The following is a 102926-nucleotide window of genomic DNA, read 5'->3' as shown; positions in this document are numbered from 1 at the left end:
GAGCTCCCTGACTCCTCCACCAGGCTTCTGTTTGTTGACTTTTCATCAGCATTCAACACTCTGCAGCCTCACATCCTGGCTACTAAACTTTCCTCCCAATTTCATTTAGATGACCAGTTAACGCTGTGGATACTGGACCTTTTAACCAACAGCACTCAGAAAGTTTGGGTCAACAACTGTCTCTCCGGTCTCCGTTCCACCTCCACCGGCTCCCCCCAGGGCTGTGTGCTCTCCCCCCTGCTCTACATCCTCTACACCGACGACTGCAGATCCACACATCCCAACTGTCACCTGGTGAAATACGCTGATGATACAGTCCTCCTATCACTGCTGTCAGGCTCCTCACAACACCACGGACCTGCTCTTCAAGAGTTTGTAGAGTGGTGTGACAGCTCCAAACTTGAACTGAATGTGAGCAAAACCAAAGACATGGTGGTGACCTTCTGCAGGAGGCCGAGGGATCCGGCTGCTTCAGTAGCCACCATTATCCATGGGAACCCAGTGGAGGTAGTGGAGGAATACAAGTATCTGGGAACCACCGTTGACAACCTCCTGAAATTCTCTGCTAACACAGAGGAGATTCTCAGGAAGTGCCACCAACGGCTATATCTCCTTAGGAAGCTCAACTCCTTTGGAGTCAGCTCCTCAGTCATGATGACTTTTTACTGTGCCTTCCTGGAAAGCATCATGACCTTCTCCATCACTTGCTGGTTCTAGCCTCCAGAACAGGAACAGACTGCAGCACACTGCAGCAGTGTGCTCCAAAATCGTTGGCTTGCCTGTGAGAACTCTTGCTCAGGTTTTCTATCAACAAGCCCTGAGACAGGCCGCCAAAATCCTCCACAACCCCTCTCACATTCTTCACCCCGCATTTCAATGGCTCCCCTCTGGGCGACGCCTAGGCTGCATTTCCTGTAAGACTGAGAGGAGAAGAGCCACCTTTGTCCCCAAAGCCATTCTTCTCTTTAACTCCAGCAGATAAGATAAGACCATCCCCCGATAAACCCTCTCCTTGGGCTCTCCATATATTTAACTTTTATACAGACGACACTTTAGTCACTTTATTCACTTACTCAGTGTATTTTTTGCATATTTTACTGTTTTATCCATCTTCTTGCTGCTTTACTTCCTTATTGCCTATTTATTCAATGCTGTTATTTTTTTAATTGCCCCTCGGGGATAATTAAAGTTTTTCTGATTCTGATTCTGATTAATGTGAGGCTGAGGCTGATGCCTTCCTTGGTGCAAGCAGGAAGGCAAGCTGCTAGTGCTAACACTCATGATTCTTCTGCTACCTGTCAATCAAAAGGACACGCCCCTAATTATTCATAATTTCAAGCTTTAATGACATCAAAACAAATGAGTTACAAAAAAAATCACCCTTTCAGAGTTGTCTTGACGGTAAACTTGACACATTAAACCTAAAATGTTTTTCTGAACGAGGCTACAGGGGCAGCAGTAGCTCAACAGGTTTAGTGGGTGGTCCGGTAATCGGAAGGTTGCAGGTTCGATCCCGGCTCCAGACAGAGAATTCTGCTGTTGTGTCCTTGGGCAAGACACTTAACCCACCTTGCCAGCTGGTGGTGGTCGGAGGGACCGGTGGCGCCTGTGCCTCGCCTCTGTCAGTGTGCCCCAGGGCAGCTGTGGCTACATCGTAGCACATCACCATCAGTGGAATGGATGAATAATACACTGTAGTGTAAAGCGCTTTGGAGTCCTTACTCTGAGGGGCGCTATACAAGTGTGGGTCATTATCATAAACATGAAGTTGGCATTTTTAACATGGGAGTCAATGAGAACGAGTCCCTAGTGGATGAGAGGGGGACTGCAATACTTGTCTCTTCTGTGTTGGCTTCACTTTTGGCAGCCGGAGTTTGCCTCTTAGAATATTTTTGTTTTAGCTAATGACGAAGGTGACAGAGGTAGCTGCAGGATTTAGACTTATAGCATGAAATCTCAGGTAAAAAAATGCACCTTAACCCTTTGATGCATAACGGTCACTACAGTGGACAGGTACTCAAAATAGTTATTTATTTGTTTTTGCTATTAAACACAGCTGTTGAAGACTTTATTGCATTTGAGCCCCTCCATTTGGACTTCAGTAAGCCAAGCCAACATATTTCATGTTCAGATTGCACGCTGTCCACTGAGGTGGACATGTAATAAATTATTTGTAAATTATAAAATTTTACAAAAAATATTTGTTGAAATTTGTTTCATTCACACCTAAAGATGAATCAAAAAAATTGTTTAAAAAATCGTGGTTGAAGATTTCATAATTCATGCATCAAAGGGTTAAAGGAATCCAAATGTTGCTCTCTGTCAACAAGACTTAAGTTACTGTTTACAGGCAATAACAAGAAACTGGTCAAGCAACTCTTTCTTTGTATTCAAACTGCTTTTGTTGTTGCCAAAGCTTTAAATGAATACTTTAGCTTTAAAATCACTTCATGGGTTGTTTATTATCAATCGACTGTTGTTTATTTTGGCAAATTTCAAGAGTCCTAATGGTTTTATTTGATGCATTAGTGGATGGATCTTGAGTTGTGGGGGTTTCTGTGTGTTGGACTGGTTTGCTCACACTCAGCTTTTGTGTCTTGACCTTCACTCAGTGGCAGAGCTGTTTTTTTCCCACCACGCCTCCTGCAAAGAAAAACAAAGATGAATTGTGTGCACTCTGACTTGGCCACACAAAGAAAGAGAATAATAAAGACTTTTGTCCCAGCTTCAGCCTTTCTTGGTAAAAAAGGGAATACAATTTGAATAAAATCCATCAAAATCATTTACAGACGTGGACGAAATTGTTGGTACGCTTTGATCAATAAAAGAAAATCCCAGTGGTCACAGAAATAACTTGAATCTGACAAAAGTAATAATAAATAAAAATCCTATGAAAGTCAGCGATTGCTATTCAACCATGCTTCAATGGAATTATTAAAAAATAACTCATGGAAATAAACCTGGATAAAAATAATACCCATAACTTAATATTTTTGTTGCACAACCTTTTAATGATTGGAATCATTAAAAGGGAATCAACTGATTCCTGAAACTTTCAATGAGACTTCTGCATCTCTCAGCAGGTATTTTGGCCCGTTCCTTGTGAGCAAACTGCAAAGGGGGCCTTTTCCAGATGGCATGATTCCACTTCTTCCAACGATGCTCTGACTGAGGACTGAGGTCAGGACATATAGAAGGCCACTTTAGTATAGTCCAATGTTCTCCTCTTAGCCATTCATGGGTGTTGTCAGCTGTGTGTTTTGGGTCATTGTCCTGTTGCAAGACCCGTGACCTGCGACTGAGACCAAGCTTTCTGACACTGACCAGCAAATTTCTCTTTAGAATCCCTTCATATTCTTGAAATGTCATTTTACCATGCACAGATTCAAGACATCCTGTGCCAGACGCAGCAAAGCAGTCACATATAATACCCGAGCCTCCTCTATGCTCTTTTCTTGATGTTTCATTTTTTTTGTCTGTGAACATAGAGCTGATGTGCTTTTGCAAAAAGTTCAATTTTTGTCTCATCTGTCTGTAGGACATTCTCTGACAAGCTTAATGGCTTGTCAACATGTAGCTTGGCATATTCCAGTCTGGCTTTTTTATGATTTGTTTTCAACAATGGTGTCCTCCCATTGTAGTCTCATTCGTCATCTCCCATGTAGTCCACTTTGGCTCGATGACGAATGGTGCGATCTGACACTAATGTTCCTTGAGCTTGAAGTTCACCTTGGATCTGTTTACAAGTTTTTCGGGGCTCTTTTGTTACCATTCGGATTATCCATCTCTTTGATTTGTCATCAATTTTCCTCTTGTGGCAACATCCAGGGAGGTTGGCTACAGTCTCATGGATCTTACATTTCTGAATAATATGTGCAGCTTCAGTCAGAGTAACATCTTTGGAGATGGTCTGGTAGACTTTACCTTTAACATACTTGTCTATAATTTTCTTTCTAATCTCCTGAGAAAACTGTTTTCTTTTCTTCCTCTGGTCCATGGTGAGTGTGGCACACACTAGGGATGTAAGAAAATATCGACATGGCAATATATCAGGATCTTTTTTTCTGCAATAATGTATCAATATTCAAAAGCTGTGTGTGTATTTTGTGGTAGAATTTACATGCAAACATTTGTGTATTTTCTTTTCTTTTGGTACAATTCAAACGCCGACCGCTAGTTGGAAGCAGTGTACAATGAAATGTAAATCCTTCTATTTTGGTTCAGATACCTCATGTTAAACATGTCAAGTATCAGTTTGGACAGTTGATTCAATTTTCCTATAATAAATTCAGTCCAAAAAAAATCGCTAATATTGTCTGACTGAATGGATCGCAACATATTGTGATGTATCGTCTCCCCTGTATCCTAATACGTATCGTATCGCCATAATTTCACCAATACACATTCCTAGAACACACCATGTTACCAAAACAACACAGCCCTATATGTAGGCCTATTGACTAATTACAAAGATTATAGACACCTGTGATGCTAATTAGTGGACACACCTTTAATTAGCATGTCCCTTTGGTCACATTATTCTCAGTCTTTTCAATGGGTATCGTAATTTTTGTCCAGGACTATTTCCATGAGTTTATTTTCTAAATAATTCAGTTGAAACATGGTTGAAAAGCAATGTCTGAATTTCATTAAATAAATTTCATAGAATTTTGATTTATTATTACTTTTGTCGGATTCAAGTTATTTCTGTGACCATTGCTTTTTCTTCTTTTCTTCTTGCTAAAAGGATATGGAACAATTTTTTCCACCTGTGTTTGTGCAGACTTAATTCATTAACTACATCTATCACTATGAGTTATTTATATTAAATGACCTAAACTTTCAATATGTGTGGTGTAGTGTTCTTTCATGTTCATGTTCTCTTTCGAAAAATATATTTGATTTAATCTGGATGCATAAATAATAAATCATTTGCTAATTTTTAAATGATTGCACAATGTTAGCCATATTAGTTACATGTTGCACAACACCACTGATCCTGTGCCACAAACCTCAAGCTTATTATTACAAAGCTGTGCTTTAACAATACCAAATATCAAGTCACAACACGATTTTGAGTAAAAGTTAATTACCAGTACAAGAAAACAAGTTATTCTTGTTTCACGTCATCTAACCACCGTACTGCTTTTTTTTCCTAAAATGAAAGCTTTAATTAGTGAGATGCCTTGTATTTATTAATTGTGCAAAAGTATAATTAGATTGCTACCACACTGATTGGTTTAAAGATCAGAGATGAGGAAATTTTGCTTTAAAATGCATAAGTTGGATAAAATGTTCACACTCAACAACAGGTCTCTGATCATGTGTAAGTGAGGAGATCTGGTCTGCTACCATGGAAACAGAATAAAAAGGACAGGCTGAGCTTTCTGGTTTAAGGGCCCAAACATTAGGAAGCAGAGTTTATGCTGTTAGCTGTGAGATCATGTCATTTCCACTTGCATACAGAAAAAAAGCTGCAGGACCCAATTTTCACCCATCATGATGGAAGACAAGACTCAAAGAGCACAAATCATGCATGATAAAATCAGATATGTACAATAAAAATGTAAGAAAATTAACATGACAGTTAAGGGATGATTTGCAATTTTCTTTATCACACTTCAGCAAAATATGGTGTATTTGGCTGCGGGAACTGTACACGGTCACAAAAGCAGAAATCGGAAGGTTGCAGGTTCGAGCTCCGCTCAGTCTGTTGCTGTCGTTGTGTCCTTGGGCAAGACACTTAACTCACGTTGCCTGCTGGTGGTGGTCGGAGGGACCGGTGGCGCCAGTGCTCGGCAGCCTCGCCTCTGTCAGTGCGCCCCAGGGCAGCTGTGGCTACATTGTAGCTCATCCCCACCAGTGCGTGAATGTGTGTGTGAATCATAGTGAATGGGTGAATGACTGGTTGTGTTGTAAAGCGCCTTGGGGGGTTTCAGGACTCTAGAAGGCGCTATATCAAATACAGGCCATTTACCATTTGCCATTTACCAGAAGCAGATGTTTTGATGAGATTTTCAGAGCTGAATTCCTGCAAACTACTCAAAAGCCTGTGTAGAGCGTGCAGGACAGATGATAGTTAACATTAAAGTGAGATTACAGCTTTTGTGCAGACTAAGATGACTTGAAACGCTGCCCAATGGGAAAGATGAAAACATGCCTCTTTGCACACTAGTTTCTGTGCAGTGGTTAGTCTACACACGCTGCATTATGTAACCAATCTCACCCTTTGTATTGAACGAGACAACTGGTGTCTGTATACAGAAGCTTTAAGCAGATTCCCTCAACTTCACTGAGTATCAGTTTTTAGCCACTTTTAACTAAGTTCGTTTAGCGGAAGTAGTTCTAGCAGCATGAAATAACCTTGAGGCAACCACGCCACTTGAGTTGCATCATTTCTCACTTCAGAGCCATCTGAGGCCAAGACAAAATTTGTCTAAAAACACTTGTTACATTGCGACACCCCAGCTTATTGCTTTAGGTTGAGCTGCTAGCATGCTTCACTTCTGAAGTTTTAGTCTGTATTTCCACATGTAATACAATTAAATCATGCAGACTGATTATATATGAAAAAACAAAGCATAGAACAATTTTGCCATTTTATTTTTGCAAACACGTGCATTCCAGTTTACACAGAGTGAGCATTCAAGAGTAACGAAGGCCAACTGAAGTCATCAAGTTAAGTCCATCAAGTTGTTAATGCATTGCAGAGCTATAGGTGAACCAGATCCTCATGCAGACCAATTTACAAAGACTTGAAGGTAGAAATTTACAGCCATTGCCATAAATAGTGCAGAAACATTTAAATGCTGAAACATTTAAATGCATGTTGGAAGGAGGTTGTCAAAGCCAGTGGAATGTACAATGCAGGGGACAGGACCGGTCTTCAGGACTCTGATTTCTCCTGTTCGATGGCTGCAAGAGTGTGAACACATTAGAGCCACATCAACTTCGTCTGAAACGTGGAGGTTTAAGGGTGGTACATACTTTCTTTGGTTGGCAGTGTGTTTTTCTCATGAGTCTCAGTCTTCTTCAGCTTGGTTTTGTCAAAGGTTGTGACTTCCTTGATGTCGGGTTTGTCAGACATGTTTTAACAGGTGCTGAAAGCAGAAGACAGATTTTGTAATCAGGTTCCAGCAGAAATAGCAAAACAGGAACTCAAATGCGTTAACGAGAAGCCTTACAATGCATTTGGGCCGTTTATCAAGCTTAAATATGGAACACTACTATAATTTAAAGCAATAACAAAAACGCTCTAATTTGGTGATTTAAACAACTAAATTAGATAATCTACTTAAATCTGCACTGCTTTAAACAATCATTCAAAAAGGTCTACACATCTACTATAAACCTGTGCAGGTTGTAATATAAACCAACACTTAGCAAAGAAACAACCAGCACGCGCTTACCTGGAGCTGACGCAGAGAAATCACACCGAACCGAAGTGTCGAACACGAAGAAGCAGAGTAACGTCTCGTGCCGCAGCCAGCCAATAAATACTCTGTCAGATGCTAATGGCGCACTGACGTCACTGCAAGTACGCCTTTTTACGGAAGTTCAGCTGATTTTTTAATATTTTTAACAACATAAAGAAGAAAACGAGTATTGTTGAAAGAAAACCAAATGTTCACGGGAAATGCGTGACAAAATCAAAGTAAGCACGTTCATTTACAAAGAAACACTCTAATTAGCTGCAGCTGTCTCTTACTAGTAAACTTGATTCAATAATCTCTTCCAGATGCTACTGGACGTGATGTTCACCACAGCAGCACATCTAGATGTTTGGGTTTTTAGGAATAAATGATAACATAATCTGCCGAAATATTTTAGAGATTCGTTTTAGTTTGTGTGCATCAAATTGGTGTAACGTGGTGTGGTGCGACCCCACGTGGGTAAAAGTGGCACTACAATACTAAACAGAAAAAAAAACTGGATTAAACCAGAACTGTCATGCAGATGTTTGCACTTATACTATGGAATCTAATTTTATGGTTGCAGAGAAAATGTCTTCTTTAAAATCAGCTGATTTATTTATTTACATGATGTGATTGTACACATTTGAAAAGCTACAACATTATTTAATGAGAGTAGAAAATGATACAAACATGTCTATTAGTTTCATAGACTAACAAAGACTTAAACATTGGTTTCAAACATCTATAAGTCCCAGATTGTGTTCGTTGATCAGCATCCTTCACTTGCTGGTGAAAAACTTTGTATAAGTCTTGTTGTACATAATCTGATTATCTACTCTCACAACACTCCTCAGATTTTGCCAGAACCAGGGCTCTGCTGCTGCTGTTCTTGGCCACTCCACAACGCTTTTCTCACACAGTCTCCTCCTCAGGCGCAGGAAGTGAGAGTTCTGCAGGACAGGCTCCAGCATCAGCAGCACAATCACGTCTAGATTTTCATCCAGCAGTCTCTGGTGGGCTAGGTACATTGCCAGCTTGAAGACACCGGTCTTAACATAACCCTCTGTCAGGACAAACAGAGTCTTACGGCTGTTTTGGATGCTCTGTGTGAGGTTATCTACTAGCGGGACTCCTGGAGGCCAATCCCTCTCCTCCAAGCATAGAGGAAGATGCTTCTCACCTTCCTCTTCCAGTTTTTCCCGCAGGTTCCTCATCACCCACTCAGAGACATGTGGATCTTTGATGTCGTAGGTGACAAAGAGATCATAAACATTATCTGACGAGTGCAAGGTTTTGTATCCCTTCAGCTTAGCATTCAGGACGTGCGAGATATAGGAAACATCCCAGTAGAACAAGTGAGCAACTGTAGCCACAAACATGAAAGCAATAACAAGGAAACTAGTCAGGATGTACATCTTAAACGCCTGATTGTCATTTACACACTGTTCAATGTCAAAGAGTACCAGCGGTTTGTCCTTATCCTTTTCCGGTGTGCCACATGTCACTGCAGTTGTCAGTCTAGGGATTATCTTCCTGTTGTTTCCAATCCATATGATGAAATCTAATGAATCACACGTACACTGGAAGGGGTTTCTCAGCAAGTACAAGGTCTTAAGTTTATTCTCTGGTCCCCATTGGAAGGTAGACTGATTGATAATTGGTAATTTGTTGTAGCTGAGGCCAAGTGTCTCTAGACTCTTTATTCCTTTAAAAACCCCATCTTTCATGTAGAAAATGTGATTTTGCCTCAGATCAAGGAAAGTCAGAGAGTGACTGATGGTTGAGTTAATACCCGCAACAAAAGTTAAAAAGTTTTAACTCAGGTCTAAAGTTTTAAGTTGAGGGAAAAACATCAGTTTGTCCCACAGAAACTCAACCAGCTTGTTGTGACAGACGTGTAGCACGGTGAGGTTACGAGGCAAGTTTTCATAAACGTTCTCCGGGATCTTTTGAAGGTAGTTGAAGGATATGTCTAAAAGCGTCAAGTTGGTAAGACCGGTGAAAAGGTTCTTGTATGACCCGTCGTTTTGTTGCAAGGGAGTTGTGTGAGAATCGAAGTTGAAGCTCATATTCAACACTCTTAAAACGGGCAAGTTTAGGAGGAATTTTAAATTATGCGTTATCCCATGTGCTTGGAAATAGTGTGAATTGAAACTGAGGTCTAGAACCTCGAGTTTCTTCAGTTCTTTGAATGCATCGTCATAGGCCAAGTCGATTTTATTGAAGGACAAGTCCAGGTATGTCAAGTTAGGCAACAAGGAAAATTCAGTGCCATTGAGCGCTGCTGAAAACCCATTCCCTGATAGGTTGAGACACGCTATGTCTCCATAGCCCTCGAACTGCTTTGGAGAAATAAAGAACAGATTGTTTGAGCTGAGGATAAGAACCCGTCCAGCATCGTAACACTCCTCCTTTATGAGTTCGTGCGTTAACTCGTAAGTGTAAACCCGTGGATTGGGTTGAATGAACGACGAGACGGAGAGGTCCGGCCTCTGAGGGTCTCCGTCTCCTGATGTTAGGAGTTTTGTCTTCGGAACAGGGTACAGCCTGTTCTCTGCTAGGTAAATCATTTTCAAATGGTGAAATTTACTGAATACAGTTTGATCAGAATAGATGATGAAGTTAGTCCCCAGATTCAGTCCAGACAGGTTTTTAAGGCCGTGTAAAGGACTGAGTGTGTTAACGTCAAGACTCTGGAAGACCAAACCCTCCAAGTGCAAGGTTCGTAACGACACAAGGTTAGAGAAATCTTTTGAAAGTTTTACCTTAACAGGGTAATTTTTAGGATTGTAGTTGAAAGAAATATCAATCATCTCAACATTTGGAAGGTGTCTGAGAAAGGTAGCCTCTCCTGTAACTGCTTTAAATAAATGGTTCTCTGAAAGAAGCAGGCTTTTCAGCTTCTTCAGCCTCTTGAACCAAGATGGATTCAGGCTCACTAGTGAGTTTCCTGCCAGATTAAGCACCTCAAGCTGAGTTAGGTTTTCAAATGCATCAGTGTTAATCTCAAGAGAGCCGTTGGGGCAAGGAAGGCAGGGATGTGGAGAGTTTTCACATCGTGGACAGTTCCCTTGTATTTTAAGGATTTTTAGGTTGTACAGTGCAGAGAAATCGTCCTTCAGGATGCATTGTATTCCGTTTGAAGTGAGGTTCAGTGTGCTCAAGGATTGAGGTAATCCTTTAGGGACGAAGCTTAAGTTGTTGAAAGACAAGTCCAGATCCTGTAGTTTGGTCAAGTCGGCGAACGTGTTTTCCAGAATGTTCATACGTTTTTTGCACGGCTGCCCATAGTAGCAGTTTCTGGAGAACCACAGCTGGGTTAAATTTGTGAGGCCAGCAAAGCTCTTGCTGTTGAGAAATGTGATATTGTTATTGCCTAGCTCGAGGATTTCCACACTGACAGGGAGGGTGTCTGGGATTTCTACCAGTCGCATGCCAATCAGTTTCAGCTCACGCATCTTTGTTAGGTTTTTCAAATTTGCATTGAAATCCATTGTCTTGCCCTTGTTTGCCCAGCTGAGATCGAGCCAAGTCAGATTCAGAAGAGCAGAAAAGTCATTAGGTTCAATTTTTTAATGAAATTCTCAGATAGATCCAGATCCGTTGTGTTGCTCGTTATCCCTTCATGAGGCACGGCTTCCAGGTGACGGCCTCTACAGTCAAAAGAGACCTTAGAGGTGTTCAAGGCCGTGACGTCACAGGGGAACTTTGCTGACATCCAGGGAGGCACGCATGCAGCAGGTTGGATCTCTGGATGGTAACACAGGAAGAGAAGGAACAGATGGATCCAGCACTTTAAAGTCTGTAAACAAATAATGAAGCTGGTCATTTTCCTTATTTTTTTTCTTTTTGCCTTTTTCTCCAGACAAAGGTGGTTTATTTATTTATTGTTTTTTGGGGATACATTCATTTACTTCTTTATGATCTAATGTTTGAGATTACATTTAATAATTTTTGAGCAGCTTTTAAATGTTGACTAAAATCCAGAATCACCCTCTGCTACTAATCATTTTTCCACATTTTTCGTTTTATTTTGTGGTTGACATTTTAACTTTTTCAGAAACAAAATATTTTTTAAACTCTAATAAAAAAATTGAAAAGTGAAACTATAAAAGCATATAGTGGAAATAAAAAAAATAATCATATGTAAAACTGTCATGACTCCCAGACTTACACCCTCCTCTGCCTCTGCTGCCTCCTCAATCAAGCCCTCAGCCACTTAATTACCATCACCTGCACCCTGTCATCAGCTCATCACACACACCTGCTCCTCCTGCTATATAACACACAGCCTGCTCTCCAACCAGTGCCAGATGATTGAAAGCTATTTGCCAGTAGAGCTTCCAGCCTTTCACCTTGCCTGGACCTCGTTTTCGTGCCTGAACCCTGAACCCTGCCGCCTGCCATCTCGACCTCTTCCATGGCCTACTCCATTTACCTGCTTTGCCTTGTTCTGGTTTTTGACCCACAGCTTCTCTCTGACTGTCTCCAGCCTCACCCTCCTCGGGTAACGTCACATTTAATAAAGACTTTAAATGGTGCTTTACTGTGTTTGGTGTCATCACGGGTCCTTCTAGTTCAGCTCATGACATAAAACGCGTGACCTTGCACTTATTGTTTATGCGTGTAAGCAGTTTTTTGTCTATTATTATTGAAAAGAAAACGTGCTAAATAAAAGTAGTTTTGCAGTCTGACAGTAATACAAACAACTTGCATTCGCTTATTTTTTTTTAATATTAAAACCCTAAATCTGTTTAGTGGATACTTAAAACTGCTGTTCCATGCTTTACCAGCAGGTGGCAGCAGTTTATTAGTCAAATGATCAGTAGAAACAACAGATTCTTTCCTAGTCAAATTGTATTTAGTCTCAGTGAGAATTCTGATTTTTGAAAATTATTTGTAAAGATATTAATCCGAAAACATGATCTCTTCTAGGTACCTTGCCTAACCACAATAAACAACCAACCTGCCAAAATGAAATATGACTTATTAGCTTGAAATGAAACAACCACTAACTTCTCTATAAAAAGGAAAAAATAAAAATAAAGATTATTTATGTACAACCATGTTTGGCTTTAATATAAATCAATATAAATTCAACATTTTAAAACATTCAGTAAAAATGTAGAAAAACTGCCCTAATGAGGAGATTACTCATTGAGTCTCATACGTGCTATAATTTTTGATCTTAACATAAATCATACAACATAGTCAAACATGCATGTAACATATAAACCCAATCAAAAACAACATCCTGCTAATAATTCCATTCTGACACATGAACTCACCATAAACGATCTGTGTTGAACCCACATCATCTTCAAAGGTATGCCCATAAAAGTATTTCAGATTTCAAATGACTTTTAAACCATGTGTATCAAAAACAATCTTCTAACTGAAGTAAAACTGAATGCAATAAGCTGATTGGTTCACACAGCTAGACAGGATGTGGAAGGAAAGTAGCTTGTGAAATGCAGAAGTACAAATGCATTTGTTTCGCTTCCTTGTTTCAAGAAATATTTGTAGTTTACATTTTTATGAGACTAAGTCATCCATAAAATTGTGGGTTCTGCAGTAAACAAATCTGAGACAAAAGGGGAATTAACTTTTAGCCCAAGGCTATATTCACACACAAAATTCATTTATGGAAGTACAAGAAGGTAATCCGCAGTGACAAATGGGGTAATTCAGTATATTTTCACGTTTATAAAGTCTCTTTGAAGAGATTGCTGTATTGTTTATGGCTCTCAGTGGCTAATACACTCCTGAGGCTGAACCAGAAGTATGGCTGCGCCTGAGGGTTTGTTGGCCACTCCAGCACTGACCGCTTATACAATCTCTTACGTAATCGGAGATACTTTGAGTTGCAAGGCACTTTCTCCAAGAAAATCAGCACTATCACATCGTTCTTTTCATCCATCAGTCTTTGGTGGGCCATGTAGAAGGCAGTTCGGAAGTTTCCTCCTTTGATGTATTTTTTGGTGAGGATGAACACGGTCCTTTTGCTCCGCTGGATGCTCTGGGAAAGGTTGTCGATCAGTGGACACCCAGGGACCCAGTCTCTATCCTCCAAACACAGAGTCAGGCGGCGGTCTCCCCGGACCTCCAAATGACTGCACATCTCCCTCATCACCCACTCAGATACGGCGGGATCATCTTTGTCGTAGACCACAAATGCGTCGTAGACTGCGCTCTTGGAGTACAAGCGGCCATAGCCTTTGAGCTTAGCCCTGCAGAAGTGGTAGATGTACCAGACGTCCCACATGTAGAGGTGGCTGGAGATGGACAGGGTGACGAAGCTGAGGATTAGAGAAGTCATGAGAGTGTAGAGAATTATTGACAGGAAGGGGTGCTGACAGGCCTGTAGGTCCACTGAGACCACCGGATTACCTTTCTGTGCGCCCGGAGCAGCGCACGTAACATCTGTTCCCAGCCAAGGGATGGCCACTGTGGTTCTGTTCAGCCACATGACAAACCAAGTGGCATTGCACGTGCACAGGAATCGGTTTTTGTGCAGAAGCAACATGTCCATTTGGTTCACAACATCCTCAGGAAAGCTGGACTCCTCAATGTGCTTTAAGTGATTGAAGCTAAGATCAAGATATTTGAAGTTGAAAGCATCCTTGAGGAAGTTTGGTGTGAGTTTCAGGATGTAGTTTTTGTGTAGAATAAGTTTCTTCAGTGATGTGGTGCAGTTCGACAGCATTCTTGGAACAGTAGTTAGGTAGTTTCCACTGAGGTCCAAGACTTTTAGAGACTGTAGGAGTTGCAATTTCCCCCAATTGAAAGAGTTTAGGTTGTTGTCAGTGATGTAGAGCTCAGAAAGCTGGTCTGGTAGACCGCTGAAGACGTCTGGCTGAAGAGAATGAAGGTTGTTTTTGGAGATATCGAGCACCTTCAGATTAAGCAATTTCTTGAAATAGTTGACATATCTAGTGTCCCCGTCTCTCCACATCAGATCCAAGCGGTTATCTCTGAAGTCCAACCTCTCTAGAGATTCACTCTCCATCTCTGTGTTGGTGGAAGTGGAGATTTTGTTCTGGTTCATCATCAGGATCTTGAGATTTTTCAAGTTCTTGGTGAAGTTAAGCATGTGTGTCAGGCCTTCTGACTCAAAATAATGATTGTTTTTGCTGATATCTAAGATGACCAGATTTCTCAGCTCTCCAAACGCGGTGGAGTAGAGGAGGTCCAGGCGATTGGAGGAGAAGTCCAGATACTGTAGGTTAGTAAGGTTGGCAAATTCAGAACCATTCAGGCTCTGGCTCATGGCATTGCCTGACAGATTAAGGCATCTCAGCTCTTTCAGGTTTAAAAACCTTGAATGCAGGAAAAATATATTGTTTCTGCTCACATCTAAGGTTTTACCAAACTTGCTGCACTCCTTCTTCACAAAAGATGAAATAATTCCAAGTTCCTTGTCTTTGTACTTGCAGCTGCGTGCATACTCATCATATCTGAAGTAGTGAATCTCTCTCACTTCCTTATTTTGGAACTGATCAGCTGCTGACATGGGCGACCAGAGCAAAGGCTCTCCCCCGGTCAAACCAACTCCATCTTGCCCATCAGAGGGAGAAGATATTTTGTTATCAGACAGACTGATTACCTTAAAACTTTTCAGTTCCATCAGAATACTGAGGTTTGCCATTTTAATAAAGTTTGTGCCAAGATCCACCACCTCTAGATTTGGCAGAGTCTTTAAAGGATCTATGCTCTCTTGCTTAAGTTGCTGAAACACGTAACCTTTGAGTCTGAGAATCTTGAGAGACTTGAGGGAGGAGAAGCTGCAGTTCAGACGCAGAGTTTGAGGATACCTCTGAAGCTCGTAGTTGAACGACAAGTCCAGTTCTTCTAGTTTCCCCAGAAACAGAGGGAAAGCCGTGACGCCCATCTCCCTGGCTAAAAAGTTAGATGACAGATCGAGCACTCTGAGATCCTTGGTGCTGGCAAACCATTCAGTCAGCACGCATGTCAGAGAATTACTGTGCAAACGCAACGTCTTCAGTTTCGTCAACATTTTAAAGGCCGTCTTGCTGATTTTGAGCGGAGCGTTATTTGGACAGGGGCTGCACGGGAATGGGGCGTTGTAACATCGAGGGCAGTTTCCACTGATATCTAGGATCTCAAGGTTGGTTAAGTTTTTGAAATCCTCATCAGTGACTTCCTGGATGTTGTTGTTGTAGAGATACAGCTCTTTTAAACTCACAGGCAGCTGATGTGGAATAAAGGACAAGTTATTGGACTTAATCGAAAGTATCGTTAAACTGTTCAACTGCAAAAAAGCACCGTCTTCTATATCATAGGAAGCATTGCACGGATTACGATAATAACAGTTCTGGCCTAGGTATAGCACCTGGATGTTGTGGATTTCTGACAGGTTTGCTTTAGAAATATAAAAAATGTGATTCACTTCCAGACTAAGGAGGGTGAGGCTGGAAGGCAAGCCTTTAGGGATGCTGTAGAGCTGATTCCCATCCAGGTACAGCGATCGAAGATTCCCCAGGGTGCTAAAGGTGCTTTCCTCGATCGTCACACTCTTGGTGCACACGTGGTCCTTGGGGCCAATTTTGATTGGCACACAGTTGCATCTCATGTCGATCTCTGTCAAGTTGTCCAGACCGTGAAAGGAAGAGGAGTTTAGTTTTGGAATGTGGTTGATGGTGAGAATCAGGTTGGTAGTCTCTCTAGGGATGGCGTTGGGGACCTCCTTCAGGCTTCTTTCAGTGCAGTTCACTTTCACCTCAGTGCCGTTGCTCATCTCCGTGACGTCACACGGAAGAGTCTTTGGGTACGAGATGCCAGTTGTTGATGGGATGGAATGAGACCAAAGAACCAGCAGTGCCACACACACCTGTGCCAAAATAAAAGCATCCACAAAAGCGGAGTACATTACAATCACACTCTACCCCAAAGTGTCACCACTCAAGCAGTATTTAAAACACAACACATTCTCACACCCAAAGCGTCAAAATATGATGCGTGTGACCAAGCCTCAATATATGATGATTCGGGATGCCCCAGCGCACCAGGAGACGACGATCAGGGACCCGCACCGACATTATTCAACTACTTAACCTTCCCTTCACCCCAATCCTAACCTTAAGGTCAGTAACTGTGACCTTAAGGTTAGGATTGGGGTGAGGGGAGGGTTAAGTAGTTTACAAGTCGTTCTAATGTCCGTCTCAGCACCAGCGTCGGATACCGACGCTCTGGGACGGTGCGTCATCAGTGTGTCCCTGATCATCGTCTCCTGACGCGCTGGGGCATCCCGAATCATCGTATATTGAGGCTTGGTCACACGCGTCACATTTTGACGCTTTGGGTGTGAGAATGTATTGTAAAACAATATTCACCTCTTTTACATCGCAGATTTCAGACTATCTGACCAAACCACTCATCTTTTATAGATGAATCAAAAAGTTACACAAATAAATAAAAACAGCTTGTACTCACCAATACGAGGTACACCATTTCTATAAAAGAGGTCCTGCTTCTTTTGTACATCTGATCAGATTACCGTAGCGATGCACAATCTGTTCTGAGATGATGAGGTGAAAGTAGCAGGTGGATGAATTTACCCATTGTGTGTATAATTAGCCAGCATCACTTCCTTATTGTTTCAGACCACATTCACACATTTATCCGTCTTTTGCTTCAACGCATTCTTCCTTGTCTTAAAGGTGAATGTTCATTTAAAGGATCATTAATCTCCAACAGAATTAAGAAGGTTTTTGACAATCTTAATACGGTCGTAGTGTAATAGGGTTCAAAGCAAATTGCTGTGATAAACAAAATAAATAAATAAATAAAAAAATAAAAAAATAAACCAGACCAGCATCATTAACGGCAGAACTGCTGAGAAGAGAAAGTTAAACTCATGAATGATCAAACATGGCTGCTAAAAGTTAAGTGTCTGTTCTGACGCGTAAGCTTGCAAGAATTCATCAAAAGAGTTATTGATATGTATGTGATACTAAGAGTAAACACTACATATAAAATGAGATAACGGCATAACTAAAACAACCAGGAAGTGAAACTCAGACCAACAAGATCAATCGGAGAGAAGGCTTTTCAAAAGTTTTAATTCCTTTAATGATACTGACAAAAATAGCAGGAAATTACTTAGTATTCATGTGTAAATTAATCATTAGAACAAGTGATTCAACTGAAAAGAAAACGTTTAACGCCTTATGATTTTATCTTCTCTTGTGTAACGACAACTTTTTTTAGTGTACACATTTCTCCAACATAAAATATATATTACAATTTAAAAACAAAGTACTCATAAGATTGCAATAATTTACACATAAACCTCTTAATATAACCAATAAATCATTAAAATAGTCCATATTATATAATATTAAATAATTAATTTGAGGGAAGTCATATATATTTTAATTAAGGACTTTATATAATGTTTTTAAAACTTTACGCATATAATTCTATATGTTCTTTAGATAATAAAATATTGTATACACAAGGCAAGTATTTTTTTTCACAGCAATTCACATCGGTTTGTTGAACCCATATTTCTTATGTATGGCTTAAAAATCAACAGTCAGAAGAAAATAACAGTTTTTCGTTGAGCAGTGTTTTCAGTGAGTGAGTTAGTGTGTTTACAATAACAGAGATGGTGGCAGAGTAATGTTTTAATGCATTCCTCACACTTTGGTCACCGGGGGAGCCTCCTGCAGCTGCCTCGGCAGCTTTCAGCAGACACACGTAGTTCACGACGACCTCCTCTACCTTCGTCACCACCGCGCGGCGTTCACTCTCAACGTGCGTGCCCTCCACCAGCGACATGCAGGCTTGCATTAAGCAACACAGTGTGTGGAAGCTGTGTGTCAGAGTGAGCAGAAGCTCCTCCGGGCTGTGCTCCGTGGCCATCTGACTGCAGGTGGTGCTCAGTGCTTTGGCCTGCAGCAAAAGCAGCTGGGAGAGTTTTTCCATGTCAACCTCACAGACCTCGGGACCTTTGGATTTGCGTTTTACACTGCAATTCAACACGCTCATCATTTCTAAGGCATCTTTCCGTGCAAGTGCAAACCCTGTTTGAAGGCTATATGTTTTCCCCTTCATTGAATTTATATGAGCTAGCCTATCCTTGAGTGACATGTCCGTCACACACGCAGGCATGTTGCTTTGCTCGGTTTTACTATCTGCTTTCAAAATTGCGTTTTTCTTGCCACCAACAGAACCAGAGCTGTCAGAGAACAATGCGTGCAAAGATATTTCTCTGTCTTCAACGCCACCTTGAGTGTTTGACGCTTTCCTGAGGAAGCAATCGCTGAAGGGTCCACGGCACCTCCACGTCCCTGCATCTGGCCTCGGAGCTGTTGACTCCAGCTGCAGCAGTGAGGCTGCTGTTTGCAGCCGTCTTCCAGTCGAATCAGAGGCGACTGATCCCTGCGACAAGCTCTTGGGTAAGGTTTTGGCAGAGAACAACCTCTGCTCTTTTGGGGGATCTTGAGAGTGCAAACTCTGACCACCAATCTTCCCAGTGAGCGTGGCTTTGGTCTTTTCTATCAGTACTTCTAGGCTCCTGGAACCTGGCAAGGTGCTCCAACTCCTTCTGAACATTCGAACCTTGTACGACTTCCTGAGGCTGCTTGTTGTTGGGTCACATAAGTGTAGGTCAGACTCAGGGCTGGCCAGTGTTACCTCACTGGGCTCTGTGCTGCTTCGTAAAGATGAAGGTGACATGATTGTGGAGGTGGTACTGGTCTCGTTACAGAGAGCGAGAGATGACTCTTTCCCAGTCTTCTTCAGCTGTGTGCAAGCTACACTAGGGGTAGTAGGAAAACAAAAGATCTGTTAAGTACCAAAACTCTTTCATTTTAAAGAGAATATCAGTATCATAGATTGCTTACAAAGTGAGTTTAAACTGAGGAACATAGAAAGGATGTGCAATAATATCTGCCAGTTTTTCCAAAAATGGAAAACTGGAAATTCAAAGGGGTTCGAATGAAGGCAAAGGACTTCATTGTTTTTTTTGTTTTTTTGAAGATGTTTCACTTCTCCTCCAAGGAGCTTTGTCAATTCTGATTGGACACAATAGGGCCTAACAACACAAACTACTCCGTGGGGCGAGGGAGGAGGGGTATTCATATGTAGTTTCAGCTCATTAAGCAACAACAAATAGCTACAGTTTATAAACTTGCCTCTCTCATATTCCAGTCAAAATTGACAAAGCTCCTCGGATGAGAAGCAAAACGTCTTCAAGAAACCAAAGAAGTCCCTTTGCCTTCATTCAAACCCTTTTGGATTACCATGACCTGGATGACTGAGAACCTTCACCAGCAAAATTTGAAATGATCTAAATAGTTTTTTACTCTTTTAATGACACAGCCGTTACCTACCATGCACATGTTATACATCTAACTCTTCAGCTACTTCTCCTCTCACTCAAAAAGTCAAAATGTGACGAATCCAAGGTTTTGTTTTTGAGATGTTTTTGTTTGTTTGGCACAACTGGCCTAAAATTAAAGTAGTTGTCATATTTTTCACAGATAACGTTTGAAGTTTAGGTATGAATGATGGAAGATGTGTGATGTTAGTTCTCCGAAGTGATTTAGTGTATCTTTGGTATCTGTTTATATTGGGAATTAGCAGTTATGTATACCCGATATTGGTAAAAAAGATTATTTAGTTTTGTGCAAAGATAAAAAAAAATAAAGCAATGCAAATGTGCTGGAAACAAACATTCAATTTCTTAGCAAATCTTTTGGCAAAGTTCATCAGCAGAAACAACATCAGCTATACAGGTTGTTGAGGCAGAGCTCTAAAGTTTAACGGACGTTTACTGAGTGTGAAACTCACAATTAACACTTCATGTCACGTCACGTCACACGTTCATTCTTTCACATGGAGCAAAAACAATCAAAGCTCTTGATGTTACATAAGAACAAAGCCATGCAGCCAGGTCTAATGTCTAACTGTTCTGAACACAGTTCTTAACGCTGAACTGGAAATTAAATGTTCTGCTTTGAGGAGACTGACGGAGTAATGGCGGAGTGGTTTCTGGGGCATTTTGTGGAATCGGGAGTCCAGATGCTCCAATTATATAATCTTATTTTATTTTTGTAATTATGCTTTTGTTATCACAGAAATGCAGCTGTCAATCTCATTTAACTGCTTAAATTTTTCTGTGTTGCATCCGTGTTTTGACACATTTTGCTTTTAAAAAATATTGACTTTAAAACTAAACTGCAACATTTCCTACAGTTGTGTTTCAAATACAAAGTGACTTTGGTGTCATACTGTAATTCTCCTGAACCATCGCATTTCTTGTTTTTTTATGATACATTGACTGATTTTCTTAAACCTACTCATTTTAGAGACTAAGCTCTGCAAAAATACTTCAGAAATATCACGTGTTTGCTTACTGCTGGTGGTATCCATGAATGTGAAGTAATCTGGCTTTATTTTTCCATTTCTCAGACATCTCTGTGTTTGTGCAGTGAAGGTGGAGGCTATTGTTCAGCTTGCAGCAGTGAACTTTTATTATTATCATATATAAGCGCCACTAATTCCAAATATTTAGCACATTTTTTTGGGTGGGAGTCATTTCTCAAGGGAAAGAGACCTTTTCAGTCTGTCTTTTGAAATTCAAATGGAATAGTTTATGGATTAAAAAAAATGAAATTGGTGTTGATTAATTTTATTGAAAGCAATCAATTTAAAGATGTAAATATCACAAGCAGAGCTCTTTCACTCACCAGCCTTATACATAAAGCTGGGAGACGATTTCTGAATGCCACGAAGACAAAATCAGAACATTTACCGTTTAGTTCCTACTGAAGAGAATTTCTTTTCTTTATTTAGCCCCCCCTTCAAACTGGACAAAGACCCCGTAATGGGACTGGCATCAAGGCCTCATTAAAGTCTCTATTAGCTGCTAACACAATAATAAACATCCTGCTTTGGATTTTTTTGTAGATAAAACATTTGTGAGCTCAATCACTAAAATAAGGATGCCTCATGAGTGTGTTAAGACCTCATCAAGTCTGTTCTGGTTGGTGTTAGAGAAAGGTCATCCATAGTCCAGTTTGAAGGAACCCCAAGAAGCCAAATTGGTTATCAGAGTGAACATCAAATTTTCTACTTTAGTTTCTAAAGAGGAGAACTTCCCACGCTCTCTTTGTGCCCTGATCGAATACCAATCAGAGCCGCCCCCCTTTCTGCTCAGTCTTACCAGTGGTTTCTTTGATCTTGGGCATTCTGTGACTGCCGTCCCGTGTGCTTCCAAACCCAGGCTCAGCACTGGTGGCTGCATGGATCTTCCTCAGCAGGGTGGGGTCCATGGGGCTGCCAGCCTTTCCCTGCACTGCAGGTCCATAAGCCTTCTCCTCAGCAGCAACGTAACTCAGCCCCTTGAGTGAAGACTCTGATAGTACATGCATGTTGTCAGTGGCACAAAGGGGGGAGTCCATAGGGGTGACACAGCTGCTGCCACCAGTGCTACACCCAGCATCTATAGAGGAGCATTGTGAGCTTTGGAGAGAATGAGCGCCTTCACTTTGTATTGATGACATGCGCTTGCCAACATGGTATTCATATAGCCGTGTGACTTCTTGCTCCGACTGTGGAAGCTTTATCTGCTTCTGCTTATTATCCTGTGAAGTCACACCCGACTCTGCAGGGAGCGGCCCTTTGGATGGGGAGAGGAGACGGGCGTTTAACTGTTGGCTTCTTTCATCCGAGTCCTGATTCTCTGCCTTCGCTGTCAGCCTGTCTGCGTGGGAAGCGTGTGAGTCATTGGCACATTCTGGTGCAAGGTTCTCTGCCATTTTGTTTCCCGGGGCTCTCTGCTGCCATTTTTGATGCCTGTCTTTACAGTGAGTTCGCCCCAGATCGAGTTGGTTCATGTAATAGGAATCTCTCACAGTGAATGCGTTATACTTCCCAACAAGATGAGGGGCCTCCTCTTTGGCTGAGTCTGGAGATGTCAGGTGTGATTGATCAGAGGGATCACATGCATCTCCTTGGAGACCGCTCTCCGTCTCCCTCTGCTTTCTTCTTTGTTTGCTCATTAATGAGCCCATGTGCATCTTAGTGAAGTATTCACTGACTGATTTTATCTCCATAGTCTCTGGTTCCATCTCACCACCATCTGAGTGAAAAATCTGCGAGGACGCGATTGCACTGGATTTTTCCTCCCCCTGCTCATCACCTGGTGCGCTCCCCTCTGCCTTTTCTTCACTCATGGCACGGTATCCTTGTGGCATGGCAGCATGCAGCCTGGGGCGGTTCTCTGAATGTCTCTGAGCTGCGGCCAGCTCAGAGCTCTCTGTCATCTCTGAGGAGTTTGTCTCATTGCCAGAATCTGAAGAATCTGGACTAAAAGCTCGGGATATTTCTACACCTGTGTACCACAGAAAGACAAACACCTCATTAACAAATCTTTTCACCTACACATGGGAAATATCAAGGAATGTTTCAGCAGCAATTAGTGGTGATAATGCAAATTAGCATGATTATGAGAAACGGTTCAATAACACACAGGGTATTATTCCTCCTGCAATTTAAACAGATATATTGTCTGTGTAAAATATTAAAGACCAAAACGTTACTGAAGCGGCACTAAACTATGTGTTATGCATACTTGCAAATAAATGTGCATGTTTTTTTCCATTAAAATATAGAAATAAAAAGGCTAATATTTGAATAATTTGATTATATCACTTCTTTTCTTTACACCTTAAAGAGCAAGTCACCCCCTACCAGAGGCTAACTCCACTCCCACTTCCTGTTTGAAAAATGCAAGAAATGCTGTTGCGTAGAAAACTGAGAGGGCGGAGCCACTAACAAACACACACACACAGGCTCACGACAGCATTGTGACATCATAATGTACCAGTTTACATCATAGCATACCTCTTAGCCAATAGCGATGGCAGATTTAAATTCAAATACAGTGCAGAGTTTTTACCTGACAACGGCACAACACTGACAGTTTCAGGCAGAATATTTAAATTTGAACTAAGATGCACTGAAGTGCCAAATTATTGACTACTCCTGTCTGCAGCACGGTTAGACACACATTTATATAGTTTATCAGCAAAAAACAGTTTATTTGGGGGTGAATTGCTCTTTAATTAAAGGTGCAGCTATTGAGAATGTCATCATGTGGTCAAATTTGGGTACTGCAGTCCACATATCAAATTAAATGAGTTTGCTTTTCATTGACACCTGCTTTCATTAACTGTGCTGCAGTTACAGATGAGCACCAGAAGATTCGAGATGATGAGCAAAGATGAGTTATACACAATAAGTTGATGAACAGGTAAATATCTTTCATTGTAATGTCGAGCTGTTGGTATATGAAAATATATCTAGTGATATATTTCGAGCCGACTAGATACCGTGGCTTCTTAGGGCTGTGATATACTTGCTGTTTGACGATGCAAACGCATGTTTAAAAAGGCTGCCATTCGTTACTTCATTTGTGCGCATCCCCCGAAATGAACAGGACGTGTCTGAGCGCTGCATTATACTAGTAACCAGTAGGTGGAGTTGACAAAACGAGTGAGGCACACTCACCTTGGTGACTCCGTCTCTAGAAGTCTTTCATATCATCTTTGATACCGCTGATGTCTCTTTTTTTGTCGTGAATTCAAAATTACCCAGATACTGATCTCTTCTATTGACGCCATGTTTGTTTTGGTTGCACCCACAAACCCGGCTCTCTGTCCGGTCTGAGTAGTCTAGTTCACCCCCTAGTGGAACACCCCAGTACTACATGCTGTCCAGTGCTGTGCTGCAGCAAGTATGTGAACAAAGCCCGCGCCAGCCCGAGGTCAAACAGCAAGTATATCAAAGCCCTTTGGGGTACAAGAAATAACTTCTGGGTCGCCCCTGTTTACTGGCTTTGGTTCTTGCCTGCCAGTGTTGGATTACAAATGCTGGCGCTGCAGGGTTAGCTTGGTGCAAACTCTGCAAACTCACGGGCTCAAAGATTGTAAACAAAGACTGTGCCCCTCTTTCGCCTTTTTTAAAGGAGGAAACAACCCAGCCATCTGAGAACAAAATCTGTTACAACGTGACCTTCCTTCCAACATGAGACATTAAACTGTTTTGTGATTATTTGACTGTAGATTTCTTACTTATTGCACCTTTAAATGAAATTAGCCTTTTTACTATAATTGGGTACATTTACATTTTAAAATTCAATTCAATTCAAGTTTATTATATAGCGCCAAATCATGACAAGAATCATCTCAAGGCACTTCACATAGTAAACATTCCAATACAGGTCAATTCATTAAGCCAATCAGAAAAAAGTTTCCTATTTAAGGAACCCAGCAAATTACATCAAGTCACTGACTGTGACTGTGTGACTAACATTTTAAAATTAGTATACACTGTCACTCTAAAACCCCCCAAAAGGAATTCATTAAAAATTAGTCAGCAAGTGAAGCTAAAGCCAGCATTTCCACAGAGCTCGATGCTCTTGTGACCAAACCTGTTAATGTCTTGAGGAACTAGGAGGTTCATCAAATCACCTTTAGAAATAGGTGCAATTCAAACACATCTCAAGCAGAACCAAATTTCAAATAGGAAAAAAATAAACACTGGTGTTGCTGAGGATGTTGGAAAGTCACACTGACTGCTGGAGACAGAATGAATGGAGTATTATTAGAGCAGGAGACGGCATGATGGCACGTTAAAACAGCCTCCGTGTGACACACGTTACATTATAAAGCTGATGCTTCTGGATTAGGGTGCCGTGACACTACTGTAAAGCGTGAAATAGAAAAAACAAAATAATAATAATAAAAAAACATCTAAAATGTTCTAAAAATGTGTCAAAATGCTGTACTGGAACGGTCTAAAGTGTCCTTCCACAGACAGAGTCCTGATCTGAATCAATTATAGAAGAAATTAAGCTCATAATTACAGTGTAGCAACGTCTGAGGATGTGAGATGAGTAAACTCTCATTAAAACTAATAAGTGACTAAATGTTTTAGAGAAACTCAGCTTGTGAAGACAAAAAAAATCCCATAATTTAGGAGGGCATTTCAAGAGTATTTAGGGTTATTTATTCTTATGCTTTATCCTAGTAGTAATCAAAAGCGAGCACATTATTGCATTTGTTCAAATGAAGAATTGCAAAAACACAAAGATTGTGATGAATGACACGGATGTCTGCAATCTGAAATGAAATGACAAAATACTCACAAATGGAAACAGAACAGAATGGGCTTTATTAAAAAAAACAGCAAATAATAAGTGAATGGCAAGAACATGCATGATGTTAATGGATGAACGTTACAATAGTATAAGGAGAACCTGTGCTACTCTCTGATGGTGCTGGACTCTGCTCCTCAGAAGCTGCCAGGGCCTCCAGTGCTTGTAGGGTGGACACCACCGCATCATCCAGAGGCTCCCCGGGGCCCTCAGCTCGCTGGGTGGGCACTGAATCGATCAGAGACACTGGGATATCGTTGCTGGCTCCCTTGACTCGATTCCCAACTCCCTGCTGTTCATCCTCATCCGAGCTGTCCCTAAAACCGGGAGGAGGAGCCGCGATGGCCATGTTCAGAGAGTGCAGCAACACATCGTTGTCCTCCTCATCGTTGTTCTCTGGCGGTGGCGGGAGGGAGGTCAAGTCAATGATGTCGTCGCTGGACCCCGAGAGCGTGAGCAATGTTGGTTTTTCAATGTCACTCATCACCATGTCCTCCTCGCAGCTGATGTCATCCTCGTCCTCCGCTTCATCTGTCGTCTCAGCGTAGCAGATGTCATGCAGCAGCGGCTCCTCGATGCACTCCGTAGGACCGAAGATTTTAGTGGAGTACGGATACCCTTCCTCCATAGCGTCCATCATTTTATAGTCCTCCTCAAGGTGCCTGTACATGGGGCTGTGATTGTCGGCAATCTCGGGGCCTTCATCCATTAGTCTTTGGTAGCCCAGATTTTGGGGGTTCACACTGTCCAAAGGTGGGTCCCCAAATATGAAGGAGACTTTTGCATTCCTGGAGGAATCTTGGGGTTTAGGTCGCAGGATGTTGAGATAAGTCTGGGAGCAAGGAGCTCTGCAGCACTCCGCTCTCTCCACCATGTGAAGTGGATACTGGGGCTGGTGGATTTCTGTTAAGTACACACGTTGGCCTTCACACCTGCTGTGCTCCAGGTATTCACACTCTGGGTCCAAATAATCCTGGCTGCACCTCTGGTTGTTTCTGTCCTGGCATCCTTTATGGGGCACGCTGTATGTACACTCAATGGCCTGGTAGTTCTGCTTCATTTGAGCAGCACCGCCTGCAAAGAAGGAACCATAAGATGAAATGAGTATTTTTAAACAAAGCACATTCAGTTGAGTCATCTCAAGACTGTTTGAGGTTCGCTTGTTTCCGTACTGTCTGTGTTTTTGGCCACGTTGAAGATGGAGCGTCGGGAGTCCACCAGTAATCTGTAGTAGCCAGCAGTGAGACAGGCCAGGTTCATTGCATCAACAGACTCCATTAGGAGAGTGATGGGCTGTGGAAGGAGCACATAGTCAAATGACAATCCGCACAAAATGAATGGCAGAATTAGGTTTGCAATGAGGTTTTAATGACCGCTGAGCAGACTCTGGCGTTAAAGCAAAACCTGCAAAAACAGAAACTCGTGAAAGTTTGTCAACCTTAACGTCCAAAACGTGCAGCTCCACTCTAACTCTGTTATCTTCTTCTGCATACATCTCAATGCGGTTCACGTGGCTGAAGTCGGCCAGGAGGGCCACCAGATTCGTTTTGGTGTTGATCACATGACTGATGCCGTATTTAGGCCCCACCAGCAAAGTCACCTCTGTGTGTTTCTCACCTTGCTGTGAAAGAGAACAGACACTGTGTATTTTTGTCCGTGTGGTCTCAGCTGCACGCTTGAGTTGGCAAAACGGTTTTACTCACCACTAGTACGGATTTAAACACGCGTCCTCCATAAAGCCTCAGATCACTGAGATACTTCAGATAATGCACCTTAGCCTGCAAGGCAGTGAGCTGGAAGGAGGAGACGAGAAAAGGTGCCAACTTAAAATAGATGAACACAGCAGTCTGTTTGGAAAGTCCCCACTAGATGGTATCAACGAGTCAAAGGTAGCAATCAAAGATGGAGGTTAGGGTTAAGAGCTCCTTACCTTTTTACCAGGTGGCACCAGGTTTTGGTTGGTTTTGAGGATGTGGGTAAGTGCTTTTTTGATGTTCTTCTCTTTCATGCTTGACAGCACTGCAGGAGGCAGAAACAATGCCAGACCCCACTCCTTCCTGTGGATACACAGTTTAAAGCTGCATTTTCCAATATTTTTGTTAAAATTAAAACATTTTTTAAATCTATATCACGTTGTTTTCATCTCCTGACCATATGGCTTAATCTAGTACTTTTTGCCGCAACTGCATGTAGAGGTAGCAGTTCCATTTATTTTGAAGGGGTTTGGGCCGGTACCATCCTGTGAGATTGTGGACTGTGATGAATGCACGTTCACGGAGGCCATGTTCTCATTCTGTTAGCTGTTAGATAAGCTAAGCTAGCAGATAGAAATGTACATTTGAAGATGAATCCTGTCAGCAAATCATGCTTGGTTCTCTTCTTCTGACCCAGGCCCCTCCTCCTCATGGTTCTGACTGAGATCAGGCACTCGGAAGAGGCCCTAAAGGCTGATAACTCCAGCCTGGATCTCTGCATTGTGAGGTGACATGTCCTCTTGGTTCTGCCCAGAGCCGTCCAACACATCATGCCTGGAACTGAACTCCAGGACTTTTTTGAGAACCAGGATGGGAACCGGGAAAACCTCACTGGACAATTTGATTTTGGCTCTTTGTTCCTTTGTTCCCGCTCAGTTCCCCTCGTTCTCCAAAGCTCTCCCCTACTAACCTACCTTCTATCATTGGCCTCTCCATCCAATGCTTCCCCCAACAAAGTTTTATCTGTGACGTGAGTTTAAGGCGGTAGTAAACAAGAACAATGCAGCACCTAGTGCAGCTTTAGAAGAGATCAGTCACTATGACAAATTATAGTTGAGCCATCTTTCTTCACTGTAATCGCTAAGAATTTGAACTACAACTAATTAACCAAAACAGTGCAAGACTTAGAAAAGACCCTTTCAGGCTATAACATCATTTTTTTAAAGTTCAGAGTCAGGAGACAAATGATATGCTCCAACGAGTGCACCATACAGTGAAATCCAATCTACTTACTCGATATACTTCAGGGAAACTTTCTGAGTTTGCTTGGTATTGATGGTCAGAATGTACATTTGCAGGGCAGCCAGACGGAGCGCAGTGTCATATTTCAGTTCTGACCCAAATCTTTCCAGAACCACATCATTACAGCTCTGGAAGAGGCAGAGATGGAGATGATGGGATGGACTCACTTGTGCTCAGTCTCATTAAATACAGGATTGCAGCCATTGTGAGAGATCGCTAAATCAAAGTCTTTGTCGCGTTGTTTTTCAAATCGTTGCTCGTTTACCTGAACATAAAGGTACTCAAAGGCTACAGCGTCTCTCCTCAGGAGGTCCACGGGGTCCTTAGGGACAAACGTGATCCGGAAAAAGCACTTCATCTTGTGTGACCCTGGCCTTTGTGTCACCTGGAACGTAAGCAAAGGTAAAAGAGTCAGGTGGTGTTTGCATTAGCAAAGTATAACACTGTCACGTTGCCAGTCCTTTTCTCAGTCGTTTTATTAAGTATTCATTAGGGCTGCATGCCACTTCTGCAGCTGTACATGACGAACGTTTAGCAAAAATACTAAAGAGCAGAACTTGATCTAAATGGAATGCAGATTTTGTTTATAAAAAGTGCTTTCTGTACAAATTGAAGCCAAAACGTCTGCTGGAAAAAGGACCTTTAGCTTAGTTGCTGCTTTCTGATCTAATGAATGAATTCCTACCTGAGTTAGCATCTCCTGCTCATGCAGGAGCATGAGTTTGCTGGCAGACCCTTCGGCTCTCTGCTCCAGCATCAGCGAAAAGTGCTCAATGCACTTAATAGATAGCTTTTCTTGCAGGGTCAAAATGACGTCCTTTCACACAGACAATGTCATAGTTAATCACAACAACATAATAACCGTGCAGATGCAACAGCTTTTATAGTCCCGACTTTGAGCTGCGACCATCAATATTGTGTTACAGCTGAAAGCAATTAAAAAATATGAAAAATTAGAACAAACAATCGTACTGCAATGCAATAAAACTTTGCTCTGAATTTTGCACCAACTGCCCGATGATTGGATCATAAGTCCAGTTTAAAAGCAACTCAAAATGTCACAGTGAAATAAAAGGTTGCGCCTCATAATATGGGAACCGAGCATCACTTTAGCTTTAGCGTTTCACCGTGGAAGTAGCTTCTTCCCAGCACTTACCTTAATGGATGTGTTGCTGTCAAATTTAAATGATTTAGTCTGCCCATTCTCCAGGTACACCTTCAGAACATTTGGCATGAAAAGAAGAGAGTTGTCTTTTATTGTCTCCTAAAGAGAAGAAAAAGAAATGTTAAGAAAGCTTCCTTTTTAGAACTTGGAAGTAATTGATTTTTTGCAGTGCACCAAAGATTCTAGAACATCTGCTAATCTGCAGACGTGTGATAGGAAGAAATGTGGAAGCAACACTACAATCATTCTAAAAAAGAACCTTTGTGCTACATTACTGATAATGCAAATGAGTTCTGCAGCATTTGCTCCAAAATGAAGTCACTGCTTTCTTTAAAAATCCTTTTGGGTCTATTATTTGAGGAAACAGCAAAAGTGGTTCCCCTTTTTTTTATTTATGGCTCTTTGCTTTTGAGTTCTTCTTCTTCAAAATAATTTTCTCAGAATCTCGCTCGTCCAAAGAATAAAGGAGTGTTCGGTGGGACTTACTGGGACCTGTCCGTTGATGATGACCTCTTCTGCAAAGCGGACTTTAACAGGATTTGTCTTTAACTTGGCCTTTTTGGCTGCGCTGATGAATGCAGATTTGGGTGACTTTCAAGAGGGATAAAAATAAAGCAAAACAAAAATTAAAAAAGACAATTAGTTCCTTCAAAGATGAGTCATGTAATCCTCTCATGCCAGCCTAGTTTAACTCCACTTGTTGTTAATGTGATTAATGTTGGAGGATACCAATTCATATCACTGAATCTGCAAACGCTCCCATAAACAGGAGTAATTACAGAACAGATCATAATTGTCCATTAAGTGAGTTTTTGCACAATTTGTTGCAACAAATTCAATTTTAAAATCTGAAAGCCCCTTAAGTGCTTATTTTTAAATAATAAATCAAGTAGATAATATAAAACCTCGGGGGGGGGGGGGGGGGGGGGAGGCAGTGCGCTACCAACACTATCTATAGTGGGGACGGTGTGCTGCTGACCTCTACTCAGGACGTTGTGGATCGGTGGGCAGAATACTTCAAAGACCTCCTCAATCCCACCGACATGTCTTCCAGTAAGGAAGCCGAGTCTGGGGACTTTGGGTTGGCCTCTCAAATCTCTGGTGCTGAGGTCACTGAGGTGGTTAAAAAGCTCCTCTGTGGCAAGGCTCCAGGGGTGGATGAGATCCGCCCGGAGTTCCTTAAGGCTCTGGATGTTGTGGGGCTGTGTTGGCTGACGCGGCTCTGCAATATCGCGTGGACATCGGGAGCAGTCCCACTGGACTGGCAGACCGGGGTGGTGGTCCCCTTATTTAAAAAGGGGGACCGCAGGGTGTGTTCCAACTAGAGGGGGATCACACTCCAGAGCCTTCCTGGTAAGGTCTATTCAGGGGTTCTGGAGAGGAGGGTCCGTCGGATTGTTGAACCTCAGATTCAGGAGGAGCAATGTGATTTTAGTCCTGGCCATGGAACACTGGACCAGCTCTATACCCTTAGGGGGATCCTGTAGGGTGTGTGGGAATTTGCCCAACCAGTCTACATGTGTTTTGTGGATTTGGAGAAGGTGTTTGACCGCGTCCCTCGGGAGTATGGGGTACCAGGCCCTCTGATACAGACTGTTAGGTCCCTGTATGACCGGTGTCAGAGCTTGGTCCGCATTGCCGGCAGTAAGTCGGGCTCGTTCCCAGTGAGAGTTGGACTCTGCCAAGTCTGCCTTTTGTCACCGATTCTGTTCATAACCTTTATGGACAGGATTTCTAGACACAGCCAAGGTGTGGAGGGCATCCGTTTTGGTGGCCTGAGGATCAGGTTTCTGCTTTTTGCAGATGATGTGGTCCTGTTGGCTTCATCAGAACGTGATCTTCAGCTTTCGCTGGAGCGGTTCGCAGCCGAGTGTGAAGCAGCTGGGATGAGAATCAGCTCCTCTAAATCTGAGACCATGGTCTTGATTCGGAAAAGGGTAGAATGCCTTCTCCTGGTCAGGGATGAGGTCCTGCCCCAAGTGGAGGAGTTTAAGTATCTCGGGGTCTTGTTCACAAGAGAGGGAAAACTGGAGCGTGAGATCGATAGGCGGATTGGTGCTGCATCTGCAGTGATGGGCGTTGTGCCAGTCTGTTGTGGTGAAGAGAGAGCTGAGTCAGAAGGCGAAGCTCTCGATTTACTGGTTGATCTACCTTCCTACCCTCACCTATGGTCATGAGCTTTGGGTAGTGACCGAAAGAACGAGATCGCGGATACAAGTGGCCGAAATGAGTTTTCTCCGAAGAGTAGCTGGGCTCTCCCTTAGAGATAGGGTAAGAAGCTCGGTCATCCGGGAGGGGCTCGGAGTAGACCCGCTGCTTCTCCACATCGAGAGGAGCCAGTTGAGGTGGCTCGGGCATCTGGTCAGGATGCCTCCTGGACGCCTCCCTGGTGAGGTTTTCCAGCCACGTCCAACCGGGAGGAGGCCTAAAGGTAGACCTAGGACACGGTGGAGGGACTATGTCTCTCACCTGGCCAAGGAACGCCTTGGGATTCCCCCGGAGGAGCTGGCCCAAGTGGCTGTGGAGAGGGAAGTCTGGGTCTCTCGCCTTAGGCTACTGCCCCCGTGACCCGACTCCGGATAAGTGGATGAAAATGGATGGATGGATGGATATTATAAAACATTGAAAATCTAATTAAGGTTAAGTGGATGTTTATTGCATTCTTCACATTTTTAAATGACATTTGCCACAAAAGCAATAACAACTCTTATTTTTTCCTTGTTCGAGCACGCCCTTATGTTTATTTTTTGACTATTTTTGGAAGGAATCCAAGCCTAAATCTATTTCCCCTGACTTATTATGTGAACTGCAAACAAAGGCCTTATAGACTGTATGCTCCTGGAACAGCGTGCTCGCCACTATCTGGTACTTTGTCACTCTAGGAAACGTTGATGTGGCAAGTTCACATGAGGTCTTTTGAGGATTTCACTCTTCAAAATCAGAGGAGTTTATAAAAACGGCTTGATTTCCTTGGAGCTAGTTGGCCTTTAATGCTTTAACTCTAACTGAGTCTGTGCCAACACAAACATATGGTGGATTAGTGACGGTGCTTTCATAGAGTCAACAGAATAATCAGATTGGCTCAATGGAATTTCATTCATGGAGGAACTCACTGGGTATGGTTGAACGACAGTCAGCAATATGGACTCCTTGCAGCTCCTGTAGGACACAAAAATAATGAAAAACAGTTTTATTGCAAGCAATGTTTATATATTTAATACCATTTGTTTTACAATTAGAAACAATCTTTGCACCCCCTATTTAGCCTATGAAACTTTGTTGGGGCTCACAATGACCCAGGAGTTAAAAAAAAGTTTAAATCCAGTAGTTCTTGTTGATATTTTTGTTGAGAAAACAAAAGCCGAATTAAACAGTTAGAATTTTCTAATAATAACTTCTTGAAAATTAGTCCTTTTTTAAAGTTTGGGTTTTTCAAATCTGCGGTAAAAAGGTTGTAAGTATATTGATTTTTTTATGAAAAAGAATGAAGAAGCAATTCACAACTACAGGCTAAACTCTCCTAGAGTTATCACAGAGACCAATTTGGTGTGCCACCTCAAAAGTTTTCACTGGCCCCATCCTATGAAATTTTCTGGCAGCACCCCTGCTCAGCAGCCATTACAACATCATTAATTAACATAGGACAGTAGGCTGGAGATGGACCAGACTTTGGCATGCTACCTTAGACGCCTCAAGCTGCCCACATTTAACAATAACAACACGGTAAATGTGGTTTTACATTATCCCGACCCTTAAAACAAAAATAATGTTATTTTTAGAGCTGAATTGGATCATACTGAAATGCAGAAGTTTTTTTCCGTTAGTGCTCCTAACGAGCATCTCTTGCGTCTGTATTGTTAGTGCAGAGCCTGTCCAAGGTCTTTGAATTAGTGTCCACATGGCCACTTTTCCCTGCGCTGTTCACAGATCGACACGCGGGTCGTGTCACAACCGCACAGCCCAGGAGTGTCAGTGATTAATCTAATGAGTTGCTCCAAAATATCAGCACCGCCACACGAGCGAATAACTCTGAATGAAGCAGGTGGCTGGGATAATGTGTGTGCATTATATCTGCCCACGGGAAATATTGCATTTTATACTAAAGTGCTCCAAAATGATGTAAACAAAGCAAATGCGGTGCAGTTACGGATGCATCACGTGCACGCCAACACACTTTAAGCTGTTTCTATTAAATGATTATGAATTAGTTTGTTTTAGTACTTTTTAATTGCCTGCGACAGCTTTGGCTTCAAGCTTACCTGACGAGGTCGATGACCCTTTCTCGAGGTGCCGAACTGACTGGCTCATCATTAATCATGATGATCTCGTCCCCTGGGATCAGTTTGCCTTCTGATGGACCCCCTGCCAAAACATGCCCAACTTCAGGCACTCAGAATGTGCACAGCTGTCTCACTTGTCTAAGTGACCTGCCTTTCAGCCCAAAGCTCTAAAGGGCGCTTACTCATCCAGGGCTGTTAAAAATCAGTGAATCATCGCTATCAGTGGGTTTTCCTCCGAGCCACATTTAAGGAGGATTTCATCTCGTGTTGATACAGTTGGGACTGAATGAGTCAGTGGTCTGTTTACCTGGTGTGACAGAGCGGACCACCACAGGTTTCTCACTGCCTGCCACAAATCCAAAGCCGAGCACAGGGTCTCGCCTCATCTCCACCTTCCGGGGAGCTGGTGGCACAAATCTGTCTCCATCAAAACGAACTTCCTCCAGGGAGTTGCTCTGGGAGATGTGGCTGAGGGAACCAAAACAGTGTTACCTGGTCAATTAGGCAATTTCTTTAGGTTTTCTGGTTGTTAAGAGAATTTGTTTAATTTGTTCAGACTCAATCTAAAACAGTTGATCAGCCAGTTTTCATTCAGAATTGATTTCTAAAATTACACTAAACTGAACATTTGACAACCAAATCTAATGGTTTTACCTTTTCTGTCGATGCAAATGTTGAGACATACTAAAAAAAATCACCTCTTCATCACTTTAATGCCATCTTGTGCACAAAATGTATGCAGAGCTCACACATTGCTTAATTTTTGAATTTTTAATAGCGTTTCTTCTCCAGCAGAAACGGCAGCAGTGGCAGCAACTCCATATGGTGCCAGCAATACCGGTTAATTAAAGCTCTGGGCAGACAGTGTGTAATTCACAGTTATTCTTAACACACATTCTATTCACCGATAAATACCAACAATTAATCTTTCATGGCACAATGACACAGTGAGATCTGTCAGGCAGAATGACACAAACGTGAGAAAAAACAACAATAGCAAGTTCAAAGATGTGAATTTTTTGGAGGAGAGTCTATCGTATTTTTTCCAGGAAGAAAAGCCAAAGGATCTGCTGCTGGGTTGTCAGATGTCAAAGCTTATCTCGTCTTGCTGAAGTAAGTTATTCACCTCATGACATCACCCAGATGCCAGAGTTCTAAACAGTAGTAGTTTACATGTTTACATGTTTACATGTACACAATGATGCACATAAGGTTTTTGGTCTGTGTGCTAATCTCTCTCTCTCTCTCTCTCTCTCTCTCTCTCTCTGTGTCTGTCTCTGTCTTTCTTTCTTTGTTTTTGTCACCCTTTCTCTTTCTCTGTTTCACTCACCCTATCTCCATCATTCTCTCACTTTCTCTGTTTCTCTCTCTCCCTCCCTCTCTCCCTCCCTCTCTCTCTCTCTCTCTCTCTCTCTCTCTCTCTCCCTTTATCTCTCTCTCTGTGTCTGTGTCTCTCTTACTCTCTCTCTCTCTCTCTCTCTCTCTCTCTGTGTGTCTGTCTCTGTCTTTCTTTCTTTGTTTTTGTCACCCTTTCTCTTTCTCTGTTTCACTCACCCTATCTCCATCATTCTCTCACTTTCTCTTTCTCTGTTTCTCTCTCTCCCTCCCTCTCTCTCTCTCTCTCTCTCGCTCTCTCCCTTTATCTCTCTCTCTCTGTCTGTGTCTCTCTCACTCACTCTCTCTCTGTCTGTCTCTGTCTTTTTCTATCTCTCTGTTTCTGTCACTCTCTCTTTCTCTGTCTTTCTCTTTCTCTGCTTCTCTCTCTTTCTTTCTCTTTCTCTGCTTCTCTCTCTGTCTCCCTCTCCCTCCCCCCCCCTCTCTCTCTGTGTGTCTCAATGTCTCTCTCACTCTCTCTGCCTGTCTCTTCTTCTTTCTCTCTGTTTCTGTCTCTCTCTCTCTCTCTGTCTCACTCTTTTTCTCTGTCTTTCTCCCTCACTTTCTCTTTCTCTACTTCTCTCTCTTCCTTTCTCTCGCTGTCTCTCTCTCTCTCTCGCTCTTCCCCCCTTCCCCTTCTCTCCCTCTCTCACTCACTCACTCACTCACTCTCTTTTTCTGTCTGTCTTGCTCTTTCAACCCCTTCTACACACACACACACACACACACACACACACACACACACACACACACACACACACACACACACACACACACACACACACACACACACTGCGCTTTTACTTAAGCCTAGGGTACATATTTGTCATTTTGTAAAAAGAAGAAAAGAAAATTATTTATATTTAACACGTTTGTTCATCACAGGGAGCTTAAAAGCAGTTTTGACTTCCAACCTTTGCCCCTAGCCTAATATTTGGTTTTTGCAAACAATAAAATCATCAAGTTACCGCAGTTATTAGACATTTTAGAAATGCCTCTTAAATACTGCTCTATTCAGATACTTATTATTTATTATTGTAATTAATATTAATATTGTTGTTGTTTTTGTTACCAAATACTTTTACATTTTTCTAAAAAGAAACAACAGAAAAATAGGCCTTTTCTGCAGGGTTATTAACAGTTTCTGTACACTGAGTACATTATCATAATACCTCATATACAGCCTGGAGCTTACTGTCATCTGCAGTCTGTCACATAAAAAACTGGCACTCTATTTAAATAATATCATTTTCATACAAGCCTCATGACTCGCAGATTATTATTCGAGTTTAAAGCAACACATTCCATCTTAGAGTAAAACCAGAAATGTTTTTTCCCACTGAGTAACCACTATGCAAACATTCTGTCTGTCATCACAAACAACAATTACTCCAACTGTTTCCCTTCAGCGTTTGATCTGCTCCTCCAGGGTTCAGCCTACGTTCTCGTCGGTGTTTTTGCTCTAAAAGTGAAAAAGTCAGCAGCTTGTGCACAAATCAAAGACATATGGACCTGTGCATTCAGGAGGAGGGCTGTCCCCTCCCCTTCTTAGCCACCTGCTAAACATGGCCGGATTCCCATTGTGCAGACAGCCATGCATCTAATGCTCCCTAATTATACCCATTAGCTGCTAGCGTAGCTCCCCAACACTAAACATAGAAATCCACGCAGAGAGCTTCTCAGAGAACAAGATGAACGGCACCGCTGCTCTGATTCTCACGGCACAAAGAGCATTTCCAAGTGTTTTTCTTGCAGCGTGTTTTGGATGTGTGGCATAAGCATAAAAGGAGTGTAAGCCTATTATAAAAAGTAATTTCCTGTTACTTTTGTTGCAAATCCTGCTTTGATGACGTTCTTAATTTGTTGCTTCTGAGGAATTCTCCCCCACAGAACGCCACCAGTGTTAATATTCCTTCAGTCTCTCATATTCCTTTGAGGCAGAGACATTTCCAAACCTCTAAATGCATTAAAAGTTTTATTTAACAGTGAATGAACTGACATATTTATGAGATAATCATTAAGGTTTATGATTTATTTACCTGGTATTAAAAACTTGGCATCTCTTAGTTCCTCTTTACACTGAAGTGGTTTCTAAAGTACACCTCAATTTGCAAAAAAAAAACAAAAACAAAAAAAAACAGTGTCAGTCTAAATATTAAATGCCTATTACTTTATTCATGTGCTTCTGTCATGCAGGCTGTGCATGTGTTCTGATGAGAAACACAAAAAAATGTTGTATCAGCACCCCGCAGCCAAAACAGCACCAACTCAACCGCCGACAGTGGCGGGAAGAGACGGCTTTGATTATTCATGAGTCTTCCTAAAATTTAGAAAGCAAACGCTGGAGCAGAACCGCCTCCATGATCATGCAGACACACTCCACATCCAGCACTTACACTGCTCCTTACTTCTTATATAACTCCTCTGACATCACGCTTCTCGTGCTATAACCCCTGTGTGACAAATGCTCTCTTCTGTGCAACATGCAAATATACATATATATGCATTTAAGCCGTAAAACAAATGAATCTGGATTACTTATATGTCGAAGTGCATTGGTTTAAAAACATTTTAGCAGAATGGTAAGCATTCACCTCCTCTTTTGCAAATTTTACATGGCAGCCTATTTAAAAAACAACATGTGTTACTTCCCCAACATAAACACATTTAGAATCTCAGTATTTTATTTTTACTTGCCTGCACAGATTTCCAGAAGAGCCAGTTACCAAGGTGCAGTCACGCAGATCACATCCTTTAAGGACTTTTTAAAATAACAGCAACCCAAACAAGCTCCCCTAAGCAGGTGAGTTTAACCATCTGAAGCTGGACACACACACACACGCACACACACACATAGCGTACACACACTGTCTAAACTCCTCTTCTGCATTTGGGAGGCTGCATAAGAAGCATGGTGGGTGTATGAGAGAGCGTGAGAGAGAAAGAGTCGGCAGGGGCAGCGAGAGCGCAGCAGTGGAGGGAGAACAAAAAAATCAGTATTCTGAACGCACCGATGGAGACAGTGTGGAGGCAGTGACGTGGCTGGAATAATCACAGGTTGGCAAAGCGTCTGTAACATCTGGGACAGACAGAGCGACTCCCTCTTCCTCATATCTCCACCCCTTCTTTAGTTTCCCTTAAACACAGGACACTTACTTGATGTAGCAGTCACGCCCCTCTCTAATGGTGCCCATGTCCCATCCATTTGGGGGTCCCTGGGAAGAGCTCCAGGTCCCTGAAGGCGGCGGCCAGCCAGACGACTTGGACCTGTGGCTGCAGAGGCATAAAAGCAATAAAAAAGGCGATATGAATAAGTTGCACTGATATGAAACAATTCAAGTCAAGTGAGGGGAGATTGTCCACTCCCAGCGTGACGAACAATGTTCCACAGGCACAGTTCACTCAGTGGATACAAATCAAATTAATTACGTAAGCTAGATACACAGGCGGGGTTGTCGTGCCTCACTCGTGTGCTTTAAGAGGCATGAAATCGGTTTTAGTCAGCAAATTCTTCACAGGGTAAAAAAAAAAAAGCCCAGAGAAAACTTTTTTTAACGCTCTGAACTTGGCTTTCTCAATGCCAAGCAAATCTGATGACCTAAATTTGAAGAACAGTCATCCTGCTTTAATCCCATTCATTTTTTTTTTAAAACACAACACTGGTACATGCATCGCTTCCTAGTCTGTGCCACAAGTTGTCTAAAGTATTCCAGAAAACTGTGACTCCTGCAAACAGCTCTTATCCGCGTCCCTGTGTCTGCACTGGCGACGCTATGAAAGCAGTGGCAGCAAGTTATGTCACTTCAAAGGCTCGTCTGCCATGTAACAGGGCTCCCGTCATCCATTATACAACACCCTCCTTTCTTTCCCTTTAAATGTTTCCCCAGGCACAGTACCGCTGATGATAAACCGTGCTCGGTGTGCTCGTGTCTCTGCATTATCTGTTCTCGTGAGATTAAAATGAAATTCTGACTAATCATGAACACAATTCAGTTCATATAAGTCACAACATAGCATAAAGCTAAAGTTTTTAGTTTCAGTTAAGCTAAAAACAAAGTAGCCTAAGCTAAATGCACCAGGACTAATAAATAAAATACACTTAAGTGCTAGTGGGTGCATTAAATCATTACTTATTCATGAAAGCATGAGCAACGTGGTGAAAAAAATGCTATTTTTGTCTTTGTGCGTAACACTTGAAGGCTTTTGAGCACACTTAGCAATCTGATTTGTTTCCCAAAACAGTGGCACGGGGATATTAATGTTTCCACATGAATATGGATTTATTTGACCCACAGCACATTAACAGGGTGCCAGCATCAATGCTGTATGTTTAGAACAGTGATCATGTGAAGGCTTCAATAGATTACCACCATTTTATCAATGCTCATGGAAGAACATGCAGTGTTTAATGGTGCACAAGCTAAATAATAAAAACTCTGACAAGCTGTCACGAAGGACTTGTTTGGCATAAAACAAAAAAAATACTTACAATTTCAAACTGTGACTCTTCAAAGTGAGTTTTTGAGCTTATAAACTGTTCCAAAAAATCCATATCTGCCACTCAGTCCCAGTGTCTTTGTGTCAGCGGCACCTCCGTCGTCAGGCTGATCTTTGATTTATTTTGTGTGCAGATGGGAGGCGCATCATGCTGCCGCGTCTCAGCATTCGGCTTTAACACAGAGGCTGAAAAGGTTCACCCATTTGTGGACAGTGAAACCGATCTTCCTCATCAAGCATTAATAAATGATACCGTGCATGGTCACATTGGACTAAGTAATCAAGCGCCAAGCAGGCAAGCCGTGCTGCACAATTCATGAACAGGTTATCCAAGAGTCACAGCGGGTTAGATTAGAGGAAGAAAGCAACTATCCCGAAGCAACTAAACAATTATTCCCAAAGGATTTTAATGCCAGAGGAAGGAAATGAACCTCCTAGTTTGTTGAATTAACAATCAATAAAGTACATTAGCACAGTGTCTTTGCAACCCAAGCAGCTAAATGCTTTCTGTTATCTAATATAGATAATAAGGACAATTTTCTGCTCTTGCTCATTAGTCTTAATATCTGTATAAAGATGAACGGATATTGCAGCAAAGAGGAGAAAATATCACTCTCCAGTCCTTCATAAAAATGGCATCATCCATGTGATCTTAGCTTTATCAGTCAATTCTATGTTGAATTTACAAGTTAGTGCCAAAAGCTTCCTGTTTCTATGCAAAATGCGAATAACGAAGGGAGTGTGTGCATTATAGACCAGGCCACGGCTAAGAAGAGCCCATTTTAACACAGACACTGGAGTTAGTTTGAATAATTTAAACTGACAATCTCCACAAGGGCTGGCCGTACGGAACGTCATCCCGGCAACACATGTCTGCCATTATCCACGGAGAACGCAGGAAATATGTTTTTTCAGGAGGTATTCAGGAAGTTATTTTCTTTGACAAGTGTTTTGCGTCTGTGGCTCCCATCTGCATGTGGCTGCGAGTGATGTTTGTGTGCTGATCGCCAGAGGACAAAACTTTGATTTTTCTTTTATGTTCTCAGAGCTTTCCCAGCATGCACTTGCATGCTGGAGAAATTTCCTCAGGTCACGAAAGCCACAACAGTGTTTCCTAGCATATGCCTTCACTATGTTATTCTCACACTACACAGCTACCTTGATGTGAGTGAACACATTAAGTTCATGTTTTAACACAGTTACAATAGGACACGAGAAGATGTGACAATTCAGTATGACGAAACATGATAAGATACTGTAGGCCATAACATAATGTGATGCAACTGATATTATATAATATGAAATGAACTACCAAGATGTTACACAATATTAAAAATAATATAAGATGAAATATGCACCAATACTACAAAGGATTACATGATAAAATATGTTTTAGCACCACTACCCTGTTTTTATTTTCCTGTATCTTAGTTCAGGTGTTTTGCTGCATATTCATATGCTGATGTGAACTCCTCAGCATACCATCAAGCCCTGCAAAAACACGTTATTGGGGTCGTTTTCAACTACCGGAACTTCCGGCAAATTTGACTGGACCTTCATGTTAGTGGTGGGCAATATAAACGATATTAGGTAGAAACTATGTCAGATTGGGTAATGACAGAGTTTTTGGCTATATCGCGATATCGCTGTAACACATGACGTCACTAAGATGTGCACCTGCGCCTACATTGAGACAACAGAACAGCCGTGACTGCAAGTATGGAGAGGGGGGAGGAGGAAAAGGAGCATTCTACACTTTTTGGACGTCTTTATTCTGCTTCAATTTATTTGCCATATGAGGATTTTTAAAAGCATGTCATTTTGACATATATAAACAGAGGAAAAAATATATCGCAATAAATATCGTATATCGCAATATAGATTTGAGGCCATGTCGTCCAGCCCTACTTCACAGTATGCTCGTATCTCCATTTCACCGGACCAGCCTGAAAGGACCACTCTCGGGGCCAATTCTGGGACCGGCCGAGTTCCTGAATAGAGGTATGTACTTGAAAAGACCTGGCATTGTCTACGGGTGGGACTTGTTGTTGATTGTAGCTGAGTGGGAAATGGTATCCATCATGTTGAGATGTTCAAATTTGTGTACTCGTGTTCTAAGATGTGTAAACTGAAGTGTTATTGAGAAGGTTGTGCTTTTAGTTTTCACCACCAGGGGGGCACACGCACTGCGTCATGGTGTAACGGTCGTTGATGAGAACGTGGTCTCCGGTGTGGATGTTAAGAATGTGTGTGTCGCAGTTCTAAAATAAAGACACCAGAAGAAAGCATTTTTGGTCCCATCTTTTCTTTCTTCGAGTTCAACGTTGTTGGTGCTGCAACGCTCAACAGGTTATGGGCCCAGGAGCAACTCGAGGAGGAGCCGTTTTTTTTTTTTCTTGTCTGAAGGATCCAGAAAGTCTCGTTGAGACGGAGGGCTAACGGCTAAAGCAGCGACATGGATCAGCGTGGAGCAAGCAGGCTGCCTCGACTTATGTTCGATGGAGACGAGACCAAATATGAGCTTTGGGAAACAAAAGTGTTAGGACATCTGCACTTACTAGGATTAAAAAACACTGTTCTGAGGGAACCGAACGGAGAGGCTGAAGTAGCAGCAGACGGTAAGAAAAATGCAGACGCCTACGCTGAAATGATCCAACTTTTAGACGATAAAAGCCTTTCATTGATTATGAGAGATGCACCGGATAATGGGAGGAGAGCATTAAAGATCCTGAGGGACTACTACGCGGGGAGAGGAAAGCCCCGAATTACCACCCTGTACACCACGCTGACATCGCTCCAGAAAAAGAGGGAAGAGACGGCCACAGACTACATCATCAGGGCGGAGGCAGCCATTACAGCTCTACGCAACGCAGGTGAGATTTTGAGCGATGGCCTATTGATTGCTGTGGTTTTAAAGGGACTGCCGGAAAATTTTAAACCATTTGCAATACATGTGACACACAATAAAGATGATATCACGTTTACGGAGTTTAAAACAAAACTACGAAGTTTTGAAGACACTGAAAGGTTGGCTGTAGTTGTCAAACTCCACACTAGTTTCACTCTAAAGGGACACTTTGGGACAACTCCATCACATTCCAACAATTTTTATTGTCAGTTCAGTGAACATTAGGTTGATAACCTTCAAAGAACAGAGATAAGTGTTAGATGTCACATCATTTATATAAAATACAATAAACAAAGAACTTCTAAACTAAATCTTCCCACACTAACAGTGTAAACAATTAAATTAAAACATGACTTCAAAGGTCACCCAAAACAACTTCATATCATAAATAAAACAATAGTTACCAACCATTGGCGTCTTTAGAGTCAACTCATTGTTAGAGCTTGCTGTGCTGTTCCTGTTTGGCTGAGGACTGAGAGCCACCACCCTGCATAGGTGTTTTTTATCACCAATCAGTCGCCATTTTGTTGGTGCATTCTGGGAGATGTAGTTCTCAGTGGTGGTGGACCAGTTAGACCTCCATTTACTCAACTTTAACCCAACACCTCCCACTTGAGCTCATGGTTTTCCAAACCCAATGAGGTCACACAAGTACTTTGTTGTTTTGTTCTTCAACAGGAATTAGAATGACAAGGCGTCTAACATCCCTATGAAGGATAGTGGTTGGGATTTTTTGTTTCAGTCTAATGGATTCTGCAACCGCCTTCTTTCCAGCTGCCTTTCTGGTGGGAACCGGATAGCTAGGAAAGGTCCTCACAAGCACGTCTCTTACAATGCCTTTCCTGTCAGTGTTGACACTAACAACTCTGGCCAGCTTGTATTGTCCTCTCAAGGCATTTTGATCAGCCAACCAGACCACGTCTCCAACAGCGACATTTCGCTCTTTGGTGTGCCATTTATTCCGTACAAAGAGATTTGGTCCAGCCAATTGGCTCCACTTTTTCCAGAATTTACTGACCTCTGTTTGAATACTTTTTAGTCTTTTGTATGGGTAACCATCAAACTGGAAGTCTCCAGGGTCTCCCTTCAGGTTTGCACGCCCTAGAAGCAGAGAATTTGGGGTGATATATCCCACACAATCTTCCCTGCTTTGAGTTTTGGCATCAATAGGTCTTTCGTTTGCAAGGTTGGCTGCCATGTAAAGAAAGGTTTGGAATTCACCCCAGGTGAAGATGCCCTCTCCTCCAAGATTGCTCAGGGCCCGCTTCACTATTTTTACAGCAGCTTCTGCTGCACCATTTCTATGGGGAGAGTCTGCAGGATGGATCTTCCAAACCCATTCTGTCCCATGTTTGGCAGCTAGGTCTTCAACTTCAGTCTTGTTCAGTTGGTCAAGGAAGTTGTACAGCTTTTCGAGAGCAAGCTTGGCTCCTACAAAGTTAGTGCCAGGGTCTGACCAGATCTTCCTGGGGTGCCCTCTCAGTGAAGTGAACCTTTGGTAGGCCAGCAGGAAACCTTCGGATGACTGGTCACTTACCACGTCTGTGTGTATGGCACGGGAGGCCATGCAACAGAAGATGATTCCCCATACTTTGATTTTAGTTCTTTTTTTGACTTCATCTTTGACCTCATATGGGCCAAACAGGTCCACGGTAGTGAATTCAAAAGGAGCAGCTGGGTTTGTTCTCTCCGGAGGCAAGTTTGCCATTATTTGTTGACACAGCCTTGCTCTGTTCTTCCTGCAGCGTACACAGCTGTCAACCACCCTCTTAGCGATTCTCCGGCCTTTAATTATCCAAGCTGTCTTCCTCATCCGGAGAAGGGTTCCTGCTACCCCCTCATGGTTGGCTTCATGAGATTCTCGTGCCAACAGAGTAGACACCCAGGATTCATATGGCAAAACAGGTACAGCAGTCTTCTCTTCATTGAACACCTGGATTCTACCTCCACAAAGTAGCAGTCCAGTGTTCTCATCTTTGTATACTGCCAATCTGCTGAGAGTTGTGTCTGGAAATGTTACACCTACTTGAGCCGAGAGAAAGATGTCATCACATGCATCCTGAAGTTCTGTGTTTTTCAATCCAGCCTGCTTAGGTGTTGTTGCAATCCATTTTTTCTGTTCTGGGTTTGAGGTCCTCTTTAGCCACTGCTCAGCAACTCGACGGATCCAGGCAATAACTCTCTTCAGTTTGGTTAGACTACTGAATCGTTTTATGTCCACGAGACGTTTAACCCAGCCAGTGGGAAACGTTTTTGGTGGAGTGGATGTTTTTTCTTTACACAAATCTTTTTCCTGATTCACCCTTTCTCTGGCCTGGGCTGCCACTTCTCCAGCCGATTGAATAGGCCACTCGTCCACTGGCCACTTCAGGAACTCTGGTCCATTTTGCCATGTGGAATTTTCCTTCAAATCGTCAGGAGCGCCTCCTCTGGTTAAGATATCAGCTATGTTTAGATCTCCACGGATCCACCACCAGTCTTGCACTAGCCCGGCCTTCTGGATCTCACCCACTCTATTTGCAAAGAATGTTTGGTATCCATAGTTGTCTCGTTGGATAGCTCCAAGGACTGTCTGACTGTCCAGTAAGTGGAACCACCTCTCAATCTTCATTCGAGCATGCTTCTCCACATACTTCCTGATCCTGGCTGCAAAGACTGCGCCACACATTTCTGCCTTAACGGCATCTCCTTTCTGATTTAAGGGTGTCAGCTTGGCTTTGGCTTCCACAAACCTGACTTCAATGCCTTGATTTGTCTCCCATCTTAAGTACATCACAGCTCCATAGGATTTATCACTTCCATCAGAGAATGTGATACCCCAAGGTTTTCCTTTCCAGTCAGATGGTGTGAGGCTTCTGTGGAATTTTACGTGACCAAGCTGTGCATAGTTCTCAAAAAGCTGTATGGCTTCTTCTCCGAGACTTTCTGAGAGAGGTCGGTCCCAGGTTTCTTGGGTCAACTTGCCACCCCCTCCTTCTTGGAACGCTTTACGAACAAGGATCGCTCCTTTCTGCTTGACTGGTGCAACTAGGCCAATTGGGTCATATAGTGCAGCAACTTGGCTTAGGAGGACTCTTCTTGTCAACTGGTTAGGAGTTTGTGTTCTCACCTCCTCTTCAAGAAGATTTTTTCCAACTCGCATCTTCTTCTTCCTTTTAGAAAAGTTTACTGCAGTCAGCATGTAGAGTTTGTCCTCATCTACTTGATAGCCGATGCCCAGGGCTTTGTTTATTCCCTCTTTCATCTGGTTTGGAAGAATTAAGGTTTTCCTTTGATCCTGGTTTAGTACATCTGCTTCAGTTCCTTTCCTCCCACTTTGCCCTGACCGGACCCAGGGTTTAAGGAAGAAACCCCCACCTTTTAAAATCTCTTCAACTTTTGCTGTAATTTTGTCAAGCCTGTGCAAATCATTGTGGGAGGTCAAGAGGTCATCCACATAACTGTCCTCTTCAATAACTCTTCGTTCATCCTTCAAGTGAGCGAAGTTAGGTAGACTTGCGGTCTCCCTCATAGCCAACTGCGCAATACAACCTGCAGGTTTGTCGCCGACGTTGACTCTGGTGATTGCATATTCACAGATCTCCTCTGTAGGATTGTCTCTCCACAGGAATCTGTGTAGATGCATTTCTCGCTCCTCCAACCAGACAGAGTTATACATTTTCTTTATATCTCCCAGAGCTGCATGTACCCCTTCTCTGAATCTTAACAGGACAGCTCTTATGGGGTTAAGGACATCTGGTCCCTTCAAGAGAAGATCGTTCATGCTCACACCTTTGTATTTCTGGCTGCTATTCCATACAATGCGGACTGGTGTTGTCACCGAATGAGGATTTGGCGCCACCAGGTGACTAACATACCACACTGGACCTGTCCACTTGTCCAGGACTTCACTGGTGAGTTTCATAGCTGCACCTCTTTCGACCATGTCATGGATTTGGGTTGCATAAGCGATTTTCCATTCTGGCTCTTTGCTCAGCTGCTTTTCCATCCTTAAGAAACAAGCCTGAATAGCCCTTTTGTTGTTAGGGAGGGAGGCGGGATCTTCAGTCCAAGGATACTTTGTATCCCAATGTGGAGATGGTGTGTGAGCATCTTTCTCCATGTATGTGAGCCCTCCTTTAATGATCTCATACTCTTTCTCCTCAGCCAAGGTCATGTCTCTTCCTCCTGGCGAACAATTTCCGCATCGACAACCTCCACATCTGGGCTCGCATGCGGCTCCGATGCTGTCCCAGTGCCACCACTCAAGGAACTCACGGTTACTGGTAGATGTAAATCTGGACAGAGATGCATCTTCCTGCAATTGCCAAGCTGGCTTGGTTGCTGGAACTGTAATTTCTTGATATTTGACAGCAGCAGGTCGCAAAGAGCGAGCAAAGTGGGTTCTTGATTCATATGCTGTCACCTCTACTTCTTCAAACAAATCAGGATGAGCTCCGCCCACTGTTTTTCCCAATGGGCCTTCCCACAAAACAAGGTCTCCAATGACTCTAACTCTTTGGGGTGCAAGTCTTCCCTCTCGATGGCTTATGAGAAGCTCAACTTCCGCTGGTCTTTTCAGATCTTCGAGCTGGACGTCTGGGAAGAATCTTTTCAACTTTTCAGGCTGAATTGCTTGATAAACTTTTGCAATTTCATCCAAGCCATAGCAGACTAGTTGATGTGCTCTTTCAGTCCCCTTTTGAGTTTTGACTCTGACTTTTAGGAGGTACCTTTTTGTTATAACGTCCATGATCATTCCACCAACTCCATGTACAACCAGGGTTATTTCTTCACCCCTGAGGCCCAATCTTTCCGCAGCTCTGTGAGTTATGTAATTGGTGTCTGATGCTAGGTCAATGAGGGTGCCTATCTTCTGACCTGCATTGGCCGTTACTTGCATCAGCATCATAATCACCGGAAGTTCAACCAGCTCATTCCTCTTCAGTAATTCAGACTGGCCTGCAGCTTTGAGTGTAACTGAAGATTTGTTTGTGAATGCCTTTCTGCACTGATCTGCTAGTTCAGGGGAAAGTAGTGATAAGAAATCTTCCTGTTCTTCTGTGAACTTTCCTTTTCCTCCATATTTTCCAACTGTGCCCCCTTGTCCTTTGGTTTCAGCTTTTGGACACAGGAAATAATGGTGGTCTGGCCCAGTTTCTCCCCTTTTACAGTACGTGTTTTTGCATAGGAAATTGTCTTTGCAGTATCTGTCATCATCATGGTATCCTAAGCATTTATTGCATGCTCCCAGCTTCTTCAAAACAGACTTCTTTTCAGATAGCTTCAAAGCTTTAAATTTCTTGCAGAAGAATATTTTGTTGCTGTGCCCATAATCACCACAGACACCACAACCCTTGTCAACTTCTTTTGTTGTAGCTCTGGCTGATGTAGACCTTCTTTCATGCCTTTTCTCAGACTTGTCCACCTTATCCACACTTCTCAGTTGTTCAAGTCTTTCCAATATCTCTTCTTGGTTCTTCAGGAACTTCAAGAGCGTGTCAAAGTGAGTATCTGCTGTGACATTGTTTTTAGGGTTAACTAGAAATGTTAGCCAGTCTCTTTTTATGAAGTCAGGTAACTTGCTTTCAATGGACTTAATGACTAACGGATTTTTTATGGCTCCAATGTTCCCCAGCTCTGTCAGATCTGCCAGGGCTTTCTCTACAGATTGAATCAGGTCAATGACTCTCCTCGGCTGGTTCCCCTTCACCTGCGGCATTTTGTCTAATTCTTCAAGGATTTCAACTGTAATGGTAGACTTGTTGCCGTATCTATTTTCCAGGACTCTGAACATATCATCTGCAGTTGTATAAGTTGACAGTCTCAGCTCCTTCACGATGGTCTCACTTACACTCTCCAGGAGCTGAATCTTGAGCACCTCAGGTGAGCCAGTGGGCTCTCCCTGCCTTTGCAGGCTCTCCCAGTCTTTTTTCCACCTGTAGAACTCTCTCATATTACCCTGGAAGACAGGAAGGGTAGTTGGTTTTATCTTCACAACAGGTGGTAATGGTTGGATAGGTTTACCGTTCGTGCCTTGATCAGCTAGCCTCCTTAATATGGCAAATTCAGCTTTTCTCATTTTTAGCCTGCAGTGGGCTGCTCTCAGTCCTTTCAGTCTCCCATTCATTTCATCTCTTGATGAGTCAGGAATCCACCTCTCCCACACAGACATAGTTGAGATGACTGCACTAACCTTCTCACCTAATAAAGTGAGGTGAACCTCATAGCCCTCCAAATTGTCACTTTTGACTTGCATATTTTCAGCTTCATCAACTACTTCCTCTGCTTCATGGATTGATGTTTTAAGTTCCCTTTCTCCATATCTTCCCCACAGGTTAGCTTGTACAGCGGCAGTAACCTCCTTCATTTTATTCTCTGCATCTTTTAAAGTCATTTGAATGTCGGTCTGTTGCTGCTTATCAAGTTCTGCTTCTTCATCCACTGCCTTGACATCAGCCTCCAGTCCAATCCTGTAGTCATCATTAGAGTCAAGAACTGACCTGAACCGGTCTGAAAGTTTTCCAAATTCCTCTTCTAATTCGGTTTTCAGCATGATGTCTGCTCCTCTTGAAATATAGTTGGCTAGTCTGGTGAAGCTGCTTTTAGCGCTGGTCCTCTCCTGCTTCAGCAGTTTGACCGTCTTCCCCAAGACCTCTTCTGCCATCTTTATTTTCTCTTGCGTCCACAGCTTTTCTGGTTTGAAGCCCTTTATCTCCTTTTCCAGGGTGCTCTGTGGTTATCAACTGTCAAACTCCACACTAGTTTCACTCTAAAGGGACACTTTGGGACAACTCCATCACATTCCAACAATTTTTATTGTCAGTTCAGTGAACATTAGGTTGATAACCTTCAAAGAACAGAGATAAGTGTTAGATGTCACATCATTTATATAAAATACAATAAACAAAGAACTTCTAAACTAAATCTTCCCACACTAACAGTGTAAACAATTAAATTAAAACATGACTTCAAAGGTCACCCAAAACAACTTCATATCATAAATAAAACAATAGTTACCAACCATTGGCGTCTTTAGAGTCAACTCATTGTTAGAGCTTGCTGTGCTGTTCCTGTTTGGCTGAGGACTGAGAGCCACCACCCTGCATAGGTGTTTTTTATCACCAATCAGTCGCCATTTTGTTGGTGCATTCTGGGAGATGTAGTTCTCAGTGGTGGTGGACCAGTTAGACCTCCATTTACTCAACTTTAACCCAACAGTAGTTGAATCCTGCGACAATGTCATGAAAACTGATGCTGGGGCTGGGCAGAGGCACACCAGGTCAAGTACACGAGCCAGAGACAAGAGTGATGTGGACATTGTTTGTTTTAAATGTGGAATAAAGGGCCACCGAGCAAAAACTTGCAGGCGAAAGACATGGTGCGGTCACTGCTGGAGTAGCACTCACTGTGAGGCCACATGCACACACAAAGCTAAACAAAATGGTGGGAAGAAGGTCGCAGAAGAAAGCGGAAGAGGATATGCAGCGAAGGCAGAGTATTATGTTTTCAGGGTAAAGGACGCGGACATCAGAGGTCAACAGCCAGCACACAGCCTTAAGGAGAAAGGTCTGTTGGTTGACTCCGGTGCTACTTCGCACATCATCAATGACATGACAAAGTTCAAGAGCTTTGATGACACATTCAGTCCGGAAACACACTGTGTAGAGCTGGCAGACGGCACCATGTGCAGAGGCATTGCCGAACGGAGAGGAAATGCAGAGGTACTCTTGATGGATGACACAGGCCAGCAACGTAAAGCTATGCTGAGAGGCGCATTGTTTATCCCATCCTTCCCCCAAGATATTTTCTCTGTTAAGTCAGCCACCGCATTGGGAGCAAACAAGGGCAGGACATGTTGACCCACAAAGATGGTACTAACTTTAACATCCATGTACATGACAAGCTATACTATTTGGAGACAGATGTTAATGCTAATGATAAATGTAGCATATGTCATGGCATGCAGGCATGGCATGACATATTAGGCCACTGCAACTACCAGGACATACTGAGACTACAAGATGTGGTTGATGGTATTCAAAGTAAGGGGGGAACAGATAAAACAAAGCAGGAATGTGAAGTGCGTATTCAGGGAAAGTTTGCACAGACACGAAACGGGGATCCAGATAAAAGAGCAAGAGCTCCGTTACAGATGGTACATACAGATTTGGCAGGTCCGATAGCCACAGAATCTATTAATGGGTACAAATATGTACAATCGTTCACTGATGACTATTCAAACGCGATATTTGTATACTTCCTGAAAACTAAGACCGATGCAGTGCAGGCAACGGAAAAGTTTCTTGCAGATGTTGCCCCTTATGGTAATGTGAAGTGCCTTAGATCAGACAACGGCACTGAATTCACATGTGGAGAGTTCCAGGCTCTACTAATGAAAAATGGTATCAGGCATGAGACATCTGCTCCATATTCACCGCATCAAAGCGGGACAGCCAAGAGAGGGTGGCATACCCTTTTTGAGATGGGCAGATGCATGCTGATTGAGGCCCTGTCCACACGTAGCCGGGAATCTGCCAAAACATAGATAGTTTTCTACATTTTGGCCTGTCATCCACACGAAAACGGAGTTTTTTCACACGAAAACAGATCTTTTTAAAAACTCCGGCCAAAATGAAGATCTGCGTTTTCTCCGTTTTGGGTGTCTGCGTGTGGACAGACAAAACCGGAGTTTTAAGGTCCGCAACGTCACTTTCCGCGACAAAAAAATGCTGACATCACGTGTGCGACCTGTGTTTACACTAGCCGACAGCATGGATGCCCTCAGAGCTGCACTCACTTTATCAATTGTCCAAGCGCTTTTTGCTTGTTTGTTTTTGCAAGCGGAATTACTGCTCCTTGCGGAAGACCACAGACGAAGGACGAGGTTAAGAACGGGGGAAGTACTGCCGCCTACAGGTCTGGCATGTCCTTAACAACGTATTTATCCGGGTACGTGTGGACAGAGTTTTCTTTTAAAACGAGGTGGTGTGGATGCAAGTTTTTGGAGGGGCGGATATTCGTTTTAAAAAAAACCCCGGCTACGTGTGGACTAGGCCCGAGAGTCAGTTACCAAAGTGTCTATGGAACTATGCTGTCCAAACAGCAGCTATAACACGAAACCGATGTTTTAACAGGCGAACAGGGAAAACCCCTTATCAAATGCTGACAGACAAAAAGCTGGATGTATCAAAATTGCAGAAGTTTGGATCTGCATGTTTTGCATACAAACAACACAAAGGTAAGCTTGATCCAAAATGTAGCCAGGGATTTTTTGTAGACTATGATAAAAATAGTCCAGCCTATCTCGTTTACCACCCGGATACAGAAACAGTTCAAAAACACAGACTGGTTAAGTTTATAAGAAAAGAAAATGTGGAGAGAGAAACAGACAGATGAGACAGAAATAAATGAGGATTACACCAGTGTAGAACAACCTATGACAGACACAAACTCAGATAAAGTCAAACACAATGAAGGAGTTCATGAAACAACAAGTGATAAAAATGTACAAAATGGCATACCAGATGAGCATGAACCAAAGGTGTCAGATGCAGAAAAAGAAGTACCTGGTTTTAGAAGGAATCCTACTAGGGAGAAAAGAAAATCTAGTCACCTAAAGGATTTTATAACTGATCATTGTGGTAGCGATGAGGTTTACACTACCATAGACTATTGTTACCGAGTGGTTTGTGGTATCCCAAACACATTTGAGGAAGCTATGGGATCAGTTAACTCCAAGAAATGGGTAAAAGCTATGGATGAAGAAGTAAAATCCTTAAAAGAAAACACTTTCACCCTTACCACTTTACCAAAAGGAAAGAAAACCGTTGGAGGAAAGTGGGTTTATTCAGTCAAAAGCGACAGCGAACGACAAGACAGATACAAAGCAAGGTTTGTAGCCCAAGGTTTCAGTCAGAAAATGGGAATTTATTATGGCGAGACATTCTCTCCAACCGCTAACTTGACCAGCATAAGAGTTCTTCTACAGAAAGCAGCACAGGAAAATCTGTTACTCAACCAAATGGACGTGAAAACAGCGTATTTATACGCTCCCATCGACTATGAGATCTACGTTGATCAGCCAAAAGGTTATGAAGAAGGGGAAGGTTTCGTGTGTAAACACATCCTTGTGTGGGTTAAAACAATCCGGTTGAAACTGGAACAAGATTCTGTACGATAATTTGACTGTAAACAATTTTAAGCAAAACCCCGCAGACCACTGTGTGTACACCAAGGAAACAGAACAAGGAAAAATAATTATGATTATTTGGGTTGATGACTTAATAATTGCGGCAAGCAATGAAAAATAAATGGAAGAAGTGGAAAAAAAAAACGCTTTCAACCAGATTTAAGATGAAGGATTTGGGCAGACTTGAGCATTTTCTGATTTCACTCAGTCTGATGGATGTGTGACAATGTCACAAGAAACATATGTTAACAAAATACTGACAAGGTTTAACATGGAGAACTGAAAGCCCAGGGAAACTCCATGTGACCAAAAGTTGAGTTACACAGGAGATGCTACTAGGATGGAAGATGTGAAGATGTATAGGGAGGCTGTTGGAAGTCTTAAATATCTTGTAACATGTACCCGTCCAGATTTGAGTTTTGTGGTCAGCAAATTGTCTCAACATCTCCAGGAACCATCGGAAGAACAGTGGATAACTGTAAAACATGTATTGAGACATCTAAAGGGAACAAAAGACAAAGTTGTGCTTTAGGAGAAACAACAGTGAAAATCTAGGTTTAATAGCCTACAGTGATGCTGACTGGGCAGGAGACAAAAATGATAGACGCAGTAGGGTTGTCACGGTAACCGGTATAGCGGTAAAACCCGGTAAAAAAGTTGACAATAAAAATAACCGTCCAGTTTTAAAAAAACTAAATTATCTCGGTGGGTTTACCGTGGCCGCGGTTTCAGCGCGGTGACCCTTACCAGCCACCGTCGCTTCAGCTGAAGTTCCCGCGGCGCGCACACGCACTTTTTAGTTTGCAACGGCACCAAAACTTTGAAGCTGAAATAATGGCCGAAGGAGGAGACGGCAGCGCCCAGGACATCCATCCGCCCTCAAAGAAGACTAAATCGGAAGTATGGGCATATTTTGGATTTCTGAAAAATGCTGAGGGACAGTTAATAGAAGACTGCTATCCCGTTTGCAGAACGTGCAGGAAACAAGTGTCTGCAAAAGGTAACACTTCGAATCTAATGGCACATCTGCGTGACGATCACCCACGTCTCTACAGCCAGTGCAAGGTAAGTTAACATTAGCATTTTAGCTTAAATGCATGACGTGAGGACTTTTGGCTGAGGGAGAATGCAACGAGTCACTATATACTGCAGCCGCAGCGTCCTCTGCCAGCATTTAAACCGTGTCACGGACACGCTGTTGCTGGATGAAGCATCTTATTTGTTGATGATGAAGAGAAATATACAATTAGTTCCTTGTCATTGATTTGTTTACTTATTCAATGCCATTTATACTTGAACATTTGGATTTGATTACATAGTGTAGTAGTTATTTTAGTAATTTGTTTAAAGTGGCTATTTATTTTAAATACATATATTTTTTTAAGGTTGACTTGTACAGCGCTCAAGTCAAGTGTGGACTGGAGTTTTAGATTTTCATTTTGATAATGAAGAAAACAAGTATATGAGAAAACAAGTGGTGTTTCTTTGATTTGTTTACATATTGTTTATGTTTTGAATGTTTGGATTTGTATAATTTAAACCTGCACTGACTACTGTAACATGTTCCAGAAAAATAAGCTATTTGTTCCTTTACTTGTGAAAAGTTGCACTTTTGCTAAGGCTTTGTGTTATTTTAGGTTTAATAAACACTGTTAAACCTTTTCAGAACTATTTCAGTTTGTGTAGAACAGGACTATCAATGCTTTCTGAACATATGCAACACCGTTTAAAAAATACCGCGATAATACCGAAAACCATGATAATTTTGGTCACAATAACCGTGAGGTTAAATTTTCATACCGTGACAACCCTAAGACGCAGTACTTCGGGTTATTGTGTCAGTTTATGCAACAACAGCTCTCTGGTTTCGTAGAAAACCAAGAAGCAACCTACTGTGGCGCTTTCTACCTGCGAAGCAGAATATATAGCTCTAGCTTCCACAATGCAAGAGTGCATATATTTAGAACAGCTTTTGAAAGGTATAGACAACTACAAATACACACAGACAGTGGTGTATGGGGACAACCAGGGGATGATCACTTTGGCTAATAACCCTGTGAGTCGACAAAGGTGCAAACATGTGGACATCAAATATCATTTTGTAAGGTGCATTGTAAATGAGAGAAAATGTGTCTGTTATATTGCATTATTGAAGAGATGGCTGCAGACATTATGATCAAGCCTGTTTCTAGGTTAAAACTTGGAAGGTTTGCAGGTATTATGTTTGGTGTTTAAAAGAGATAAAGAAGAGGAAAACAAGATATTAAAATCAATATGGTTGTTTTTTTTTTGAAGACTTGAGCAACATGAGTTCAAAAGGGGGTGTTGAGATGTTCGTATTTGTGTACTCATGTACACTGTCATGGCGTAAAGGTCGTTGATGAGAACGTGGTCTCCGGTGTGGATGATAAGAATGTGTGTGTCGCAGTTCTAAAATAAAGAAGAAAGCATTTTTGGTCCCATCTTTTCTTTCTTCGAGTTCAACGTTGTTGGTGCTGCAACGCTCAACAGATCACGTCACCAAACAACCGGCATTTCATAAAATGTGAAAAAATGCTGGTCAAACAGATTGCAGGAAAAAAATAAGCAGCTGCTATAAAATCGCTGTTTCTAAACTTCCAATGCTAAAAAAAATGCAGTTCGTGGATGCCTTTTGGCACTCATCACTGATATCACTCACTGCCAAAACGATATGCCGATGACCTATTAAAGCCTTGAAAGGGACGATTTTGTATGGTAACAGAACATTTGTGAGGACTGAGGCATCGTTACCTTTCCTCCTCCCAGAAATTTCCTATGGAAACCTGGTAATTGGTCAATCAGGTGTGCTGAAGACAATAAGTATCTATAACGTCCAGCATAGTAGTCTTCTAAGAGTGAAATTACCCACTTCTGTGATAGGATGAAGTACAATATACAAGATGCAATACAGTATGATCATTTAAAACAGAGACACACAGTAAAATAGTTTTTTGAATTGCTGCACTGAAGTGTTTTAATTAAAAAAATTAACAATTAAACTGTTAATGTGATCCTACAGTACCCAACCCACCAGTAAGATCAGCTGCACAATATTCATTAAAAAAACATATATATATATATGCCTGGAAATAAAAAGCCACCACTGACATTCAGCTTTTGTGACATGGGTTAAAATTTAATGCCAAACGGGAACAAATTAATTTTTAAAATATATAGACAATGCACTTTTTAAAATCAATGTCACACTTGTGTCTGTATAGATTTAGAAATATATTCAAGGATGCAATGAGCTAAATCTTTATAAATGTCTTAAATCTAACTTTTGATGTGCTCTTGTCTCTCAGTTGTCAGCCTCACTGTCAGTCAACAAACTTTATCCTCAAAGCTGACCAAAAAACTAAGAAATGTTTTAACCTCCTATTGTGACAGGAAGTTCCTGTCTTCGGAAGTGCGGAGACACACAGCACCATTATCCACTGATGCAAGGGCTCTCCAACATGCATGCAAAGTAGAGCCCAGTTTAAAAAAATTCTATCAAACGCAATGGCGATTGACGAGCGCATGTCTGCGATATTGGTCAAACCAAACGACAGCGTTGGTGGATGGACATTCAATGCTGCTGTCTCCATTGCTCCCATTGAATTCTCTGTACTAAAAGTTTTCATTCCTCAAGATCCAGCTGTATCGTATCAATGAAAACGTGCTCTCTGTCGGCCATTGCTCCTTGAGTGGATTGACATTTACAAGCTTTCTTTTCTAACTTTGTTTAACAAAATAAAAACAACGACAAACAATGAATTCTAAGATTTCAATTTAAATTCACAACTCCTTCAAGGTATGTGTACTTAGAAAAGAAGGAAATAAACTCGTCAACCACAGACGTCACTGCAATGGTAAGCAGACCCGCCAGAAAAGAACTACGCCCCCTGCTGTCCTGGTGGAGAATTGCTTTGCAACACTGACACACCAATGGAGAAGTATAAAAGGAAAACACATGAGTGAAAACTTGTTGATGGAGAAGTATACACTAGGCTTAAGGGTACAACATGTAAGACAGAAGTAAGACGCGGGTTTCATGGCTGTTGCCAGTTACGGATCAGCATCAGAAGATTCTAGATGACAAAGATGTGTCATGTACAGTAAGTTGATAAGTAGATAATGACATGATCACATCTGGTGTTTGCACTCTTGAGTGTTTTACAGTAGAGAGCACTTACTACACTTATTACTAGGGATGTCCCGTTCCGATTTTAATATCGGACATCGGCCCGAAAACACTGTATCGGATTATATCTGACTGCATCACAAAGCTACGACATTAGCGGTACGTTCCGCTTTAAATTCCATTCCAGCAATTCTATCCAGCAGCGCCCAGATCCAGCAGCAAAGTCCGCGTGATCAGAACAATATGGGCTAGCAAAGTAGCAAGGAACAATGTCGGCCTTGTGGCTGTATTTTTTGTTAAAGTCCAAAAAAAAAAAAAAACAGTTTGGCTCAGTGCAGCACTTGTCATGCACAAGTTTCCCGTGGTGGAACCGAACCAGGGAAGATTAATACATCTAACCTCATTGTGCATTTGAAGCAGGATCACAAAATCAGGATTTTCACAGTGTGTGAACTTTATACTTTGGACACTCAGCTTATAGCAGTTGATCAGTGAACAATATTGTGTTTTTTTCCTCATGTCCCTAACCTCAGCTGTTCACATTTATGCAACCAAAGGTAAATAAAAATTGGTCAGTTTTTTATACTTACTATTGCTGGCTTTGGTTTTCTGTTTGAGTAATATCACTTGATCAAGCCTTTTATACATTCCACACCATGAAATAGGTACAAGTATGTATGATTTGTGCTGATATATCAGATTGATATCGGTATAGGTCAGTACTGAAGGCTGCAATATCGGTATCGCATCGGAGGTGAAAAAAATTGCATCGGGACATCCCTACTTATTATGGTAGTTTGCCTCCAGCAACTAGAGGATGTGTAGTTGTTTGCTGCCATGTTGTTAGTTTGCTGTAATCATTCCGAACGACTCATTAACAGAAGTAAAATGCCAGGATTGACTCATCATTCACCTCACACATACATTCCATTGTAATATTGAGTAGCTGGTAACTGGAAAAGCAGCTTGAGATAACTTCAGAGCAGATGTTTTACTTTTAAGTCACTGTTAGCAATGTCAGCTCAGCGTTAGCCTCTAGCCTTTTTTACCCGATAGAGTAAAACAAAAGGATACCGTGGCTTCTTGGGGTCACAAGAAATAACTTCTTGGTCACTCTTGTTGGCTTCGGTTCTTTAAACAAATATGGAGCTTTTTGCCTGCTGGTGTCGAATTACAAATGATGGTGCTGTAGCGTTAGCTTGCCAGACACATGGCAACCTCACAAACTCACAGGTTGTGATCAGTATTTATGTCCTTCTTTAGTTTTTTTTTTCTTTAAAGAAGAAAAACCAATGATTCCCCAGCCAGATGAATGAAACTGGTTTCAGTTCCTTCCAATATGGCTGATTAGACTGTTTTGTGATTATTTCATCGTAGAATTCTTTATTATTAGTTCAAATTGTTTTAATTATGAACTTAATAAGCTTAATGAACTGACCTGTATTGGAATGTTTATTATGTGAAGTGCCTTGAGACGACTCTTATCGTGATTTGGCGCTATATAAATAAACTTGAATTAAATTGAACTAAGAAATGAACTAGTTCAGTTTAAAATGAACTGAACTTGGAACTAGTTTGTTTTTTAAACAAACTTTCCAACATTGCAACAGCATTTATAAGCTCCTCGTCCATGTTTTGGCGGTTGGGTTTGTGCCGTAGAGCCACTCCACATTGCAATGTCTGTTTTAAAGCAATCCACAATGTAGTAAACAGCTGTGCCATGGTGCTTGAAATTGAACGGGCACCTAGCTTAAGCGCGTTTCTGGGGCATGGCGTTGCGCTCCCTTTGTAGCCACTCTCAATAACTATAATGGCTCCTTTTTTAAATGACGTGCGGGCGTGACGCGGCACAACGTTTCTGTGGCTTAAGATGCTGTTTTCTCAAAGGTTTTCACTAAAACAGACATGTCTACAGAGACAGAGAGCTAATGAGATTTTTTTTTGGATATGAACTCTTCTGAGACACACAAATGTCCATCTCCTGGGAGGAGACTGAGGAGAGAAGTGGCTCAGACAGACAAGAACCTCCCTGATTAAAGGATTTATTCCTCTGATTCCTTCTTTAGAGACTGCCTCCTCCTGGTGAAGGCACATTTAAACGCAGCCTTTTGTTTCAGAGTGCATCTGCCCTCTGCTTGACTTCTCCAAACACCACTGTGCCTCTGAGCTTTTGGCCAATATGGCAGCGCAAAAGAAAAACAACCCAATCTGTTATTTACATTGTGTGCTGCTATTTAAATGTCGCTGTAAATGTGAAGGTTGTGGTAGAGTTTAAGGATGCTGCTGAGCATGTTTCTTATAGCAGGAGGCTGCAGGGTTTCTGAGGAATGAGACAGATTACTCAACCACACAATCAAATTTGATGTGTGGAGGACTAGAATCACTTCTCTTCCTCTGAAATCTTCTGCACAGCAACAATTGCCCCTAAGACGTCTGTCTTTCCCATTACTCCAGCAAAATTTTGCATTTGTGAGTTTGTCTTGGTAAGCGCTGACATTGTTGCCATAGGCAACCACACTATCCTGATCAGCTCTCTGGTGCCTCTCTCTCTATAAAAAGGTTTCTTTATTTATTTATTTGGTTTGTTAATCTGTGTGGAAATAAAACAGCATCTGGGAAACAGCCCACCCACCTCGATCCTCCTGCTATTTTGTGGCGAGCGAGGGAGTCAGCCTCCTGCTGCTGCTAGTTTACCTGACAAACAACAAAACACCATTATCTCATGGCTGCCATCCGAAAACTGGATCTACGGTCTGCTGTAACATTATGTAACGTCAAACAAGTTGTCCCCCGACCTGAAACGAAAGCCTCACTTCCTCAGTAATAAAACGCGTCTGACTGAATCACTCAAGCTGCAAATACATAAGAAAAATAAGGTATTATCATTCTGAATTCATTATTAAATTTCCTTTTCTGCAGGTTTCTTCTGTTCCAAAGGCCTTCATGTAAAACATTAACTAAATATAGTGATGAACTCAGCCTGTAGCGAGACGTGGACTCTGTTGCACCTCTTTGTCCCATTCACTGCTTTCATGCTAAAAGCTCCAAAGGGCATCACAATATTAATGGCTGCAACCTCGTGCACCAGCCAGCTGGCTCCCGTTTCTGACCCACAGTCATTTCTTCCCTCGGAGCTTGTGATATCAGCGGCTAAGTATGAAAGACGTGTGTGTCTGTGTGCGCTCTGATGAGCGCCCGGGCTAATCAATCCCTGTCCAGACCAGTGATTCCCCATTAAAGGAAGTTAGCTGTCAAAACACGTTGAACGATGGATCAGAGGATAGATATTTTTAAGAAACACACCAGCCTCCTGCAGAGGGTTACGCAATTCAGTTGGTTTTAGTCGCCAGCTTTGTTTTACGAACGTTTTAGGGAAACTATGGGTTCCACACACGCATAATGCTTGTTTTTGTGACTAGAAATAGCTTCACCCATTAAAAATGATTTTTCACAGAGCAATATGCTCAGCAGTTGTGTACCTATATTCCCCCTTCCAGTTACAAGGCCTTTGAATGAACGCTAACTGACACTTTGTGTATAAATACACGAGGTTGATGCTCATTATCGCCACAGAGCTGCTGCTGACAAACCATTTTGAACCACCCACACAGTGTATCAAAGCAGTAACAGGGCTTGGAGGTAGGCCCGAGTTTAACACAGGAGGAACAAAGCTGCCTAAACAACTTTGGTCAAGAAGACTCGAACTTTGTTTGGCAAGGAGGCGGACGAGTTTGTCTTCAACAAAAGGAGAACAAATGACGAAACGCTGGAAATGAACGCTAGAGCAAGCCTTTTGCTCCTGACAAACATCTGAGGGTGCTGTGAAGGCAGGAGATGGTGAAGGGAGGCGTTCCATTTCTTTGAGCTAAATAGAGTGGGTTTGTCTATACGATCCATGAAGCTAGGCTAAATAGCATCGTGCTGGCTTCACGTTCTTGGTGGCAACAGGAAGAGAGGGGGAAGTGAAGCAGTGCTAACTCCTAATCAGGGATGGGGACATAATTAGCAGTACAGGATGCAGGGATGTTGGTGCTTCACTGGCAGCCACATCCTATTATGAAAGGGAAAAAAATCACAGGTTCTATTCATTCCTATTCCTGATCATTTTTTGCATGGCGCTGGCATTAAAAATGCCAGTGAGTTGATGACTCATAAGTGAGATTAGAAACCCCAAATGACCGTTCCTGTGACACATCACTTCTGTGTCACATTTGAAAAGTCACGTTTCTGATCTGCTGTTCCTCCACCAGTGGTCTGAGATGTTCCTAATGGAGACAGATCTCCTGGGAACAGATCTGTAGGGCGCAGGGAGAGAGTTATCAGCCCAAGCAGTGGAATCAGAGTTGGCCCGCTCACACTTGCCTTTCAGAGGGAAAATGAAATGAGACGCGTTTGTTTATTCTGTATAACTAAAATACAAACTGCTTTAAGTCTGCTTGAGTTATTTCTACGTCTAACATTTAAAATCAATGAAATTTATAAATGTATTGGTATTAAAAACTGATGTTTGGATGACAGTAAAAGTTAAAAATTGATCTGTATTTGCTTGGTCATCATTTCCCCAGGAACATTAACTTCATATACATATTTCTGAGAATTCATAAAGAACCAAACACAACTAAACAACAACCACTCACTGTAAGCAACACCTAAACTTAGATTCATATGAATCACACCAAGCTGTTGCCTCCACCCCCACTCCCATCTTCGTTTCACATCATACATGACTGCACAACTTGCTGCCTCAAAGGACCAACAAGCCAACATTTTTCTGAGCCCCTGGTCCAACATGTGAGTCTCAGAGTTGCTCTCGAGTTCACGCCTTCAAACATACAAAACGTTCCAGCGAAGCACATTTACAGACAGGCACACACAGAGATAGCAGCATCAGCTGGACTCACCCTGACAGCTTAGGCATCTTCACAAAGCTAAACACATCCATGTGTGCAGCAGACTGCAGTCAAGGCTACACACTCAAAATCGATTTCACTCCGGCTCCATTGTCCTGCACTGTTTTCTGCAATGAGGGGTAAGTCACAGAGGGAAAAAGTGGAGCTTCCACAAGTCAGGTGGAGAGATTAGTCCTGTTTTCTGAGCCTCTGCATGGCTGAGTGATTGCTGTGTCCTCGCATCAGCAGCAGAAATCCACAGCCCATGGAAAAGGATCTGGCAGCGCAGCCTCCCTCCTGGTTACATCCTTCAAAGCACGCCTCTGTTAGCAGCGTTAAGCCACCTTCATTTAATTTCCATCACGGTGGAATGATGAGCGGGAGCCGCGCAGTAACAACGGCTTTGGAGGGATGCAGGGAGAGTCGGAGTGAAAGGGAGGGAGGGACATGGGTGGCGATGCTGGTGGGAGATGAAAGTGGAGGAGAGAGAATTTTTTTTGCTTGTGCGTGTGTGTGTGTGTGTGTGTGTGTGTGTGTGTGTGTGTGTGTGTGTGTGTGCCAAAGGTGCAATATTTGCAAACAAGACTTGCAGCCAGCTTCCAGGATTTTCCCAAAAATCCTTCATCAGTTGTCAGGGATGTAGTCTGATTTCAGAATGTGAAAAAGTGTGGAAAGAACAAGAAGATTGAGATGAAAAATATAAAATGTGCTTTCAAATAAAACGGAGAAGCAACAAGAGCAGCTGTTGGGATATGAGGACCATAATGTGCTCCCCGCCCAGCTGAGGTCCCTGCCTCACAGCTGCATGTCGGGCCGAACGAGCCATACAGTACATTTGTTATGACCTTTCAAAAGAGATCAGCTGCTAAATGCTCTCTCTCTCTCTCTCTCTCTCTCTCTCTCTCTCTCTCTCTCTCTCTCTCTCTCTCTCTCTCTCTCTCTCTCTCTCTCTCTCTCTCTCTCGCTCTCTCAAAGGTGCCAGGCAAAAAATAATAATAATAATAATAATTAGCAAACTGCTCGACACAAACAGCATACATTTAATGTTTATTCAACTGCACGAAAACCAAAGCTCACTTCAGACATTTTTAAGTGAAGTTCTTGGGAAACCTTTTGAGCAGTAAAGGTGTGATCTGCCATAGATACCTGAACTACCTCCTTTAAACCTCCTCAGCTTGGAGAAATAGAGTGGCTTGACAAGATAATGACTAATCTGAGCGAAACCAAAGTAGAAACTGCCTCTTTAAAACAACTCAAATCTCAAACAAGCACTACTTTATACACCTTTACACAATACATAATCATTTAGGACAAAAACACGCTTTTTACACACCAAGCTGCAGAACTGTTGTTGCGATGTGTACATGTCACTAACCACAGCATCTAACGAGGGCGTATACTCATTTGGGATTCAATAAATCTGCTGTGGCTTCTAGTATGAATGAATGAGTGCCTTGTGAGTCACTTTCTGCAGGAAAAATGCTCTGGCGCATCTATTTCAGGAAATAGAAGTTAATCTGAGAAGTGGGAGGCAGAAAACGGCAAGATTTGGAGTTTTACTCATTAATATTCATGACATCTGGCGTCTGATTGGCTAACAGCAATGCGACTCTTCTGCTGCCTCTGTTCACTCTTCTTTCTTAGGTAAAAAAAATGCAATGTTGATGTTTTATCTCCACAACTAATTCAAGCCTGAAGGAGTTCTGCTGTGTTGTGGAGTTGCTAACGCTAACAGTTATCTTCTATTAGCCGAGACGCGCTCTGCTCTCTCCTGGATGCTGAATCAACAACAGCCTTCTGCAGTCACAACTGAAGGTGGGTGAGGCTATGACTGGGAGTTTACAGCATGATGTAGATCTGTCTGGGTTTTTCTGAACCCACAGTTTCCTCAAAGTGACCAATCGTGTTTCAAAAATTATTTTAAGATTGAAAATGTGCGCTGCAGTAGAACTTTTCTTCCTAATTAACACCCATTGATCTGAGTTTATGCAGTAATGCATGTCTAAAAGAAAGTGTTTGTTAAAAACTAGCATCTACTTTCTTTTCTGACGATTTTGTGAGTGAACTTTCTCTCAAATCTGAAGCATTTAATTGAATTCTATCTCACGGCACGTGTCAAATGCTAACGATTTGGAAATCAGAATAATAAGTTGATAAGCAGTCTCAACTCCAGACGAGGAATCATCGCAGGTCCGCGGCTTTGAAGAGGAAGAATCGCCCCTCATAAATTAAACACCAAAGATGTGCCACCCCGTCAGAAACCACAGAGAGCCAATTAACCTCATCTCTGATCCACGGAGGCTTCGTACTTCTTCGTGTGGCTGAGACTGTTTGAATAAAAGGTAATCAAACACTTCACTCTGATATCCTGAAGGAAGAGAAGCACGCAGCTACAAAAGCATTCTCTCCACCTGTCAAAGGATTTGTTTGAATTCTCACAAGTGGAATTTAATAATAGAAAAAAACAACCTGTAAAGCTAGCGGGAAACCTCCTGTCTACTGAAATTTTATTGGAGTCTCAGGAGATAATAGGAAACGGTTCAAATCAATAAAAAAAACCTCTGCCGGATGAAATTACATGAAATACAAATAATTTAAGGGATTTCAAAGCATCTCGGTGGCAGCCATGTTCTGTTAAAATGCCACAACATGTACGGTTCTGGGTGAGTCATTGTGCCTTTGCTGAGAGTGATACACAGAATAATGTTGTCACTTCCACTCAGGGTCAACCTTAGATTTGTTCGCAGCCGTTGAAGAGCTGCAGATTAATGGCCTAAATTTGTGAAGCCCGTTGATGCATTTAAAAAAAAATGCAGACGGAAGCATTATGTTAATCACTTCCTAAAAACAAAACAGCACAGTGATAACCAATGAGCGGAAGGACCCGAGCTGCATGGAGAACATGGCGGATGCACGGTATGGAGGAACGTGTCAGAGGATTTGCATCAAATGCAAACGTTTGGCTGCGGGAGGATTGAGAGACTCGTGTATTCTGGATGGTTACGTTAGTCCATTTGGGATATTAGGGTCAGACAGAAGCATGATCCAAGGCGACTCTGGCTGAAGCCGTGAGTGATAAAACCCTGATGATCTCACCTCGCCCGTTAAAAACAGCTGATTTCAGTCATTCTGGAACACTTGGTACTTCAAAACTCAGCAGAGCTGAAATTGTGCAAGTGCTGCTCTTGGATCATGTTGCACGTACGCCTTAAAAAATAATAAGCAGAAGATGAACCCTTAGTGGAGGTGAAAAAAATCTAAATGATTAGTAAAGGAAGTGAGATTAAATTTTCATTAGACTTTTCTTCATACGAAATCCTAGACTGCACAGTTTAGCTATAATTTAGATTTAGTGGCTCCTGACTGCCCCCTCTTCTATTTTCCTGGGTTTTTTCCTTGTGAACCTTTATCTTCCTACGATCCACCTCAGCAGCTCTGCTTTCCTCCAGTCTCCCAGTGCAGCACCAATCATCCCTCGGCTGTGGCTGATTTATTCTGCAAATTAAACAACTTTAGAAGAAAATTTAGAGTTTGTGGCTAAGTGGGATGAGACGTCCTACCTGGCTGAGGTTATGGGTTTGAACTTGAAGATTCGGTGGACCTGCTTGTTGCGGCTCATTTTGTGCAGAGTGAATAAAACCTCATAATGAGGAAACTCACCAAGATGCTTGACACCGTAGTAACCGTGTGCCCGGTAAATAACAATGCCCAGGAGGGTTATTGGCAGGTCATGTTTGCTACATCTATTTATCCATTCATCTCCTACCAACACACATTCAGCTCAAGATTACACCAGATATGATTTCTCCCATCATGCACTGTGTGAATAGTGAACATTAACCCATCCATTACAACTTTATGCATTGTTGCAATTAGCTTCACTCCTGCTTTAGAAACACTGGGATGCTGCATAAACTCAAAAAATAAATAAATAAATAAATAAATAAACAAATAAAATCTAGATTTGTGATATTTAATGAACTTCATACAAAATAATGAAAAATTAATAATTATATATTTTTAAATGTATATTTTCTGTAATTGACAGGTCAGTCCAACTATCTCTTGCTCCAGTGAGATGCTATCTTCTCCAGTTGAGATAATCAAGAAAGTGTTTATTTTTAAGTAATAAACAGAAGAAATATTTGGATGAGGTCATTATCTATCACTATTAAATTTTACATCAACATCAACATAGTTGATGTGATTATTTTAAAGATAAATTTGAGTTGATAAAAATCACTTTTTGCCCTTAAGTAGCAAAACTATTTTTCAATATTTCGATTCATGAGTCTGGTCCAAAAATCCATATTAAAGGGGACATATTATGACTTTTTTCTTAAGTTTTAACAGTAAATGACACAAAACCTGTTTTTGCTGACAATGATCTCTTTAAGCATTTTCAAACCAGTGTCACGATTTCCACCGCAGAACCAGATCAGTTATTCCGCCTAAGGCCCCAAAACGATTGCACCCACTGTGCATCGGCTTTCAGCTTCGTCCATTGTGTCGGGTTGGGATTAGAGATTCACATCGTCTTTTAATAGCATATGTGTGGAAGTTAAAAGAAAAGAACCTTAATCCCAGATGTGCTTATCTACCTCTTAGCTCTACAGTTCAACCCAGTCTGAACAGAAACTGTACATTTAAAATGTATGGCAAGCATTGTCACTGGAAATAAGAAATTAACAAACATTTTCAGTTGTATTATAGGACAATGTCTACCTTATAAAGTTCATCATATTGCACATAACCGTAACTTCTGAGTTTTAACCTTTAAACTTAATGCAACAGGAACAGAAAAGTAAGACATCAAAGGCAGGAAGCAAATGCAATAATAATAATAATAATAATAATAATAATAATAATAATAATTCAAACCCAAAAGCTGTCTCATTGGGCTGCAACTGGTTGGACTAATAAAAATGCTATAAAATGTGCAAGCTTTAAAGTAACAATAGGCATGTTTCCATTACCAGAACTCCAGGAAAGTTCCTGGGATGGGGAACTTGACTAGGAGATAGGATGTCCCGGTCCTCTTAGCTGTTGTGCCTCCATTCAAATCCAGCCCTTTCAGAAGTTGCACAGCCAGTATATCACGGCTGCTTTGGCAGTGAGTGATCTCACTGATCAGCACAAGCGCCCAGAGTAACATTAATATTATTAAAAACATTTCTTTTATAGAGGGATACCCGGTAACACTTCACAATAAGGTATGCAAAATTGGGCTCCATTACTAGGGAACGACTTAGGGAGTAATGAGTAATGAAGCAGGAAAGAATAGGCAGTTCAATTCAATTCAAAAATACTTTATTAATCCCAGAGGGAAATTAGAGTTTCAGTACACACAATTCTGAGATCAGACATACAAATATAGACACATGACAAGAATTGGTGACTGTGGTCATTCGCAACCCGAGTCGCGCTACCATAATAGATCAAGAGGGTTTATATGAGGATAGAGTCAGGGGGAGGGAAAAAAGGCACTTCAAAGTTACTCTCGACAGAGAGGGCAGCTTTGCTATGCAAAAAAACACCTCAGACAGAAATGCACACAGACTTCAGACATTACACAAATAAGTGTCCACTAGGTGGGGAGGTAGAGTTGGGACTCTCCTCACTTCAGTGCGTGCAGCCCAAGCCCCCACAATGCAGCTCAAAAATTGAAGCAATCCCGGAAGTACCAGATATTGCAGTTCCACCCTCATCCACTGGGGGCTGGTGTCAGAAACGAGCAAATCCTCATTGACTCCCATGTTAAAAATACCAATTTCACAGCAGAAATAAACATGTTTACAGCCTGGTACCAAAACATGTTTTCTGTTTAAATGATCTAGTTTACACTCATGACAACTCTGAGGGGGGTGAATTTTTTTTGTCACTCTTCTGTTTAAGTGTATTAAAAGCCTAAAATTCTGTATAATTAATGAGCATCCGACCCACGTGACCACAGAGCTAGCTCCGTGGAAAGGCCTCAGTAGAGCCTCGGTCTGGCCTGGAAACTGTTCCGGGATTTTGAGTCTCTGTGTTTGTGTTTTCTTTTTTGGATATTTTTTGTGCAATTGTTGGACCAAATGACTTGCTGTGGCATTAATTGCACTAATAGAGCGTCCAATGAGTCTCCACTTCATTTTTTTTTTTGGTTAGTAAAATTATATTTATGTATTTTAGGTCACTGCTGAGCTGAGCTTAGATTTAACATGTACTGTTAAACCATGAAATTTAAATGTAATAGGGCAAAACCCAGTGCATTTAACATAATGCTGCACTTTAGAAAATGGGTTGAAATAAAAGTAAGTAAGTAAGTAAAACATGTAACATATAACATGTTGGTGGAGCTGGGTTCCGACTATCGGCTTGTGGAGCTCTCGGGAGACCGATGTTTTCCACCCGTTTCTCCCCTCCCTGCAGCTCGGCGCATCTCTGTCTGATCGCAGCTTCTGTCTGCTGCGCGGGCTGCCGGGTTGTGGAGCTCTGGATGGAAACCAATGTTTTCCACCCTGTTCTCCCCAGCGGCAGCTCTGCGCATCTCAGATCGCAGCGGAGCTTGTCTGCTGCGCGGGCTGCCGGCTTGTGGAGCTCTCGGGAGATTTCTGTGTTCCACCCGGTTTTACCCAGCGGTCAGCCCGGCGTATCTCTGACTCAGAAGCTCTGGTGTTGTGCACAGCTAACTCCGGTTGTAGCTAGGTTGCTACCTCCATTAGCTCCGCGTTATCTTTGGGTTAGCTTCAGGTTAGCTTGTAGCTAGTTCGACCTGGTGTCGTCAGTTGATCCCAGCCTTACAGCCCCACCCTCAACTCCACCTCTCTTCTCTTTTGTGGAATTGTCTGGACTTGACGGAACCTGTGACACGGTCAAAGTGGTGGTGGTGGCCACCTCCCATTTTTCTTCAAAAACGTGTTATTGGAGACTATGGAAACCCATTGTCCAATATTTATATGTCGATGGTGCAGCCGCATGGAGCAGCGCTCATCACCTCCGTTTGGACAGGGAGGGAGATAATGGGTTAGAGGGCACATTGACTCCTAGATACAGTTCCAGGGCCTTCACCGGTCACAGTCCCGCCCAGGCTGGGCTAGGGAGAAAGAGTTTCCATAGCGATAGCAGCATTCCATATTTCTTCTGAAGGGAGTTTACACTTCAGACTCACAGGCTCCAAGCGCAGCAGATTCAGATAAGTATTGTTTTGGGGACAGACAGAGATTATTTCCTCTCTGCCTTAGTGTTCTGTTGGTCTTCAACCCCTCAAGATCCAATAATGGCGTAATTAATCTATCCCAGTCCGTGCTGATCCGTCAACTCACTCCTTGATGGAATCCACCTTCTGGGTCAGAGCCTGAATCTCAGCCAAAGTTCCAAGCTTTCGACTCATCTCGACAATTATACGAGTTTGTGTGTTCACAGCATGATGCATTCCATCCCTGAGGTCCTGGATTGAGCCAATATTCCTTGAAAGCTTGTTAATTTTCCGGTAAGCCAGGTAACCGCTCAGGCCAAACAGCAGGCATCCCGACACCAAAACGACAAATATCCAAACATCTTCAGAATCCTCTACAGACAGCTGAGAGAGGCATATCAGGTTCCGCTGTTTCCAGGAGTCCATGATATACCCAGCTGGCTCTGTCCCAGAGGGACATCCGGGAGCCCCTTCTCCCGTTCTCATCATTGAAAAAATTTTGTCAATTGCATTGAGAGACCAACTGACCAGATCCATTTATAATAATTTCCAGTTTTCCAGAAAAAATGCAGAAAGCGTTGTGCACACAAAGACAGGACAAAGAGCCTTGGGATTAGGAGGGAAGGAGAGGAGAAAGAAAGCATCTATACTCTCCAAGAGCCAGAAGAAGTAACCAGTAGTTACTGGTGAAAACGCTCATCAGCCTTGTTTCATGGTCTAATATAGCCAATACTTACTGGTAAACACCCAGCAGTCTTATTCAGAGACTAATAGGTAGTTGTCTATTTGTGTTTTGTTACTAGGGAACGGCTTAAAGGGTACTGAGTAATGAAGCAGGGAAGAATAGGCAGTTGTAGAGTGTTTTTACATGTTGATTTCAAAGTTTATAAAAGAAAAGTAGATTTTGTGTACTTTTCTGATTATTTAAAAAAGTACCCTAAACATTGAGCATTTTATTAGTGATTGATTTGAGTCAGGTAACACTGTAACCTGCAGGATTTTGGTGGCCATCTCTGGAATATAACCACACACAAGGTGAAAGAAAATGATGTTTGAATAAGCTCAATGTATTTATGGTAAATGACCATTTAACAACATATAAGTAATGGTTAAGTATTGAGTAAGTACATATTAGTTACTGAGTAGGTGCTTGGGAGGAGGCTTCACTTTACTTTAGGGTACACAAAAGCAGTACGTAATGGTTAAGTACCTAGTAGGTACAGAGTTGTTCCTCTGTAGGTGCTTGGGAGGAGGCTCCACTTTCCATCCTCTCGAGATGGACGGATGCTGACGATGGACGACGAAGTGACAGACGAGTGAAATCAAGATGAAACAGTGATGTTAAATCACTGTGATGTTGCAAATTATCTACTTCCTTCATGGAGTTTACAAAAGAGAGTCCACATGCACTACATTCATTTGGGATTTGTTCCTTATTGCGTTCATAGATAACTACCTACAAGTTCTTGTAATGGAAACACACCTAATGTCTATCTTTACCTTTAATCTCTGGAAATATCCATCGAAATTTGAAAATGAATACAATCATGTCCAGTTGAAAAATATCGTGACATAATAACTATAAAATCGGGTCTAAAGGCTGGACGTACAACTCAGGAAGTTACGTTACCACATTCGAAAACATTTAAGCAGTATGAAACACAAATTTAATAACAAAACTGCTAAACTCTTTCCGAAACATACGTGAAAGAACAGAATCGATAAAGTGATGCCATATTTTTTGGCCGAGCGGTATTGCCGTAGTGTGATGACGTCATCAGCAGGTACAGGACCCCAAGCTGATCTGGAAACTACAACATCAGAAACTACAACCAGCATTGCATTCTCTTAACTGAAGGACCATCAAAGTCTGAGGAGTCACGCCGAGGTTGCATGCGTTCTGCTCCACAGGTAACATTTACCGTCATGTGTTTTTAAACTAGCAACAGTCACGGCGATGACAATCCTGAAATGTATGTATGTACTGCCTCTAGAGTCAGGAAACCACACACTGCCACTTTAAGTAGTAATTACAATAAATTGGTACACGCAAAACGTCTTCAAACTAATTGCAACAGTCCAGGGACATTAAGGTAAGACTCTGCAAGGCAACTGGGAACCCTTGTGAACGTTTCGAGACATATTGGAGACTGTCTTGCAACAGCAGTTTCTTTTATTAACAACAGTTTAATGAGGTAAAGGCATTATTTCTATGGTTTCTATAAATCTGAAGTGTGAGATAACCATCAGCGGTCTCATCACATAGCAACATTTTGGTTATGACGTCATCAAATAAGGACATTTTAAATTGGTCACTTCATCTGAAAAAAGGACTGATTAAATATCAGCAAGTTTTTCTCTGTGATATTTAAATAAATTTAATGACATTATTTTAATATTCTCTATTGCTTGTCTGAAACTTAAAATTTCAGCCTCCCAGCTTTTATCTTCAGAGTCAGAACACTGATTGATTTGGTAAATAAACACTAAGCATCAACAAATAACCCAGTACTCACTGAATGACAGTGAAGATGCCCAGATCGTTGTCATCTGGCTCCATCGTCAGTGACAAGTATAATCAAGTCTGATGAAGTTTCTGTTTTTTTTTCCGGTCCAGGCCCTTCAAGCCTTCTTCCCCGATGAGTGCACACGTCCTTCCTGCTGACTTTAAAGTTTCTCGCTGCTTGATTTTGACTCAATGGTCAACTGAGCTTGTCTGACTAAGCCAGTTATTATTACATGCAGTGGCCCTGTCCAAGTGAGTGGCCAGTGCCCCGAGGGAGGAGACCGAGCTTTTCGCTCCTGCCTCGGTAATGAAATAACATCACATTCCGGGCCAGTGCATCCGAAAACACGGAGAGATCAATGCTGAACAGCTGGACTTCAATAGATTGCTGGACTGGTTAGAGCTACCTCCATAAGCAAAGCTCCCGTGAAACATTTTCTGCTTGGGTAAAGTTTTCCTGCTCCGATGCTTTTAGCAGAAATGGATCTGTGTGGGACGAACATTGCTGTTTGCAAGGTTTTGGAATCATAGAATAAAAATGCAGTACCTTAAATATTTGCCTTACCCACTGTACAAAGCATTTAGAAATACCATGTGTATTATCATCCACAAGAGCTTAAAAATTAAGCTCCAACTTTAATCCAGACTATCACTGTCTGCCTGCCAACTGTCGCCCCTAAGTGAGCCAAAACCAAATCCTATATAAACCTCAGAATTAGACCTTGATTTTAATGTTACACAGTAGCCAGCAGGTATTACTCCATATTTCATTTTTGTCTTCATTTGACACAAAATCACCACTTGAACATTATAAATACAACATCTGCTTGTCATATTCTAATAATGGTTTTTTTGGCCACTCCACTTTAGTGTCATGACAGTTCATGCAGGATTGTACCATGCTGACTCTCTCATGCATGAATGGCATACACAGTCTTCCATTAGTTATGAACACAGGCACGTGTCTGCCTCTGCAAGCAAATGGAGCTGCTTGCATAACACATCATGTACACACAGCAACGCATGACAAGTGAAAGTTTAGCTTGCTTATACAAGACCAGTGCAGCATAAACAACTTCGTTCTGACATGTATTTATTAATTATTTTTTTAACAATGCCCTGTGCTGTAATCATACTAATTCGTGCAACGTGCCGACCTCGTGCACAGTCTGTGTGTATGTCCAGCAGCTATGCATGACCATATGGCCACAATGGAGTGCTGGGTGAGGTTAAAGTAGACCTTTCTGTGAGAGAAATAATGCACATAAATCCATCCAATCATTTGGCCCAACACTGGCCCCTGGGCCAAAGCTCACTGCAACGGCGGCTTGTTTCTTTCTGTGTCACACAGGTCATGGCACTTAGAGTGAGGACAGAGGACATGCAGGGACCAAATGCTGTGTAAGAATAACTTTTCAGATTTTTTTAAAATCAGGTTAATATGTACAAAACTGCTGCCAGCCTATGGCAAAAGCAAGTTAAGTGATTCCTTTAGGCCCCCACGCCACCAGGGGACACCCAAGAGCATCACTATAGCATAGGAAAAAAATATGTTGTAATAACTTTAAAGAGCAAGTTACCCCCTACCAGAGGCCGTTTCTCAATATGCATACTTGTCTGTATTTGTGTACTCACGGCCTTGTAAAACGTCATCAACGATAGCCCAAGGACTGTTCCAATCCTAAGTTACGCATCATGGTAAGTTCGTTCAAGGTTTTTGGATGTGTTGTTGCTCCGCCCATTGTATCAAGGATGCATCAATGGATCCTTGTGGGCAGCAGTAGCTCAACAGGTTGAGCAGGTTGTCCAGTAATCAGAAGGTTGCAGGTTCGATCCCGGCTCCGGACAGAGAATTCTGCTGTTGTGTCCTTGGGCAAGACACTTAACCCACCTTGCCTGCTGGTGGTGGTCAGAGGGACCGGTGGCGCCTGTGCTCGGCAGCCTCGCCTCTGTCAGTGTGCCCCAGCTCATCACCGTGTGTGTGAATGCTTTGTCACTGTAGTGTAAAGCACTTTGGAGTCCTTACTCTGAGAGGCGCTATACAAGTGCGGGTCATTTATCATTTATCATTATCCTTCTGCAGACTTGGGACAGCAGAGTGTCCCATAATGCATTGTGTCACAAACCTTAAAACTCAGAAGAGAAAGCTAATAACTGTATAATGTTTTATATTAGAAATACAAATACAATATAAAGTTGACTGTTTTTGGGGAGACAACCATCATCAGAGGTCGCTGGGCTGTTGGTGGCGTCTCTTCCTCTCAGGCAGGACGGTGTCGCCCTCTATTGCCCGCATCCTCCTTGCTGATGACACTGTCCCGTGCGTGATCCAATGTGAATACTCCATCGTAGATGTTCATGGTTTTGTGCCCACGCCTCTTTATTTCTATTGCTTCCTTGATCCATCTTTTGTATTTTTGTTGTTCTGTGTTTATGATCCATGGACGATGAAGTATTCACAGTGGATCACGCATGGGACAGTGTCATCAGCAAGGAGGGCGCAGACAATAGAGGGCGACACCGTTCTCTGCTGCCTGCGGATAAAAGGATGTGACGCCACTAACACCGGCAATCTCTGATGATGGCTAGAGATTCTAGTTGAAACATGTCAGTTAAAAAAAAACAACAATTTTTTACTAAACTGTGTACAAAACAAACAAGAAAATGGATAACGAAGATAAACATGGAATGAACGTACAAAAGAGCCTTTTGTCTTGTCAGTTACAGTGCTCCCTCGGTTTGGTGAGTGTGATGTCACTGCGGCTGAGCAAAAATACATAAATGGCGACGGTTCATTTGAAGCAGCTTTGTAATTAACTTCAGACTATTTAGACTTGGGCTTTTCTTTGAGTCAAGAGCAGGTATAGGCACTTAAGTCCTTTACTTAGAAAAAAGGTATTTGCATCTTCTTTAACAGTGTGTGGTGGATTGCCCAGCTGACTGGCATCCATAGTGGTGAGTATGTCACCTTGTTTGTTGTCCAATAGCATGCAGAGATACTGTAGATTCCGCCCCATGGCTGAGCTCGGTCTATGGGTCGTGGTCAGAGTATATAGTCAGATTTGTAGGATGTCTTGCCAGACTAGGTTTGCTACTTCTATCACGTTATAATCAATAACCATAATAACACTGTTGTTATGGAAGCTAAATGCAAAGGATGCTAAAGAAAGTGAGTATGTTGTACACATAGTGTAGCCCAGGAATGATAAACCATCTGGTGTTGGCTTGTTGATATGGAGGGGCCCAAAGCAAATCCTGCTTAGGGCCCTATGGATGATTGGGATTAATAATATGAAACCTGTTGGAGATACTTCTTTGAATTCTGATTATAATTCTGAAAAAATGTCACGATGGGTAAAGTGAGCTAATGGCTAGCCCACTGGGTTAAACACTAAAGCCAATTGCTGCAGTCTCAAAACTACTCCTGTCTGAGACATCTTTATAGAGCATCATTAGAACATCAGATTAAAAACCTTTGCACCATCTGTCAGATTCATATTGTGCTGTTGTTCCTGCAGGAACGTTATGATATTCCTGCAGGAACGTTATGATATTCCTGCAGGAAGGGCCCCGGGCTGCAACAGAAGCGCTGAAGCTTGCTTGCACATAAACAAAACCTTTTACAAATAACAAGAGCATATTTGACAGTACTGTGGAGGTTTACATGAACTGTTGAAACATTTTTCTGATTTGAGTTGCTTGAAGATAGCTTAACCTAGACCAATCATTGACTCTTCAACATGGTCAGAATTAAAGAATCTCTCCAAACGCTAGTCGATCTAAGAGCTTTCTCCTAGGTAAGATATTAACTATTCACAACCTTTCTGTAGAAACTGACTTCAAAAGATCCCAAATATTGCTTTAGGCGTGCTGCTTTTGGGTTGCAACCACTTATTTTTAAGATGTCGACGCTAAGCAGCGTGCACATCGACACTCTTCTGATTTAATGCATTCTCTGTGTGTGGGCGGGTAGCTCGTCTGTGCCATGCTTCTTGGACATTTTCCCTGACTTACATGACTGGAACACAAACTTTTGAATTCATGATGAATTACTTAAATGCGCTTCAGAGCGCATGAAATAAAACATCACAATGTTTAAAGCAGCCATTAGAGAGGCAACCAAAAGCCCACCGAGGTGCAGTTGTGCACGTTCATTTTTAGTCCATTAAAGCAGATTTGTGCCTCACATAATAACGCTGAAAGTTGCTTTTTCATTACTTTATGAAGCAGAACAAACAGTAGATGCAGTCATTTGCATAAAATGATGAGAGTCACTCAATGCGGAACAGGAAAATGCGTATTAATCTAAGAAGAGCAGCTGCCTGGCTCACACTCAGGGCTATGGATATATTTGCAAAGCCGTCAACTGAGTTTTGCACTATTTGTCTAAAATATTAATCAGGATAGCCATCCGTCTTGATTTTTAATTGAGTTTAATTATCCGTCTTGAGAGAAATGCCCAATAGATAATTAATTATAATAAAACGAACACGCTAAAAAGCCAAAGGGCACAATTAACAGAACACTAACAGCACAAAAGCAGGCAGTTAAATATACTTACACCATAGACAGGAAGTACTCAAAAGTCAATTGCAGTCAATGAGATTCCAGGATATCACATTCCACAAATCAGATTGGCACTCTTGTGTCAACATGCTAAAGAAGCTCCTCCCTGCTGCCCTGGGAGGATAGGATTCACAGCATCCAGCAATTATCTGTAATGTGGGAGAAAAATCAATGTGCCCATGGAAAGCTGCTATAGGTCACCGAGCCAACGCTGCCGCTTGCATCAGAAACACTTAGTCGCCACGGGCCGAGCTCCCAGCCTCTGAGCAAATCTGGGAGAGCACGCATCATTTCTAATGCCACGGATTACGGCTCTCATTAGCCCGACAATACGGAAGATAATTGCTTTTGCATGTGATCATGGTAGAATGGCAAATGTTCACAGATTTCAGTCATCTATTTCCCCGGACAAACGTTTCAGCCTTAATGGCATCGTTTCACACTTAATTTAATTGTAATTCTTGAGAAATTACTCTCAAATGTTGTATATTTTTCAGTAAATTTCGTCAGCATGCCCTGACAAAGTGTTGTTACAAAGTTTGATGAGTATAAAAACGCTGTAAACTCACCATTCCTTCTCCTTGCTTTTGTCCAAACTGCCTGAAACACTATTTTTGCCTCTGCTGTCCAGTTCCATCATCCCTCTCAAGTGCTCACAACTTGAGCAGATGAAAGGCAAGCTTGCCCTCCGTGTGGCTCAGAGGATCCACTATGAGGGTGAGGGCAGACCTTCTTCAAACTTAGTCTGGTGTAAATTCTATTAAAGGCAAGAGGATATTGAGAAGGATGAAAAATCAATACCTCGTGGCCAGTAATGTTTGAGAGAGCAGGCTGGGAGGGGTGAGATGGCATAGCTTAGCTCTAACACAACAACTGTCTCTGCGAGTGGTTAATCATGTGCTCCTCTGACATCTAGATTGCATTTTCTTCTCACCATTACTCCCATTTTCTTCCTTCGCTGTGGAGAAGATGCGCTATCAAATGTAAGAGGTGGTAATCAGAGCGATAATGCCATCCACCAATCTGATAGAGATGCACTCTCCTCCGAGGATTGGAAATGATGTTTAGTGTTTCAGCTTTCAGATGATGAATGCTCTGTGTTTGAATTCTATGCTAAACGTATCCACACAGGGATTGCACGCACATATTTAAATCTCAGAGTGTAATCTCCTGGAAATGATGGTGTGTGTGTGTGTGTGTGTGTGTGTGTGTGTGTGTGTGATGAGTCACGGAGGTAAAATGAACCCCTCTTCTTTTCGCTGCAGACCTAGAAAAGGACGTGTGCAGAAATCAAATCCTTTCTCATAAACGTTCCTCCTGCTAACCATCATTTCACTGAAAAGCGTCTTAAACACAAAGCAGCTGAAAGATGCTGTGTCACTCCCTTTTGGTGGCCTTCTCACTTTGCCGTGCGTTATTAACGGTCGATAACACCGCAGCGACGCGAGCTTTAAAGTGCACCAGCACCAACAAGTGACAGAAAGGAGACCCTGCATGAAGCTGAACTAAAGGCAGATTTTTACATTTTAACTCTCTTTTTGTGTTCATGCGTCTAACGTGCTTTTTATTTAGAAAAATGGCCGCCCCATTAAATCTTTTCATATATCTGTTAATAATATCACGTAATTATATGAAAGATATTTTAATCAGATTGTGTTTGTATCAGTGCATTTTGGTCTTAATGTCCCACTCATGATCTGGACATAAGTTGGATTAAACACCCCAAAGCTGATGACAATGATCAAATTTACTTATTTGGATGCAATATACAATTAATAAAATCTCAATAAAATAAGAGTGTTTTTCCCCACAGAAATCTTATTGTCAGTCAGAATTTCTACTTTCAGCAGAATTTTGTCTTTTTAGCCACTTTGTCTCCAGCATAAACAGATCTTTACTGCTTTCATTCTGAAAATTTGATCTAATTGGATGCATGAAAAAATGTCTCTGATGGCAGATTTTTAGCTAATGAGTTTTGCATTAATGCCTATTACACAAATGTTATAAAATGTAAGATTAAGTGTACGAATAAATTAGAATAATCATGATCTGTAGCGATTTTTTAAGACAAATTCCCAGTGAATCCTGAATCAATGCATCTTCAGGTAACACTTTACAAAAAGGGTCCTTTTATGAACATAACTTAGTGCATTACTAAGCATTCATAAATGTGGAGTCCCTATATTAATATTGCTGTTATTTTTAACTATTAAGTGAGTGGGCATGTGCTTAGTATGGTTAAGCAGTTTTTAATATTTAATAGTTTATTAATGCTTAATAATGCACTCAGTAATGTTAATAAAGGAACCATTAATGTAAAGTGTTACTCAGAAGTTTAATACATTTCTTAATAAGTCCTGCAACAAAAAAAAAGATATGTGTCTGCAAAATCTGCTTTCAATGAATCCTGGATTTTAAGGGATTTTAACACATAAATTTCATTTTCATAAAGTTTATTTGAATAGAAAAAGACATTAGATGATAGAATTTAACAGAAAAAAGGCTCCAAATCAGACTACAAATAAAGAATGTCTTCTGTCTCCATCTAGTGGCTTTCTCCAGCTCTCACAAACACACTGTGATGTTTCTCACGATGACTCATTCAAATGTAGTATTTTGCTTAGATATTTTTCTGCAACAACAAACCCCTGATTCGCTTACCTATCCTTCCAGGAGTGGATGCTAAACGATGCACGTAATTGTTTTACAAAGAACTGAAGACCCTCAACTAATAAATCAGCAGGAAATCTCACCTTCCACTCAAATCTCCACAAACGTTCTCGGCTGATCTGTCCACATCCCTTTGAGCTAACCCCTGCTTAGAAGAAATCATAATTTATATGAAAAGAAGTCAAGATATGCGTACATGGACAGGACAATATGTTCAATGTGTGGAAATAAACCTCTGAAACAAACCAAACTTTGGATTGTAAGGTGTTCCGAAAAGTCCATGTGCACGTTTCTGCCACCCTTCATGGTGCCGATGGGTGCAGCTGATCCAACAGGAAGTCTGATGAGAATCTTCCAGGAATCGTTGCCCCCAAACCTCATGAGCACATCAAACATAAAGCCACCCACTTATCACCACTTCCCCTGTCTGTTTGGCGGACTCTTTGGTATCAGATGAATCCTTATCGAGGCCATACAGTGCTTGTTCACATGTCATGTTATCACACTGGTCTCTTCCCCAGGGCTCCCACAGGAAGGGTCCAATCAGAGGGCATGGCATGCCATGTATCTCCACCTCCTCTTAGTGAAACTAGAAATGCAGTGTGATGAAGAAAGGCAACTAATGTGGGCAAAGTGGGCACAGTGGTGCCCCCAAAGGGTGGCCAGGGCGCCCTCTGGAAAAGGAAGACACCCCCCCCACACACACACACACACAAACACACACAATTGTAATAAATCCTGTTCATGTTCACTCAAACCATAAATTAATCTACTTTATGCAAGACATAAAAATAAACCAGAATTATTGAGTAAATAAACAAATCATGATAAAAATATGTTGCTACCAAATACCCTTTTCAAATGCTATAAAGATCAATGTGTGTCTGTTTTTAAAGAGACAATGTGTAGTTTTTACAATTAATTTCTGGAAGCATCCATCAAAATGTTGTTGAAAATAAATTAAATAAGTCCTAGTTGTTGAAAAACATTGGAGGTTCCTTAACATATAACCATAAAAAGCAGGTCTACAATACATGGGAGTGGGTCTAAGTCTCTGGGTGGCGCCATATTAGATGCCATGTTTCCTCATGGGAGCCCACGAGGACAAAATGGCCAAGAGTTGAAACCAACAGTTACAAAACTTTCTCCATTCTCAAATGTTGTTGTTTTGCCCTATTTATCTCTTCACTTGTTGCCAGTGATGAAAGGAAGTCGTTATTTTGCTGAAGTTTGCACTCCCCGGGGCTTTTTTACCCTAATGGGCATCCGTTGGTAAGGTTTTACTCCAACACATAAATACTGCTTGCTTGCAACAATTTAGGTATCTACTGCCCCCTATCGCCAGGAAAAACACACACTGTCACTTTAAGACAGCAACGGGTTAATTGAATAATTCAATATGCTAAAATAATAGATTTTGAAATTAAAATAACAAAACAAACTATCTTAGTTATACTAATTCTGTTTTCTTTTTCTGATTCCAGTGCCCATACACAGAGCAGCAAAACATTATTATCTACCTTGTCAGCAACTGAAATGTTTTTGTTTCCTAAATTTGAGCAAATCGTGTTGGATGCACTTTGCTTTTATTGACAAAGAACGAAGAAGCACTGCAAAGGCTAAACACTCCAGGAACTACCACAAGGACCAATATGTTGTGCCACCCTAAAATTTTCTATGTCCCCCCCATGAAACTTTTCTGTGGCCACCCCTGAGTGTGTGACATTCACTGTTAGAGCAGAACTAGAAGAAACTTATCATTCACATGGACCTGTTATTGATATTTATTGTTATTTCTCGGATTGCGTTTTATTTATCTCCAACAATTCACGAATTCTAACAAATTCTAACAAAAACAGCAGCCTTTGTTTGTGTTCGTCAGTAAGTCTCTTTTTTGCACAATAATCTATTGAAATCTTTGACAGTTGAGTCACACATGAATAAAACACTCGCCTGCAATCTTCTGGTGTCATGTTTGGAGTTGAGCTGCAGCCGGAAGCCAGGCTGAGTCAGTGCGCGTTTGGGATTAGGAGGAGGTGACCTGCGCATACGGGCGCGCATTTCATAATACCGTCTCTGCGCGCTGGGTCGACACCTCTGGAGCTCCTCTCACCGGGCTCGGATCAGATCTGCGGGAGATGGTTTTATTCATCCTCATGTGAACCGACTAGAGGGAGACATGTCCGCTCAGGGACTGCTGAGCAGCGTTTTCTCCTGCTCGCTGAGCCCCAAAAGTATCGCCAAGAGGAAACTGAGGCAGACCAGGAGCCTGGAGTCGACGCTGATGCGACACTATGGTACCGAAGCCGAGGAGACTTCGTGTAAGGTCGGTGACTCGTCCGACAGGTGGCTTTAGACATGTGAATAAAACAATAATATAATTAACGTTCATTTACATGATTCTGCATAACTTGTGCAGCTGAAAACCCCTTTGGAAAACTTTTTCATATCGTTGTGCTTGTAAGAACGGATAAGTTGTTCCACAATTCCGGAAGTGATTGAAATTTCTTTATGAATTACTAATCCAATCAGGCATTTCCTAACCTAATATATTAATTTAAATGCACATTTTGAATAATTGCATCATTGGTTGCAGAAATACCAGTGAAGGAGAATAAGAAGAAAACAAAAACAACAAGTGATCAATCATGGTTCCCTGTTCTTGCAACATTTCCATGTTTGTGACTAACACGTTTGTGCCATATACAGTTGGACATCCACAATTTGTTGCGTATTTCACCACAAAATGGGATTCAGTTCACCCCGTGGGATGGAAAACTTTCCCTTGGCTCAGATTCAGAAATCTGAATCTCGCATTTCAAGACCGAAATAAAAGCAGATTTCTGCAGGAATGCACTAAGCTGGGATGGATTTAAAGAAGTTGCACAGTCTGTGTATGGTTAAATATAAACAAAGTCTGTGGACTTTTGCATTGCAATCTGCATATCCCTTGAGGACTTCTTACATGATCTCTTATTAGTCTCAGATCTAACTAAATACAAACATTCTCAACTCAAAAGGAAAGCAAAATTACAACACAATGAGAAGCTTAAACCAGGGCGGAAAATCTCTTTAAGCGATCATATTACTAAACAAAACAGTCTGTAAGACTGCTTGAACTGGTCGTCATAGTAACAGTGTTTGTTTATCAAATTGGAAATGTATCACAGACCTGTATTAGACTTATAATGAACTCCAGATATAACGACTTTGATCATACAGCCAACGTTCTTCTATTTTAGAACAGCTGAATGATGCAGAATTTCCCTGGAGTTATTGATGGTAATTTATGACTTTTAGGAGGAAGTTGCATGGGTCACCACACGCCTGCTTATTGTCAAGAATAGCAAAGCTGGAAAACGCTGCCTCTTTGGCTGAAAACAAAGGGAGTTGTTATAAATCATCAATTACCAGTAGATGCTGTAATCTTAAAACTGCAGTTGGAGTTGAACTTATGAGGTCGTCTGAAATCCTTCCTCGAGGCTCACATGACCGTGCTGTCAGCTTACAGTCACAAAGTACGTGCCTTTGTATGTAAACCTTACTCCAGTAATCAAAGTCACATTTTTGTGGGCGTGCGCTCAGACACTGGGGGACTAAAGAATCCAAAAAAAAAACAAAAAAAAAACAAGAGCCGTAAAAGCACAAAAGTGTGTTTTTTACATAAAACTTCTGCACATTTACTCCCATGATAATCTCAGCACGTCCACTTAATGGTAGCCCATGCGGCAGGGTGCTCAAACTCTAATGATTTGATATTTCATTATAACTTTACTATTAATTCATATTTTATGTGTTTATAACGTTGAATTACCTCAGTTTGGTGAAATGTGGATACATTCTGTCTGGATTGGCAGGCTCAAATTGTGTAGTTGTCATCTTAAAACAGCTCCAGTCTCAACAAATTCATAGCAGTTCATGCAAGTTTTATTTTATTACCCTTTACATCACTGTCAGTTTTGCATTACGCTGTTATTCTGGCAGAACTGTTACAATATTTGTGCCAAAACTGTTGCTGAGATTTGCACTTTTAGTTTTATGTAAGTAACGGATGAAGACATTGTTGCAATGTAGAGGTTTATGAATCACTACCAGGAACATTTATGGCTTTTAAATGTTCATATTTTTTTAATGGGCCTACACTCGTTATTTTAATAAATTTGCGGTGGTCTTTAGTATGAATGAATGTCTTGTGAGTTCCAAGTGTAAAGTTTCCGAGTTCAGGAAGAAGATGTTAGCTGGGAGACTGTGGGGTAAAAAAATGACAGGATTTGAAGTTTTAATCATTATAATTCCTGATTTTCAAATATCTCACCTCTGATTGGCTAACAGCAATGCCACTCTTCCACTGTCTCTGCTCTTCATGCAATGTTGATGTTTTATCTTCACAAAAAACACAAACCTGAAGGAGTTCTGCCATGTAGGGGAGTTGCTAACCATTAGCTTCTACTAGCCGAGGAGCACTGCTTTTTCCTGGACGCTACATTGATGCAGCTTTTCGTGACCACGAGCCAAAGTGATGCAAATTTACAGTGTGACGTAGATCAAAGTTTTTCTGACCCGATCGATCCCCTGTCTTCTTTCTGTGGCTAATGTAGGAAATAGGGGTAGAAGACAATTTTCACGTGCATTATATGTCCGAGCAGGTTTCCTCTACAGCAGGGTTGCCCAATCCTGGTTATAGAGGTCCAGCACGTTTTAGTGGTTTCTCTGCTCCAACACGCTTGATTCAGTGGTTGAATCATGTGTGCAGTAGCTCATCAAGCTCAGAAGCCTTTTAATCACCTGCTGATTGAAATCAGGTGTGTTGAAACAGGGTTAAAACTAAAATGGGCTGGATACCGGCCCTCCAGGATCAGAATTGTGTACCTCTGCTTTACCTCTGCTGTGCAGTGGCGCAGTGGTTAGAGCTGTTGCCTTGCAGCGAGAAGATCCTGGGTTCGCTTCCCGGCCTGGGATCTTTCTGCATGGAGTTTGCATGTTCTCCCTGTGCATGCGTGGGTTCTCTCCGGGTACTCCGGCTTCCTCCCACAGTCCAAAAACATGACTGTTAGGTGAATTGGTCTGTCTACATTGTCCTTAGGTTGTGTGTGTGTGCGTGTGTGTGTGTGTGTGTGTGTGCGTGCGTGCGTGTGCATTATTGTTTGTCCTGTGTGTCTCTGTGTTGCCCTGCAATGGACTGGCTATCTGTCCAGGGTGTACCCTGACTGATTGTCCATTGACCGCTGGAGATAGACCCCCACCCCCCACCCCCTCCACCCCCAACCCCCCCCCCCCTCCCCCACCACCCCCATCCCCCCCCCAACCCCCCACCCCCGCGACCCCACATGGACAGGCGGGTTCAGAAAATAGATGGATGAATGCTTTACCTCTGCTTGGCATTTTTGATACTCCTCCTGTTGCATTGTTAACTTTACTGAGTTTGTGGCATGACAGACCTCATCCGGCTTAGACAACAGTGACAGAGAGACAACAGTGACAGACAACAAAAAAAGTTATTTTCATTCATGTGATTAAAAATTTTCCATACACTGCAGGTTGAAAACTGAAGTGTGAAAACTGAAGTGAAAACTGCAGCACTAGCGATGTCCTCATTCTGAGTGGGCTGCAGCTTGAGTTGAGATGGAAAACAGAGACATCTGGTTTACATGAAGACAGCCGCGACTCGTGCTTCTCACAGTGCAGCAGAATGACCTGATCCTTGCCTACAGCCCCTCAGGCGCATACTTCTTCCCACCAGAGACCGTGCCTTTGCATGGCGCAGGGGCTAAACGTGCAGGCTTTCACAACAACAGCGCAAAAGCATCAAGTGTTTATTTATATTATAACTCAATTAAAGCCATCCACTCTGTGAGAAAACAGTGTGCTTCAGATGGTTACGACTTATCAAGGTGTCAGATGAACTAAAATCAGCTTGTTTGTCTTGAATTTTTCACAGATCTCCGTTCATCCTCTTACCAACAACTCTGGAACGCTCAGTACTTAAAGCTTTATGAAAACTTATCCCAGAATCTCAGGAAGATCAGAAGTATTTAAATCTGTATTTTAAGTGGTTTTAACAAGAATAACATCTCCATGTATTTCTGTCTCAGTTACCTTGCAGATCTGACCTTGCGGTGCTCTACATGCTCTTTATTACTGCGGCAATTCTTCCCCAAGTCAGCTGCTGTTTAATGTGACACAAATAAGTTTCTCTAATCCTAAAATATGCTCACAACTCCCTTTCAACATCACATATTGTTTCCTTGTCCCCGTTGCTTATCTACTCTCTGGTTATGACTTTAGAACATCCCTTTAGGCAAAGCGTTCAGGATGCTTTCCTTTTCATTTCCACATTCTGTTTCAGTTTTGTTCTCATAAAACTTTAAATAAGATGGTTATTATGAAAGCATTAAGGGAACATTTTATATAATGCTCTAAACAACTGGGGGGAAAAAAGGTTTTCTACTCACGTTCTCATTGAAGTTGTAGAGACATTTATGAACTGTAGGTGGAGCCATTCATCCTACTTTATAGTCGGAAAACTGAATACATTTCTTTTAGAATAAAGATTAGTGTTAATAAGGTTTTTTTATATGAAACATATGTTAAAGACACACACACACACACACACACACACACACACACACACACACGCACGCACGCACGCACGCACGCACACACACACACACACACACACACACACACACACACCTGTTAACTTTCATGTTTTGGAGCAGAAAAAGAGCATAAAACCTAAATATTTAAAGCTCAGTTTGCTCCACTGGTTTACTGTGATGCTCACCTGTTCCAGCCAGATACCTGCATCATGGGGTTGATCTGAGCTGAGTAGGAGACTCCTGTTGTTTTGTTCATCTTCATCATAATAATGACAACATTAGATGACAACAGGTGCTCACATAGGTTTGTGCTGATGAACATGTCTGAGCAGCTTGACCACATTGTTGTGTGTCGGGGAGGAAAAATAAAAACTACAGCAGCCACAGAGTCATGCTGGTTTGAGCGTGTCGCTGCTCGCTGGAGTTATAGCTCTGTCTGGAAGTTAGTTGGAAAACTTTCTCTTTCAGTCGAGAACACATTACTGAGCGGTTAAAATCTCTGTTTCTGGGCTTCAACGTTGGAAAATAGCTGAGTAAACTCGGCGCTGAGTGGGAGGAGTGTTTAGTTTCTCCGAGACCGAGGAGCTGCAGACACCGGCAGCAGACGCTGGAAAAAACACAAAGGAGAGGGCACTTTGGCTCCGCGCTAACGCCACAATGCATCATGGGATGTTGTATCAGCCAGCGGGTCAATTTTAATATATTTTTGATATTTATTTCGGGGGCCTTGTGTCTTGACACATGTGCTCTATTTGATCTAGCACTTTCTAGAGTCCTGGCACCCCCTAAAGCAATTTCATTCACCCTTTCACACACACACTTTCACACACACACATTCACACACACACACACACACACACACGCACGCACGCACGCACGCACGCACACACACACACACACACTCACGCACGCACGCACACACACACACACACACACACACACACCTGTTAACTTTCATGTTTTGGAGCAGAAAAAGAGCATAAAACCTAAATATTTAAAGCTCAGTTTGCTCCACTGGTTTACTGTGATGCTCACCTGTTCCAGCCAGATACCTGCATCATGGGGTTGATCTGAGCTGAGGAGGAGACTCCTGTTGTTTTGTTCATCTTCATCATAATAATGACAACATTAGATGACAACAGGTGCTCACATAGGTTTGTGCTGGTGAACATGTCTGAGCAGCTTGACCATATTTTTGTGTGTCGGGGAGGAAAAATAAAAACTACAGCAGCCACAGAGTCATGCTGGTTTGAGCGTGTCGCTGCTCGCTGGAGTTATATCAGCTCTGTCTGGAAGTTAGTTGGAAAACTTTCTCTTTCAGTCAAGAACACATTACTGAGCGGTTAAAATCTCCATTTTTGGGCTTCAACGTCGGCAAATAGCTGAGTAAACTCAGCGCTGAGTGAGAGAAGTGTTTAGTTTGTCCGAGACCGAGGAGCTGCAGACACCGGCAGCAGACACTGGAAAAAACACAAAGGCGAGGGCACTTTGGCTCCGCGCTAACACCACAATGCATCATGGGATGTTGTATCAGCCAGCGGGTCAATTTTAATATATTTTTGATATTTATTTCGGGGGCCTTGTGTCTTGACACATGTGCTCTATTTGATCTAGCACTTTCTAGAGTCCTGGCACCCCCCAAAGCAATTTCATTCACCCTTTCACACACACACATTCACACTCTGGTGGTGATGAGCTACATTGTAGCCACAGCAGCCCTGGGGCGCACTGACAGAGGCGAGTCTGCCGTACATCACCAGCAGGTAAGGTAGGTTAAGTGTCTTGCCCAAGGACGCAACGGCAGCGACAGACTGAGCGGGGCTCGAACCTGCAACCTTCCGATTACAGGGCGAGCAATTAGCTCCTGTGCTACTGTCACCTTTTAATGTTGGAATCAAATTAAAGAATCATTATTTAGTGCAGGAAGGAACATTATCATTGCTCCATCTTCCCAGCAGCTGTTACTCTATGACCACTGCTGCTCCCAACAAAACCAGTAAGCAGTCCTTTGCATTCCTGCTTATTTGCAGTTTCTGTTGTTAATCTATTTGGCTAAATATCTACCTACATTTTATTACTCTGTATTTAACGTGATAAGTACAATTAAATGTTTTGTTTTTTTAGAGAATATGTGTTTTTGTCCTTTCATTATTCATTTTTTTAGTCTTTATATAGTTTTCGCTCCTGTATTGAAATTTACTTGATTCTGTGAATCAGTGTTGCTGCTGACATCAAAATGTCCTCGCTGATGGACAACCGGGGATATTCTATTCTATTCTATTCTATTCTATTCTATTCTATTCTATTCTAAAACAGCTGTATACCACAGACACTCCAGGGTCTGAGCTCATTCTGTCAACCCCACCTATAAGTAAATTATTCAGTATTCATGCTGCTCATTGGGATTGGGACTCCATGTTGGCCTCTTTCCAACTCAAGCATGGCTCCATCTGCCGGCGGTGTTTAAAATAGCAGTTTACTGAGATGGAGACCGTCTGGTGCATCGGATCATTTCGACAGGAAAGTCTGGGACTAAAGTGCTTTAGGGGTCATTCCTCTTCTGTGGAAAGCAGACTTTATATGTAATCTGTGATGGAGGATCCTGTTACCCAAGAAAGGAGCGTCATTTATCTTGTGAGTAAACTGCCACTTTCCTTCTGAGAGGTTTTAAATTATTTTTCAGATGAATAATAACATGAAAAAGATGAACAGTTAGAATCTTAAATGAGTTAAAAATGTAAACTTTTGGGAATTAAATGAGTTAAAAATGTAAACTTTTGGGAAAATATATTTTAGTTTTGGCCCGTTTTAATGGAAATCACAAGTTTTGGTTTGTAGAAAAGTTTCTGTGCTTGTTTCAGCAAGCATTCAGCTAAAATCACAGAAAAAGGCTAATTTAAAAGCAAAAAAGAAAGTAATATTAACAAAACAAAATTTTTTAAATATTTAAACTAATTTAGGATTAACCTTTGATCTTTGACCAAATAATGTCCAGAAAGTTGTAACTTTTTACTGAAAAAGTCTCACTGAATGGTGTCAAAAAGTCTCACTCCAGGATCATTCGGGGGATCTCACTCAAGCGTGCTTGATCAGTGTAATCAGAGCTTTAGATCCAGGACTTAATGTACAAACTACCTTGCACATTTCCTCTCATTGTACTCTAGGAAGTGCTGCTGTGTTTGAGCCAGGCTTTGAATTAAAATTAGTGCATGAGCAAATGCACCTGATGCACAGAAAAGGAAAAAAAGGAATTTTAGCTGCATAGTTTTGGTTTATTTGGAAGTTTTTTCAGGAATTAATAGAAGATTTGATTTATTTTAGGTGAAATATAAAGAAACAAAGCAAGGTAGAGGAGTTTTATGTGAAAATATTATCCTGCGAGATATGTGGATGTAACTTCATCTCTCAATGACAGCAAATGCTCCGTAATAACTAGGAACAGCTGTCGGGATCGGATTTCCTTCTACTGTGACAAATTCCAACGATTATAGGCCGTTATTTGAAAGAGCCCTTTGCAAATATCCACCGCCTGTTAATAATTGCAGAAATATTGGACGAGAACTGCACCCTGATGGCATGTTTGGGCCTGACTCACTAAAACCTGCTATTATGTCATAGCCAAAGGGGGATTGCATCAACGTTCATCACAATGCTTAGAAAATAAAAGGCTGTTATTTAAAGACGTATTATTGACGTAGAGAAAGTGTAACAACTGATGTCATCTGATCTTTACATCAAGATGTAAGGAAAGAAACACGATCACACCAGAGGGACGTTTTAACACGAGTAACATAGTCATTTACTGCATTTCTCACAAAGTCACATGAACAGTCACGTTTAACAAAGCTGACAAACTGCTACTCTCTCTGGAGTTTAGATCGTCTTCCTGGTGTCGTGCTGAGATGTGTGCTCTGCTCCATCTGCTGAACTCATAATAGTTTCTGTCACTGTTTACTGCAAAAGAAAGCAGATGTGCAAAAAAACTTCGTAAAGTGTGGATTATTACCATTAGCACAGTTCAAGCAGCTGTTCAGAGTTAAAAATGCTTCAGATGAGACTCATTGTATGTTTTTGAATGGTAATCTTGTAAATGATTCCCTGCTGATAAAACATTTAGTGTATTTAAATATTTGTTAGGAAACAAGGGAATGGCACCATAGACATTAATACATAGACCCACCATTGGGCGATGAAGAGCGTAACAGTGTCGCAGCTATATTGGGTGGGTATCCTCACTCTCCAAGCCCAGCTGGAGTCAATGCAGAATGAGAAACTATGCCTGTTTATTTGTGCAGCCTAGGGTTGTAACAATCGGTGCACTATTGAAAACAGATCATGTGGGATTACTATTGAGTTAGGTGAGGGGCTCATCCGCTGAAATGAAATATTTGTTAAAATGAGAATGCTTGATTTTGAAAGTCACTAGACTATATTTGAGACATTCTTGCTTATACTTGGCTCCCTTAAGACAACCCTAGAACAGCTCATTCGAATAAAACTTTGCAGCAAACATAACTGGAACTGTCATCTCGTTGTACCGGGACGCTGGTTCAATGGCAATAAAGCTTCTTGATAACACCATTGATGGATAAAACTTCCCTAAGGTAATCCTGGATTGATAAAATTACCCAACAACCATTCTTTGTTACATTTGAGCATTTTATTTTGAAGAATCACATAATTTGACAGTTCCAAATGCTTCCCTTTATCATTTAATCCCAAACTGACATGATGATGATGTTGAAACAAAACTCTTGTCAGCCACACTAGTTGCTACATGACTCCTTGACGTCTGCAGATCTTTCTTCATGACTCTGTTTGGAGTTGTTGTGATGAATCAGAAGGAATTTGCGGACACCTCCCTGACTGTGTGCTGTGTTTATCTGTATTTATATTACACTTGTCATACTGTATGTGTATAACTCAATTATATCTGCTACTGTAGCTCAGTCCTAATTCTCATCTAATGGAAGTGAGCCAATTTGATGTAAGCCTTATCCTGAATAATGACTTTCTAAGCCTCTTTGGAACACGGCTCATATGATTGGCTCAATAGTTGTGGATCAAAGCGCTGTAATCTCCAACACGGAGATGCTCAAAAGTAGAGAATTTAAAATCTGATTATATGCTTCGTACTAAATCTTCAGAATGGCCATAAAGGACTTTGAGGTTTAGTTTAATAAAAGATTAGCTGAGAATTGTTTCCCTGTGTAGTAAAATTATACATAATAATGCAGAAAGTATGGAGGATTAGAATTAGAATGAGTCCGTTTGCTTTCAGAAGCTGTAAAAATGTGCATTCTTAGTGACCAGAAGGCTTTTTGCCTAGTGGGTTAATCTGCACAATCAGCTTTTATAGTTGGTGTTTGCAGTTAGAGAGCTGGTCCAATTTAGCTTGTAAATTACTTTTAAAATTTCGACTCCGTTCATCTCGATTACCAAATCTAAAATAATAAAACAAAGAAAATGCAGCTTTAAAGGGGACATGTAATGCAAAACTCACTTTTTGCATCATTTTGTGCTACCATGTACCCACTGTGCAAAGGCCTAGTTTGGACGTCCTACAGACGTGGTCTGGACCGACAGACTCAATGTAGACATGATCTGCACATCCATACAACATTGACTGTTTGCAGGGTAGGTCTCCTCTGCCTCTATAAGCACACCAAAACTCTATTCATCTGTTTACTGTCAGTTTTTGGCTTTAGGAATTATGTGCCCAAAACAAGCTGTTTCAAAAAGTCCCCGTTTGTGACATCACAAATGGGGAAATTAGCAAAGAACCACTTCTCGGTGCAAAAGAAAAGGAGGAGCTGGAGGAGCAGCAGCTCTATTCTGAGGCCCTCCCGGATATCGGATTTTCTCATCTTATAGCAGCCGCGCAGAGTGGAGACGGGTGGGTGTGGCCAGCTCCAGCTTGTTTCCTTAAAGCTGCGATGGCAAATTTGAAAAACAAATAACCTCTTTTTATTTTATTTCCTCTTAACTACATTCTAACTTAGTATAGCTGTAAATATATTGTGGAGAAAAATGGAGTGTTCATGTTTGCGATCATCAAAACCTAGCTTGTTTGCAGATTTGCTAAAACAGCTTTAAAGTGATAAAGCGCTGAAACGACACATTCTGGAACGTACTGAAACTATCAAGAATAAAACTGCAGCAATCACTATGTGAGAGAGATTTATGGAAAGAACGCCATTAATAAGTTTGGAATTGACCGTGGTACTATTATAACTGAAGAAAATAGTCATAGTATATCTCCTTTAAATTTACAAGGCTAATCAAACTCAACTGGTGAGTATAGAAGTGGTATTTGCGAGTATGTTGACACCTCAGGCCTTTTAAATTAGTACAGGAATGTAATTTGACACCACTTTAGTATCTAATGTGTGTTTGTGTATGTGTTTCCTCAGGGTGACTTCACCTGGAACAGCACCTTAGGCCACAATGTTTGCCTAAAGCCCGTCCCCCTGCAAAGTCTCTCTGAATTGGAACGGGTTCGTCTCCAGGAAGTTGCCTTCAGGCGGTTGGTTCGCTGTCATGACTTGGGTTGCCACATCACCATCCCTAAATGTACTTATCCACCTAGGACACACAGCAGTGGATGCAAATGCTTTTTATAAACCATTACATCTCCATCACTTTTTATAGATTTATATGGCTATTTCAATCACAAATAGCAGCAGCAGTTAGCATTAGCACTTCCTTTTCAGCATGGAAAAGTTCTTGAAAATATCTCACAGTATTTTTGCCAAGTAAAAAACAACATCCACAAGATCTGCTATGATATTATTTAGGTCTGAGTTGTTTTAAAGCAGCAACAATAAACCATGTTCTTGACCATGCTCAGACTAGCGGTTAGCTCATCAATCTGGTCAGATTTCTCAAAAATCAATCCAGCTTGTCTTGATTTAATGGATTCCTCCTGAATGTTATATGTTGGAATACACAGAATTTAATTAATATACTATAATTAATAGACCCACTCTACCTGTGGGTGTGCAGTAGTGATCTATACGAAAAGTGAAAATTGGTTAATTTAAAGGGTTCAAATGAAGGCAACTGGACTTCTTTGGGTTCTTCAAAATGTTTCTTCTTATCTGATTTGGCAATTTTGACTGTGATATGGGAGAGTCTGTTGTTTTTTAACAAGCTGAAACTACCTTTGAAAACCTCTTCTCCACCTCCAATGAGTCATTGATGTCGTTAAGACCTATTGTGTTACAATGGTGACTTTGATTGAAAAAAAGTTGTATTTTTTTGTGAAGAATCGGCTCTGAGGTTGTTCTTTCATAAGAATTCTTTATTGTCATCATGCACACGCATGACAACAAAATAAAAATAACATATTGACCTTGTGCTCATTGCACATGGATGATTCTGATGCATGTTTTAGTTGGTCTTTTCTCAGGGCTCCTGGGACATTTTAAGCTCCAACAAATTTGATCAAAGATCAGTTTTAGATTGCTGAATAACTGCCTTCTAGGTCTTCTTTAAATCTCAACAGGATTTATTTTTTATGTTGAATTAATATTTCATCTTTGTGAAGCCTTTCTTCATGTAGAAATTAGGGGAAAAAGCTTAAATAATAAATAATGGAGCAACCTTGAATAGGTGCTAAATCTATTTCTGTATTCATCTTTTCAGGTGGCCTCAAGCACAAGAAGTCTCTTAGAAGGAAGTTGGATTCATTATCTAAAGAGAAGAACAAAGATAAAGGTAGTTTTACTCCTGATATGATACACTAGAGTAGTGCCATTCTCATTTGTTGTTTTAAAATATTTTAATTGAAGTTTGGCATGCACACAGTGAGTTTTCTTAGACAGTTCCTGCTTTTTTAGCCCCTGTCCTTTTAGCTGAAGCCGTTTTTGCTCTCAGCTGTTTATATCCCACTGATCCGAATCTTACAGTAACAGAGGAAGCTGCGGTCTTCGGCCGCCTCGCTGCCCCGCCCGCTGCAACAATGCGGCAGGAAAGTGATGTTCTCAGTCAGAAAGAGGCAGTTGAGGGACGCAACTGAAAACAATCTTAAGTGCTAACTCTGTTGGTGCGGCCTGTCCTCCAGCATTCCCAGGCCCTTTTTTCTGCTCGCTCCTTTTGTTTACAAAGACACTTAGGAAGGAATGTGCTTTGAGTAAATGAAGTCCCATCTTGCTATTCTTATCTAAATATGAACCCTTTGATGCATGAATTATGAAATCTTCAACCATGATTTTTTTCATTCATCTTTAGGTGTGAATGAAACAAATTTCAACAAATATTTTTTATAAAATGTAATCATTTACATATAATTTATTAAATGTCCAGCTCGGTGGACGGCGTGCGTTCTGAACATGAAATATGTTGGCTTGACTCACTGAAGTCCAAATGGAGGGGCTCAAATGCAATAAAGTCTTCAACAGCTGTGCTTAATAGCAAAAACAAATAAATAACAGTTTTGAGTACCTGTCCACTATAGTGACCATTATGCATCAAAGGGTTAAAACTGACCACTTAATTTTCAGTAATCCAAGATGGAAGCTAAATGTGACTTGAAAACAGTTTAGAATGTATCAGGTACACAAGAGGATTAGACACACACACACACACACACACACACACACACACACACACACACACACACACACACACACACACACACACACACAATAAAAACAATCATAGTAATTTTGACTTTATGCTGAGAATTCTGACATTAGTCTCAGAATTTAGATATTTTTTTCCTCAATTTTTTAAAATCTGAATTCAGATGAAATCTCAGGATTCTGACATTAATTTCTAAATGATCCATTTTTTCCCTCTGAATTCAGACTTTTTTCCTCAGAATATTTCCTCAGAATTCTGACATTAATCTCAAAATTCCCACTTTAGCCTTAAAAATCTGACTGTAACCCCAGAAATCTTAAATCTAAAATATTTTTATCTTCAATTTCTTTCCTCCAAGTTCTGACATTAATGTGAATTCTGGACAAAATTCAGACTTTCAGAATTCTGACTTTTCTGAATTCCGATAAAAATCTTTTTTTTTTCAGTGGCCCTAATCACCTTCCGTACTATAGTGCCTTGTGGCCAACTCTATTATTTATCCCTGTTTTCTCTCTTTGTTCCTTTCTCACACAGAGACTATGCCACAGGTGTTTGGCATTCCACTATTGCATGTCATCGCCAACGATCGCATACACAAGCTGCGGCACGATCACCTGCGGGAGGAGCAGACTAACCCCACGGAACTGATGCTATCCTTCCTTCACCTGTCCTCTAGCCTTAAGAGGACTAACAAGGAGCTCTCTAGCAGCAACTCATCCCTGAGCTCCAACTCTGAGAGCCATAATGAATCGCCTCTGCCCAGCACACCAGACACAGCCCCACGCACTCACAGGAGGGTGAGCGTTTCCTGACCTTTTCAGATATTCACTCAGTACAGACGAATAAACATGGCACATAAATTCACTCCGAGCCAACTGCTTTTAAATGGTTGTCACCAATCTGATGGACAGGGTGGAGTGTCCGTGGACTGCATCACTGACCTCGATGACAACCAGTCTCGACTCCTTGAGGCCCTGCAGCTGTCTATGCCGGATGAAGCGGCCGGGAACAGGAAGAAACCCCGCGACAAAAAGCTCAGCCTGAACCCGATTTACAGGCAGGTGCCGAGGATAGTGGATCTCTGCTGCCAGCATCTGGAAAAGAATGGTACACAGCTGAAACTATGAACGCAATCCACAAAAATGCACCTGCATGCCTGTCCATGAGCTCATCAGTCAAGCATTTGGTTTGGTTGTTTGAGGTAAAGTGACAATATTTGCACAATTGACTGTGTGTTGTCATCGTTCAGGATTGCAGACTCTTGGAATTTTTCGCGTTGGAAGTTCCAAGAAGAGAGTACGACAGGTGAGCCTCGACGCTTGGATAACTCACTTGAGCTATTTAAAAAATGTGGCACTGATTGGGAATGTTTCGTGCAGCTTCGGGAGGAGTTTGATCAGGGTTGGGATGTGCCCGTAGACCAGGAGCAATGTGTCCATGACATCGCCGCCTTGTTAAAAAAATTCCTCCGAGACATGCCTGACCCGCTGCTGACGAGAGAGCTGTACACAGCCTTCATCCACACCATGCGTGAGGCTCACACACACACACACTGGAAAGCACAAATTATGTTTGTATAACCATTTAAAAATGACTAATCGATGCATTTCTTTTATTTTTCCGGTAGTTTTGGACAATTCATCTCAGCAGAGTGCCATCCAGCTCCTGGTATTGCTGCTCCCTCCCTGTAACAGCGACACGCTGCAGCGCCTCCTCTGTTTGTTGTCCACCGTGTCCAAACACGCTGAAGACAGCACGGACAGCGAGGGACTGCAGGCAATACACTTTAACAACTATTCAAACACCAGTGACACACGTGATCTTATATTTAAATAATTTTTTGTTGATTATTTTCATAGTAGTATTAAAAGCTTTTTTAACCAGAAAGACCTAAACCCTATGAAAGCACGTGCAGCCTTGAGAGATTATTGTTCCACCTCATAAACAGATTTACTGCGATGAATCCCAGCAGCCATCAGAGGGCAGCAGGACAGATGTGTTGTTACATCTGCAGCCTCTTATTTGCAGAAAGCACCGCGCCAAAATGCAGCATCATTATACCTGATGATCAATTAGGATAATCAGAATTAAATGATTGATGAACTGCTGCACCACAAGCACACACAACCTCCGTGCCTCTAAAAATCACTCTGCTCTCTCCTAATTTGTTTTGCCCTGCATAATAAAGCCCAGAACCTATTAGACGTATTGTACCACTCTGCAGGCATTTACACATTTGGCTAGCGTACGACCTAGATATTATTTTGTTTTAATTACTTCCAAAGCAAGGGACTAAATAAACTGAATGAAGTTTAATTTTAATTGCTTTTTCTGTATAAACCTGAGTGTTTGCTTGTTTTAAGCCGCAATCTGCTTTTATAGATCCAAGGAAACAAGATGACATCACGCAACTTAGCCACCATCTTTGGACCCAATCTGCTGCACAAGCAGAAGAACTCAGAGAAAGAGTTTGCTGTCCAGAGCTTTGCCCGTGCAGAACAGAGTTCAGCCATCATCAGTGTGGTCCAAAAGATGATTGATACCTACGACACGCTGTTTATGGTGAGATAAAATCTCTACAAACTTTAAAATAGCTTGAAATGAGTTCAAACCAAACTAAGATGTACAGAGATTTCTTTGTTTTGTTTTATGAGGAGTTTGCACCTTTGCTGCCATGTGGGTCTCTGCTGCCTCCAAAGACCCCTTGAGTTTTATTGTTTACATCAGGGTAAAACCACACATGCTCACAACGCTGGAGGCCAAAATGACCCTCTGCAGCCACTGTCCAGAGGTGTAGGCTATCTCCGCGATTTAAGCAAATGAATAAAAACTACTACTAATAATAGATATTACTATTTAAAATCATCCAACACATCTTTGTGCAGATGATCAACAAGTTACATCGCAAAGCTAACGTTGGTTAGCACAAAGCTTCCGGATTCGTCTGAAATAGCTAACAAGCTGCATGGCTTTTAACCATTGTCGTCAGTGTATTTTATCTTGAAAACCTGTAATATTTTACATTACTGTCCTTCTTTCATTTACATGCGTCATAGTTTTGTTTAGCCGCTGTTTAGCTCAATTTATGTACAACTGACTGATAAAAACAACAGGGGAGGGCCGTCTTCATGCCCTCCGGCCAGAAGCTGGGGGGCGGAGCTTGGGCGTGTGACATCACATGTCAGAAAGCTGTATAAATGCGCCAAACAGTGTTTGGTTTTAGGAATTATCTGCCTAAAACAAACAGGTTCAAACATTTAATTGAATTAATTAGAATAAAACCACCTCTCACATGTAAGGAAGTACTGAATATCAGAGCTTCTCAGCTTATAGCAGCCAATCAGGGGATAGGGTGTGACCAGCTCAAACATTTTTCCTTAAAGTAACAGAGTGCTGAATCGGCTCATTATGGAAGGCACTGAAAATGTCAAGAAGAAAACTCCTGAAATTGATTATGTGAGATGGATTCATGCAAACAACTTTTATAAGTCCTAAAATGTCCCCTTCAAGCATAAAAGAGTGAGAACAGTCACTGGAAGGGTCACTCAGTTTTTCCAGCTTCTCTTTGTTTTGTGGATAAGATCTATTCTGTTTTTTCCTGCTATTTGTCAGAAGACAATTATCTTCTAAGGAGAGACGTCACAGAGCTGGTTTCTTACACTATAACCACATTTTTACATGATGCCCCAGAGGTCATGGCCAAATATTGCAAAAGAAAAATTCTTTGAGCAAAACTCAACAGTTAGAGGAACCTTTGTAAACATTTATAATCCTGTTTGTGGAATTTATAATAATTTAATGTAAATAAATAAGGATTTGGTGTTTGCTGGTGTAGTTATCTGTTAGGAAATAACCCTTTTTCCTCTCTAGGTTCCTGCAGACCTGCAGAATGAGGTGCTGATGACTTTGCTAGAAACTGATCCTGATGTTGTAGATTATCTGCTCAGGAGGAAGGACTCTCAGTATTCGTGAGCTCCCATTTCTTAATTCCCTCTCTGCCATCAAACTATGCTTCCAAATTATCAAAATGAAGCAGGGAGTTGCTTTTAAATTTCTCCTTTTCTTTGGTTCTGCAGGGATTCGAGCCTTCTTAGACCTGACGGCTCATTCTCCCTGAGATCTCTGTCCAATGACTCCCTCAAAGCATCCAGCGGGGAGGTGTCTCCTTATGACAATAACTCGCCCGTGCTGTCGGACCGCCTGCTCTGCAAGAACCCAGGAGACAGCAGTCCAGTCTCAGACAGAGCTCCTATACTTTCCAGTTCGTACAAAGTCTGTGGCAATTCAAAAGACGGCTCGGGCAGCACTTCTCCAACACTTTCGACTGACAAAAGTAAACCATATTTATGTTTAACAATATGTAATGTAAAGTCATATTTAACAGAGCGCTTTGGCCCATTCGCATAAATCAAAGATCTTTTAACACACGATACTTAAAGGTGTGTAAACGTTTTCACGTTACAGTAGAACTATTTAGAAAGTTATTTATTTATTTATTTATTTATTTATTTATTTATTTATTTATTTATTTATTATTAAAAAATACACACAAAGCTGCGAAGTAACCCTGGATTCTTTTTAACTTTTCACATTAGCAAAACTTTTCTTGTAAAATATGATTCTAATATGAGGAAAATTACATTTAAGATTCATTAAAGGTGTAATATGTTAAAAAAAGTTAGTACAAAATAATCACCAGACATCCTAATGTCTCAATCATTTTGTAACAAAGATTACATAGAAAAAGATTTCCTTATAAGCCAGATGGGGGGTTGTTGGTTCTTCTTCTTTTAAAAAGGCTAAAGAGGGACAAAGGCATTGTTTACAATCTGTCCTGCCTTCAAATTTCCTGGTTCCACGCCAGTCATATGTGAGCCCATGAGGTGGCAAAAAAGGCAAAAGATATAAACAAAAGGAAGTTTTCATTTTACTATAATTTTGGGTAAAGAAGGCTAGAGGCTAACGTTGAGCTAACAATTCAATTCAATTCAACTCAAGTTTATTTATATAGCGCCAAATCACGATAAGAGTCGTCTCAAGGCACTTCACATAATAAACATTCCAATTCACAGTTCATTAAGCCAATCAGAAATAATGTTTCCTATATAAGGAACCCAGCAAATTGCATCAAGTCACTGACTATACAGCAATCCTCATACTAAGCAGGCATGCAACGACAGTGGAGAGGAAAACTCCCTTTTAACAGAAAGAAACCTCCAGAGAATCCTGGCTCAGTATAAGCAGCCATCCACCACGACTCACTGGGGATCGAGAAGACAGAGCAGACACACACACACAATGCTAATGGTAAATAAAAACAGTCAGCGCTAGAAATCTAAAAATAATAATTCCAATAACCAACAGCTCAATATTACAACAAAATGTTTTTATCAGATTATTGTGAATGACTCGTTTTCGTTTTCCACTGATCTGTAACTGGCAACAGTTGCTCAGAGCGAACTTGTTTGTTTTGGAAAATGAACTGCAGTACCCAAATCTGAACACAAGATGCCATTCTTACTTCATGCCCCTTTAAATAGCATACAGTTGTACAGATGTGTTTATGTATTTATGGGATATTCTATAAAAACTGGTTACATTGATCCTTAGTGGTTCACAAACTTTTCAACTTCAGACCCACAAAACAGCAAAGTCAAAACATGTGACTCAGGACATCTCTGATTTAACAAAGAAGCTTAAAAAGCTTAAAAGTTTACAGAAAACCGCTTCATTTCATATTCACTTACATCCATTTATGACAATTTAGTTACATATTTGTACAATTAAGTTTGAAATAAAGCTTCAGTTCATGAGTGCAAAGTTCTTGGAGACCCAGAGTGGGGTTCTGACCCCGACTTTGGGAAGCACTGTCCTAGACAACTCCAACATTTCTTTTGAAAGGTGTATTTGTGTTTTGACCTTCTGTCAGGGTTTCATGGAGAAAATATTGTTGCAAAATAAAAAAAAATGCATAGCCAGTAAACATGGGCATATATTTGCTGTAGCTAATCCTATTATACAAAATGGGAGAAAATGTCAGCGACGGTATTTGTTTATCCAACAGCTGGATCGATGCCAAGTCCAAAGAGAAGCAGAAGAAAGCTTCTAAGGAGGGTCACGACTCCAGTTCAGTCATAGTTTTCCACATATTCTATAATCCTCTTAATTCTCCTGTTTTCTCTCAGAAGCCTCGACTGATTGTTTCTGGGACACCTGGCACGAGCTGTTTGGGAAGGATTTTCTTGGCCATCACTTTACTGGTAACAGAACCTTCTTGTTTTTCTAAGTTTGCCCCAGATGCCTTTGGGTTAAAAGATAAATGTGAAGTACTCATGAACGGTTCCTCACAGGCTCCCTTGGAGACGCATCAGAATGTGACTCGTTCGGATCATCGGAGGGGCTGAGCAGTCACCAAGGCAACAACAAACTGCCCGTCAGATCGACACAAACACCATTGGGTGTTCTGGACTGCAGGCCACACCCCCTGCTGACTCGCAGCAGCAGCGGTCCTCATGACCAGAGAGAGCAGAGGCAGCAGGAATCCTCGCATCAGTCACCGAGCGTCCAATCAGGAGCTATTAACTTGGACACCTTTGCACAAAGGACAGAATGCCCTCCATGCCCATTATTCATGGACAGGACAGACAGTTTGTCTTTGCCTCTGTGTTCTGGACCTTTAAGAGAGACTTCTCACTCCAAACTCCCATTTTTCAATCATCAGAGAGCTCCTGAAAGCCTCCAGCTGCCCCAGCAGAGCCCTGCCCTCCAGACTGTAGATACAGCACATGCCTCGAGGCCTGTGAAGGAAAAAGCCTCTGATAAACCCGACACACACACCGAAAGGTGGTGTGTGTGGCAGGTGCTGTCGAGCGAAACCCCAGAAGCTCTTCCAGAAAGTTTGGTGTGATTCAAACAACTTCATCTAGTTTTTTTTATTTATATGACACAAAACAGAACTTTCTTTAGTATGTTTTTACCTTCCAAGAATGTATTTTATTTAACTGATGACATTTTTTTACGATGCTTTATAAAAGTTATTTAACAGAGAATTTTTATTTCCAGCCATCAGAAACATATATTTTGACATGACTGTTGGAATTACGCTTGAATATTTTTTTTAATTCTCATATGAAAAATAAAAAAATCTTGTAAAATAGTATTTTTAAATTTATTTTATCGTTAGATGTATTGTTGCTGCAGAACATGTTTTTGATGTTTTTGTTTCAGATCATTACGACCAGTCACACACTCACTCACAGGGCTGATTTAGAGTCACCAGTTAGTCAAACAAGCTTGTTTTTGGCCTGATAAAACCCAACAACAACAATACGTGTAATTATTTATGATTCATTCACATTAGTGCTTCCTAAAAATGTAAATGCCTCAATTATAATACAGTTTTTCAGGAGACTAACACTTTACAACCATTTCACCATTATCAGCATAATTTTCTTTTTTTTCTTCTTTTTTGTGTGTAAAAATATGTAAATTTTATGCACAGTACAAAAAAGAGATGGTAACTCCTTCTTTTAAGTGTAAACATGAATTAAAAAAACCACTAGAGGGCAGTAAAGGACCAAGAAATGCTTCTTTCTGTGAATCACGCCTTTGTTTGTTGTTCAAACTGTAATTGGTGAGAAAAATGAACCTGAACCAAAAGATTTGTTTTACTTTTACTATTTATTATTATTATTTCAACTATTTGGATCTTTTTTCAAGACACTGATCACATTCAAACAAGATTTAGCAGATATGCAAATGAAGACAAGATGATTAATCATTATCTAGAATTGAAAGAGCACCAGCTAGTTTATAGATCTATGTAGTGATGCTAACTTAAGGATGCATTTGGCATGTTTATGTGTCCTAACGTTTATCTTTACTTATAATGTAAACATTTGGCTATAAACTGAGAAACGTGTGTTAAACTCTCGACAGCTGTGTGACTGATCACCAGAGTTCCCGTCTGATGGGACCAAAGAAGCTGTGCAGGATGTTTGGATGTGTTTTTACACAGAATCAACCTCACAGATGTTTGCCTTCTTTTTTTATTTTTATTTTTTTATTCTGTCACACAATTGCAGCCTTAGCTTGTTCTAAACACCAAGTGAAGAGCTTATTTTCTAGTGATCCATTTCCTGTAGGCTAAAATGTTTAATTTCAGGTCATATCTTTTCATCTTTGCAGACAGATGTAAATTGATCCAGTGGCAGAGTGCTGCTGCTGTTCCCAGCAGGACTCCCATCCGTTCTCAGTCTGCTCCTCGGCATCAGGAGCAGCTGCAGGGAGGACGGAGGAAGGTCACATCCAAAAATAAGACTTAACGTTCAGAGACAAAGGAGCCCTGGACCGACACTTTCAAGGACAAGATTTATGCACAAATCTCTACACATGGAAAAAAAAAAACAAGGCACAGTGGAGCTCATTAAGCTGTTAGTCATGCACAATCACTTTCAAATCTAATGCTGCAAAGCCCAGAGTCTTCTTGCTGTCATTTTAGGCATCAACTCTGAACTGTTTAACATGCTGCAGCATTCTGCCTGCTGTTCAAATACTCTCAATCCTTGAATTCATTCTGACTTCAAGGGTTTTCTCCCTGATTTGTTAAGTAGATCAGAAGCATCTCAACCCTGAAAATTACAGAAATCAGTGTTTGAGTGAGATAAACTAACTGGTTTTGGTAAATATAAACAAATCTTTGTTTAGGTGTTGAAATGAAGATTCAGCAGGCGCTCACAAGTAATATTTGCTTACATTTTAGAGTTTAATTATTCAATAACTGGAAGTCTA

At 41.5% G+C, this 102926-nt stretch overlaps 4 protein-coding genes and 1 long non-coding RNA gene across 9 annotated transcripts; 1 reads left to right on the top strand and 4 right to left on the bottom strand.

Annotated features, from left to right (window-relative positions):
* Nucleotides 1-6587: 6587 nt before the first annotated feature.
* On the bottom strand, nucleotides 6588-7103 carry LOC139062630 (uncharacterized). The gene is made up of 2 exons (XR_011516194.1): nucleotides 6988-7103; nucleotides 6588-6915 (listed from the first exon to the last, which is right to left on the bottom strand). It is a non-coding gene; the product is annotated as an uncharacterized lncRNA (long non-coding RNA).
* An 802-nt stretch (nucleotides 7104-7905) lies between these two features.
* On the bottom strand, nucleotides 7906-12837 carry LOC107389944 (toll-like receptor 7). The gene is given in 3 exon segments (XM_015966372.3): nucleotides 7906-10986; nucleotides 10989-11217; nucleotides 12704-12837. Coding segments are annotated over 3 exon segments (3069 nt in total). The 5' UTR covers nucleotides 12752-12837; the 3' UTR covers nucleotides 7906-8194.
* A 282-nt stretch (nucleotides 12838-13119) lies between these two features.
* Nucleotides 13120-17351, bottom strand: tlr7 (toll-like receptor 7). Of its 2 annotated transcripts, XM_070543995.1 has the most exons (3): nucleotides 16869-17351; nucleotides 13806-16266; nucleotides 13406-13714 (listed from the first exon to the last, which is right to left on the bottom strand). In XM_070543995.1, the coding sequence occupies exons 1-3, from the start codon at nucleotides 16917-16919 to the stop codon at nucleotides 13545-13547; spliced, it is 2682 nt and encodes an 893-aa protein (XP_070400096.1). In that variant the 5' UTR covers nucleotides 16920-17351; the 3' UTR covers nucleotides 13406-13544. The 2 variants fall into 2 exon arrangements, with proteins under 2 accessions (XP_054602848.1, XP_070400096.1); XM_054746873.2 differs by having other exon boundaries at nucleotides 13120-16266.
* Nucleotides 17352-17479: 128 nt separating this feature from the next.
* On the bottom strand, nucleotides 17480-62529 carry frmpd4 (FERM and PDZ domain containing 4). Of its 2 annotated transcripts, XM_015966376.3 has the most exons (17): nucleotides 62045-62529; nucleotides 38577-38693; nucleotides 34354-34514; nucleotides 34026-34128; nucleotides 32880-32925; nucleotides 30253-30357; nucleotides 29758-29865; nucleotides 29287-29418; nucleotides 28867-28986; nucleotides 28593-28729; nucleotides 27536-27662; nucleotides 27309-27398; nucleotides 27044-27226; nucleotides 26778-26898; nucleotides 25708-26679; nucleotides 21610-22779; nucleotides 17480-19195 (listed from the first exon to the last, which is right to left on the bottom strand). In XM_015966376.3, exons 1-17 carry the CDS (start codon nucleotides 62083-62085, stop codon nucleotides 17967-17969), a joined length of 4962 nt encoding a protein of 1653 aa, XP_015821862.1. In that variant the 5' UTR covers nucleotides 62086-62529; the 3' UTR covers nucleotides 17480-17966. The 2 variants fall into 2 exon arrangements, with proteins under 2 accessions (XP_015821862.1, XP_015821863.1); XM_015966377.3 differs by lacking the exons at nucleotides 38577-38693; nucleotides 62045-62529 and adding an exon at nucleotides 38118-38547.
* Nucleotides 62530-80987: 18458 nt separating this feature from the next.
* LOC107389950 (rho GTPase-activating protein 6) lies at nucleotides 80988-101223 on the top strand. Of its 3 annotated transcripts, none has more exons than XM_015966379.3 (13): nucleotides 80988-81277; nucleotides 91964-92123; nucleotides 93198-93269; nucleotides 94671-94933; nucleotides 95048-95243; nucleotides 95386-95441; nucleotides 95516-95666; nucleotides 95764-95912; nucleotides 96519-96698; nucleotides 98007-98104; nucleotides 98213-98469; nucleotides 100322-100396; nucleotides 100487-101223. In XM_015966379.3, the coding sequence occupies exons 1-13, from the start codon at nucleotides 81131-81133 to the stop codon at nucleotides 101041-101043; spliced, it is 2361 nt and encodes a 786-aa protein (XP_015821865.1). In that variant the 5' UTR covers nucleotides 80988-81130; the 3' UTR covers nucleotides 101044-101223. The 3 variants fall into 3 exon arrangements, with proteins under 3 accessions (XP_015821865.1, XP_070400095.1, XP_054602849.1); XM_070543994.1 differs by having other exon boundaries at nucleotides 81115-81272; XM_054746874.2 differs by lacking the exon at nucleotides 80988-81277 and adding an exon at nucleotides 88034-88184.
* The last annotated feature ends 1703 nt before the right edge of the window (nucleotides 101224-102926 follow it).

Source organism: Nothobranchius furzeri, chromosome 14 (assembly GCF_043380555.1).
Source record: "Nothobranchius furzeri strain GRZ-AD chromosome 14, NfurGRZ-RIMD1, whole genome shotgun sequence".
Classification (NCBI taxonomy): domain Eukaryota; kingdom Metazoa; phylum Chordata; class Actinopteri; order Cyprinodontiformes; family Nothobranchiidae; genus Nothobranchius; species Nothobranchius furzeri.
This window is presented reverse-complemented; position numbering and strand designations above follow the sequence as displayed.

What these genes read in the sequence shown, in the direction of transcription:
- tlr7 (XM_054746873.2), bottom strand. Translation starts at nt 16,919, where the DNA reads ATGTACAAAAGAAGCAGGACCTCTTTTATAGAAATGGTGTACCTCGTA. An exon ending in AAATGGTGTACCTCGTATTG is followed by an intron (nt 16,267 to 16,868) that starts GTGAGTACAAGC and finishes ATTTTGGCACAG; the next exon opens with GTGTGTGTGGCACTGCTGGT.
- frmpd4 (XM_015966376.3), bottom strand. Translation starts at nt 62,085, where the DNA reads ATGGATGTGTTTAGCTTTGTGAAGATGCCTAAGCTGTCAGG. An exon ending in ACAGCAACACATCCATTAAG is followed by an intron (nt 29,419 to 29,757) that starts GTAAGTGCTGGG and finishes TCTGTGTGAAAG; the next exon opens with GACGTCATTTTGACCCTGCA. An exon ending in AGCAGGAGATGCTAACTCAG is followed by an intron (nt 28,987 to 29,286) that starts GTAGGAATTCAT and finishes CTTACGTTCCAG; the next exon opens with GTGACACAAAGGCCAGGGTC.
- LOC107389950 (XM_015966379.3), top strand. Translation starts at nt 81,131, where the DNA reads ATGTCCGCTCAGGGACTGCTGAGCAGCGTTTTCTCCTGCTCGCTGAGC. An exon ending in CCACATCACCATCCCTAAAT is followed by an intron (nt 92,124 to 93,197) that starts GTACTTATCCAC and finishes TCATCTTTTCAG; the next exon opens with GTGGCCTCAAGCACAAGAAG. An exon ending in CCTACGACACGCTGTTTATG is followed by an intron (nt 96,699 to 98,006) that starts GTGAGATAAAAT and finishes TTTCCTCTCTAG; the next exon opens with GTTCCTGCAGACCTGCAGAA.